Source organism: Onychomys torridus, chromosome 9, assembly GCF_903995425.1.
Source record: "Onychomys torridus chromosome 9, mOncTor1.1, whole genome shotgun sequence".
NCBI lineage: Eukaryota > Metazoa > Chordata > Mammalia > Rodentia > Cricetidae > Onychomys > Onychomys torridus.
Genome location: NC_050451.1, coordinates 62,820,039 through 62,964,217, shown reverse-complemented (window position 1 = coordinate 62,964,217; position 144,179 = coordinate 62,820,039). Strand labels below are relative to the sequence as shown.

General features: G+C 41.4%; 2 protein-coding genes across 4 annotated transcripts in view; both read right to left on the bottom strand.

Moving 5' to 3' along the window:
* Nucleotides 1–2,412, bottom strand: part of Esd (esterase D) — an 18,812-nt gene extending 16,400 nt beyond the window's left edge. For both annotated transcript variants that reach the window (XM_036199457.1, XM_036199458.1), the window contains exon 1: nt 2,329–2,412. The gene's annotated coding sequence lies outside the window, so the exon portion shown is untranslated. The remainder of the gene's footprint in view (nt 1–2,328) is intronic.
* A 37,901-nt stretch (nt 2,413–40,313) lies between these two features.
* On the bottom strand, nt 40,314–103,411 carry Htr2a (5-hydroxytryptamine receptor 2A). 2 transcript variants are annotated; one of them, XM_036200027.1, is made up of 4 exons: nt 101,846–103,411; nt 98,779–98,979; nt 41,455–42,323; nt 40,314–40,892 (listed from the first exon to the last, which is right to left on the bottom strand). In XM_036200027.1, the coding sequence occupies exons 1-4, from the start codon at nt 102,255–102,257 to the stop codon at nt 40,881–40,883; spliced, it is 1,494 nt and encodes a 497-aa protein (XP_036055920.1). In that variant the 5' UTR covers nt 102,258–103,411; the 3' UTR covers nt 40,314–40,880. The 2 variants fall into 2 exon arrangements, with proteins under 2 accessions (XP_036055920.1, XP_036055919.1); XM_036200026.1 differs by having other exon boundaries at nt 40,314–42,323.
* Nucleotides 103,412–144,179: the final 40,768 nt, after the last annotated feature.

Sequence of the window (144,179 nt, the reverse complement as noted above, 5' to 3'; positions counted from 1 at the left end):
CTACCTTAGTACAGACATGATCAGCACCGAGAGGGTTGAGCCAAGGACATGTGACATACATGACAGTGATCCTGTAAGCAGGTCTGAAAAAGCAAGCACACATGTAGCTGGAGAGGAAGGCCATCATTCAGTGAGAAATTTAACAGAACCATTTGCAAAGTTCAGTGAGACCAAACACCAAAAGGGTTTTATTAAAAGAGAGGAAAGATGATGGTGATCAGTCACTTATAAAATTTAGGACTAAAAGGGAAAGTAAGCAAGCCACCTTCTCCTGTCCACCTCCTAAAAGAGAGGGTCAGGCAGGCACTACACGAGGCACTGTTATTGTGGGAGAGGGCAGATCCATATGTGTATTGCCCTAAAGATCTTCCAGTGGTACGAAGTGTGGGGGAAGAAGACGATAATATTGACGGGACTGGTCCTGTGCAATCAACCCCGTCTATTGTCTAATTATGTCTTAGTTTTTATAAAAAGTCTGTAAAAATCAAAAACAGAAAAAAGCTGATAAAATAAAAATGTAACACATTTTACACGATTGTATAATGTTAAATAGTTCTAAAAACTACAATTTATAAAATAAAAAGTTAAAATATGCTAAGGTTGATTTATTATTGAATAAGATATTTTAAATAAATTTAGTGTAGCTCGTTTGTGAAATCTATGAACATATCCTAAGCTTTCGGGGTCACTTATTCATCCACTGATTCACACCAGAGCAACGCCTGACTTTGTAAGCTCCATTTACAGTAAGCATTCTTTTAATGGCATTCTATTTTTTTAAAACTTTTATACCATATTTTACTGCACCTTCTTCATGTGTAGATGCACAATTAGTTACCACTGTGTTAGAATTTCCTACCATATTCTATACATTGTATATGTCCACAGTCCAAGTACCATTGAGGCTTGCATAAGCTCATTCTGGGATGCTCACACATGGATAAGCCCTCTTAAGAATACATTTCTCAGGACCTAGCCTAGTTGTTAGGCAAGGTATGACTGTATTTGCCACAAGGCTTAGGGTTTGGTCAAGGAACTTTGACAATGAACACTTGCTGCTTCACAATGAATAGACACTTTCTGGTGCTTTGGGGGGCCAGGGCACAGACTCATAGTACTGAGTACCATTTCTTTACTCAGCCTCTTCTGGCCCCAAACTCTACTTCAAGCTCGCACCCCCCTCAACGTGCCCGGGCCCCTGTCCTTGATCTCTTCACATACTTTCCTCCTAACTCACATTCCCTAAATTTCAACGAGTTTCTGGTTGAAAAATCGAAATCTGTCTTTTCAGCTTCAAATTTTTTAAGCATGAATGCCAGAATTGCTAGGTCTTTCTATCACCAGCTGGTAAAACTCAAGGCATTTAAAATTAAACTCAGCTCACTCATCTTCAAGTCAACTTTTCTTCTTCATTGTCTTGTTTCCAGACCCTTGCCTATATCGCCTCACTTACATCTGAAATGTCTCAAAGTTTAACTTTAAAACTTCCCATGATCAAGCTGGACTTGGTTGTGCATGCCTTTAATCCAGCAGCTGGGAGGCAAAGCCAGGTGAATCTCTGGGTTCAAGGTCAGCATGGTCTACAAAGTGAGTTCCAAGGACAGGCAGAAATTACAAAATATATATAAATAAAAATAATAAATAAATCCCACTATCATCGTGGCGATTATATATAGCTACTAGATAATTAAAAACTTAGTCTACTTTCTTACTAGTATGTCCCACTACAAACAGTACCGTTACAGAAGCCTGGGTTTTCATTCATGTCACTTCTCAATGGATGCCTTTAACTAGCTCATCTTTAGGCCTAGCATGGCCTTCATAAAAGTAGTAGTAAATTTTATTAATTTTCAAAAAACAGTAAATGCCATCTTTCTGATGACCCAACCAGAAATGACCTATTGAGGGCAGCATACACCTGAACTGTTACCATGTTACCACTTAGGCTCCAGCGCCTGGGTGCACGGCCTCCAGCGCGCTCTCCAGGGCGCCCCAGTGGCGTCGCCAGCAGCCCAGGAGGGATCCGGGAATAGAAAGCTTTTCTGGAAGCTGTGCATCCGCAACATGCTGCTCTAACGGGCTCTCCACCAACCCGAGCTTCCCAGCCAGCCTGCCGCCCCAGGTCACACATTGTTTCCAGTTCCCCAAAGTTAATGCGATTAGCAGGCCCGGCGGGACGAGGCCGGCCCTGCCACCGCGGGACGGCGCAGGAATCGTCACCACTCTTGCGCCGCCGTCACCGCCGCCGCACGTCTAGACGTCTGCGGACAGCTGCCCCAGACCCAGGCGGTGCAGGATGCCTGGGGCTCTGCATTTACTCCATCTTACCTCGGTGAGAGACAGCTCGGGGAGAGACGGAACACCGGAACAGAAGGGTGGAGCTTTTAACATGTCCGCTTCGAGACCCGCCCCTCTGGCCCCGCCCACAGACGATGACCCACCCGCCCTCCCCCTAGACCCGCCCATCGGGGCGGACCCACGCCGAGGCTCCGCCTTCAGGACACGCCCCCTCTCTTGGCCGCTCTCTTTCTGGGTCTTCCTCACGGCCCCGCCCTCAAGGCCCTCCCCTTTCTCCCTTACAGCCCGCCCTCCCGCTCCCCCACCTGCCCCTCCTCTGCAAGGCCTTTCCCGGCAGCCTTTTCGCGGGTTACTCTTTTCCCTGCGTTTCTCAGGGTTAGCCAAAGTGTGTTTGCATTGACACTGGACCTCTAGACCTCTGCAGCGCGCTGCCTCAGATGCTTCCCGAAGGCATCCAGGGAATGAGGCTCTAATACACCAGCGAGCCTGCCCCGGTGTACTTGTGGAAAGGGCTTATGTGTAACTCTTCAGCAGTCGAGAAACCTGGGCAAAATTTCAAATTCCCACCCCTGACTTCAGTGCACTTACTTAACTTGGAGCTTCTAGAGGGTGACACACAGTAACTCAATCAATGCCCATTTTTCTTCCCTCAATAAAAGTTGAACTGTTTAAGAGTTGCCGGTTAATCATTTACAGCAGACTTCTGCTTCATCCAATTAAACCAGCAAGTGTACTTTGTTCAGAAAATTAAACATTACAAGTACTTTTTAAAGTCAGGATTTAGGCTGCTAGGTTGTGAATACTATATACCATCTGAGAGTTTGTCTGGCTCAATGAGCATGCAACCTGTGCATTTGCAGTAGAATGGTCAGTCGGAAAGACCTAGTGTCTGCTCTGTGTACAGGCTCTTTAGTTTTGCTCAGGGACCTGCAGCTTGCTGAAATATGGATGAGGTACTACGCAGCTTTTCTGTGCCATGTGACTCAGGTACACTTATGTACCTGTTTAATGTTTAATAAAAGAATATTATTTTGAGAAAGCAGTAAGGTGAATTTTAAAATGTATTATTATTATTATTATTTGAGACAGGGTCTTAAATGTAATTCTGGCTAGCTTGGAACTTGCTATGGAGATAAGGTGCTGGCCTTGAACTCGGAAATCCACCTGCTTCTTTCTCCCCAGTGCTGGAATTAGGGCTTACTTTACCACCCCCAGCTTAACTACTTTTAGATGTAATTACTGAAAAGGTAATTCTCTTCAAACTGAGTCTCACAATCAAAACAATAAAAGAACGCCCAAGTCTGCAGGTTCTTTCTCATCGTTGGATGTTGGAACAAAGATTAAAGGGTGTTCAATTAATAAGTTGAGGTAGAGACTAATTTTCTTAAAGGGGTCTTGTATTCACAAGAGGTAATAGTAATCTCAATGACACTTCCTTTCAGTTGGTGTGAAATTATACTAGATCAAAACTTCTATTTTCTAGAATATTAAAAGTATATATTATTTGGGTATGAAAGTAAAGTAAGCTGAATAAAAAAGTAATGTTGATATTTCTGATAGTGAAAATGAGTGAATATCAGTCATTTAAAGAAATATGTCCCAAATTACTTATAGCAGTGGTTCTCAGCCTTCCTAACACTGATTCTTTAATACAGTTTCTCATGCTGTCGTGACCCCCAACCACAAAATTATTTCATTGCTACTTCATGAAGATAACTTTGCTACTGTTACGAATCATACTGTAAACATCTGTGTTTCCAGTGGTCTTAGGTGACCCCTATGAAAGGGTCATTCAACACCCCCCACAGGGGTCGGGACCCCCAGGTTGAGAACCACTGACTTGCAGGTCTCTGGCTGAAAATACTCAGTTTTTCAGTCTGAACGAACATGAGCAGGATGTAATCAACAAAGGAAGGCACTGGAAATGATAAAAACTCAAATCTGCTTAAAATCTCCGGGAATGGAGATCATCTCAGCTTTCCAAAACCTTTATACCGTGGGAGGGAGTATAGCAGATGTTTACTGATTTTGATTTTGAGAGGTGGGAAATCCTGTCCCTGGTGAGAGCTGTCTTCCCAGTTTGCAGAGGAGCACCTTGGTACAAGTTCACTGCGAAGAGCAGGAGCCCTGGCGCCTCTCCTTTTGTTAGGGGCATAGGTCACACTTGGGAGGACCTTGTCCTCATGCCATAATTATCCCCACAATTATCCACTTCCAAATGCCATCAAATTCAGGATTTGGGCTTCAATTATAAATTTGAAGAATGTAAATTTCCAGTCTGCATAGACTACTATTTAGTCTCCAAAAGGAACCTGGGGTACTAAACATCTAGATGTCTGACTCTAAAATACATGTTTAACCTGTAAAGCTAACAAACCTGGGTCTGAATCTAGTAAAATGCACTTTTGAGAACCATTTCTCTCTCCTCTGTGAGAGAATTTAACTTAATTCTCTAATAGGTCAGTGTGTGTGTGTGTGTGTGTGTGTGTGTGTGTGTGTGTGTGTGTGTGCATTGATAGTGAGGCATTAATAGATATTTTCACTTACAAACCTGGCAGTGGATACTGCCGTCTGGTTGGATCTACCTATCTATATGGTGGCTCAAGTACATAAAGATGAGAGTCCCAGGAAAAAGAGGTTGGAACTGCATGTTCCTTACTAACATGCTCTATCTTGTGCTCTCTCTCTCTCTCTCTCTCTCTCTCTCTCTCTCTCTCTCTCATATGTGAATGAGTGCATGCATGGAGCAAGTGTTTGCATCCATGCTATATACATGTGGAGGCTGGTGATCAATCTGGGTATCTTCCTCTGGCTCTCCTCTCCACCTTGTATTTATTTTGAGACAGGGTCTCTCATTGACCTGGAGCTCCACAACTGATTAGACTATCTGTCCTGTGAAGCCTTGGCATCCTCTAGCCTCTAGCTCTCAGCACTGGGATTACACGTCTTCACCCCAAGGTCCAGTCCTTTTTATGTAGGTGCTGAGGACTGAGCTCAGGTCCTCATGCTTACACAGCAAACCCTTTACCCCCAGACCCCAGCTTTCAGTTTGAAAACCTGCAAAGGCTGATGTGTGTGTGCATGTGTGTGAAGTGTGTGCATGTGCACATGTGTGTATGGACAATAATGAGAGTTTTTGCACCTTATGGTGTGATTGTTTAAATTTTTGAAAACATTTTTTATAATCCATGTTTTCTAAAGAGCTAATCTATTTTATTCATTCTATATACCAGTTTCATTAAAAATGTCTCCGCCTTTATGGCTGCCATACTGTTATTGTTAATTGTTGAAAGTTTGTGTTCTTTTTCTTTTATTGTTTTTTTTTTTCTGGATGTGATTTATTCCTGTTGACATTTCAAGCAGATGTTCTGGATTTATGTGTGAACTTAAACATTTTTAATTTAAGAGACAGTCCTACGGGAGGAATTATTGGGCCAATTGTTTTAGACATTTTTATTGCTCTTGAAATCTACGGCCATATTTCTTTCTGGGAAGTTCATAAGTGCAGTGTTTATCATCCTCACTTTCATACACTAGGGTAATATGTATTATTATGAATTACTCTGTTTTAAAACTTTTTAATAGCTCTGTGCTGTGCCAGTCTGTGGATGTGCTACATTGACCTGGTAACAAATCCTGTACAAACTATTGTAAAGCGTAGGCATGTGAAATACCACCTTGTTTTGCTCATTCCCTGGGACAGAAGTTAGACAAGGCACAAAAAGGGATAAATTATCTCTGATCTATGGGGTCTGTGGATTAAATATGAGCTCTGACAGCTGAGATGAGTCAGAAGTGGGGGATGGGGTCATCGGTGGGTATTTTCACTCACAAACCTGGCAGTGCATGCTGCCTTCTGCTCAGAGCATCTACCTGTCTACATGGTGGTTCAATACATCAAGATGAGAGTCCCAGGAGAAAGGGGCAGGGACTGCGTGTCCTTTTCTGGTATCACCTTGAAATGTTGGTCATGGAAACCACAAGCTACTCAGACTACAGAAGGGTCGCTTGATAAAAAGGTCAAAGAATCTGTGGACATGTTTTAAAACTATCACATTTATTAAAGGCATCAGGCCACTTATTGATTTTATTCAGTATAAAACAGAAATAGACATACATACACACACATTCACACATACATACACACACATCTTTATGTACTTAGTAAATATTCCCACAGGCTACACTCTCTGGAGCCAGAATTATTGCTCTATGGGAGTTCTGGCTAGTTTTATGTCAACTTGACACAAGGTAGAGTCATCTGAAAGAAGGGAACCTCAATTGAAAAAAAAAAATGCTTCCATAAGATTGGGCTGTGGGTAAGCATGTAGGGCATTTCCTTAATTAGTGATTGATACGGAACAGTGATTGATGTGAGACAGCCCAACTTATTTCGGCTAGGGTCACCCCTGGGCTAGTGGTCCTGGGTTCTATAAGAAAGCAGGTTGAGCAAGCCATGAGGAACAAGCCAGTAAGAAACACCCCTCCATGGTCTCTGCATCAGTACCTGCCTCCAGGTTCCTGCACTGTCTGAGTTTCTGCCTTGGCTTCCCTTAATGGACTTGGGACATATAAGCCAAATAAACCCTTTCCTCTCCAAGTTACTGTTGGTAATGGCGTTTCATCACAGCAATAGTAACCCTAAGACAACAGGGTATTCATATTTAGAATTTTTATTAATCTACCAAATATCCATCCCACTTTACCAGCTTACTCACCCAAGGGTATATGAAATCAACCAGTGCCTCACTTCTTTCCTAACACCAGTCTCGAATGTATTTACATGATAAAGGTATCTTTTTATCAAATAATAATCAACAAATTGTTTTTCATATATTTCATTCTTTTCTTCCAATTTTTACTTTGTTCCAGTTTTTTACTATTATAATGAATTATGATATATAACCTTAAAAATCAAACTTTCTCTTCTTAATATTTCCTGAGGACATATTTCTAGAAGAAGAATTGTTAAATCAAAATTTATTATTCTTGAATCTCCTGATACAAATTTCCTGAATTGTATCCAGGACATATGTACCATTTTATATCCCGTCCACACACCCTGTCCTCTGAGAGGTTCCTTGTTCTGGTGATGTTCACTAGTAGAACATTTGGTATTTTGTAATGTGTAACCCAAGACCCATTTTCCCCAAATTCTGTGGGGAAACAGAAACTCATCGTCTGGGTTAGAGAGATTTCTAATTGGTTAAGAATACTTGCTGTTCTTCTAGAGGACTTAGATTCAGCTCCCAGAACCCACCTTGGTCAGCTCACAACCACATGTAACTTCAGTTCTTGGGGATCTGATGCCCTTTTCTGGCCTCCATGGACACCTGCGTGCATATAGTACACACGCGTGCGCGCGCGCGCACACACACACACACACACACACACACACACACACACAGAATACAACAAATAAATCTTAAGAAAGTAACTCACCAATCATATGGAAATCCATAACTAGTCGTTATTTCCAGAAATGGATATTTGGATACATGTAGTATCTCTTTTATGTGTACAATATGTTGAAGATAATAATAAAAAAAACTCATCTGGACTTTACCACCTGCCATTATATTCTTGTTTCTTTGACAGCAGCATTCCTTAGAACAATACTTTGACACTATTTTCTTCTGTAAATGGCTAAGAGAAAAACATGTGCTATTTGCAGTAGCCTTGTATAGTATTTGTGTGTGTGTGTGTGTGTGTGTGTGTGTGTGTGTGTGTGTGTGTGTAGTATTATTAAGGCTGCTTCAGTATAAAGCATCAGTTCCTTGAGGCTATCAAGGTCTTCTACTGCTATTTTTCTTAGCAGTAATCTATATAAAATCTGTTTCTTTTTTCACAAGAACTAGTATATACCTTATTTCTACCTCTTTTGGGAGAATGCTTGGTAATGTTCCTTCAGCCATTTTTTTCAGGGGTCTCTGTGACCTTCACAGGCAGCAAAGGGATGAGTGAAAAGCAAGAAAACAATTCGGCACAACATGCCTCGATAAGCAAGAAGGCAATCCAGCACACAGGACTCAGTAGCCAGTGTTGGTTCAAACTTAGGGAGTTTGGCTCTGGGTGGCTTATTTGGGGCTAATTTAAGCTCAGGATAACCTGGTGAAAACTATTCTTGTGATGACTAACTCAATCTCATGTACACAACAAAGCATACATAAATCTCTTTGAGGGACAAAGTAAGCTAAATACAGACCAGATGTGACTACACCGAAACTCCTTGTAAAGTACATATGACACCTTCCATAAAGATAGGTCCTATATGTTGACTGAGAGAAACTAGTTTACAAGAACGGGCCTGGAGGAGGGTCCGGGGTCAGAAGGTCTATTGCCACACAAATGATGCAAAGGTCACTGTGCTAGAAAGGATATCCACTCCAACCTTCAGGTTGGAAAGCAGGTTTTCATCCTTCCCTTGAAGAAACAACTTTGTTTGCTTACATATTCCAAGTTTACCTAGTGTATGTCTATGAACACAAAGATCCCTGTGCCACCTACGATTTTTAAAGAGAGGGGAGGATAGTCAAGTAATAAACTAATCAATAAAAATAATCTCTTTAACTTGGGAGCTGGGTTGAATACACATCCAAGCAATCTGGCTCTAGATCAAATACTGATTTCTTAAAGAAGATTCAGGTTTTCAAAAGGAGCAGCAGAAATGGAAGCTAGTGAGTTTATGCCAGTGACCATCACTTTCAATCCAGACTAGCTCAGGTGAACATGACATAGACAATATCTTCCAGTAACAGTCAAATACTGCCCTATATCAGTTGTCCATCTCCTAAAGCCAACTATAAAACACGCAAGTCAGTAATACAATAACCACATTTGCAAATCATGATGCTGTGAATTGGTGGCAGAGGAAACGGGCCAGATGCAGTCCAGCCTGGATGTGACTGCCCCGGACATGGAGAACATTTCATTCTATGACTGGGGTGAAGGTTCTGCCTATTTCCTTTGCCTTTGGTGTGCATAAAGATGTTAGTGGGAGGAAAGATAAAAGGACAATTGGGATGAGGAGGGTTTGGGGGGCTCAGGGAGCATGATTGAAATTTTCAGGGGGAATGACATGTCCATCTTTAGTGGGATCTTAGCTTTGGAAGTATAAAACAGACCTTGAATAACTGACAAAGAATAAAATGAAAGGGCATTTAAAAAATTCCAGATCATCAAACCCAAGTTTACATAATTGGCCTAGAAGAAATGTAGTTACTTTAAAAAAAAGCAGTTAACTATTTCACAAAATATTTACAATAAATAGATGGATGGGAAGGGGTAAATGAAACTAAGGGTATATGAAAATCCATATGGAAACCTACTATAAGATAATTAAAAAATTAAAAGAATATATAGAAAATATACAATATATATACACACATATGAGTTTGAAGGGAGATACCTTCATGGATGGATAAAGCTGCCCCAAGAAACTGTAGGCTATCAAAGAAAAAAATCTCAGTGTTAGGTGTGAGATACATCTTTAAGGAGTTCATAGGTTGGTCATGGAGGTTCCAGAGGCCTCTGAATCACTATAAGCTATTGCCACACTTTTAGGCACTATGATGGCTATTCTTGGTTGTCACCCCAATGAATTACAATCCAGAAATTGGGAGCATACGTGTGAGAGATTTTTTTGCTTGATTTGAAGTGGGCAAATCCACTTTTAGTCTGGACCTTTGAGGTAGGAAGACATATGCCTCCAATTCAGATCTTGAGGTGGGAAGACACAACTTTAATCTGGACCATGCCTTCTGCTGGAAACCTGTATAAAGGACATGGAAGAAGGAAGCTTGTTCTCTTTGCTTACTCTCACCTCACTAGCAAGTCCATTCCTTCACTGGCATTCGAGCCTACTTCTTTAGGATTCCAGCATATACCGAAGACCAGCTGAGACATCCAGCTTCATGTATTGAACAAGTACTAGATTCTTGGACCTTTCATTAGTAGATAGCCATTGTTTGACTAGCTGGACCAGACCCTATAAGCCTTTCAAATAAATCTCCTTTATAGATATAATGAACATATATTCATTCTAAAATATTATATATATATATATATGTATGTATGTATACACACACACACACACACACACACACACACACATATATATATATATATATATATATATATATATATATATATATATATATATATATAATTTCTATTAGTTTTTCCAATATGGGCTTAGGTCTTCCAATATGGGCTCAATATCAGTGACTTTCCAGAGAACTCTAGGCTTTCAGTGCTGCATTGGGACTGCCAAGGTATCCAGAATATTTGGGTTGAGTGCTATTGTGTTTCTCTCTGGTGTGTATGTGGCCATGGTTTTTTTTCCACCTAGCCCTTAGTGTGTAGCAAATCTAATAAATTTCCTTTTAATGTATACACACACACACACACACACACACACATTATTGGTTCTATTGTTTTAGAAATCCCTGTTTAATATAGTATTCTCATGACATTTTTATTCCTCTTGAAATATAGGTGAGACTTAGATCTTTTTCTAGGGACACACTGAACTTCATTTAGGCAACTTGTGTATAATCTCAGCATGTGCTTTCTCAGGGATTCGGGGTGACTGAGACAAATATTTAGCACATAGAATTGACAAGGGCATTGCAATAGGCCATGCAACCATCTGATAAATATAGGACTATAAAGAAAAATGTAATCAAGAATGGAACAGTTGAATTTATTATTATTTCAGGAGATGGGGAAGCAAACAAGGTTAATAGATGCACAGATCACGGCAATTCTCTTACCTTTGGGGAAAATTTACTGACAGAAAACAGTGATCAAATCATACAGATTGCTGAAAAGGAGAGAGGTATGGCTTCCATTTGTTCCTCCAGAAGCACAAATAAATAACATTATGTTATTTAATGAACTCAATAGAGAGTCCCTGGGCATTGGCACGGAAGCACACATGGCTCTATAAATTCCTGGTGATATCAAGCCTCTCCTTGTCTATAGGGACTTTACTGCTAGTGAATATATTTTCTGAAACTTCATATACAGAAAAGCAAATTGAATACTTTTTGAAATGAGGATTTGGCAGAATCTGAAAGCACAGGCAAACAAAAACACAGGAGGAATATTGAGAAGCATAACTACTGTAGTTTTAGGAGCAGGAATAATGGGTTCTAAAGAACCCTGCCCAACTCACACATTACTGTTTTCTGTCTTCATTTTTATGTGATTTTTAAGAAGTTTGAGATGATGGGGAAAATGCACCTATAAACAAGATCAGCATAATGATAGCATCACAGATAAGCCAACATGGACAGGAGAAATTCCCTGTGGTTCCATCCCTAGATGGAGAGCTAAGGGTGGCCAATGGCTTCTGAGAGGGAGAATCACTTTTCTTCAAGGATAACCTCCCACACAAGTTGTCCAATTCGAAGTGGTCAGCCTTGGGCACAGGTACATATGAGCAAAGCTAAATTTACTCAGTAGGTTTTATATATATATGAATTGTGGGGGGACGACACAAGAAAAGTTGGATGGGAAAAGGGTGGGAGTGATACAGATGTAGTACCCATGCATGAAGTTCTCAAAAAATTAATAAAAAGAAAAAAGAAGCTTGAGGTTTGCCTGACAAGTGGGTTTTCCAAGTATGGCTAATGTATCCATTTAAAAACTGTTTTAAAAAATTAATCATTTGAATCAAAAATTTTATCATTAGTCCAAACTCCCTTGAACATCCCTCAGTCTTTTGGCTCTATCTTCTTTTCCATTCTGGATGGTGATTGTCTCTATTAGCCTCAGTCCTCGCCAGAGAAGAGAGTCTGTCTTCTCCTTCTTGCATATGGTCCTCCCTTCCTTCTGTTGCTCTGGTGGTTCAAGTGAGGACCAAATGTATTTTTGATGTTCCTTGGCTTTGGAACTGAGAATAAAGAATCTCAGAACTGTGGTGAGAAATCTGTGAGCCTGGAGTCTAATCGTTTTCTGAAGGGCTTATTCAATTGTTCTTTCATCTCCTATATATCCATCCATCCTTCCTATTTCCAGACAGGGTCAGCATTTCCTACCATAGATAGAGTCATCATGCTCACTTCCAGCATCTTTACCTTCAACACTGCAATCCCTTCCGGTGTTTGGGTAATCAAAGGTACAAGTCTGATGACATGTGTTTTTCTCCACCAATCAATGACTCTCACCGCCCACAAAAGCGCTTCTAAACATGAAAATTTGGTATTGTCTTTGATCTGCCTCCTCTCCTCTGCTGTTCCACTCTCTCTTTTTATGTTCAACACTAGACTTAATACTTTCTTAGTATACTCCCAAAACTGAGGGATAAGGTGAATTAGTACTTAATCATGTAATGCAGCTTATGGTAGTCACGTTTCTTCCCACTGAGACAGAATCCCTGACAATCAATTTAAGGGAAGACAGGCTTATTTTAGCTCATGGTTTCATGGGGGTTTCAGTCCACCATAGCTGGAAAGTCATGGTGCAGCTCAGTGGGAGCCTGAGTAGGTGATGTTTTAATTTTTGAGACAGGGTTTATCTGTGTAGCCTTGGCTGCCCTGGAACTTGCTTTGTAGACCAGGCTGGCCTCAAACTCAGAGATCTTCCCACCTCTGCTTCTTGAGTGCTGGAATTAAAGGAGGTATGCGCTACCACATGTGACTCACGATACTCATGGCATGATGCACGAAGCAGAGAGGGCAGCTGGACCAGCAGGGGATAAAATCCTCACAGGTCTGCTGCCTCCAACTAAGCCCTATCTCAAAAATGCACCACAGACTTCAAATTAGGTCTGCAAGATGGGGAACCAAGAGCTAGAAACACAAGCCTCTGAGGGGAACTTCAGGTTCCAGTCATCATAAGTCAGTCTTCTCATCCACGAACCCTTTCCTGATTTTCTAACAGCTGGTTTTCCATTCATGCTTGTGCCATTGTATTCATCCAGGCTGTGGACTTTCTGAAGCCAGGGACTGAGCCTTTGTCAACATCCTTCCAGTAATTCCCAGAATCCCCCCTAAATAGTTGGGTGAACTTTACTTTTATTTATTTATTTATTTATTTATTTATTTATTTATTTATTTATTTATTTATCTATCTATCTATTTATTTATTATTTATTAATTAATTGATTATACTTAATTTTGAGATAGGTCTCATTCTCTAGGGTTGTCTGGTCTTGAACCTGCAGTGTTCCTACTTTCTGGGCCTCCTGCACGCTGGGGTTGCAAGTATGTGGTACCATGGCTGACCACTTGGATGCACCTTAAATAAACATCCACTGAAGGAATGAAAAATGGGGCTGCAGCCATACCTTTAAGTCGATGTTTCCTGAAAAGAGGTCTGAGGACTATGTAGAAACTCTATGTATTATATACAACTTTAGATCCCTGGGCTAGACCCTACAGGCTTCCAAACAGAGTCTATGGAAAGGGACCCTGCAGTCTGCATTTAAAATATATTCTAAAGATTGAGAACTATTTCTCTGGAGCTTTTGAAAGATGCAGGTTGTTGTTGTTGTTGTTCAAAGTGAGACTGTTACACTCAGGGGATTTTCTTCTGCTGTTCCCTTGTAGTTTGTCTACATCTTGACAATGGCTGTCACTTACCATGGCTGCTCTTGAAGCCCCATTTCTGCCTTATTTTCCAGTCTTTCATTTCACTCATTAACAGCACCTCATCACATGATCATTACAACCCACAGATCCCTGTGATTTCTTTTTTTGTGTGTTACTTTTTTCATTTATTTTACATACCAACTACAGTTTCCCCTCCCTCCTCTCCTCCCATTCTCTCCCCCCACCTCCCATCTATGTCCCCACCCCCCTTCTCCATTCAGAAAGGGGCAGGCCTCCCATGGGAGTCAACAAAGCATGCCATATCACATTGAGGCATCCCTGCATGGGGAATAGGTTCCAAAAAGCCAGCTCATGCTCCAGGGACAGGTCCTGATCCTACTGCTAGGAACCTCACAAACAGACCAAACTACACATCTGTCACCCGCACACAGAGGGCCTAGGTCAGTCCCACACAGGTTCCCTAGCTGTCGGTCCAGAGTCCTTGAGTTCCCATTGGTTCAGGTTAACTGTTTCTATGAGTTTTCCCATCATTATCTTGACACACACACACCCTTGCTCATAGAATCCCTCCTCCCTCTCATCAACTAGACTCCTGGAGCTTAGTCCTGTGCTTGGCTGTGGATCTCTGCATCTGCTTTCATCAGTTACTGAATGGAGGCTCTCTGTTGACAATTAGGGTAGCCACCAATCTGATTACAGGAGAAGGTCAGTTCAGGCACCCTTTCTGTTATTGCTCGGAGTCCTAGCTGGGGTCATCCTTGTGGATTCCTGGGAGTTTCTCTGGCATCAAGTTTCCCCCTAGCCCCCCAATGCCCCCTCTATCAAGATGCTTCTTTCATTACTCTTCTCCTCCATCCCACCGCCAAGTTGGCCAACCGGATCTCTCATATTCCCTTACCTCATCCTCTCCTCTCTATTTTCCCTACCCTACCCCAGTTGCCAGGTTACCCAGGAGACCTCATCTATTTCCCCTTCCCAGGGAAATCCATTTGTCCCTCTTAGGGTCCTCTTTGTGACCTAGCTTCTGTGGGTCATAGACTGTAGCCTGGTTATCCTTTGCTTTACATCTAATATCCACTTACAAGTGAGTACATGCCATGTTTGTCTTTCTGGGTCTGGGTTACCTCACTCAAGGTGATTTTTTTCTGGCTCTATCCATTTGCCTAAAAATTTCATGATGTCATTTTTTTTTTTCAAAAGGATTCCACCAGATTTTTAATAAAGAGACAAATCCATCCATATACAAAAACTTTCAGTTAAATTTTTAAAAAATGCAATTCCAAGCTCTTTATACAGTCAGATTTTCCCCCCTCCCGCCTCTACCCCCACCTTCCCCCCATCCCCTCCCCTCCATTCCCATGTCCTCCAGGACCAAGACACCCCTGGGGACTCATTTAAACCTGGTGGACTCAGTACAGGCAAGTCCAGTCCCCTTCCTTCCAGGCTGTGCAAAGTGTCCCTGTGTAAGCCCAAGGTTCCAAACAGCCAGCTCATGCACCAAGGACAGGTCCCAGTCCCACAGCCTGGAAGACTCCCAAACAGATCAAGCTATTCAATTGTCTCACTTATCCAGAGGGCCTGATCCAGCTGGGGGCTCCACAGCCGTTGGTTCATAATTCATGTGCTTCCATTCGATTGCCTATTTGTCCCTGTGCTTTTTGCAATCTTGGATTCAACAATTCATGCTCTTGGCAGTCCCTCCTCCTTCTTGACAGTTGGACACCTGGAGCTCCACCTGGGGGCCTAGCTGAGGATCTCTGCATCCACTTCCATCAGTTATTGGATGAGAGTTCCAAGACGACTGTTAGATGTTTAGTCATCTGATCACCAGACTAGGTCAGATCAGGTCCTCCCTCGACCACTGCCAGCAGTCTACAGAGGATATATCATTGTGGATTTCTAGGACTCTGCCTATTCCTGTTCTAATATGGTCTTCATTTATCATGGTCTGTTATTCCTTGTTCTCCCTTTCTGTTCTTCATCCAGCTAGGATCTCCTGCTCCCCTAAGCTTTCTTTCCCTCAAATCTTGCCCTTCATTACACCCACTGTCATCTAGGTTGTTCATGTAGATCTCATCCATTTCTCTGTCATTGGGTGATCCCCGGGTCTTTCCAAGGGTCCCATTTTCTAGGTAGCCTCCCTGGAGTTGTGTAGCAGTCTAGTCATCTTTGTTTTACATCTAGTATCCTCCTATGAGTGAGTACATACCATGTTTGTCCTTCTGAGTCTGGGTTACCTCACTCAGGATGATTTTTTCTAGATCCATCCATTTGCCTGCAAACCTCATGATGTCATTGTTTTTCTCTGCTGAGTAGTACTCCATTGTGTATATGTACCATATTTTCTTTATCCATTCTTCAGTTGAAGGGCATCTAGGTTGTTTCCAGGATCTGGCTATTACAAACAATGCTGATATGAACATAGCTGAGCAAATGCCCTTGTGGTATGATTGAGCATTCCTTGGGTATATGCCCAAGAGTGCTACAGCTGGGTCTTGGGTGAGAAGGATTCCCAATTTTCTAAGAAAGCGCCATATTGATTTCCAAAGTGGCTGTACAAGCTTGCATTCCCACCAGCAGTGGAGGAGAGTTCCCCTTGCTCCATATCCTCTCCAGCATAAGCTGTCTTCTGGGTTTTTGATCTTAGCCACTCTGACAGGTGTAAGGTGGTATCTCAGAGTACTTTTTATTTGCATTTCCTGGATAATTAGGGATGTTGAGCAATTCCTTAAATGTCTTTCAGCCATTTGAACTTCCTCTGTGGAGAATTCTCTGTTTAGTTCTATAGCCCATTTCTTAATTGGACTGTTGGGCATTTGGATGTCTAATTTCTTGAGTTCTTTATATATTCTGGATATCAGCCCTCTGTCAGATGTGGGGTTGGTGAAGACCTTCTCCCATTCTGTAGGCTGTCGCTTTGTCTTATTGACCATGTCCCTTGCTCTACAAAAGCTTCTCAGTTTCAACAGGTCCCATTGATTGATTGTTTCTCTCAGTGTCTGTGCTACTGGTGTTATATTTAGAAAGTGATCTCCGGTCCCAATGTGTTCAAGAGTACTTCCTACTTTCTCTTCTATCAGGTTCAGAGTAACTGGATTTATGTTGAGGTCTTTGATCCACTTGGACTTAAGTTTTGTGCATGGTGACAGATATGGATCTATTTTCAGCCTTCTACACATTGACATCCAGTTATGCCAGCGCCATTTGTTGAAGATGCTTTCTTTTTTCCATTGTACGTTTTTGACTTCTTTGTCAAAAATTATATGTTCATAGGTGTGCAGGTTAATGTCAGGGTCTTCAATTCGATTCCACTGGTCCACATGTCAGTTTTTATGCCAGTACCAAGCTGTTTTTATTATGGTAGCTCTATACTAGAGCTTGAGGTCAGGGATTGTGATGCCTCCAGAGGTTGTTTTATTGTACAGGATTCTTTTGGCTATCCTGGATTTTTTTGTTTTTCCATATGAAGTTGAGTATTATTCTTTACAAATCTGTGAAGAATTGTGTTGGTAATTTGATGGGAATTGAATTGAATCTGTAGATTGCTTTTGGTAAGATCGCCATTTTTACTATGTTAATCCTGCCTATCCATGAGCATGGGAGATCTTTCCATTTTCTGACATCTTCTTCAATTTCTTTTTTCAGGGACTTACACTTCTTGGCATATAGGTCCTTCACATGATTAGTTAGAGTAACCCCAAGGTATTTTATATCATTTGTGGCTATTGTAAATGGTGATGTATCTCTGATTTCCTTCTCAGCCTGTTTGTCTATTGTATATAGGAGGGCTACTGATTTTTTTTTTTTAGTTGATCTTGTATCCTGCTATGTTGCTGAAGGTTTTTATTAGCTGTATCAGTTCCTTGGTTGAATTTTTGGGGTCACTCATGTATACTATCATGTGATCTGCAAATAGGGAGAGCTTGACTTCTTCCTTTCCAATTTGTATCCCCTTAATCTCTTTATGTTGTCTTATAGCTCTGGCTAGAACTTCAAGTACTGTATTGAATAAGTAAGGAGAGAGGGGACAGCCTTGCCTTGTTCCTGATTTTAGTGGTATTGCTTTGAGTTTCTCTCCATTTAATTTGATGTTGGCTGTTGGCTTGCTGTAGATTGCCTTTATTATGTTTAGGTATGTTCCCTGTATTCCTGATCGCTCCAAGACCTTTATCATGAAGAGGTGTTGGATTTTGTCAAATGCTTTTTCTGCATCTAGTGAGATGATCATGTGGCTTTTTTTTTTTTTTTGGAGTTTGTTTATGTGGTGTAATACATTGATGGACTTTTGTATGTTGAACCACCCTTGCATCCCTGGGATGAAGCCTACTTGATCATGGAGGATAATTGTTTTGATGTGTTCTTGGAGTCTGTTTGCCAGAATTTTATTGAGTACTTTTGCGTCAATGTTCATGAGGGAGATTGGTCTGTAGTTCTCTTTCTTTGTTGCATCTTTGTTTGGTTTAGGAATCAGGGTAATTGTAGCCTCATAGAAGGAGTTTGGTAATATACCTTCTGCTTCTATTGTGTGGAACAATTTAAAGAGTATTGGTATTAAGTCTTCTTTGAAGATCTGGTAGAATTCTGCAGTGAAACCATCTGGTCCAGGGCTTTTTTTGGTTGGGAGACTTTTAATGACTGATTCTATTTCCTTAGGGGTTATTGGACTATTTAAATGGTTTATCTGGTCTTGATTTAACTTAGGTATGTGGTACCTATCCAGAAAATTATCCATTCCTTTTAGATTTCCAGTTTTGTGGAGTAGAGGTTTTTGAAGTATGACCTGATGATTCTCTGGATTTCCTCATTGTCTGTTGTTATGTCCCCTTTTTCATTTCTGATTTTGTTAATTTGGATGCTCTCTCTCTGTCTTTTGGTTAGTTTGGATAAGGGCTTGTCTATATTGCTGATCTTCTCAAAGAACCAACTCTTTGTTTCATTAATCCTTTGTATTGTTCTCTTTATTTCTATTTTATTGATTTCAGCTCTCAATTTGATAATTTCCTGGCATCTGTTCCTCCTGGGAGACTTTGCTTCTTCCTGTTCAAGGGCTTTCAGGTATGCTGTCAAGTCACTAGAGTGAGATTTCTCCAGCTTCTTTATGTGGGCATTCAGTGCTATGAATTTCCCCCTTAGCACTGCTTTCATGGTATCCCATAAGTTTGGGTATGTGGTGTATTCATTTTCATTGTTCTCTAGGAAGTTTTAAATTTCTTTCTTTATTTCTTCCTTAACCCGTTGGTGATTCAGTTGAGCCTTATTCAGTTTCCATGAGATTGTAGGATTTCTGTAGTTTTTTCTGTTGTTGAAATCTAACTTTAAACCATGGTGGTCTGATAAAACACAGGAGGTTATTCCAATTGTTTTGTATCCGTTGAGATTTGCTTTGTGGCCAAGTATGTGGTCGATTTTAGAGAAGATTCCATGGGGTGCTAAGAAGAAGGTATATTCTTTTTTGTTTGGGTGGAATCGATTAAGTCCATTTGAGCCATAGCATCAGTTAAGTCCATTATGTCTCTGTTAAGTTTCAATTTGGCCAATCTGTCAGGGTGAAAGTGGGGTGTTGAAGTTTTCCACTATTAATATGTGGGGTTTTGTATGTGATTTAAGCTTTAGTAATGTTTCTTTTACATATGTGGGTGCCCTTGTGTTTGGGGCATAAATGTTCAGAATTGAGACTTCATCTTGGTGGATCTTCCCTGCTAGGAGTATGTAATGTCCTTCATCATCTCTTTTGATTGATTTTAGTTTGAAGTCTATTTTGTTGGATATTAGGATACACCAGCTTGCTTCTTAAGAGCATTTGATTGGAAAGTCTTTTCCCAGCCTTTTATTCTTAGGAGGTGTCTGTCTTTGAATTTGAGGTGTGTTTCTTGTATGCAGCAGAAAGAGGGGTCCTGTTTTCGCATCCATTCTGTTAGTCTGTGTCTTTTTATAGGCGAATTAATTCCATTGATATTAAGGAATATTAATGACCAGTGATTGTTCGTTCCTGTTGTTATTTTTATTTTTTGGTGGTAGTGTGTGTGTACTTCTCTTCTTTGGGGTTTACTGCTGTGTTGTTATCTATTGCCTGTGTTTTCATGGGTGTATCTTCCTTCCTTAGGTTGGAATTTTCCTTCTAGTGCTTTCTGTAGGGCTGGGTTTGTGGATAAGTATTGTTTAAATCTGGTTTTGTCTTGGAAGGTCTTGTTCACTCCATCTATGATGATTGAAAGTTTTGCTGGGTATATTAGTCTAGGCTGGCATCCATGGTCTCTTAGTGTCTCCATTATATCTGTCCAGGTCCTTCTGGCTTTCAAAGTCTCCATTGAGAAATCGGGTGTTATTCTGATGGGTTTGCCTTTATAAGTCACTTGGCCTTTTTCCTTTGCTGCCCTTAATATTCTTTCTTTATTCTGTACATTTAGTTGTTTAATTATTATGTGGTGAGGGGACTTTTTTGGGGGGTCTAGTCTGTTTGGTGTTCTATAGGCTTCTTGTATCTTCATAGGCATTTCCTTCTTTAAGTTTGGAAAGTTTTCTTCTATGATCTTGTTAAATATATTTTCTGTGCCTTTGAGTTGGTATTCTTCTCCTTCCTCTATCCCTATTATTCATAGGTTTGGTCTTTTCATGGTATCCTGAATTTCTTGGACATTTTGGGTCATGACTTTGTTGGTTTTAGTGTTTTCTTTGACTGATGAATCTATTTCTTCTACCGTATCTTCAACACTAGAGATCCTCTCTTCCATCTCTTGCATTCTGTTGGTTATACTTGCCTCTGAAGTTCCTGTTTGTTTACTCAGATTTTCTATTTCCAACATTCCTTCTGCTAGTGTCTTCTTCATTTTTTCTATTTCCCTCTTCAGGTCTTGGACTGTCTCCCTTGCTTTTTCATGATTTTCTTTCAAGGACTTATTGTTTTCTTCTGCTTTAATTGTCCTTTCCTCTAGCTTTTTATAGCGTTCTTCCCATTTTTTGTTTGTCTGTTCCTCTACTTTATTTTTGATTTCTTCTATAATGCTCTAGCCTCTTCATGATGTTACTTATAAGGTTGTTTTCTTCTTCTTCTTCTTCTTCCATTCTGTGATGTTCAGGTCTAGCTGTTGGAGAAGCGCTAGGTTCTGTTGATGCTGTATTGCTCCTTATTTTGTTGTATGTACTTCTGCCTTGACGTCTGCCCATCTCCTCTTGGGTTCATTCTTGGTCTTATCAGTGTACTTGGTCCAGAGAGAGTTGACAGATTTAGGGAGCCTCTCTCTGGTCCAGATGTAAGCTCTGGGCCAGATGGGAGCGCTGGTCCAGATGAGAATGCTTGCCGGATAGGAGTTGGGGGGTGGACTCTGAGTCTCAGGAAGTCCCTGGGGTCTCCTTATTTTGTCCAGATGGGAGCTCCTCTTATCCAGATGGGAGTTCCTCTGGTCTCTTGTCCAGATGGGACTTCCTCTGGTCTCTCTGGTCTAGATGGGAGTTCCGGGGTGGATGGGAGCTTGATGTCATTGTTTTTTAATGTTGAGTAATACTCTATTGGGTAGACATACCACATTTTCTTTATCCTTTCTTCAGTTGCTCATATAGGTTGTTTCCAAGTTCTGGATATTACAAATAATGCTGCTATGAACATATTTGAGTAAGTATCCTTGTGGTATGATTGAGCATCCTTTGGGTATATGCCCAAGATTGGTATAACTGGGTCTTGGGGGAGATTGATTCCCAAATTTCTGAGAAACTGCCATACTGATTTCCAAAGTGTCTGTATAAGTTTGCACTCCCACCAGCAGTGGAGGAGTGTTCCCCTTACTCCACATCCTCTCCAAAATCAGATGTCATTAGCATTTTTTATCTTAACCATTCTGACAGGTGTAAGACCGCACATCGGAGTCATCTTGATTTGTACTTCCCTGATGGCTAAAGATGTTGAACAATTCTTTAAGGATTTCACTGGTAATTGAGATCTTTCTATTGAGAATTCTCTTTAAATCTGTACCCCACTTTTTAATTGGGTTGTTTGCTATTTTAATGTCTTGAACTGTTTGCTCCACCTGTTTGATTTTTTTCTTGGCTTTTTTTTTTTTTTTCTCGAGACAGGGTTTCTCTGTGTAGCTTTGCGCCTTTCCTGGAGGTGGCACATGCCTGTAATCCCAGCACTTGGGAGGCAGAGGCAGGTGGATCTCTGTGAGTTGGAGGCCAGTCTGGGCTACCAAGTGAGTTCTTGGCTTTCTTTAAGGGATTTATTGATTTCTTTTAATTTTTTTGTTTGTCTTTTCCTTGATTTAAGAGAATTTTTCATTTCCTCTTTAAGTGCCTCTATTATTGTCATGAAGTTATTTTAAGGTTGTTTTCTTGTGTTTCAGCTGCATTGGAATGTTCAGGTCTTGCTGTTGTAGGGTCATTAGGTTCTGGTGGTGCCATATTGCTCTTTCAGTTGTTGGATGTTTTTCCAACTGGTGTGGTTTGCACCTGCACCTATGTAGTCTACTGGGGTTGTGGGAGAATGTTTAGGTGCATGGAGTTTGGTGCAGAGTGGGTTTTGGAGGGACAGAGTCCAGTGGGTGGCAAGGGTGGTGGTGCAGCCTGGAGGCAGGTCTCTCACCTGCTTGCAGGCTGATGGGGACTGCTGTTACCTATGGTTTCATTGTAAGCTGCGGGTACCATAGTGTTGCTTATTACCTGCACTGGCTGCTCTTTGGGGCATGAGGAAGGTCTCTGTAGACAAGGGGCAGACCCGTGTCTGTTGTTCTTGCTGAAGAGTCATCTGGGGATTCGGCAGCTCCTTTGGCTCTTTTCTCCTGAGTTCTGAAGGGCTGAGGCTGCTTGGCAGCAGATGTCCAGCAGATGTCAGCCAGTAGTAAAAGATAGAATGCTCTCTGCTCCAAGGATGGTTGGTGGGAATGGAATGAGCATCTTGCCTCTCCAGCCAACACAACTGTCAGCTTTTTATACCATTTGAAGGAAATGTCACTTGAAACCATAGTTTTCTTGCTATTACTTTAAACAATAACATTTCAGAGAAAATAATGTTTTTCTAAATCAAAATTACTCTGTACCTGACTTCCTTTCTGCCTTAAAGGTTGGCAAGAAAGTACAAGGAGGTGCTTCCTTTCAAGGGTCCAAATATCATATTCCCAAAGCCTCAAGGGGCTCTTGTCTGTAGTGCTTGTGTGGGGAGATGGGGAGGTTTACCACCTTCACACCATGCTTAGGCTTGGAGAGCCTTTGACAATACATCTGTTTTTTGTTCTCTGCCCAGCCATTGGCAGTCTGAAAGAAGACTTCTGGATTGCCAACTGTAGTCCAGGATGGAGGAGGCCATTGATCTTTCTCACATGTAGAAGTGCCAGGCCTGTGTTTTCCCCATTGCTTAGGAACACTGTTGAGAGTATCGCTCCCATCCTGTCTGCATCTTATATGACACAACCCAGGGCAGCTGAGAGGCCTATTTTGTGGTCCCCTATGGGAAGGAGCCCCCAGACCTGTGGAAACAAGACAAGGCAGGAAAGAAGATGCCTCTCCTTTAAGCTGTATTGTCAAAAAAAAAAAAAAAAAAACAACCAAAGAATGTTCTATTATTTTGTTTTAAAGTCAAATGGCTTCTACATTGCAAAATTCCTCAATGTAATAGTTCTCTAAACCTTCATGAAAGCATAATGGACTAGATTGAAGAGTGATAAAATACATTTTTTTCTCTTGCAGAAATCTCACAAGCTTTTAATGAGATAGAACTGACAAATGAAAACTGTATACATTCAAGGCATAACACATTATGACTGAATCTACATGTATGTGTATAATGACTAGCAGTCAAAATAACACACCAACCACCACATATTTGTACATGGTTGTATTTGGAAAGAACACTTCAGACGCACTTTTCTAGATGTTTTCAAGTAAGGGATACAGTTTCACTAACTCCTGCCATCATGTTGCATGTTCTCAATTTTATGACGATAAGGTTTTATTTTTTGCCCAACATCTCCTGACTCCTTTGGTAACCACCGCTCTACTCTACTTCTATGAGTTTGACTATTTTATATTCCACATGTTAGTGAGATCATGCAGCATCCATCCTTTCTTATTGCTTTTCCCCATAGTAGCTCATCTTATACCCATGCCGGGGGAAAACCAGACAGGGATAGATTTGTGAGAAACCTTTACTAGACCTCATATGTAACTTTTCCTTTTTAGTATGGAGGGTCCCTTACATTCATCTTTCTCCTCCTTCCTTTGGGAAGTGGCCAGGAGGTCATAATAGCCTATGCTTCTATGAATCAGCTTCTGTTACGGAAGAGCTCTGTAAATGTTCCCTGATCCTTACAACACCACAAACTAATGTTATCCTTGTCTTAGTTCCCTATGCTACCGTGAGAGAACACCTGACAGGAACAGCTTAAGGAAGGAGAGACTCATCCTGGCTCTTGTTCCCAATGGTAGGAAAGGCACAGTGGGAAAGCTGTTTGGTCCTAAGCAGCAGAAGCCTGTGGTTGATTCTTCCCCCATTGTGGCCGACAGCAAGCAGAGACAGGACCAGAAACACAACTGTGTTATAACCCTGAAGATTTAACCCTAGTGGCCTGCATCTCCCGGTAATGCCCTGTGCTCCAAACATCCCACAATCTCCCAATATTACACCAAAGGGTGGGGAGGAAGTTCTGGAGAAATTTCATATTTGAACCATAACAATGCATATTTAACAGGTGAGGCTTGCAAAGTATAAATAATTGTTCCCCATAGCTAGGAAATGGTAGAAATAGAATGTGAAGTAATGTCTGTGTGACTCCTGAGCTTGTGATCCATTTCTAATGTCTTTCTAAATCATTCAGCACTAGATTTAAAATATAGACTCTGCACAATGTCCTTCTTAATAATTTTGATTCACTGTGATATTCTTTAAAAGTAAATTACCCAAGCTCTATTGTTCCCTTCTTGCTGTAAATCTAAAGAACATGAATAATTTGCCAGGTGGGGTGGTGATACAGTATCACATACAGTATCATTCTGTTATATATTAATTCCAGTACTCCAGAGGCAGAGGCAGATCACTGTGAGTTGATCACTATGTAGCCTGGTCTACATAGTGACTTGGGAAGGCCAGCCAGGGCTATACAAAGAGATACTATCTCAAAAAATAAACAAAAACAAACAAACAAAAAAACCCACCGGGTGGTGGTGGCGCACGCCTTTAATCCCAGCACTTGGGAGGCAGAGGCAGGTGGATCTCTGTGAGTTCAAGGCCAGCCTGGGCTACCAAGTGAGTTCCAGGAAAGGCGCAAAGTTACACAGAGAAACCCTGTCTCAAAAAAACAAAAACAAACAAACAAACAAACAAACAAACCAAAAAACAAAAAGAAAACAATAATTGGGTTGAGGATTTAGCTTAGTGGTAGAGTGCTCGCCTAGCATGCACGAGGCCCTGGGTTTGATCCTCAACTAAAAACAAACAAAACAAAAAACCAACCAAACAAACAAAAACCCCAAACCAAACAAAAAAGAATATGAATAATTAAATAACTCTTGTACTACAGGAGAAATATTTTATTACTCTTCGTTGTTGTTTTTTAGAGACAGGGTTTCTTTGTGTAGTCCTGGCTGTACTGAACCTCTCTCTGTAGACTAGGCTAGCCTCAAACTCAGAGATCTATCCGCTTCTGTCTCTTACATGTTGGCCTAAAAGGTGTGCACCACCATGCCTGGCCTAGCTTGTTTTTATTAGTGTTCTATTCTCTAATTTGTCTTGCAGTTCTGATCCGTAGAGACTGAAATCCATGTTTCCCTCCCTGGCAGGTATAATGTAGACGGTCTGGAACATGTGAGTTTCCTAACATCGGGGTTGGGGGTGGGGGGGTGGGGCGTGGAGAGGGTGGGGGCGAGGGGGGGGGGGGTGGGTTAAGGTTCTGTCAAATTGATGACAGAAATGTTTCTAATTTGGTTAAAAACTTCTCTTCCACTGAGTTTTGAAAGATTTTTTTCTTCTTAAATTGTCCAATTTCCTGTAGTTTGTAATGTGACTATTTTAATCAGAGTACAGCAATCACTCCGTAAAAGGTCATCAAATCACAAGGCAAGCAGTGAAAAAGCATCATGGAGTTCCATTCATCTTCCAGCCACTATTTTCCTAGGGTTTTGTATTCATGCTTCTGGATTTTTTCTTCTTTTAATGATGACTGTTTTCTCAGATTAAACCATTGAAAAAGTGGTTGATGTGCTTCTTATAATATCCTTCAAAGTGTCAACTATTGTGAAAGTTCTGTTTTTCAGAGCACACTTAGATGGGAAAATGAAAATTGTTATATTAGAAGGGAAAATGGAAAGAAACAGGAATGCAAAGCCTTAAAGAGGTAGCTACACTGACCGGAACAGGAAGTCAAAGGATTCACTTTGCAGAGAAGGTTTTGATTAGCATGTAGACCTCAGGTAAATCTGGTGACTCTATTTCTGCCAAGCAGTCCTTTCTGGGGGACACCCCACCTAGCTCATCACAGATGATTAACTTGAGAAGGGCCTCTAGCTAGAATCTGGTCTAGGCAGGATTCAGAAGAAAATATCCTTTTATGGAGAACCTGAACCATGATCAGCCCTTCCTTAAACATCTGCATACAGAAGTACAGGGATGATCAAGTGATTAGTGGTAACTGTAGAAGATCAAAGACAAAGAAGATACAAGTTATGGTGGACCATGAGTGAGCACATGTTATAAGATGTTAGACCCTAGTTAACCATGGAGGGTCTGGAGGTCTTTACAGACAGACAGGAAGTGGCAGAGCTGGACAGGAAGAGGAAGTGATGTAGCTGGACAGAGAGAGCAAATCAGATGGCAGAACAGCAAGGCATATAGGCATGGGTAGACAGGAAGTATCTCGCATTTGGAAGCTGAGGTATCAATGAGGTGAGGTTAGCTTGTGGCTGTTCCTATTCCTCTGATCTCTCTCAGGCTTTAACCCCTAAAAAAAAAAAAGATGCTAAAAGAGTGACTGATAGAAAGATGATAAAAGAAAGAAACATGAGAGAAACAGGTTGAGAGAGGGTAGCTGTGGACTATGAAGCCTCTGGTGAGTATGGAGGACTTACGTGTGTACCTTTCAGGCAACTTTGGATATGGTATGAAGTGGGTTGTGTCTCTCTATTTCTGTAAGGCCTGTTTGATGTTATGATGATGATCCTTACTTACTCATTTCCACTTGTATCCTGACAGTAAACTCTATATTCTCTGGCTAGCATGTCTAAAACATTTAAAATACTCATTTTTCAGTCAAAATTCTTTTCTTCATTGGTGCAGGAAGTTATTTGGGAGCCTCCCCCTAGTATGAAGGACAGAGTTTATGCATTTCCACTTTGTTTGAGAGGAACTTATGTTGCATATGTTCTCTGGATAAAAAGCCGAGTCAGAAGGAGAGACAATGAGGGATATGCTATCATTCTGTCTATCCAACCAAGAGAGATCCTTTCTGCAGAGAATTCCTCACATTGATAACCAAATGATGCTTCTTTAGCAAGGTCTATTTACCCTGCACAGGAAGGTGGAGTCACTAGGAAAAATTATATTCTTCCCAAGATTAGAGCATAGCTCCACCAAAAAATAAAATACAATAAAGTAAATAAAAATCAAGACCAATTTGTGCTACACAAATATTCTTAGATGTGTGGTCTTGTACTGGAGGGTGGTCAACTTACCAGGACTACACTCTTAGAAAAAACTTTCTTGCTCTCCCAGCAGCTGTCAATCACCAATGGCTCCATGTCTTTGGGTAGGATTGGGTGCCCAACTCCTCTGTTTACTGGAATTTGGTCTTGCTTGCGCTTGCACAGGTTTTGTCCATGCTATGGCAACAGTCTTGAGTTCATGTATGCAGCTGCTGTGTCCAGAAGATGACATTTCCTTGTTGTCCCTCATTACCTCGGGCCTTCTTTCTGGCCCCTCTTCTGTAATGATGCCTGAATCTTAGGGGAGTTTTCAGTATATATGCTCCCATTAGTGTTGAGCATTCTGTAGTCTTATTCTCTGTACTCTGCTAATTGTGGGCCACTGGGTTAATCACCCTCTGCTGCAAATAGAGGAGGGCTGAGAGATGTGTTGCTCTACATGTATATCAATAAGTCATCAGGAGTCAATTTAATGCTATACCCATTTAGCAGCATGATAGCAGTAGGTTCTCCCTTAGGTCACATGACCTCTCTGGACATAGGATCTTAGTCCAACAATGGCCTCATCCTGTGGAATGGGACCTAGATGCAATGAAAAAGTAGTTGTTTACTCCCATGATGTTTATGCCACTATTGCCCTAGTGGGCAAGTCTTTACAGGCTGATCATTGAAGCTTGAGGGGTTCACCATAGCTGGGTGTGATTGGTGAACACTTTTCTCCTGTAGTAGCTTACACAGAACCTTCCAGCACCCTGAAAGCTATCCAGTAGGGAATAAAGCTTCCAGGTTAGTACCAGCTTGATTTCTCCTGTGTCCTATGATACAAGCATGTGGTGTCCCAGCAACAGGGTCTTATTGTCAAGTTATTCAGGGTAACAAAAGCAATGACAATAGTCTGCATTGTTTGGGGGCTATGGGACCTCACTGGTCAACAACTCCAACAGAAATGTCTTGTTACTTTTCTATTGCTGTGAAAAGATACTGTGATCAAGGCAGGAAACCATTTAATTTGCAGCTTGCTTATGTTTTCATAGAATGAGTCCACAACCATTGTGACGGGGAGCATGGTGGAAGGCAAGCATGGTGCTGGAGTAGTAACTGAGACTTACATCTGATCCTCAAGCTGCAGGTGAAGAGAGAGAGAGAGAGACTGGGCCAAGCATGGGCTTTTGAAACCTCAAAGACAATCTCCAGTGACACACCTCCTCCAATAATGCCACACCTGCTAATCCCTCCTAAACAGTTCCACCAACTGGAACCAAACATTAAATATATGAGCCTATGGGGGCCGTTCTCATTCAAACCAGCACAAGATGTGACTTATACTTGGTACTGTTTTCTGTTTGGTTTTGTTAGCATTTAGTATCTAGTAGGGGCACTATTACCCTGTTATAGGGTAACTCCATTTTAACTCTCTATGTGTGTTTGCCCTTTATTCCACTGTATTCCATCTCCCTTCCATTCCATGGGGACTGACGTCTACTCTTTAGCTTGGTAAGGTTGGTAAAACAGCCTTCTGAGACCATTTATTCATTGGCTGCCTTATTGTGACTACGTATGTGAGAGGTCTGCATCACGTTCTTGCTCAACAGATTTCAGCATCAGAATCTTCCTTCTGTGTTTCTCCTACTCTCCATCTTTCTGTAAGGAAAGTAGAATGGGTGGTGCTGAGCTTAATATCCACACTGCACAAAAAGGTCAGAACACTGATAATTTCTACTTTTGATATCCATTACTTGCCTACCTGCAAGTGACTATAACTTACTCAAATTCTTAGGATCTAATCACACTACTTCCTGTTTTTAACAACATAATGATTACCTCATTCAAGTAGAAATATTCCTACCTGAGTGACTATCTAGTTCTCAGTCCTAGATGGGACATCTCCATCAGCCTCCCTTTATCCCCACCACAGGGCTCAGAGAACGTGTGGAAGAGGGGATACAAAGGGTATAAGAGCCAAAGGATGAGGAAGAGTGCTGTAAAATGCTGTCTTCTGACCATGACATGCTGGTGCACTCACGAACTCACTGCAAATGTGGTTATCCACACAAGATCAAGCCAACAAGATCAGACAACCTTCAAACAGGCAGTGCTAATTGGTCTCAGTGGGTTGATATTTGTTTTTTAAGGAGATGTCATGAATGGGGAAGGGGAATGTAAGGAGTGCCCATGATCACCATACATTGTTTACATATATCAAATTGTCAAAGAATAAATGAAAACTATTCATATACAAAGAAGAAATAGTTCACTTATCTTTTCACATCAGTAAGGCAAATTTCTCAAAGAATGTTATATAAATGTTCCTGTAACATCAGTGTTTCATCTCTTCTGGTTACTATTAAGATAATTTATTTATATCATTATAGTGATTGTGATTCCTGATTTAGTCTTCTTCTTCTTCTTCTTCTTCTTCTTCTTCTTCTTCTTCTTCTTCTTCTTCTTCTTCTCCTCCTCCTCCTCCTCCTCTTCTCCTCCTCCTCCTCCTCCTTCTCCCCCTCCTCCTCCTCCTCTTCCTTCTCCCCCTCCTCCTCCTCCTCCTCCTCCTCCTCCTTCTCCCCCTCCTCCTCCTCCTCCTCCTCTTCCTTCTCCCCCTCCTCCTCCTCCTCCTCCTCCTCCTCTTCTCCTCCTCCTCCTCTTCTCCTCCTCCTCCTCCTTCTCCCCCTCCTCCTCCTCCTCCTTCTCCCCCTCCTCCTCCTCTTCTCCCCCTCCTCCTCCTCCTCCTCCTCCTCCTTCTTCTTCTGAACTGAGTATAAAACCTAGGGCCTTTCAAATGCTAGGCAGAGGCAGATGGTCTTCTCCTAAGCTACACCCCCAGATTCAAGGTTTATTCTTTTTAAGTAGTTCTAGTGAGTTCCTGAACTTTGACAGGCCTATCCTGTGTATATGGGAACAAGACCAAATGTGGGCCACAGCTTCTCATTCTGTAGAGAGAAGTACAGAGATGAGTTAATCATAGTCATGCTCTCTGTGTTCTATTAGAAGCCTGACTAAAGCATGACATTTCATGCAGATCATTCCAGTTGCTCTTGGAAGCATTCTGTTGTTTTAATTTTGTCAGATTCACATCACCCATGAATAACTAACTGCACATTTTCCTTCTAATTCAGAAGGATATCTTCTTTTAGAGATTAAATACAAAACAGGCATATCCCATTTTTAGAGCACTAGAAAGACAAATGATTCAATTCGTATGTATTGAAAAAATGAATTTTGGCTTGATCACTGCTTATTGTTTTTTGACTTCTTTATTTTATGAAGTTCTGGTCTGTGATGTTTTATCCTCCCCATCCCCTTTTGCTTATGATTCTTGGTGGCATTCATTGTGGACCTGTTTAGAATGAAGAACATTAACATTGGAATCTGGAAATAGTGACATCTAATATTCTAATTTTCTTTTTTATTGAAAATACATTTATGAATGTCCATATAACGCTGCTTTTCACCAGTGTCTAGGGTAGCTAAGTGTCAAGGGTCATCTTGCCTTGTGCACCCCTTCAGGCATCATCATTGGATAGGTCTTTTAAGTTAGCCACATGTTAATTAGGTTAATTTGTGACCAAGTTGGAGGACTGAATAAAATAAACATGTATTTCATAAAGTGCACTGAATAATCTCCCATACCAGACCTCATTCATTTTATAAAAGGATACTTCTATCCTCAGACTTCCTATATGTAGTACATGCTTTATGCAGAATGTACACACTGGGGTTTTTATTAACAAAGCTGCTGAGAGGATAAATGATGTGTTCAGCTCAGCTTAGATGGATAGCTACATGCCCAGCACCCACAAATATAATACATTTGTGGACATTTCATTCTTCTCTATCTAACCCTGTTTTCTTCCTCTTATCATCTTGTACATTGGTAATCTGTACCTCACTCTTGGCTCTGTTCTCAGAGTCACCCTAACTCAGACATGATGAGTAATGGCATACATTATTTTTCAATATCAGAAAGAAATGTGGGACAGGAAGTACACATTGTGCTGTTCTCTAGGAGGCAGAATAAACACCATTTGAAGATCTCATAATTTTAATTATAAATAAAGACCTAAATGACCCTGCCTGGCTCTTTTTCAACAATAATCTAGCTTTTAAAAAAGCAAATGAAAAGTTGCTTGTCATTGTGAGTTCTAAATCTATTGGGGCTTTCAAATTTTAACCCTTCAAGGAAACTGATCTCAAATAATAGGTTCAATTATTCCTTTGGAAGCCTGGGAACTACTAAAAAGAGCAACTGTTTATCGTATAGTAGCTATGAAACTGTTAAAAGGGGAGTGTGACTGTGGGATAATGCCAAAGCAAGAATCATTCATGTTACTATCTCAGTTACCTTACAAATTCCTTAGCTTGTTGATGATGATTTGCCACAGGACTACTGTTAGGAAGGCTAGCTACCATTATGTGAAATTTATCCATAGAATTTGAGAGTAGTCCTAGAATGTTCTTTGCTTTGGTTCATTGGTGTCTGAAGGACTAGGCTTTCCAAAATTCAGATAAACTCAGACCTAGGACAGGCTCCTCCACTGTTTTCTCTAAGTCTTTTATTCAACCTTCCAGGTAAAAGAAGCTTTTGCCCACAGTCAGACAAGAGCAGCAGACCATGCATGAATTTTCTCTCTCTCTTCAGCTGCAATTGGGCCATACAAAAGAGGCTCTACATAAGCAGGAAAACTCCATGGCATGCTGGTTTGTGTGAACAGACTGGTGTTAAACCTTTCCTCTTGGTTGCCTACCAGAACTAGTTGAGAAACCCTCTTGCTGAAACACCACACACCTTCATTGGAAATCAAGCTGGAGCTGAGCTGGAAGCTTTAACCCTGCTAGCTAGCTTTCATAGTCCCAGAAGGTGCTACACAGGATGCTGGGAGAGTGTGATGGCTATTCTAGGTTGTCAACTTGACTACATATAGAATTAACTAAAACCCAGGTATAACTGTGAGGGCTTTTTAGGTTACTGGATCATTCCAGATAGAAAAACTCACCTTAAATCCAGACCAGTTGAGGTTGGAGGACCTGCCTGAAGTCTGGGCCATACCTTCTGGTGGTAGCCTATGTAAAGGACAAGGACAAAAGAAACATTTCTTCTTTGCCTGCTCACCTGCTGTTTTGATTCACTGGTATTAAAGCCTACTTATTTGGGATTTCAACATACACTGAAGACTGGCTGAGACATCAAGCTTCGTGGACCGAACAATTACTGGCTTCTTAACCTAAGGCACCCTAATAAATCCCATATATGGGATGTATATTTATTCTGTCTGCTCTGTTCCTCTAGGAACCCTGATTAATACAGAGAGAAAAGGCATTAATAGTCTTAACCCGCTGCAAACTCTAGGAATTACAATGCTAACCTGCCAGACAGTATTGCACACTGGTGCATTAGTGGCATGATTACTATGCAGGGGGTAAATGAAAGTCACTAGAAAGAAAGGAGCCTTCAATGGAACCATCTGCAAGGATGATTAACTGACTAGAACTTCAGTGATTGCTGAAGTGAGGTCCAGAGCCAATAACATTTATCTTGGGTCATCTTTAGCCCCCTAAATAGTTCTGGGTCTGACCTCACATCATAAGACTAATAGATAAAACCTTTTAGAACATATCAACTCAACCCTCAGTTTTCACTAATCAGAAGGCTGAGTGTCATCAGATAGCATATGAGGTCCATAGCTGAGATTTCTCTGCTGTGCTGTGACTGCCTAGTTAATGTTTACACCAACATTTTTTAAAAAATGCCTTGATTTATGATTTTCTTTGTCCCACTACTGTATTAATTTCATTCAGTGTTACCATTGGAACATGGGGTTTGGGATAATCCAAATCAGTGTTTCCAGGCCATAGTCATTCATATTTGTTTAGAGTCAGAATAAACTATCTTTTATCCCCTTTGCAGTAAGAGTTGTGTTTTTGTGTTAACAAGGCTAACCAACCAATCTCTGATTAGATTTGAGGCCCACTCAAGGAGGGAATTCATGCCTGGTACTGTAATGCCAGCAAAAAACTCATGGCAGCAGGTCTTATGCCCTAGGTGGGAACTTCCTATTGTGTAGCTAAATTGACATGGGCTTAAACTGTCTTCTAAATATTTGTTTCTATAAATAAATTATACCCATAGACAAATGCTAATCTTAGCCTCAATCAGAGAAACTTTTCTTTGCAGTGAGTAAATGCAGTAAGTGAATGCAGTGAGTCTTTGCAGTGACTGAATGCAGTAAGTGAATGCAGTGAGTCTTTGCAGTGAGTGAATGCAGTAAGTGAATGCAGTGAGTGAATGCAGTAAGTGAATGCAGTGAGTCTTTGCAGTGAGTGAATGCAGAGACCTGTGGCGGCTCTAGGTGCTGAGAATAAGTCATGATCGAGTGCTTGGTCTTAAACAGGACATTTGTATCATCCCCAGTAAGGCTTAGGGAACACTGAGGGAATGGAGAAGGAAAGGATGTAAGAGCCAGGAGATGAGGCCAAAGGCTTTGAAATGTTACCTTTGGAGCATGCCAGCCCTTGCAAGATACCACAGCAGCTGAGGTTGCTTCTCCTGGGCCTGAAAAGACTGGACTTGCCATTAGTACATCATGGAGCAGGAAGGAGCTACCAAAGCCCCATCCCTTCTGCTGAGCTATTGCTACTTGTAGAGAAGAGACACAGTCATTGGCTTCAGTGCTTTGTCCCTAAATGAGCCTACCAAGCTCCAACAGACAGTTCTAAATTCATGGTCATAAAGAGGGTCCTGGTTAAAATCAGTGGGTCAAGAGGCAAAAAGACATGAATGTGAGAAAGGAACTTGTAAACAAGAGGGGTTTGGCAGGGATGGGAGGAAAAGAAGACAGTGAGATGTGAGAGTAACTAGAATGTATTATATTCATGTATGAAACTCAAAATCCAAATTTAATAAAAATTATATTATAAAAAGGAAAATCAGAGCTTTTGTGTGTATATTTGATGTTATTCAGAAGAAACCATTTGTTTTTGCAACCTATATGCAAATAATCAATAAACAACAAAAGGTGATATGATTATTGATTATGTATTTATTGGGATAAATACCCACAAGATGTAAAACATGAGGAAGAATTTAGTAATGTTTCTAATTTTCTCAATTTACAATGAAATCTTAAGAGTTATGGATTTTTTTCCAAGTCATTATTATGGATTAAAACTCAATGGTAAGTGATAATATTCTTGAGATTTCCTGGGGCTGGAGGAGCTTCCCTGTCATATGAGGAAGATGTGACCTCACAGCAGACTAAACAAGAATTGCATAATGACAACAGTGATTAACATTTGGACAGGGAAAATCTCAGAGGAACCTCCTCTAGATGGAGAACTACAGGCAAGTGGTTGCTGAAAGAAGGAGGGTCAGCCTTCTCCAGGGGAGGAGCACACTGACAGGTTAGCCAATCACAAGAGGTCAGCCTTTTACATATTCATTTACAGTTGAGCAACACTACATGGACTCAGAAGGTTGGTGTGTGTGTGTGTGTGTGTGTGTGTGTGTGTGTGTGTGCGCTCGCACATTTCAATAATAATTTGAGAGATCATGACTTTGAGAGGGAGTCAGGGGGCACAGGAAGAGTCAGAGTTGATGGGGTAGAGGCAGAAAAGATATGAATACAATATGCATTTAGGAAATTCTATTTTAAAATCCTTTCTAGTGCTAAATTATAAACATTTACATGAATTATGGGGGCTCTGAAGGTACCTGTTTTTCTGTATATCATTTGTGAGACACCAGGAAAACATTACTCATCCCCAAATTTCTTTCTCATTTGTCTTCTTGGTGCCTGAAATGTTTGCCTTTGGTTTCTGCTGTTTGGATTATGTTAAGGGTGGACAGCTAAAGAGATGTCGAGGTTTCTGAAGGCCAGTAAGCTTTAGTTTCTTGTTAAAATAGAGGCCTTCCTGGCAGGAACAAATACATCCAAAAGACATACTTGTGTCCTCATTTTTGCCTATCAGACTATTGAATCAAATAGATCCCCCCCCCCCAAAATAGAATTTCTCTAGTAATCTCTTGATGGGGAAGAAAATGTCCACACCCTGGGGACAACCAGAGGAGCTTTTGTCAGCCAGAAGAGAATCTTGTCTCTGGTGAGAGGCTTACAGCTTGTTAGATGATGATGTAGGGAGACACTAACTGTGGGAGAGACTGGGCTGAGATAGTGATGGGCAGGACCACACTTTGGCGGGACTGCTCCGCTATCTTTTGCTTTCTGAATCTCTTCATCCCTCATTGAATAAATCATTCTTGATTGTTTTCATTGTTCATTTGGCTCTTTCAATTGACTTATCGAAGATGAGTGGCTAAATCTGGTTTGCTAGGCACAGATTGCTTGCGGCCATAAATCTGGTGACAGTCTTATAAATGGGACATTAAATGGGTAACTTTAGATCAAAGCAATAAAAGGAGCCAGATGAAGGTGCCTCTGCATCATGGTAGCAGAGGTAAAAAGTGTTTTGAAAGTCAAAAACATTCACAGCAAACAGCAGAGAATTCTGAAGAACAATATTGGATCACAGGCCCTTCCTAAGCTATGGAGTAGGTTCAAGGCCAGCCTGGGCAACCTAAGACCCTCTTTCAAAAGGAAAGCTTCAAAGAGGACTGGTGGTACAGCTCGGTGGCATAATGCTTGGCCAGCAGTGTAAGACCCTAGATTGAGTCCTTTGTTTCATAATGAAGACAAATAAGCAAACAAAATCTTAAAGCAAGCAAACCCATTGCTAACATTTCTAGTGTGTTGCAGGTTATCAGGGACAGCTTCAGCTGTGATTTGCTGTAGCCATCTCCGTCAGTTAGCCAGGCAGGGTTCTGCAGGTCCATTCTAGAGACTCTACAGTGAAGTGCATGGTGATAAGGAAAAACGGGGACTATTGGGCTCTGGTCCTTCGATAGTCCTCTCCCAGGGTCCAGGAAGAATCTACACCAACTGATAATCCAATCTTTGATGATATTAAATGAATCTACGTACACGAAACTCTTAGTTCATTCACTTTATTCTTCTGAGTCAGTTCTTGCTCTACACAGCTTCTATTCTGCTCTCATGCCTAGCTCCTTTCTTGCTGGATTTCTCACTACATTTATCCTCTAAGGGCTATCTTAATTTCTGCCCTATCTTGGTCTTTCTCATCTGGCTCCTCTCCCGTCTCCTTTCTCATCTTGGTCTTCCCTATCTGGCTCTTCCCCACCTTCCATCTCGTTCCTCTAGTACTCTCTGATAACCCTCCAATCCAGTTCTCCTCCAATTTAGTTCTTCCCCATCTAGTTCTCCCATTCTCTTTTTTCTTCTCTGTCTCATCTCTGGAAATAAACTTGTCTTTTATCCCTTTGGCCTTTATCTCTCCAAGCTATCTCTGCTCCCACTGTTTCTGGCAGGCCAGGGGAAGTGTGCTCAGTCGCTAGGCAACTTGGCTAGGCAACTTCCATCACAGCTAGATGTACCTGTAAGTAGGAACCCTTTAGTTCTGAGTTAATTGTTAAGGGTGGATCTAAAACTAGAGATAAGACTTTGGAAAGGAGAAAGTTAAGCTTAATTAGCACATCCACCTGGCCTTCTCAAAATGATAGTCTGAATGCTTAATCTGTTCTTAGAGAATACAGAGGTATCTCTGATAAGATATTTTCATCCATCCGGGGATGGTCCTAGCCAGATACTGCTAATAATGATAATTACAGAAAGGCCTGAACTTTGGGATCCTGGCTGCATTAACATACAGATGGTTATCTAAATATTCCATTAGTAGAGGGGAAATTGTGCCCAATAAATGATGGAAAAGCTACAATAGCACACGAAAAATTCATAGCAGGAAGTGGCTAATAATCAAAAGCCAATATAACCAAGACTCATTGAGCCTTGGTTGGACCTCTGGAAGGCCCTTGGCTTCTTCGAGGTATTAGCATGTCATAATCAGCTGATATCCTACTTCATATTATTGTGGCTTGCAGCAATAAGGATGACTCAAGCTCAAAACTAAGTGTATATGAGAAGCAGAGATGGAAACTGGAGTGTTTGGGTCTTGAAAGGAACTCTTTCCACCACTTGGATGACCTTGGGAGAAGCATTTATGGATTGAATCAGATGCCCCTGGCTTGAACTGCTACTTTTCTTGTTAGCTATGTGACTCTTGACACGTCACTAATTGAATCTTAGTTTTTGCATCTTCAGAAAGACTATCCCCACCTTTAGGATCACTGTGAAGAGCCCATTTATGTAAAATGAGTAAGACACACAGCTTAACACCTGGCATACAGTAGGTAGATGCTCAACAATGAGGTATAACAATCTGAAAAAAACAAAACAAAACAAAACAAAAACCACTCTCCCTGTTTGTAATTATCCCTATACTTTCTTCATTTGAATTTTTTTGAAGTAAGATATCAGGTATCTCAGGCTGGCCTTGTAATCTGTAGGTATCCCCCACCCTTCAGTCTCTGCCTCCTGAGTGCTGGGATTATAGGCATGCACCTATGAAGCCCTTCTTTGTTTCTACACTTAAAGGTGAAATGATGAATCAGGTGACTTTCTGGCCTATTTAATGATGCTGCATGTCCTTGATTAACTATGGTTTCTGTGAAGGAGTGTGTGTGCTTGTGCATATATGATAATGCACCCGTGCAAGCATACGCCTGCAGGCATGCCTCTATATCTCTTGGTGGTATCAACATGATACAAAGCATCTGTCTTCTGTATGTGACTGGAAACTGACTCATGACCAGTAAGCTGAAGAAGTGAATTTTAACTTTGTGATGTGGCTGAAGCCAGAAGTCCAGGCTTTTACTTTCCAACTGTCCTCAGCTTGGAGATCTGGAAGGTTTGGGGGTAATTCCTTTTAGAAAACACAGCCATTGACTCACGGTTTTCAGGATACTTTATTTGCAATTAATCATTCATTCTTGAAATATTTTAGAATAGATTAAAATCAGTACATAAAATAAATCTCCACTGTATTTGTTACATATGGCACAGAATAACACCACTTTATAAATATGTTTTATCAGTGCACAAAATGGGAGAACCCTTTTGCTAAAAGCAGCCCAAGTCAGCATTTGATTGGACTATGGTAGCATTTCCCAAAACTAACCATGAGATGGCGATGTGGCCAAATAGATAATATAAGCTTTAACTGAGTCTTCCTTAACTGTGGCATTAAGTACCTTATATCTAGAAGAATCTATCATTCAACTTAAAGAATTGAGTGAAGTTTGTTACTCTTTTAGTAGTATTGACTAGACTTGAATCCTTTCATCATGGATCCATAAATCATTAGATGGTCATTTTTTTCCACTATTGTGGAGAGGAGTGTATCTAAAGAACCATAGAGGTCAGGAAGTACTCAGACTAAAGAGAGGCCTTAAGTTACCATTCAATTTAAGAGTAATACACTGAACACAGACTATTGTTTTCAACACCCTGATAGAATTGTGTTAAAAATTTTCCATATAATTAAAGCAACTTCCAGTTTATTTAAAGGGTATCTCTGTTACACAGTAACTTCCTTTGGCAGTCATGGACAGTCATAGGAATATTAGAACATGAATTCACATTTAGATCAACATGATTCAAACATGCACATGTGTATGTTTTCACTGACTTGCTCTTCTTCCATATAAATATATAAATATTGAATAAAGTGCATGGGAACATGTCTGTACATATATACAGGTACACATTTTCTTATATACACTTTAATAGATACTTACAGAGAGAAAAACCACATACACACTGGTAATATGTGTGTAGTCAAAATACATCTGCCAGGCAGTATTTATGTTTATTCTGATGAATTAAGTTCATGGGATAGAATCTGTAATCTTTTCCTTAATGCATATTGACATGTATAGCGTTTTAAACTAAGGCAAAACACATTAGAGCAGACTTCTTAACACTTCCATTTTTATCAGTTATTATGATCTAATCATTAAGGACCAACTCCTTTCAAATACAACCTCAGTACTAGTGACACACTATAAAGTCAGAGTCTGAAGCAATGACCATCATTCAAAGCACCTGTAAGGACACATTTGGGAAAACCTTAATGCATTTCCAACTTACACAATAAAGCTTTTAATTCCCAAACCGGTAACATTTCCCAAAGGCTTACAGCAAAACACCTTTATATTCAATAAAAGTCTTGCAGATTTTACCCTGTGTCTGTTGTCTGTTCCAACAGTAATGTGCAATTCACCCTTGTGCAGCACAGTGTCAAGGTGGACAGTGGCTGACCTTTGTTACTCTGCAGAAGCCATTTCTACAAAACATTATGGTGACTGATATTTGCTTTTTAGCGGGAGCTAGTGTCTTTCAGTGTAAAATGAATGTAGTTTTAGAGGGAAGGAACAGAAATATTGCTTCAAATAGTCATGAATTGGATCCAGTATGAGGCGTTTATATATTAGTTGAAATCCTTGATTCAATTGATATTTTCCCATTTCCTTGCCTGCTTGGCAAATGAGAAAAACTGAAAAAAAATATTGATACAAATTCTTTTCTGAATCAGGTAGGAAAGAAATTTAACTGGTTGATTCTCAAAATAAATTTGTTCATACTTTTTGACAACAACCAATTTGATTGGCATTTTTTAAATGCAAAGATCTTATAAATTTATTTTTATATCCTTAATAACTAAGAAACTGTTCCACTCATAAGATATAGTCAGTAGATCACTGTGGAACCAAACTAACCCATTTTAATAAATAATATAAATACATTATTGTGAAAGTATCAATTTTTAAAAAGCCTATATTTATTTATTTACTTTTGGGAGACAGAATTTCATGCAGTCCACACTGACCTCAAACTTGATAAATAAGAGAATGACTTTGAATTCCTGATTCTCTCACCTGCACCTTCCAAGTGCTAGGATTACAGGTATGCACCACCATGCTCTGTTAACTCAGTACCAGGGAACCAAGGGCTCCCTGCATGCTAGGTGAGCACTCAATGCAGCTACAACCCCAGCCCTTTGAAAACATCACTTTTACCTGATTAAGTGTCAATAGGAAAGTCACTTGATTTTTTTTTTTTTTTTTTTTTAACAGAAATAGCCTAAGAAACTACTGCTTACAGCGAGAAACCTGAGTTTATTGTTTAGCTGTGACAGTCAACTCTATGCACTGGGCTCAGCTTTAAAGGGCGCATGCGCAGTGCAGTGGTTCCATAATGAGTGACCAAATACCTCCAGGATGCTGTTTCTTTGAAGTGAGTTCTAGAATGTATTTCGAAAAGCGAAATTATCCTTTGATAGTTCACAGAGAAGAGAAGATACGAAACAAGACCACACTGCAAATTCAGGTAAAGCCCAAGAAGTAGAAGAGAAAGCAGCGCGTCATTGAATAACATTTAAAACCCTTCCACGTCCAAGAACTCAATGACACACGCAGCTAATGCCAGAGATCTTGTGAACTCTTCAAAATGGCGTCTATGAAAAGGCAAGAATGAAAAATATTGTCAAGTATTTCAATTAATTATATTAGCAATACAAATTTCATAATACTATTTTTTATTTTCAAAATATGCGTCATGGTGAATTTTAAATGCTGTTTATTTATTTTTTTAAAAAAAGAGGCTATTCATTATATTCAGTATTTCTAGCTATTTTTATGTACAATAATAGGTCACCAACTCACTCCCATGCCACCCATCAACAGCATGGCAGCAAGGTTTCTATTTGATAATAGAAATTAGATTGATTTTATGCCTCATTATAATTGTACAATAAAGGACAATGGTTTTAAAGATCCCATTAAAAGGACAATGATAAAACCAACACCCCTACCTCAAGTGCTGTCAGGACATTATCAAATGCACATTTTGTGACACCCTGCTCCCCATACACAGAATACAATGGGGCATATGGACACTGTTGAGTCACTGGAGTAGTCTGATGTGTCCCAGCCTCCTTATCCCCACCCCCCCACACAAGAGTAACAACTAGTTCCAGTGCAGTTATCACAGCAACCAGTCCATCACACACAGCTAACCTTTTCGTTCACGGTGTTGATATTGTCTGTACAACCCTCTTCTGAGTGCTGTTTTCCTAGTGTAACCATAGAGCAGTCATTACCGGTTGTAACCACAGAGCAGTCATTACCAGTTGTAACCACAGAGCAGTCATCACCTGTTGTAACCACAGAGCAGTCATTACCTGTTGGCTCAGCATCTTCCTGTGAGTTCTTTTTTTGTCCTGCTGGGAGCTGACTAGACTTGTAGGCCAACGCCGGTATAGTGTTCACTAAAATTAACTGCAGGGGCTTTCTGTTTTCCTTGTACTGACACTGAATGTACCGAGAGAAGGCGGACCTATAAGTCTTATTGAACAGTGTATAGACCAGTGGATTGACAGCTGAGGAGAGGTAACCAATCCAGACAAAGACATTGAGCAGGGCTCCGATGATGTGTTCATTGCAGGACTCTTTGCAGATGACGGCCATGATGTTGGTGATGAAGAAGGGGCACCACATGACCACAAACAGAAAGAACACGATGCCCAGCACCTTGCATGCTTTTTGCTCATTGCTGATGGACTGCATCGTCCTCCTGCCTGCATAGGAGCCTGGCTCCCTGTGGATGGACCGCTGGAAGAGCTTTTCCGATGACAGAGAACTCTGAGGGAGGAAGCTGAAGGAGGCTAATTTGGCCCGAGTGCTGAGGTCACTCACACACAAGGTGGCTTCTTTCTGAAGTGACTTGATAGTGAGGAAGTAGGTGATCACCATGATGGTTAAGGGGATGAAAAAGGCGACAAAAGAACCTATGAGGACGAAGTTGTCGTCCGCGAGCAGGCAGCTCCCCTCCTTAAAGACCTTTGAATCATCCTGTAACCCGAAGACTGGGATCGGCATGGATATACCTGGAAGAGACGGGAAGCGAGACACGAGATCAAGGAACTAGGCTATGAAGGTGAAAGCATCACCACAGAATGCTGGCTGGCCAAAGAGTTTATGCCAACTTACTTGAAGGGTTTCATATGTTACTGCAACTTATACTGACTTACTTTAAGGGTGTAATATGTTACCACAAGGAGCGTTGGGCTAATTCTTACTCTATATTTATTTATTAGCTGGAGAAAACACACACAGAGGCAAAATGAAGCAAATAAAAATGACCACTAACACCTCCATTCAGAGATCAACAAACAAATTGCCAGGGATAATTTATTACCATTTTTTTTTAAGCACAGGGTGCACGCATGCCCTCACGCAGGCCCTCACGAAGGCACACATGCAGGCACGCACTGGGAAACAGAGCAAGTTTCTGCTCTATCTACAATTTTGTAACTTTCCATTGTACATTATATTATCAGCATATCTTACTTACTTTGTAAAGTTACAGGCCTAATATATTTTCTTTCTAGCAAATTAGAAAAATATTAAAAAAGTAACAGTGACTAAAGGAAACAGTATTTATTCTCACCACCAAGTGGCATAGGTTACGTTTCTTTTGTCTACCCAGTACTTTATATGTAGTTTTAGATCTTCCCTTCCCACCTAATATTCATTATAAAACTGAATTGCTTTTGCTTGTTGAGACAGGGTCTTGCTCTAGCCCAGGCTGGCCTCAAACTCACATTGATCCTCTCGCTTCAGGCTCTTGAGTGTATGAGCCAACATGAACAGTTTTAAAGTTTAACAGATTTTTAAACTGTTTTTGAAAAATACTTTCTGCTACTAATTTCAAGTAATCCAAATGAATTTGGGTTAGTTTTAAAAAGCTTTTATCTTGGAGAAATTTTGACACCTGCAACCCCCCAAAAAGAACAAAGGTAAATGCTGTCCCAAAACTCAATGTTGTGTCCTCCAGGTCCTCACCTGGGATGTCCTTCCTTGTTTTGAAGCAAACCTCAGACATCACATGATTAAACATGTGCACATCTTATTCTGTAGATCTAATCCGGGCTTACCCCTAAAGAGAAATTTAGTGTTTCCTTCACATCATAGAATACAAAATTCATGTTCAAACTTCCCATTGTTCCATAAAAGTTAGTTATTTTCATTGCAGAATGTCCATTGGGACGAATCACCCCAAACAAGGCAGCCGCAGACTTGTATTGTCAAATGTATGACTTAGGTACAGAATGCTATTGTACAAGGGAATAGGAGCTCACAGCCAGTCAGCTGCTCTGTACTCGGGTTTGGGGAGTCTATCACGGTCCTCCAGGTAGATGCTCAGGCAGAGGAGTAGAGTAGTGAGGAAAAGGATCACAGTTGGCTCTGATCATGCTAATTTCTCACCATGGTGATTGGACGTTACTTAGTAGAGGTTAGCTTGACCACCATGGGAGGTTTTGTTTCCTCTTTGGAGCTCAGGAGATCTGAAGGAGGCTGGTTAAGCCAAAGCAATCACGGTACACTTTTTACTCAGGGTCGGGAGGAGGGAAAAGGAGAAGAAACAATTGCCCAACTCAGTTCACGGTTGCTTCCTTCACCAAAGGGTGGACACGCGGGGAGCTGCTCTTTCCTCCCTACACTTTCCTGTATTTTCAGTTTCCTGAGTTGCATGAGAGAGGGCCCTGGTAGGGCTTCCAGCCACTCTGTAGCCCAAGATGAGCTCTCAGGCCAGCTCATCCCAGAGTCAGGGGCCACTGTTTAACCGCTGCCTTGCCATCCGACAGGAAGAAAGTTTCCCTTTGAGGATGTGTCACACAAAGCCTGAAGCAGTAGTAACAACAACAGAACAAGAGAAAAACAGCCAAACTCTGTATGGGCAGAAAGAGTTTGGCTCCCCCCAAACACAGGAGTGACTGTCCAAAATCTGCATGGGCAGAAAGAGTTTGGCTCCCCCCAAACACAGGGGTGACTCTCCTAACATCTGCTGCTGGAAGGGACAGTAGCTGGAACTTAGAGTGATACTTGGCAAGAACATCTGTCTGTCTCCCTCCCCTCCCCTCTCCTCTCCCCCCTCTCGTGTGTGTGTGTGTGTGTGTGTGTGTGTGTGTGTGTGTGTGTGAGAGAGAGAGAGAGAGGGGGGGGGACAAACACGAGCGAGCTTGCCCACCATTTGGGCACACATGGGAGCCAAAGGCTGACATCTTCTCTACTCACTTCTTCACCTTATGTTTTGAGACAGAGACTGAACTGAGAGCTTGCCATTTCAGCCAGACTGGATGGCCAGTGAGCCCCTGGATTTATCTGTCTCCGTTCCGCCCCTCCCTCTCGATGCCATGGCCAGATTTTTGAATGGGTGTTTAGGTCCAAAATTGGGTCCTCATGCTTTCGTGGCATGTACGCTGCCCCTGAACTGTTTTCCTAGCCTGGTAAGGCTCTTTCTGAGTGCCGTTTGCCCATAACAATACAGGCTACAATGGTGATATTTGCCACTTGTCTGTGCAAAGTCATCCCAATTTCCTTTCTTTCTTTTTGTTATTGTAGCTTTGTTCTGTTTTTGGAAAGTGAACATCAATGACATCAGGGATACTTTTGTGGTAAATGACTCTTCATTCACCACCTGTTTGTCCCTACCACACTGTTGAGAGCATCCTCTGAGCCACAAGTTGTGACTGTAAGGGTACCATCCTCTGAAACCTTCTGATACCTCACCAAATTTCAGTCACCTCAGAAAACTAACCATAAAAGACAACCTGTGATTTCTAAGATCATTTTCTTTTTCTGCCAATATTTGAACTCCTATCTACGAGAGACATCTTTTTTGTGTGTGTGTGTGTGTGCTCATCGAGTCTTATTATACAGACTCCCTGCTTGCTGATTAGAATGGATACACTGAACATCCATTTCAGATGGACTTAGATTTGAGTCTTGGCTATGGCTCTGGGCTCCCGGCATGAGGCTGGTGCCAGCATGCCTTCATGGATGGAATGAGGATAAAATGGATCAAATATGCAGAGCCCCAGGGTGGTGCTGGTCTAAAGGGCATGGAAACAAATGGCAAAGCTGGTGGCAGTACTTTTCTTTGTGGAATTACTCAGAAAAACAGATATCAACATTATTTTGTTCTAATCTATTGCGTAGTTTTTCTATGTTAGCCCTTTATATAATAGAGTTTGTAAACCAAGAGAAACAAAATAGTGTTTTGGCTGTTTACTATTGGCTATGTAACAATGATGTAGAGTTTGTAAACCAAGAGAAACAAAATAGTGTTTGGGCTGTTTACTATTGGCTATGTAACAATGATGTAATTATTAACTTCTGCCAGGGTCATATGAGGGCTCAATCAATTTTAATTTGGTATGGCTAGCACTGTTGATTACTTTTCTAATGTGATGGATTATAGCCATTACTGTTAGTCATGATGCATATAAACAAAATATCAACTGTCCAAAAAGGTATATGATTTTGTTATTAAACTCTTGGGTGTTCATTTTCTTGATTAATACAAAGGAATTTCCCACCGTGAAAGCCTTTTGCCTTACTACTTATGACCTGGTAATTTATAATGAGTGGTCATTTTCAGTGAACCAGAATGTAGGCCAGCCTAAAGCACCCAATCCCTCAATCATTTAGAATTTGTTACAGTGTCTTGGGTTGGTGAGACACATAAACTATACACTCCACTGTAGGATGTTTTGATTTCTGCAGGCTGGAAGGAAAGGGTGATGGAACTATTCACGTGTATACAAAGATCCTCCCTCTAAAATGTCTGAGATAAAGAGCTGCCTCAGGAGGACATGGTAGGAGATCAGAGGCAGGATTGTTTTGTGCTTGGAGAGGACACCTTGATTTGGATCACAATCAATCAAGCTCATGGGTCTTCAAATGGCCCATTTCTCCTCATGAGTAACACAACTATTTTGATTACAGTAGTGTACTATTTATTTGTAGTGTTTCTTCCTAAAACACTGTGGTCAGCAAACATTTGTAAAATGCTGGTCAGAAAATTAAAACAATACTCTAGAAAGAGGGAAAGAAACTTTAGTTAAGGAACTAAGGCATGTAGATGGGCTTTGTGTGTACAATAAGGAATGCTGAAGCATGCTCCTAGCAAGAAAAATGAAGAATGCTGGCTGATAGCCTAGAGTCTCGTCACAGTCATCTCAAGTGCATTAATTTTCTGGCTGCTTTGTTTGATAATAGTGGCTTTTGGAGACCTGACTTCTTCTCTCACTTGAAATTTCTGCATATTAAGCATTTTACTTTATGAGCAAACAGACGGGAACTTGAACTACGTGACTCTGCATTTTGTTTAATAAGCCCCCCCCCCCCCAGGAGTAGAAAACAGCAATCAAAATTCCCTAAAGGTATTGGGTCTTCAGTGCATATTTTTTATTCTTCTACATTAACATTCAGACAGTGAAGTGAACGGCGAAACATGGACACTAAGAACACAAAGGCTTTGGAGGATGTTCTCTTTCAGCTCCGTTGCTTGCTTTGCAAATAAAGTTTGCATCTCTAGCGAGCATTTTAGCACGGACTAAAGAATCTTAACTCTGAACTACTGGCTGTGACAGATGGGCTTTCTCTTTTAATCCTGCACTTTCATCATTTAGGATCTTGTGACTAATGTTTTTTTGTGGCAACTACTTTTCTTTAGATACAAGAAGTTTGAAGTACTAGGTAGTAAGGAACACTAGTGTGTCCTCCTGGGACACTGCAAGTTGAGGGGAGGCTTTCAGTCTATAGAGAGCAGAGATGATGGAAGCAGATATTTCAGGAACCTGAGGAAAGTTTTGAGTCATGGGTTTCAATTTTCCACAGACTGTTACCTTTTCTTTGCATTTGAACACTTGACTTTTTTTTAAATTATAAGAGATGATATACTAGCAGTTTGACAGAAAGCACAATAACAACAACGACAACAACAACAATAATAATAACAGGATAATCTACAGGCTGCAGGGAAGAGGAACTTGAAGATGGATGGAATACTGGAACGACACTCAGCAGTTCCAACGCATGGTAATAGTTCAAGATATTTTACACACACACATTCACAATACACTGACTTTTTAACAGACTAGAAAACGTTACCCAGACTACCCTAAGGGTTGATGAGGATTTCACCATATGAAGGTAAAAATTGGCCCTGGCCACCTTACACAACTCACTTAGAATTGCACAGAAATTTAGGGACAAAAATCAAGACTTCTACCCATCTTTTAATTTTTATGGCTGATATTTAAAAAAATTGATTTTATAGTAGTTATAATATCTACAACTATATTAGAGCTCATTAATGTTGGTTTCAGAAAGTTCCCAATAATCCTAAAAATCTTTAGCTGGCACAGACACACATTTATGTATAGTCTATGAGAAAGACAGAACTTCCATCAGATTATTTGAAAACTTTTAGCAACAAACATCATTAATTACCTTTAAATTTCACAGATGTTACATGTATAGCACACATATACACACACATGCAGGCACACACTCACATACCTACTTACATACCTACACACATATACATACATACACACATACTGTACATACACTTACAACACATACACACACACACACACACACACACACACACACACACACACACCCTTCTTCAATGATTCTATGAATTTTGAATCTCCACTCTTAATCCCCAAATAAGTTTCTTCTGTTGAGACATTATGCTTCTGAGGCTAGAAATTAGAAGGCCAATTTAAAATCCTCACTTGGTCTCTGCCACATGTAACAGTTGTCCTTAACTTGGCTTGCACATTAGAATCACCCAGGAAGCGTTTAAGAATGACAGTACCTAGGCCTCATTCCAGACTGACTTACAGAGTTGGAGAACTATGAATGCCCAGGCTCTGCCATGCCACCGAAGCAATTCCATGCCAGTGCCCTCTGAGAGCTAAGTGACGCGCACGGCAGAGGCTGGTTGCCACTTGTGCCAGCAGAGCTTCTTGGTTCGGTGGCTCCTGGTTCTGCTGCCCTCTCTGTTTTGTGGTGAAGGGACCGTGCTTGGAAACCTGGGGATGACCTCCCACGGAAAGACAGGTAGAATTCTGACTTGCAGATGCGTAGTGTCAACTGCAACTTCAACCCCTGGAAACCCAGCCATGAGTTTCTCGTTCCAGCGAAGCTTTACTTACATTTAGCATTTTTGCCTCTTGAAAATATAAGTATCTGAATCACAACAAATAATTGAAATCATTAAAATTTATTATTAAAAAATTCACTTATTAACATTGTGGGGAGGGCACGTAGGCCACAGTGTGTGTGTGTGTGTGTGTGTGTGTGTGTGTGTGTGTGTGTGTGGTGATCGGAAGAGTTGGTTCTCCCCTCCCACTGCCGGTTCTGAGGACCAAATTTAGGCCTCAGGCTTATGTAGCAAGCACCTGCTGAGCCATCCCATTGGCCCTGAAACAGGTCGTTATAACTTTGCTTTGCTCTTGAAACCACAAATAAGAAAGGAACTTTGGGTGATGGCTATGTAAATTAACCTGGTTTAATTATCCTGTATCATATACATGAATCAAAACTCACAGTATACCTCATATATATATATATATATATATATATATATATATATATATGTATATATACAGTTATGATTTTGTAACAAAGCATTAATAATAAACTCAAGTATACTGTTTCTTTTTAAATAAGCATGTAGTGGTGAATGTTATCCAACATTACCAAGTGTCCCTTTCTCAGTTGAGTATTTAGCAATATGCTTATAAGCAACGATTTATTTTGACAAAGATCATGCCTGGCCCATATTATTGAATACCGTCTTTTATTAGAGTTTCTCTGAATTTCTACTGGAGACAGGTTTTTTGAATAAATTTTACATGGGATATATCTCATTTTGGCTACTTCAGTCTGCAAGGTTATGTGTAGAAACAGTCCTGGTGTCTGGAGAGCTAGGCTGTGTATCCACACAACCCAGGACTGATGGAAGTCAACTGTGCCTGTGGGTTAACACGCTGGATTAATCATACTACACTCTAGAGAACCTACAATGTTCCTAATGCTCAAGCAATTACCAATTACCCAGCTCACCCTAGAAGGCCTTTGCAATTTGGTCTTTGTTCAATTCAGAATTCTTAGATTTTCACCTAATCGCGTAGTCTTCTCTATCTGGCTCTTCTTCATTATATCTGGAGTTACTCAGAGCAGCATTGCACCTGGTTTGCCTTTTCAGTTAGTTGCATAGAGATTTGAGTTGTTCCTGAGACCGGCCTCCTTTCACATGCATCTCCTCCCCAGTGAATTGGTTGATAGAATGCAGTGTCTTGTGAGTAAGAGGTGTTTCTTCGCATGGTGGCGCACAACTTTAATCCCAGCACCTTTAATAGGGAGGCAGAAGTAGGCAGATCTCTGTGAGTTCGAGGCTAGCCTGGTCTATAGCTTGAGAGCCAGGAAAAGGCACCAAAACTACACAGAGAAACCTTGTCTTGAAAAAACAAAAACAAAAAAAGAGGTGTTTCTTCTTGTGTACCTAGAATATGTTGGGGGTTGGCTTTAACCCATATTCAATTGGCATCAGCTAGGGATGGGTCCATGTGGACCTCGGCTGTCATGAAAGAGAAGTCATAAAGAATAGCTTAGTGCTAGTCTGAGAGTAACATGATAAATATATCCTGGTATGTTCTTAAAAGTCTAGGGGCACTGTAAGTAGTAACTGGAGTAAACAGAGATTCACATCTCACTTCTCCTCTGGACCAATTCTGATGCTATCCAAATGCTTCACAAAATGACCTTTCATGGTTCCAGGATTTCTATTAAGCAAGGGCGTGGGTAAGGCAGTAGGTTGAGCATCTGGGGGTGGGAAACCTGTCCCTCACGGCTATGTTTGCACAGAAAGCAGACTTTTTATTTTGTATAATTACCACATATGGCCGCAGATGGGGACAGTATTCCCAAACTGCCTCCTATTTCTTTCCAGACATTTCTCAAGGCATATCCCTTGTGGCAACTTTCCAAAATCATTTCCCTCTCTCCAATAAGATCTCTTTCCTAACTGTATTCATCATTGACTCCCTAATCATTTACATGGTGCTTCCAACACCTTAGCATTTTTTTTTTCCCTTTAGAGGTTTTCATTCCACTCATGGGATCATGGTCTCATGAGTAGCAGAGATGGTTTTTCTTAAAAACTTATTGTAAGTTCAGACCTCAGGAAAGTGCTGATGTGCGTGGGGAGCAAGCATAAGAAGGGAGAGGGGATGGGTTTGGAATCACAACACATTTTATAGACGTATCTTGGAATTACTGAATAATTTCATAGTGTTTCCCCTCAGTTTTGTTGGGAAAACACAGTAATGAGGTTTTGATTAGCCACAAAAGGCAGAAGAAAGCAAAGTGGACATCTACGTGAGTCAGAAGAGCTACCCACAGGGTGAGGCGGCACAGGGCGGACTACTTGGCCAGCTAAAACCACTGGGGGTGGTGGAGATGGGTGTCAACAGTGCCATGTGAAAATCAAGGCTTCAGTTTAATTCTTGTTTACTCTGATTCCTGGCCTGGAATCTGGCCCGTTATTTTCCTTAAAGCTCTTTCTCAGGTAAATTGATTATTGGGAAAGTAGAGAATCGTATAGTGGAGAAAGACAGAATTTAAAAGCCTGGAGTTTGTTTCCTGACTGTTCCTCACTAGCTGAGTGACCTTAAGCTGTGGAATTTTAATGATTCCATCTGTAAGGTAAGGGATGCTAGAGAGAGAGAGAGAGAGAGAGAGAGAGAGAGAGAGAGAGAGAGAGATCGAGATCCATCCTAATCTTCATGCAGGGCTGTAATGAGAAAATAGTGATACATTGGTTCAGAATTATTTTGTAAACTTCTGAGATTTATTTAAATAAAGCAATTACAATTCACTTCCCGCAGGGTGGGATTCTGCAGGTAATACAAAGGGTGTATGAGAAGTTCCAGGAAGCGTGGGATCTCATAGGGAAAATGAACTGTGCATATATGATTTATTAAGGAGGCAGTACAGGAGGAAATGAGATCAAGAGGCAAAGCAGAATGATGGTAGAGTGTGATGCTCATAGTGAGTTCCCATTTCTTGGGGAGAGTCACGTAGGAGACAGCTGCTGAGCTGGCCCTGTGGCTAAATAACATCCGGATGGCCTTCTGGTCCAAAAGGCAGGATCCAGGAGGTGCCTGGTCTGTGTGCACCCTGGTTGAGGAACACCTGGCTTTATGCATGCCAGGAGGCAAGCACTGGGCCATGTGTTATTCTGGCATAGGTGGGTCTGTCCTCATTGTGGGCTAAGGCAATCTCCAGATTGTTATGGAACTGCAGGCTCAGAAGTAAGCACACTTATTTCCTTTGTCTTGCTCTGTTTCCTTTTTTTGTGCTGGAGTCAAACCCAAAGCTCTACCTATGCTGGTCAAGGACATCCCCACTGAGCTACAAACTATGTCCCACACTCACGTCTTGTTTCTTAGTATAGACACTGAGTAGGTCCTCCATCTGGATCAGCAATCAGTTTTGGTCATTTATCCATTAATCAAATGTTTAATCAAACCGCCACTGAATGAGGTACTTAGCAATTCAAGAGAAAGAAGGGGCTTTACTACAGATGCCCTTATAATCTGAGACTTTTCACGGTCATCAATCCCAAAGAAGACTGGGGTGGGGGTGGGGGGAGGGAAAGCAAGCCGAAGCAGGGTAACCACCAGCATCACACCCATAAGAAAATGATGCATTCAGGGAAATCTGCATTTACCTTCAAATTTGTTGTTGAAGGGTACTCTAATGTATATTAGCAGGTCTGGAACATTTGGTCTCCAGACCTGTTTACACATTTCAAATTCATTAAAGAATCCAGAAAGCTTTTGTTTCAGAGAGTGTTAAGCATCAATTGTTCCAGAAATTCAAAAGAGCACTTTAAAAAGCAATCATTAATTGATTCATTTAATAATAAATTATCATATATTAACATGAGTAGTATATATTTTAAACAAAGAAGCCCCCGTGTTTCCCCAAACAAGTGTGAAGTGGTGCTGTTTGGTACGTGAAAAATCTCTTCACCATAGAAGATGGTGGGTTTAGCTTCAGCCTTTGTGTGATCACAAATCCTTGTGACTGGAAACTGCACCCTGCCCTCCTGAGAGGATGAGAGGGATGAAGGCAAATGCCATTTTGAAAATAACATTGACCCCCTTGGGCTTCCTGCGAGAGTCCCCGGGATTCCCAAAGACCTACACAGCACACCTAAAGCCACCAGTGTAAGAGAGAAAAGCAATTAGCGTGTGTCAGAAAAGCCCAGTTTGGTTCCCCCGTTATTTGAAGCAAGTCTGTTCACTTCTCTGAGTTTCCTCTGAAAAATGAGGATTGTTCAGTAACGTCCCTTGAAAGGCTTGTCATCAAGAATAGAAGTGAGACTCGCTGTACCGTGAGTGGCCATCTCTAACAGCTGGCAAAGAGAAGAATGCTCCACAGCTTCTCTTAATGTTCAGAGTTCTTCATTTTCTCTGAAATCCCTGCTGGAGCCCAAGCTTCCAGCCACTTTTGTTTGGTTCTAACAGAACACTGCCAACCTTACAGCTTTGGAGGTGTGTGCATGGCTTAACTTCTCTGCACAAACATTTCTATTAGCATCAAATCATTAACTCCCAAGGTAGGGACCCTGCAGAGCAAGACCGTCCTAGGGTGACCTGGAACAGAAGTGCTGGACATGGCCTCTGGGGTGGGAACCATGGAGTCACCCACCAACACTGAATATCACTGCACATGCCAAAAGTGGGCATGACTTAAGAAAAACAAGGATTCAGATTCACAGGGTGAGGATAAAAGAGATGTCCACTGTGGCTTTCCTCTCTGGGCCTTCTGATAGGTGGGATTTCTTAGTTGGCATTAGGGTTCATGGGAATTATATGAGTGACCCTCTTCCTACGGAACCCCCAATGAAAGGTCTGTATTGCCTTCTTTGTTAGTCAAGGTCTTTGGATGTAAGACATGGCAGCTGATTCTGGCTGGTGTAGCAGAAACTGAGCTTCATAAAGTGATACTGAGCACATAAAGGATGTGGGAGAGGGCTGGGCTCCAGAATAAAACCTCAGGAGTAAAACTGTACAGCAGATGCGAGGGGTAGATGAAGAACATTCATAGCTCTTTGCCCACTTAGTGCTCATGAGACCACAGAAGTGTCCCTTCTGTACTTGGGCATTAGGGGCTCAGTCCCTGGCTACAGGTGCTTTAAATATGTGACCCAACCCCTGGCAACTACTTTGTCTTGTTTGCTCATTTCATTCCTTCCAAAGTCGAAGTTTGACCAGAGCATTCCTATTGACTCCAAGCCTAGGTGCTAGAAAAAGTTGGGGAATTAGAGTTCTGAGAAGTTTTGGAGTTCTCAAGAACCTTTTCTAAATACTGAAATTGTGGTGAGAACAGCCACAGCTCTGGAGTGAAGTGGCTGGCACCCACTTGACTCAACACCAAGTACGATATGCTGTTGTGGCATATTATTTTAACTGTGCAAAGGTGTGTTGCATTTGTTTGTGCTACATTTGTTTCATGATGTAAGGATGTGTTGCATCTGTTTCACCTTGCCTGCCTAAGGCACCTGATGGGTCTAATTAAAAAAACAAACAAACAAACAACTGAATGGCCAATTGCTAGGCAGGAGAGGGATAGGTGAGGCTGGCGGGCAGCGGGAAAAAGTGGGAAGAGAAATCTAGGCTCGAGAGATAAGAAGAAAAGAATGAGGGAGAAAGTGAGGGACATGCCCAGGGCCAGAAGCCAGCCAGACACAAGAAGCAATGAAAGTAAGACATACCGAAGAAAAGAAAGGTAAAGAGCCCAGAGTACACAGGTAGATGAGGAGATACAGGCTAATTTAAGTTAAAGAAAAAAAAGATAACCAGAAACTAGCCTAAGCTAGACCTAGCATTCATAACTAATAAGTGTCAGTATCATGGTTTGGGATCTGGTTGGTGGCCTTAAAAAAGAAAAAGAAAAAACACCCAGTACAATATGCAGCTATTGTAATGGCCTATTTCAGAGGTGCTAATGCTGAAATTTCTGTTTTTTCCTAACCTGTTTGCCACTTCTCTTGGATTTTATTCTTTTTTTCCGTGACCTTTGCAGTTAGTGTAGGGTCAAGTATTTAATATTAAAAAAAAAAAAAATAGGACAAACCAGGTGGTGGTGGAGCACGCTTTTAATCCCAGCACTCAGGAGGCAGAGGCAGGTGGATCTCTGAGTTCAAGGCCATCCTGAGCTACAGAGTGAGTTCCAGGAAAGGCTCCAAAACTATACAGAGAAACCCTGTCTCAAAACAAACAAACAAAAAAAATTAGGACTAGCAAGATGGCACAGTTGGTAAAATGCCTATTGTACAAACACAAGGGCCCGAGTTAAGACCCTCAAAGTCATCGTAAAAAGCCGACACCTTGGCACACATCTATAATCCCAGAACTCCAAGGTGAGGCAGAGATGGGAAGATCCTTGGTACTTGTTGGCCAGCCAGCCTAGCTAAATCAATGAAGTCCAGGTTCAGAGAGAGAATCTGGCGGAGCTAGGGAGATGGCTTAGTGGGTAAGAGCATTTTCTGGATGAAGACTTCAGTTCAAATCTCCAGTCCTCACATGAAAAGCTTGGTCATGCATGGCTGAAATGCTGGCATAATATTGAAGATGGAGACAAGAGGATCACTGGAGCTTTCTGAACACCAGCCGAGCTTCAGGCTCAATGAGAGACCTTGTCTCCAAGGAGTAAGGTGGAAAGTGATAAAGCAAGATGTCCAAGGTCCTCCTGTGACTTCTCCACATTCCTATGGCATGTATACTTGGACACATGCACACACACACACACACACACACACACACACACACACACAATCAAAGAGGACACTTGACATTGACCTCTGGCCTCCACAGGCATGTATGCGCACCTGTATATTCATACATGCACACATACATGAACAGATACACACAGACACACATACACATAGACACACACACACACACACACACACACACACACACACACACACACACACACACACATTCACATTAGCCAATCTGGAAACACAAATTACTTCCTGACATCTGTGAACTCAAATGCTTATGGAGCCAGTGTTTGTAACTCAATAAAATATCTGCGTTATGAGGGAGGGTGGGAGGTGGTTGAGAGACTGATGTAAATGATAATATCTGTGCCCAATAATATCTGTGTTCAATGAAAAGGAAAACTGAGACACTTTACAAGCAAAACAAAATGTATCTGTGGGCTACAGACACTTTTCCATTTTGTTATTAGCTTGGCAAGCTTAGAGCTTTAGAGTATTTCTCTTGAGTTCTTTTTAGTTCACATCCCTCATGGGCTTTTCACCTTGGCCTTACTCTTGGGGTCATTGTCCCTGTACAGATAAAGTGACACCATTTCTACCACAAGGCTCAAAGTAACTTTTTATTTGGTTCCTAAATCCTGAGATATGCTGGGCTTGTTCTTGGCTTCATTTCAGATTCATACCCTTTGGCTCAGAAAACACCACTTTTACACAGATAGGTGAGGTCTCAATTTGACAAGGCCTCTAGGCACTATTTGGGGGTGTGAAAAATCCCTAACTAGCACCTTCTTTTTCTAACCACTGCTACACTTCAGTTTCCTGCTTTCTTAGCTGTTTTTGAGCTCCTAGAATTCTGGAAGCTTCTCTATGGTTTCATCTTTCAACACCTGTGTAATTGGTTCAGACCCTCACATCCAGGTCAGAGAGGCTCAGGATGAAGAACTCAGCCCTGCTTTCTCTCAAGTTGTATTTGCTATGAGTTAAGCAACATGAGTGTTGCTAGTTAGTGAAGAGTTTACCACTTTTGTCTTCTGCAAAGGTACATATACCCTGACGTGTTTGCTCAGGGATTTGTAGGGAGAATTATTTATTCCTGTATCTGAGAAACATTTCTGGGCTCTAATCCCTACTTTGCACATGCTCTATCTTTTCCATTCTAAGTATGCCTTTAGGTTTGCAGAAAGAGGCACTCACCTCAAGCTGAAAAGAACCTTTGATGGAATGTATGTGGTTGTTACCAAAAAGATCGTATATAGCTTTCTTGTGAAGAGCTCTAGTACAGCTTAATGGCTATCTCATGAAGCAGCCTTCCTGTATATTCAAAGCTTCATGCAAATATACACTCAAAGGCAGCACGCAGGAGAAATGACCCACCAGGTACCAGGCTCTGTGTAGGTCAGCACAGATGTTCTACCCCATAAGGAAGTGACGAGGCTGCAGGCACTCTTCTCACATTATGAAGAAAACACAAATGCCAAGATAGTCTATGGTTTGCTGCCAGCCTTGGAGCTAACAAATGAATGAATTAGGACATTCTGAATTATTTTCTTTCATAACTCAGATGTTTAAGGACCTTGGCCTGGTGGATGACTGTTAGTCTTGTCTGGTTTAACTAGTCTGTTGTGTTTATAGGCCAACTGGAAGGAGTTTTCATAGATCCCTTGACAGTGTGAGGTTGATTAGCATTTTCATGACTTTCATTTGGAAGCCGGTGCTTCTGGGCTGCAAGGATTAAGTGCATATACTTGTGGGAGCATTGAGATACAGATGGAAATTATTCAGTATTGCAGATTACTTAAGCATGGGCAAAGAAACAGAAAGAAGAGTTAGAAAATAGCCACCACCACCACAACAACCCCTCCACCCCAAGGGCAGGGCATTGTCACAATCAGTAAAATACAAGTATACAATACAAGTATGCCTGCTTGACCTCTTAACTTTGCATCTCGCTAATGGGCATCCCTACCTTTGCACAACCATGGCAGGGCTATGGGCTACATTCCATCCCCTTAGCCCAGGAAATGGCACTGCTGTGTGTGAATACTCGGCTCAAGATCTTCGGAGAAACATTTTCATTGCGCTTCCTCTGAGCATCCTAATGATGCTAGGAACCTGTAGTACACTTAATGACCAAATCGCTTTCTATTCCCACTGCTGTGCCTATACTGCAAGCCCTTTGGACTCATGTTTGGTTTTCTCCACTGTTCTTACTGCTTCAAGTCCTGCCCATGTTTCCTTGAGCCTCCCTGGCATGCTCTGGCCTTTCTCCCTTCCTCAGTTACCACCGCTTACTGCCTTCTGTAGGATACTAGAGCTGAACTGTCTGCTTCTCTGTTCTTCAGCTCCGTATACTGCTTACCTCTTTATGGTGGTGGGACTTGCTGATCCCACTGCCAGGACACTTTCTCCATTAACACTCACATAGCCAAGTCCTTATGATTCCGTATCCTCATAAATACCCTCTCATCAGAGGTCCCCTTCTGGCCACTTAGTCTGAACTAGTCCAGTTCACCTTGAATTTGGTTTCTGGTTGGCTTCCCTTCTAGTGTTTGTCACATGCTGAAGTCACTTTATTGGTTTATTGGCTTGGTGGGTGTCTGCTCCATGAGTGTGAGCTCCATAGAAGCAGAGACTTTTTGTAAATTCAAGCCTAGCACACAGTGCTTAAATAAAGTTTCTGGAATAAGTGACCAAGAAAATGCAGCAAAGCAGTTATGGCTAAATGGTAGACCCTCTCATTATCTTAGGAGTATAGCTAAGAGATTGCCCAAGTATAAGTCATTTGAGGGTTAACAATTTTGGCAGCTTGGGCTTTGCAGAAGATTCAGGTAAAGATGGAGAACTCTCTGTTGGCGTTGTTCCTAATGTCCTAGTTGATAAAATTTTCTTTATGCTTCTGACCTAATACTACATGGGGAGAACTGTGTGGCAGGGGTGGCTTTAACAAACATATACACACATAAAAGCAGAATGGGGATTACTTAGGAACTAGCAGGAGAGGGTGAAAGACAGGGCAGTGGATGTGAATATGAGTAAAGTACAAAGACATACACACATATCTATGTACAAAAATGTTGTTTTATATAACTAAAAATTAGTAAAAAAAAAAAAATCGGACTAGCAGCAAGTATTTATACAAAACTTACTATGTTCCAGACTCATCCTAAATGCCTTATGCAAGGTAGCTCACTCCTTTCTCATAGCAACCCTTTGAGCTGGCCTTCTCTCTTTTTTGCTGATGAGAAAATGGAGAGACAGGTTGATCATCTTGCCCAAGGTCACACAGTAAGAGGTGGAACTAGATTTTTGATCCACGCTCCGTCTGGCTCTGTCCTCTTGTTTTTTCTGCTGTGTGGCCTCAGCACGACACTTTAGGCATTAGGAATACATGTTCAGGGGTCAAATTCCCTCATTTTGAAGAGTGGAGGCGGTCAGGTCTGGCTCTTGGGTTATGAATCCCCGGGTTGTGGGGGCCTAGAAGTCACACTGAGCCCTGTTCAATGTTTTTATGAGCTCACATCTTCTTTTATAGGCTTGTGCCATGGGGGTGATCATTTCAAATTTAGAGCCATTAAGATGAGGTTGAGGTGAAAGCAGGGCATGGCTTCTCAGAGGAGACATAGAAAAATAAAGGCGATGTGGGGTAGCTTCTGGAACTTAGTTTGAAGGAATAATTGTCTTTTACTATAAGCCTCTAATGCTCATCTTCCAAGTCAACATTTTTTAAATTACCATTTCCTCTGCTTTTACAGTGTTTAATTTCTATCATTGAATTCCTGAGAACCGAGTCCAAGACCTGTGCTGATGCTGACTTTTTCTCCTCCAACTCAACCTATAGAGGATGTTGGAGGGCATAGAGAGCAAACACCCTTAAAGATGAGGGCAAACATTTTCATTTATGTGTCCAAGTTTAGAAGAAGTGGATTCTGCAAACACTTTAACACATAAGACATTTTGAATAACTGCACCTTGATGAACAGTGCATATGTGTGTGTGTGTGTGTGTGTGTGTGTGTGTGTGTGTGTGTACACATGCTTGTGTCTGTTGGTAAATCAGGCTCTGGGCTTTCCAGTTCTGCATTTTCTGGACAGTACTTGTCTGAGAATAGGAAAGCTCTTTATAATTAGAAAACACCGTGAGAAACAAAAGTCACAGTCAAAAGGAAATGAGACAGACGTTTATGAGAAAAGTCAGTGGAATGATGATAAGCTTCTGGGGGAATATGGCACACTGACATCCAGAAGAAGTTAATTTGCTGGGTTGTGTTCATGCGTTAACATAGACTAGCCTGTCACCCAAGAAGGACCCTGCAACATGGGAAACTTATAGGATGGAAAAAGAAACTTCTAGAAAGTTGCTATAGCTTTTCACTTCACAGGGGCAGGTTTAGAATAATGAGACTGAATACCCAATAGTGTGGGTATTCAGTGCGCGTGCGTGCGTGCGTGCGTGCGTGCGCGCGTGCGTGTGTGTGTGTGTGTGTGTGTGTATTCAACTGATCAAGCTGCCGACTTCTCTGTGATGTGCAAGCTAACTTCAATTTTGTGGGAGTACTAGGGAGTTGTTTAGGTTTCTTACAGCCTGTTGAACACTTGCACCTGATGTATTTTGTGGTAGGCAGAATAATAGTGTTCCAAAAAATGCCCTCATCTGATTCCTGGGATCTATGACTATGTTATGTTCCATAGCAAAAGAGGAATTAAAGCGACAGGCAGGCGGGAATAAAGCATCCAGATCAGTTGATCTCAACGCTAGATTGCATGCCCTGGACCACCCAGGTGGGCTCCATGTAATCATAGGAGTCTTGGGAAGTGGAAGAAGGAGGCAGGAGTGTTTGATCGGAGCAGCTCAGGGAGAGAAGACCCACCTGGTCCTGCCTGGCTTTGCAGGTGGAGCAAGTGCACAGGCCCAGCTCGTGTCTCTCCTGGATGTTGGAAGGAGGAAGACCAGCCTCCAGGGAGAGCATTCCTGCCAGCTGCAAGGTATTATTTTCCCTTATCCTGCCTGGATATCTCCATGGACACCTGCACGGGTTATGGCTCTTGCTCAAAATCCCCTAACTCCTGTGCTTAGAAGCGGGAGAGAAAGCTCAGAGGCTGGTGAGTGGCTCTTGTCCCTTTCTGTGCTATCGTTGGTTATTGCATACACATTGGGACCACTGGCCAACTTAAAAAACCCACACATCTGGTTGAATCCATGTGGTCTGACTTTACATCCCAGGTAAGACTGAGGACATGGGCTTTCCACAGAGCCCCTGAGTGGTTGTGATATAACATGAATTGACCTTTTCATCCTTCATAGGCCAGAGAAGATTCTGGGCCACCACTGCTCTCTCTGCCTTGGGCAAAAGGTGGGCAGCCCACCTGGCTGGGCAGTGTGGACACTAAGCCAGGGCACTGTCCATATTGTGGCTTTCTCAGCCCTCCTCCACTCTATGGTTCCTCCAGGTGGATTAATGATCTCTGGATTATAGACGTTCTTTAGTTTTCCTCTTGGCTCTGAGTGTCACTCATCTTCCCTCCGATTTGGACAGACAGCCTAGAGTCCCAGCTAGTGTACCTTCAGAGCATGACAAGGAGGCATCCTTTATTTTATGTGTTTGCTAGCATGTATATCTGTGTACCACCTGTGTGCCTGATACCTGTGGAGGCTAGGGGAGGGCATTGTATCCCCTGGAACTGAAGTTACCGATGGTTCTGAGTCACCATGTGGGTTTTGGGAATTGAACCCAGGTCCACTGGAAGGGCAGCAGTGCTCCTATCTGCTGAGCCCTCTCTCTAGGCTTCCCTCTTTACTGTGATCCTGAGAGAACGGGAAACTAGCTGAGCCAGCCAGGTGGCTGCAGACATTAGCACCCCTAAATCCCACTGTGGTCCTAGAAATGCCTCCCGCTCCTCCCCACTAGGCTGCTTTAGCGGATTTGGTCAGAATTGGCTTCATCAGACATTTCTTCCATTATGTGACACAAGAGGTACATCGCTGAGTGCATCCAGGCAGCTCATTTGGGGGCTGGACCAGTTTGGGACTGAAGGTTATAGGAAGACCTTTTAAGAGGGGCTTGGGGTGATGCTGAAGAAAATATATCACTCCAGGACTGGTGCTACCTGACTTCAGTTCTTACTAGATGAAACATTGCTCCAGGTTTTTATGATCTACAGGACTGGCGACAGGAGTCAGGAAAGACTCCTGTGCATGGGGATGTGGAGCTCTTGGTTGTCAGCTGACGTATCTGGGAAGAGGGAGCCTCAGTTGAGGAGTTGCCTCGATCAGATTGGCTTGTGGGGGCATTTTCTTGCTTAATGATTGATTTGGAAGGGCCCAGCCCACTGTGGGCAGTGCCATCCATGGGCAGGTGTTCCTGGATTATATATATAAAAAACACAGCAGGCTGAGCAGGCCTGTAGTAGTACTCCTCTGTGGTCTGTTTCAGTTCCTACCTTGCCTTCCTGCAATAATCGACTGTAACCTGTAAAACCAATAAACTCTTTCCTACACATTGCTTTTGTCCATAGTGCTTTACAGTGATTATAGGATCAGAGGCAAACTAGAACAGTGTAGTGGGTAGCCATCCCAGCCTTGGCCTGGAAGTTCCAACCCCCATTGAGGCTTCGGTAATGGTCACGCCCACAAGGCGGGGTGGAGGAAGGAAGCAGAAGATCCAGGATCGAGAGGAGGGCTCTCTCTTGGTTATGGGACACTGGACACAGGGGGTAGACTGAGCAGAGTTCTCCAGAGAACACCCCCAGACTGTGCCATACCTTTGCCAGACCCTACAACCTATCCCTTCATTTGTAAGTTACCCCACAAAATAAAGCTCCCTTTTAACTACGTGGAGTGGCCTTAATAATTTCACCAATAGAACAGTACTAATATACTTAACATTTAAAAAAATCATACTCAAGGCAGCAACAGAATAGTGCTTGTAGCCAGAGCATCAACCTCCAAAGCCTGTGGTGGGCTGGTGGGCTTTCTACAAAGTGCTCCAAGTCCTAAAAGTCCTAATCTTCAGCAGTGATCTTCCTTGGCAATAGACTGTACTGTCTGCAGATGACCAAGATAAAGTCAGATTCTGGGGGTGGCCCCAATCTAGTATTACTGATGATCTTATTAAAAAAGGGGGGGGTGATTAGGACCCAGGGGAAGATCTGCACATGGGGCTAATGCTTTGTATGAAAGTGAAGACAGAGATTAAGTGACAATATGAAAGCTAAGGGGCACCCGGGATTTCTAGCATGCTGGTGGAATCTAAGACAAGGGCATGGAGAGGACCCCAGAGGGCAGAAGACTGGCTGCTACCCTGGTCCTAGTCTTCTGGTCTGTAGAGAGAGATAAGGACTGTGCTGCAGCAGCAGTCCTAGAAGTCAGGATTCACATTTTCTACCTTTCAGAAGGGATGCTGTAGACTGGTCAAATTCAGGGACACCTATTTGAGTCTCAGGCTGAAATACAGAAAGACTGACAACCATTCTTAGCTAGAGAAACAGAAATTTCATAGGACTTAACCTACTATGTCTTTCAGCAACGAGAAATTTGTAGAAATCCCTTTGGAGCCAGGTATGGTCATGTCTCAGTTTGCAGCTCCTTAGAGAGTAGTGAAATGGGGAAGTTATCCCCAGACGGGTGCATATTTTTCCTTGCTTTTCCGTGTGCTTTTTTGATGTTCTTCATTCCATGTATCCAGCATGTATACATGTAAACAGAGGCAGAATTCCAAAATTCCCCTCCCTAATGGAGGTGGATGGCAGGCAAGTAGGTAGGAATCTATGAGAACTTTAAGACCTGGACAAAAGTATTGTCCAAAATACAAAAATTTGCAATCTCAGAATTAATACACTTAAATCTCTGTTAAAATGTTGCTACCCTTTAGGCAGATCAGTTCTAATAGTTGAATAGCTAAGTTATTCAGCATAACACATTAATACATGTGATAGGGTATAAATGGGCTCTCCAAAAGTAAGAGGGGGCAAAGATATGAAATGGCCATGGGCACTGGGACAAATGCTTTCCCCTGCTCCTATCTGCTCACACCTAGACTTTCTTACAAGAGGATCTGCTTCCTAGCATTCAATAGAGTAGAATGATGTTGAGTTGAGAACAAAGGGGTAGATGAAAGCAGTCCCCTGTGGGGCTTTGTCTCTGCTTATGCACTTTGTCTTAGAAAACTGAGCAATTCAGCAGTGGGCTGAGAATAGGACTCAGACATTCTGGGGCCCCTGCCAATACTGTCTCATCCCTTGGGAGAGTACCCAGTTGAAATTTTTCTCTATAGAAACTCATTAAAATAAAAGCAAAGCACCAGTCCCCTATAGATTTATAATCGAACTAATATACCATTTAGAAAAGACAAAGTCAAAGCTTAGGCACAGAGGTCTATCTTTCCAATGAAACTTCAGTAAATCTAATTACTTTCACACTTTCCTAACAAAGGCAGGAGGGAAGAAAAACATTTAAGAAATGTTGCTGAAAATGCTATAAGCTTCAGAAATTCAAGGGTGGGAAACACAGCAAGGTTTCAAATTGCAGGAGAGCTTTTAAAATGGATGTGAGAATCAGTTGTTCCCAAGGAGTATGGGTCTTTTAAATGAACACGGACACTGTGGTAGTTGGAATGAAAATGGCCCCCAGAGGCTCAAAGACAGTGGCACTATTAGGGCGTGTGGCCTTGTTGAAGGAAGTGTGTCACTGGGGGTAGGATTTGAGGTTTCAAATGCTCAAGCCAGGCCCAGTCTCTCTTTCTTCTTCCTGCCTGCCAATCCAGATGTAGAACTCTCAACTACCTCTCTAGCACCATGTCTGCCTACATGCCGCCATGCTTCCCACCATGGACTAAACCTCTGAACTGTAAGCCAGCTCTAATTAAATGTTTTCCTTTATAAGAGTTGCTGTGGTCATGGCATCTCTTCACAGCAATAAAACCCTAACTAAGACACATCTTTAAGTTTGTGGCAGTGACTTCAGCAAGACTCTTCAGGCTTCTTGAACAAAATCCTAGGCTGAATAGATCACTCATGCAATTGAGGGTGGTGGTTATGTATAATTTCATACTTGGAAAACATTTTCTCAAAACTTAGATTAAGAGACATACTATACTATTATTCAATTCCGTAACTGATTCATAGATATATTTTCTTCATGGGTATATTTTACTGAAAGTGTAAGTGTCAGGTATGACTTAAATCCTGAGAAATATAACCTTTGTCCAAAATAGCAACAGTTCCTATTGCTAAGCAGCTTACAGGTCAGGAAGAGGCATCATTTACATCAGTATGTCAAGTATTAGCGTGAGGAGGGAGCAAGGAATCAGATACACTGGTATCTTAGACCCAACAGGCTGCTATAACAAAATACCATCAATAAGGTCATTTATAAATAATAGAAATATAGAAATGTAGATCTTATAGTTTTGAAGGCTAGAAAATCAAAGATGGAGTCAACAACAATTGACTGACTGATATAGACTCATTTACATATATATACACACACATAAACTATGTATTTATACATACATACATACCTCACACACACACAAAAAAACCACATACAAAACCATATTCGTGGCATTTCCATGTGGTAGAAGGGCCAAGGCAACTCTCTGAGGTCCCTTCTACAAAGGTGATAATCCATTTGTGAGATTTCTGCCCTCAGGATTTAATCAGCTTTCACTAGCACACTGGCGATTAGGTTTCAGTACACAGATTGTAGATGCTCAACATTCAGACCATATCATGCAGGGAGGACCACTTGACTTGGATTTGAGAACTGATTAGGAAAGATTTCTGGGGATAGTGATAGCCAAGCCTTCAAAAACACCAAGACTTTATCCAGACAAATTGGATAAATGCCCCAGAGGCAAGAAAACTCAGCACATAATCAGAACTGAAAGTAATTCAATATGAGGTAAGGGTGCTTGAGAGAGATGGGCTCAGACCAGGATGCCAGAGGCACATCTTGAAGGGCTTCGCAAGCCATTTTGAGAAAATGTAACTTTATCCTGAGGGCAATGGGCAGCTCTCAGATGATTTCAGGCAGAAAGCAGCAATGATGCAGGGAATGGCTTGGCTGAATGGAGGATGGATTTGGACTAGACCAGCAAAGAGGATGCTACAGTAAATAAGGTGGGCAGAGACAGGAGCCCTGGGGACAGGAAGTGGAGGGTTCCTCAGATACTGGGAGATAGAACCCTCAGGATGTAGTGATTAAATTAGGAATAGGTACTAAGGAAAGGATTGGGGGTTTCTAGCATAAGAATTTGTGAAGGCAGAAACAAGTTTTGAAGGAAAGGTAATGGCTCCATATTGTACATCCTGTGTTCAAGGTAAATCATATCTAAATCATTATATGCTGTCTTAGGGTTTCTATTGCTGTGGTGAAACACCATGACCAAAGCAACTTGGGGAGGAAAGGGTTTATTTGGCTGATACTCCCATATTGTTGTTCATCACCAAAGGAAATAAGGACAGGAACTGAAACAGGGCAGGAACCTGGAGGCAGGAGCTGCTGCAGAGGCCATGGAGGGGTGCTGCTTACTGACTTGCTCCCCATGGCTTGCTCAGCCTGCTTTCTTATACACCCCAGGAGACAATCACCAGCCCAAGGGCGGCACCACAGGCAAGGGGCTGGGCCTTGCCCAACTAATCACTGATTAAGAAAATGCCTCACAGCTGGATCTTACAGAGGCATTTTCTCAATTGAGGTCCCCTCCTTTCAGATGACTCTAGCTTGTGTCACGTTGACATAAAACTAGCCAAGGACATATACTTACTGAGTTCTGAGAAAGGAGCTACTGGGAATTCATCTAGAATGGGCCTCTTTCTCAGGCAGCTCTTGGGCCTTCAAGGAAGGAGAGCTAAACTGAGTCTTGAAGGAGGAATGCTAGCAGGTAGGAGGCAAAGGAAAGAAAACACCCTGGGAAGAAGTGTGTAGCTGAAGGGAGAGTAAGTGGGCTGAGGAGCTGCAGGTGGTACAGGGTAGAGACATTAGGTAGGCCACTCCCCATGGGCCTTCTTCACCATTTTTAATATCTGGGGGAGTTAAAAAGAGCCAAAGACTTCAAACAAGAGAGAGATGACATTTGTTGTAGAAATTAGGCTAGCACGGATGTGACCTGTTGGTGGGAATAAAGCAGACCGATGTAGAGAATGTCGTATGAGTGTAATCAAAAGATCAGCTCCCAAGCTGGGGTGAAGGCCAGGGGGTAGAGAGGAAGGAAGAAATTTGAGAGAGACATGGGGGGGGCAGAAATGAGAAAGGCAGCATTCAACAATGTATGGAGGGAGGTGGCAAAGATGGTGTTCTGGGCTCTGATTTGGTTACCTGTAAGATGGGCAATACCACCTGGGGCTAGGGAACCTTGGGTGCAAAACGTTAGGACAGATGAGTCACAAACCTTGGTTTTTCATTTTAGTCTAACGTCAATAGCCTCTAAAACAGATGAATTTGTGTCCCTACAAGAAATAATCATAATCACTTTCATCTGCACCAAGGAATGTGGTGTTACTTAACCTTTTTCCTTTTAGCAGTATTTAGAAATTAGTTCTATATTTGTGAAATGGTTTTGTTTTTAGAAAGCAGTAGCACGATTCATCACCCCCGTGACTGATGAAATCCCTCTGGGATCTGGCACTTGCAATACATTGTTGACAAATAACTCAAAGGAAAAACCCAGGTGCTTCTCGGCAGCAGGGACTTAAGTTTGCTCAAGCCCCTGAGATGGCATATGTGGGGGTGGCTCCTCCTCCAAGTGTCTGCACAGACGCAAATGGGCAGCAAGGTCTTTCCTGAACAATTTCTAAGTATGTCCATCACTGAAGTTGTGGCATTGCATCCTGGTCATTCACAGCACCTGCTTTGCCCTTGTTCGAGGCTGTTGATTAACCCGTTCATTGTCCTTCTTTCCTACTATGTGAGGTCCTGGGTGGGGGTGGGCAGGGAGTTGTATAGCTTCTCCACTTGGGCATAATCAACAGCAGCAGCATGAAGTCTGCTGTGAACTCACCCTTGTGTAAATACTGACTCTTGGAGATCCCTGTTTGCAGGCCCTTTTTAAGCCAGCACCACTTTTATGAGCCCATTGATGGTTAACAGCCCATTTCCTTTTGCTTTTCTGACCAGCCACTGCTCACAGCCCTGGGGACCCTTCCTTATTACCAATCCACATCTCTCCCTTCTCCTGGGAGTCTTTGATCTTTTTTTCCCCCAACTAACCTACCACTTAAAGCTCAACAACCAGGTCAAGCAGACTCTTATCCTGGTACTAAAACTGACGCTTGTTCAAGTTGGTCCCTGTGTGTAACATGCTCATATTTTGACTACCGTTCCCTCACTGCCTTTGATTTATTTTGCTATGTAATGTATGGAAACTTCCACAACAATTAGATTAATATAAAAGAGGATTCCTAATGTTCGAAATGAACAAGCTCATTTACATTAAAGGAAAACCATAGCTCAGGTTACTGCAGATAGGTCTTTGAACATAATTGTGACAGAGTCAAGAAATGCAGGCTCCAGAGAAAGGCCTGGGGGACTGGAGCCTAATCGTGTTTATTTTGAATGGAATACAATGTTTTATTGCTTTCAAAGAAAGTTGAGGCTCACTGAAAGGAGTCTAACTTGAACTGCGTTGACTCTGCAATATAGTCTTAAGTGGAAGATCTTGAATGAACCTTCCTCTTTAGTAGGCTTAATTGGATTCCAACTGGGCAGGATGGATTCTTAATCAGAATATATTTTATTTGCTTAAAATGAATATTATGGCAGTTACCCCCTATTTATCAACAGAGTGGTCATTAAGAGCCATCAGCGGCTGACCTTGGCAAATTCCATTACTGAAATAATGAAACCCGATGGGTCACTATTATTTGCTAATGGTTCTCCACCGCAGAGAAAGCATGAAACTGGGGTGAAAGAGAGCTACTTATTCAGGAAGGCTGACCCCAGGGAGAAGGTGAGGAAGGGATTAATGAAAAGCATGGGAGCTGAATATAAAACAAATGCCTCCCTGGCAGAATTTCTACAAATGAAATTCAGATTCAGGTATATATATATATATATATATATATATATATATATATTTTAATCACCAGACTGAAAAGGTTGATTACTTAAAATGAGACTCTCCAGATGTGTTTATGGGAAGCAAGAAAGGGAGGCTGGTGAAGAGGGAAGTAAGAATGCATCCTTTGAAAAAACTCTAGTTAATTCACAATAGCTGCTGAGAAAATGAACTGGTGCATTGAACACACCCAGGCTTAGGAGGGGAAGGAACGGGGGAAACCCCGGAGCAAGATGGGAGGAAAAGCAAGCTGAAATCTTACCAATCTCTCAGCTCTCAGCATTTCTGAAGTCTGGAAGCCTGAGTTGGTAGGAAAAGGAAGTGATTTTCTTAGTCCCCCCCTTTCCGCCCTCCCAAAAGCTATTCACAGGTTAGCAGTGTTTTTCTCACTGACCTATGTTGAACTTGTCAAAAATTCCCTTCCAACGCATTAGATTTTCATCACTTTTAAATATTTGGCCCACAGAAAACAACCTAGCTATTTTCATCTATCTCTCTGGACAGAACGTGTATCTCTTCTGTGACACAGCTCGTGGGACATAGGAAAGGCCTGTTCTAGCTCAGATGTGCCCCCCCACCTTTCTGAAATTTCCCATCACACGTCTTCACATCTGTCAAGCACTTTGAGGTGTCTGCCTTCTCTTCACATAAAAGCATCTGAAGGAGATAGTAACTCACAACCCTTTGCTCTTAGCATGTGGTGTTTCAGCCTAAATGGAAGTCCTGTTGGAGCTGAATCATGTGGAATGGATTATTCTTGAGTAATTATCATCTGGATGAGGGAAAATAACACTCAGAGGGATTGACAGAAGCCATTTCTGCTTGTCTTATAGTTTGAAGAGGGAGGGACCAGCTCTAGCTCAGCCAGTCTCTACTACCCTGACTTGGTGGCTCACTGATTCTCCAGCTGAAGTCCCCTTAGGTATTTTCATGTCTGTCTGTTGTCCTGAAGCCCAAGGTCATGAATACTAAGTACACACAGGGACAAGCGCTTCATTCATCTAGAAGACAGAAATGGAGTCCTCATTGCTGTGCTTGTCTCCCTGAGTTGGTGGTCTAGGTTGCTGCTGATTTCCTGCATGAGAAATTAGCTGTGGGCCTCAAAGTGACCTCTGTTTAAGAATGCAAAATACCAGTTATGACTAAACTCTTGGCCAGTGCTGACCAACTATAATCACACAAGTGCAGTGCCATTCGGAAGTATACTTGACCTTGATAATTGGACACAGCAGATGCTGTGTAGTTCCTTTAAAAATATATTTTTCTGTATATCACTTTAAGTACAGAGTATATCCTCTGTAGTTCTCCCACCCTAAGCAATATGGAAATAGGTGTGTTATTAGGGAATTGATGCTACATTGTATTACCAAGTTGATTGTTTTAATATTAAAAGTTTATTTTATGTGTATGGGTGTTTAGGCTACATGTATGTCTGTGAACTATTCATAAGCCTGGTACTAGCAGAGGCCAGAGAGGGTGTCAGAGTCCCCTGGAACAGAAGTTTATTGTGAGCCACCATGAGGGTGCTGGGAATTGAACCCAGGTCCTCTGGAAGAGCACTGAGCAATCTCTCCAGCTCCCATACTATCAAATTTAATAAAACAAAGAAAAAAAGTCAATTTATTTGACAGAAAAAAATTGCAGTATAATTCTTTTTGAGATAGATAAAAATGACTTTGGGAGCATAGTTCCCCAGTGAGGAGCCTCAGAAACAGGAAAAACAGAAATTGGTGACTCTTACTTAGGTGATAATTAACAGCAATTTCCATTTGTTGATAGAAAAACTCAGCTTTCAACTCAAAAGAAGCAAGACAGTTTATGTGAGAGACAAATGTAAATAATCATGGCTTGGGGACACAGATTCAGGTCACCCCAAGTACCGGGTTCCAATGTGACAACAATTGCATCAAGTTTTATGGTATATCAGACCAAAGGGAGGCCATGAAATCAGACACTGTTCAAACACAATGGGGAACAGCAGATAAGGGGGGCACAGCAAAGGAGGAAATCTCTGCTTTAGGCTTCAAATCCCATGTGAAGACGTTGAAGTGCTTGTGTTGGTAAAGGTGACATTAGTTAGTTCCATTCTTGTTCGTTTGAAAAGGATCTACCTGATTATTTTAGGATGTGAGATCAAACAAGGTGAGCAATGAGTAGCTATGAAGGGGGCTAATGATAAGCAGGCTCTTGGACCTGCACCATTACCAACTCCCCGCAATTGTGAAGTCGTAATCAATCAGTCTTTTAGAATCTTTTTTCCCCCCTGCAAACTACAGTTTACGCATTAAATGAACTGTGAGACAACATATAACTTATGTTGTATGAGTTAACTTGAAAAAATCTTCTAGTTTATAATAAACAGATCCAGTGTTAAAATATGCCAGTATATCCAGCTGGGAGCCCAGACCTGAAGAAGGTTAGGAAATGAAGTAGATAATGGATATGAACAGGATATAAAGTTGGCCCTGAAACAGGAATAACTAGTCACTGGCTAAAGTCTCTGCCTGCCTTTGAGGGGAGAAATTAGGAGGCTGGGTGTGGTGAAGGGGGAAGAAGTCAGGAAGACCTTTTCAAGGCATCCTAAGGACAGTGAAAGACTACATTTCAAACAATAGAAAGCTTTAAAAGAGACACACGGGGCTGGTGAGATGGCTCAGAGGTTAAGAGCACTGACTGCTCTTCTAGAGGTCCTGAGTTCAATTCCCAGCAACCACATGGTGGCTCACAACCATCTGTAATGAGATCTGACGCCCTCTTCTGTATACATAATAATAAATAAATAAATAAGATCTTTAAAAAAAAAAGAGAGAGAGACACACACTCCCAGCTTATATCTCTGAAATCTACAGAGTTGTTTAAAATAATGACAGCTGCTATGTTTTTTTGAACATTTAAGTAATCAACTCCAAATTAACTGAGTTAAGTGTATGTGTGTAGTGTGTCTATGCATGGTGTGTGTATATATATAATATGATACTATGGTGTTTGTGTATATGTAGCTTTTTTTAGTCTTCTTCCCCTTCCTCTTTTTCTTCTCTTATATATTACATCCCAACTACGGTTTCCCTCCTCCAGCCCTGCCTCCATCTCCCTTCTCCCCAGATCGGTGCCTGCTCTGTCTCCCCTCAGAAAAGAGCAGACCTCCCAGGAACATCAACCAGACATGGCATAATATGCTACAATTAGACCAGGTACATGCCATCACATCAAGGCTGGATGAGGCAACCCAGTAGGAGGAAAAGGGTCCCATAAGTAGGCACGAGAGTCTTTAAAAAAAAAAATACAGTTTCGCTATATAGTCTTGCCTGAACCTCACTATGTAGACCAAATAGACCTTGCAATTTAGCACTCCTCCTGCCCTTGCTTCTTGAGTGCTGGTATTACAGGCATGCACCACCATACCCAGCTGACTAATTGTCTATTTTGTATGATTATTAAAAATCTTGGCAATGCTCTGGCCACTGAAGAATGAACTAAAGGAATAACACACGGATTGCAGCCAACTGGCCCTTGACATGAACGGTGGGGTTATTTTTCAAATCAGAATCTTAATAAGGGTTGAAATCCAATTTCCAAACCATGTGGTAGGGAGTTTCCCTAAGCTGTGACAGAAGTCAGCAAGAGGGTAACATTGTTATGTGCCATATTTTCCAATAACTCAGTGATGGAGGCAAAACCCTAGAGCAAACCAATGAATCTAAGACAAATTGAGTTCTCTAACTCACACAGTACAAATTTACTTAAATATTAATTACCACTTCAAAACGTACAAAGATGTATTTGTGCCACCTATAAAATGTCATTTTAGAGACAAATAGCATAAAATGAGCTTTGGGGAAAATAATCAGGGGATTAGATTGTTTGCAGGCACTTGCCTGTTGCTTCTGATGATGTCAGTCACTAATTAAATGTTTCAGTTCAGTCCTCATAGAAGACAGCCCAAGGACCTCTACCCATTGGCTCCTTCTTGCCAGTGAACCCCTACGTGCATCGCATCTGAAGCTGAAAAACCTCTAAAGTTGCCTGCTATCCAGAGTAATCCAAGGTTAGTTTTCTCCAACATTAGTCAAAAAGGTGACACTATAAATGTCTGCACAAACCTTTGAGGGGATGTAATTCATGAAGATTGTATGTGTGAATATGAACATGAAGCAAGCCATGTGCCTACCCTTTGCCGACAGCATTTTCTTTTGTACACTTGTGATTATTGACTGCTTCTCTCCTCTTGGAGACATAATCTTTCTAAACCCCTCTTGCGGTCTTAGAGCTTCTGAGTATCTTTTCCCAAGGACCAGTGAGCTACTGTTTGATATGTAATCTCCAAAGGGACAGTGTTCCTATTTCCCATGTTGGGGTGGCAGGTAAGGAGGAGCCCAGTCTCCTGGAGGGGCCTCTCTCCAGGATAAACTACCTTTTGCCTTGTGATTCTGATCCTTTCTGTTATGTGATCCTGATCTTATGCATGAAGCCAATTAGTCTGTACAGATGGTCACTCCGGTTTCCAGGAAAATGTAAAATGGACTGTGTGGCAGATGGAGCTGTCAGTCATTCTTCTGGAGGATAGTCTAGTTTTTATCTTGAAACTGTGTGTGTCACAGGTTTGCATCTTCAAGGCTCTATAAAAAGATGAGATTCTTCCTATCTTTGCCACCTCTTGTCTATGCCATGTGTGTCAGTCAGCCCTGATTAAATGTGTGCCCAAGACCAGCACTGTTTTCTGGTCTATCCCTGAGGAGAAATTTTGTAGGTTTGAAGATGGTTTTGTTTGAAGTCTCACCTATATGACCTTGCATCGATCGTATGGATGGGTGTCCATGCTCTTTAAGAATCTACCACAGCAGATGTTAATATTTTTGATGTCTGTGGATCAACCACCAGTGTCAGACCACTTTTCCTAAAGCTCACTGAGTTAATCCAGAGCACACATTCTGCTGTTCTCCCCATTCTGTTGTAACCTTATCTTTAATAACATACTGAAACTTTAATTTAAATATAGAGGGTTAATTTTATCACACTCCCAAGGAGTGAGCTAAAGAACAGCTTTGGAGGCTGGGAGCTGTCAGGCAGCTGAGAAAAAGGGGCTGGATACAATTGGTGGGAAGAGAAGAGACGCTCAGCTGTTGGCAGTTCAAGCATTTCGTCATCCTAAAGGATGGACTAAGGTGAAACAATGGCTTCCAGTCACAGGGAGAAGGGAGACGAGGGTGGGGGGTGTGGGATGTTGGGGGGTGAATGCTGTACTTCATTTCCAGCAATAGACTGTGATGTTGGAATTGCGGCTGGACCATGTCATGATCAGACCCAAACCAGCCCTTCACGCTCATGCCATACCTAAAGTGACACAGACCCATGACACTTGGTTTTTCCATTCCTTTAGAAAGGGTATTGCTATGTCCTATAGACCATCTGGCTTCAAACACTAAATCTTCTGCCTCAGTCTCCCAAGTGCAGGGATGACAAGAACGCTCTCCCACTCCTTGATTTTCCTCGGATCTTCAGAAATGAGGGAAGTATTATAGGCCTGCATTGTTTCTTGCAGTAGCCACCAGCCATGAGTGCCAAGTCACCACTGAATGTGGCTAGTAGGACTGGAGAATGTTAAAATTTTAATTTAAAAAAATTAAGTTTTTAATCAATTTAAATTTATGTTACAATATTATACTTGGTGTCTACTCTCTTGGATAGAATTATATGACTCAAGGGAAAAATGGGGGCGGGGGTCATTCCCTAAGGAACAATTTTATAGCTATTGGACGTGAGTGATTTGTATGTGCCCCTTGTCATCCACCCTGATGCGGGCAAGGCACTGCTCGGGGCTGGAGCTCCTGAAGGTTGCTCCCAAAGGGATGAGGTAAGCTCTTCCGGGCTCTTCGCAGCCAGTGCCTGAGACCTTTTCACTGTTTTGCTTTCACATGTTCTGTTATTTTCAAGTTCTGCTATCTTTATCTTGCCCACATCCTGGGAGACTCCTAAGAGGATTCATTTGTGAGAGTTTTAGAAATAGCTTTGTAGATTAAAATTCTGTGGAAAGTGTCTATTACCACTGGCAGTCCTGACTTAGAGAGATTAGGTTTCTGACAGTTTGTTGTTGCGGGGGTGGGGAGTGGGGTATGGGGGGTTCACAGCGTCTTAACCCAGGAGGCAGGCCCTTTCAGACACACCCTCAGAGAGAGGATGCCTACTGGTAAAGCCAGCCATTCTGTTGCTGCAACCTCTCATTTCTCTGCCCCTCTGAGAGTCTCAGGCTCCTGACAAAGCTGTTGGACACAGCCTGGAGGCTATGCCAACAGGTCTGTCTGTGGCCCATGTCATCAACTCTGTCTGAGGGCAGGGAGAGGTTGGTCACAGTGGGAAGTGCTGTCACCTTGAAGTCAGAGGACAAGTCTTTGAGCCCTCATGTGCTCATGTCAGTTATGAAAACGTAACTAGGTCCATAATCTCTTTGACACATTTTGGTGACCAATGACAGGCCAGGTATTGTTTCACTGGGGACTGGAGTCATCAGTGAATAGCTACTTCATGGAACTTATGTTTCCTCTAGGGGAACAGAAAATAAAACATAACAAATGCTTTGTAACCATACTAGAAAGTAACAAGCTAGGGAGAAAAATAGATTGCAAGAAGTGGGTGGGCGAGAACATACTCTGTACAGTAGAATCAGGGTAGCTCTCACAGAGACACAGTCCTCAGAGCAAAGGCTGGACAAAAGTGAAGCAAAGCCCTATAGGGTCAAGCTCTTCAGGGAACACAGGTTTGGCTTAGAACAGGACAGGATAACCTGAAAGTACAATGTGATTGGTCACTCTAACTGAGTGACAATAACAGCTACCCTGGAAGTGGCTAATGCGTGCTAGATGCCAATAATTTAAAACTCCTCTTCTCTTCTCTTCTCTTCTCTTCTCTTCTCTTCTCTTCTCTTCTCTTCTCTTCTCTTCTCTTCTCTTCTCTTCTCTTCTCTCTCTCTCTCTCTCTCTCTGTCTCTCTCTCTCCCTCCCTCCCTCTCTCTTCTCTCCTGTCCCCTCTCCCTTCTACCCCCTCCATCTCTCTTACTGGGAGTTAGATACAGGGTTTTGAACATCTATGTACACACTCTACCACATACCTAACTCTAAATACTTCACATCTAAAAGCTGGTACCAACTGGTCCTCACCTTGGAAGATGAAGGCCAACAGTAAAACTTCAAACTGTCAGTCTCAGGAAACAGGTATTTTCAACTTGAATCTGACCCCATTTACCACTGGGGAATGATCTCAATATTAAGAACTGGCTAGATAGAAAAGAGCTGGTGAGCGAAACTTAACACAACCAAGAGCTGGTTCTCCTGGGGCCCATGAGTTGCTGCCTTTCCCTAGTCTTTTCTGTGGATGTTTGAGGAACTAATAGCTTGAAACACAGATGGTGTCTGTACCTGGAGCAAAGAACACATTTGTTTATTGCTCATTATGAAAGAGCTGGTTTCCTTAAGCTTAGCCTCCTTTCTTTTAATGCAACAGTTCTCAACCTGTGGGTCACAGCCCCTTGGAGGGGTGTCAAATGACCTTTTCACAGGGGTTGCCTAAGGCCATCAGAAAATAGCTATTTACATTTACATTAGCTTTGCTACAGTTGCGAAGTAGCAATGGATAATGTCATGGTTGGGGGTCTCCACAGCATGAGGAACTGTATTAAAGGGTCACAGCATTAGGGAGCTGGGGAACCACCATTCTAGTGTCATCAAGTGTTTGTAGGAAGTGAAACTCAGGGAGCCAGTGGGGGCAAGTGACTACAACACTATTACCAGGTGAATCTCTGACCCGAGAGTCCTATCTGTCCTATCCAGGAAAGAGTGGCAAGCTAACTCACTAGGTGGTGAGTAGAGTATAATTTAAAGATCTAATCTGGGGACCTTTGCTCTGGATATTTATGTGAATTAGACTTTCAAGGAAAAAATAAGGAAAAATACCCTTATAAACATAATGTATTGAACTCTTTGAGTAATGGTCCAGATGATACAGTCCCCTAGGGAATGATGGCTCCTGTGTTGTCCCAGGACAGTTGTAAAGAGATGGTTTTTGAGTAGCAAGTTTCTTTAGGCAATTGGAAGTCTAGATGATTTTGTGGATTATTAGGCCATTACTAGGTGTTCTGTTTCCAGTTTCAAGCACTTACCCCACTTCCATCATCTGGCTAGGTGAATGATGTTTTCCTTAAAAGACCAGACCTTAGGGAGTCCTGGATATTTGAATGAGGGAGCTTAGCACCCTGGCTTTTGTGAGCTGCCAGAGCAGGATCAGAGGCAGGCTGAGCAGAGCAGGTGATCTGGAGGTGAAATGGACAGCAAAGCCCTGGGGCAGGCTGAGAGCTGAGTCTTAACATTTATACAAGGTCCTGGAGGGTAAAGGCATGGGTAAGAACAAATACAACTGTCAAGATAATGGTTTCAGAGACTCCTCCATACGATCAAAAGTAAATGCCAGGAAGAGGTCTCACACACCACCCAGAATCCAGAAAATAACACTGCTGATTCTATTTTCTTTAAAAATATGGAGTTAGTATCCTACAAATGTGTGATGACTACTCTTGGCAAGACTCTATTCATGGGTAGTTAATTTGAGATTCTGTATGTTTAACTGAGTCCCTGTTTTATCTCATAAGTGGTATGTATATAGTTTATCTACAGGTGCTTTCAAAGGAAGGTCTAGGACACATATTCATCTTTGAATAAACATGTGTGTTGTAAGTTACAGCTAACTTTCCTAAGGTGTGAGACTCTGGGTTCACTTTCCAGCAGCGTACTATAGAGTGCAGTATAAACTATATTCATGTTCACCAGCTACTATTTCTAAATGTGAGTGTGGTAGTCTGAATAAGCATGGTCCTCATAGGCTCAGAGATTTGGATGCTTGGTCACCAGGGAGTGGCACTATTTAAAAGGATTAGGAGGTGTGGCCTTGTTGGAGTGGGTGTGGCTTGGCAGAGGAAATTTATCATTGGGAGTGGGAATTGGGGTCTCAGAAACCCAAGTCAGGCTTGGGCTCACTCTCTACTGCCTGTGGATCTGAATGTAGAGCTGTCAGCTACTTCTCCAGCACCATGTCTGTCTGTGTTCTGCCATGGTGACCATGAACTAAACCTCTGAAACTAGAAGCCAGCCCCAATTAAATGCTTTCCTTTATAAGAGTTGTTATACTCATGGTGTGGTGGGTATTGTGTTCCCTGAAATATTGTGTGTTCCCCGAAATAAACATATCTGGGGTCAGAGAACAGACAGCCACTAGAACAGAGCCAGAAATGGTGGCTAGAAAATGGGAAGAGTAAGCCATAACAGAAGTTGGGCGGTGGTGGTACACACCTTTAATCCCAGCACCTGGGAGGCAGAGCTAGCCAGATCTCTGTGTGTTCAAGGCCACTTTAGAAACAGCTCAGCATGGTGACCCACGCCTTTAATCCCAGAAACCCAACCTTTAACCCCAGGGAGTGGGGGCAGAAAGAGAAAGGTATATAAGGCGTGAGGGCCAGGAACTAAGGGGTTAAGCATTTTAGTTAAGCATTTGGCTGCAGAAGTATTTGGGCTTTGGAGCAGCACAGTCCAGCTGAGAGCCATTGGGAGGAGGACTCAGAAGCTTCCAGTCTGATGAAACAAAACCAGCTGAGGGACTGGCGAGGTGAGGAAACTGTGGCTTGTTCTGTGTCTCTGATCTTCCAGCAATCACCCCAATAACTGGCCTCAGGTTTGATTTTATTAATAAGACTCTTTAAGATTCCTACTACACTCATGGTGTCTCTTCACAGCAATAGAACACTGACTAGGACAGTGAGCAAAATTTCACTGCTATTATTGTCACACAGGAAACAGAAATAGGAGATATGAAACAGACACACACACACACACACACACACACACACACACACACACACACATATTCCTAGAGACAAGGGGCAACTGAAATGGGAGAATTAAATGGAGAGGGTGAGGGAAGAAGGGAGTAAGGGAGAGAACATGGAGGAGGACAGATAACAGATAACACTAAGGGCCATTTATGGGGTCATATGAGAACCTACTACAGTAGAAACTTCTTAAAATATATGCAGATATGAAAGAAATCTAAACGGACTCACCCAATAATAGGGGAAACAAAGCCCCAACAAGACATCTCTTGTCATCAAGTGAGACTCCAGTGTCAGCAACGGGCTACATCTAATTGAGATGTTGGCCAAAGGAAACTTCACAGAAATCTTCCAACACCTCAGGCTGTTGCCAAGGCTATTGGCTGATCTCTGTAAATTGATGGCAAAGCCTTTTTGCTGAAGACAAAACTTACATATCTCATTAAACACAGGTAATTCGAGTTGTTGCCTAACTAGAGCCTTCACCCCTACTGACTAGTGTTCGCAGTACTGGAAGATGCTCTGCACACTATCAGAGGAGACAGGCAAACATGAACCCTGCTACAAACACTTGCATCTGCAATGGTAGCCTGTCTACATGATATGCTGGTGCAATAGGGGCACCAGTGTGGTAGGATGCACCAAACAGTCTGATTAGATTTGAGGTCCACTCTGTGAGGTGGAACACATGCCTGGCACAGCTTGAGTGGCCAAGAATCAGAGACTACATAGGCCCTGGACCTAGGGTAAAACCAATTACCAGTGTTCTGCTAAAGGGACTTAGTAATAAAATGACTCCTAATGCCATTCTGGTTATACCGTCAGATAAGTGTCTTGGTCAGCCCTCATCAGCTCAACTGCAACTTCCTCCTGCAGTAGATAGGAATGAGTACAGAGATCCACACTGGACAATAGCAGAGGATGAGAGACCTTGGAACACTAAGTCCTAGTGGGATGACTCCATCAAACCCCTCCCCTCAGGGTTCAGGGAATTATGTGGAAGAGGAGGCAGAAAGATTCTAGGAGCCAGAGGAGATGGAGGACCCCAAGGAAACAGTGTCCTCCAAACACCCCAGGACTGACACACATATGAACTCACAGAAACTGTAGCAGCATGCACAGGGCCTACACAGGTCAAAATCAGTTGGGGTCTCAGCAATGAGAGAGGAAGTAGACAAGAACTCCTATCCCTAAACAAGAAGCTCTCTTCAAATCAACAACTGCTTGCAAAGGAAAAATGGTTTCTTGAAGGAAGTCTCAGTGTGTTTACAAACTACACTTACCAGAGACTCCAATGCCTGGTAGTGGATGGCTAGCACAAAATGAACTCAGAGCATTTTTGGAGTGTATTTATTTATTTATTTATTTATCCATTTATCTATCTATCTATCTCTCTATCTCTCTATCTATCTATTTATGTCTCATATTGCTTTGTTTGAGCATTTTTTTTTTAAAAAAAACCTTACTGGTCTTTTGCTTATATATATTATAGGTTTATGATATTGTGTTTTTATAGGTTTTCTTTATATGTGTGTCTCAGTGTGTATGTGTTTGACATTCTCTTTGTTTCCTTATTGTTTGTTTGTTTCTCTATTTTGTTTTATTCTTATTTGTTTGTACTTTTTTTTTACTTGTTCATTTTCTTAACAGAGAGAGAAAGAAGGCATGGAGTTGGAAGAGAGTAGTTGGGAAAATCTGAAAGATTCTCAGAAGAGGGGAAATTGTCATCAGAATATATTGTATAAAAAAAACCTTTATTTTCAGGCCAGGTAGTTGTGGCACACTTTTTTAATCTCAGTACTTGGGAGGCAGAGGCAGGTGGATCTCTGTGAATTCAAGGCCAGCCTGGTCTACAGAGCAAGTTCCAGGACAGGCACCAAAACTACACAGAGAAACTCTGTCTCAAAACAAAACAAAACAAAACAAAACAAAACAAAACAAAAACAACAAAATCCACCTTTTGTTTTTCAATTAAAAAATTTAAACATGGGGCAGGAGAGATGGCTCAGAGATTAAGAGCACTGACTACTCTTCCAGAGGTCTTGAGTTCAATTCCCAGCAACTACATGGTGGCTCACAACTATCTGTAACGAGATCGGGTGCCCTCTTCTGGCCTACAGACATACATGCAGGCAGAACACTGTATACGTAATAAATAAACAAATCTTTAAAAAAAAGTTTAAACATAGAAAAAGAAATAGATGTATTGACCTCATCAAAAGTAGAACCTTTTGTCCGTACTTCAAAGGATATTGCCATAAACATGAAAGAGCTTATAGAATGATTGTGTAGAATGAGGGGTAATATTTACAAACCATATCAAATAGGATTATACTTCCAGGCTAGATAAAGAGCACCCAAAACTCAATAAGAGAACACCACCAACTAAAGCTGGGCAAAGGACTCAGACATTTCTGCAAAGAAGACAAGCAAGCGGGTAATAAGCATATAAAATGATGCCCATTTCATTAATTAGTAGGGAAATACAAACTAGTACTACAAGGTCGTAACAGTTCACATGTAATTCAGTGGTCAGACTAAAAACAAAGGGAAGTATAAGTGTAAATGAGGGCTGGAGAAATGAGAACCTTCTTACATCAGTAGTGGGAACCCCAAAAGGTACAGTTGCTTTAGAAAAGACTTGGGTACCAGGCAGTGGTGGCACATGCCTTTAATCCCAGCACGCAGGAGGCAGAGGCAGGTAAATCTCTGAGTTCAAAGGCCAGCCTGGTCTACAGAGTGAGTTTCAGGATGGCCAGGAATACATAGAGAAACCCTGTCTTGAAAAATAAAAAAAGAAAGAAAGAAAAGACTGCTAATTCCTGAAAAAAAAAAAAAACAAAAACAAAACCTAAAACCTAAATCTACTAAAGGATCCAGTAATTCTATTCATGGGTACAAAACCTGAAAAATTAAAAACACTCTAGATAGTTATTTGTACACAAACATTCGCTGTAATGTCACTCACAACAGACAAAAGGCAGAAAGAGCTTAGCCATCCATTTGTCAGTAAGCGAGATGTTGTACCTACATGGAATATTATTCAGCAGTAAACAGTAATCTAAGGGAAATAGCTGAAAGGGAGAACATTGTGCAATCCCACTTACATAAAGTGCCTAGAATACACAAGCCAGAAGAAAATAGGTTACAGATAACGCAGGAGCTGGGTGGAGAGAAGAGAAGATTGCTGGTTAATGGAGACATAGTTTCTGTTTAGGAGCTGAGAGTTTGGAAACGGTGGTGACGATGGATGATACGCTGAGTGCCATTAATGCCATTCCATGATGCACTTAAGAATGGTTAAAATAGTGTTAGCTATTTCACCATGAGATTTGTTTTTAAATTACACATGTACCTTTGTGATTTTGAAAAATATAAATTCTAAATTCATCAAATACAGGTGTGAAAATTATTGCCTCCCAAACAAATATACCTGAGCTAATGATAAAGAGGTAAAACTGAAAGGATGCATGTAGACTCCTGTGGGGTGGAGGTGGGTTGAAACTAGACCGAAGGTGCTGTGTGAATACACTACTTTATTTCACTTTTGCTGGGTGACCAGAAGTGGATGGGAAGGACAGTTAATAGACTGTGCTGGACCAGCCTGAGGGAAGAACTCATGCTATTGGAGTCCCCATGAACCCTAGGTAGGGAAACAAAGAGGTTAGCAATGCAGGGTTACACAGAAGGATTGTAGCAAGATGGGCAGATGATGTTCGTGCAACTTTAAGCTGTGCTACATGTGGCAGACCAAACACAAAATGGAAATAGATGTTCTAGAATTAAAAGATTGTGAGTGCTGTTGTATTATTCAGGTTTTTCAAAAAGAGAAAATGAAAAGAAAAAGGTTGACTTAGTACATTGCAGCTCAATGATGACTCCATGCCCAACTAAATAACATGGGTGATTCAGGACAGATTTCCTCTATCCTAGAGTTGTATGGATAATGTAAAATCTTAGTCTGCAGGTCATATCTAATTGAGGTGGTGACACTGGAGTGAAGCCAATGGTTTACAGATTTCAGAATTCCTACATTGTGTTTTACTTGAGAGCTCCCTAAATAGTCTAACTAGTAAGACTTTAAGATTCAGTTTATGTAGCTAAGATAATGGGATTGAGGATGAATTTAGGGCTTTGGTAGCCTGCAGAAAGCCCAGGTCCCCTACTCATTATGGCAGTGTGATTGCTGATCTTTTCTCAAATTCTGTACAAATGTTACAGACACATGATAATGAACTGGTGCTTGTAAACAATGTTGAATGACATCCGCTTGTTGTTATAAACTTGCACTAAACTAACAAAATTGAGCTGGAGAGTTATCCCAGTCAGTAAAGCTGTACAAGTGTGAGGACCTGTGTTTGATCCTCATGCAAAAATGCCGGGCATGATGGCACATGCTTATAATCATGCTAGAGAAGTGGATCCCTGGGACTTGCTGGCAAGCCAGCTTAGCCAAATCAGGGAGACCCAGGCCAGTGAATGTCTCTGAAGAAGAGACAAGGTAGCCAGCTTCTGAAGCGTAACACCCACAGTTGTCTTCTGGCCTCCACATGGACCTGTGTATATACATGCATTTCTCATAAATAGACTTGAACACACACGAACACACATACACACACACACACACACACACACACACACACACACACACACATACAACACAGTGGGGGGGGAGGGAGAGAGAGAGAGAGGGAGAGAAGGAGATTAAACTAACTACATTTTTTAAACTAACTACATTGGTTAACCCGTTGTGCCTTCTCATATCATAAGAGTGATTTCTGCTCAGCTATCCTTTGACTCTCACAGGAGAGGGAAGCCGAAAGCAGTCAGTCCTACAAATACAGCCCAGTTTTCCTTATATCTTCCCCAGAAAAAAATTTGTTCCTAGTACATATGTTATTTGGGTTGATTCTACCTCCAAACATACCAGACAAAGCAGAAGGAATCAATGTGGAGAAATCCCCACCCCAGGGCTGCTCTCCAGGCTCATTTGGAGCAGGAGATTGGGGCAGAATCAAACCCCTCTGACCCTTCAGTCTTTTCCTGGTCTGATCCATGGCTGTCCTGTTAAGTCAGTTTGAGGAGTGGTGGGGCTGTGAAAGAATCAATTTTCTACTCTGCATTCAACTATCTTGGAAAGGAAAAGGAAATCATCTTGAAAATGGGCTCAGCATAACTCATTCAACAGGATCTACCTACAATACAGTGTGTTCAACCAAGAACTAACCCCATTTGAAATACCCACATGTTCATAAACTCTACAGTTAGACAGTCAAAGGTGCAGCTGCTGTTGGCCATGATGCTGAGAGATTTTATTGACACAGAGACTCCATGTCAATACTACAGATGTATTGCGTATTGTGACACTTAACTACCTTTGAGCATTGCCCTGAAAATTACATGGAGACTTGAGATCCTATGCTGTTGGTGCAAAAATCCCTTCATGAAGCTTTCTGACCATCTTAGGTACTGAAACTTGATGGCCAAACTGTAATCAGAATACCAACAAGGATTATCCAAATGTGGTTTTATCTGAGGCAAATTCTCTGTAAGACTTGTAGTGTTCTGAGTTGTTTCTGAACAAACCAGGGAAAAGTGGTTTAGTGTTCTTTTGGTTTTTATGTTACAGCCTGGAAATAATTATTAATGGACAGTGACCTCTCTAAAATATTGTGGGGCCATTAAGATGGGAGGAGACACCTTTTTAGCTTCTCATTGTCTTGTAATAAAAAACTACTCCTGGGTACAGACTTCAGATCCAAGGTAACATGAGAGGAAATTCTAAAAAAATCAAGGCTGGCACATCTGCTTGAGTAAATCATGATGGGTTTCTCACAGAACATCTGTAGTATTGACCGAGAGTCTCTGTGTCAATGAGAGAAGCCCAGTGAGACATATCCTTGTCACAGTAGCAGTGAAGGCCTGTGAAGGGAAAATGAGAAGGGACATCTCTGGCCTGGGTGGAAACCTAATATTCCAGAGGTCAGTCATCTGGCTAAAGGTACCCCTTAGGAAGTGGGATCCACCTTAAGACCATGCTAAAGAGAAAGGAAGCATAATTATCTCCTTAAGGAGGCAATGCATTTTTCCCTTCCAGAATTCTCATACCCTAGTGCAGTTGCTGTAGGGCTACTTTGGGGGCTCTGTTAGGTCTGCTACAGTCTTGGGGCCCTAGAGTAACTTACCTTTCCTTTTCCTCTCTCCCTCTCTCCCTCCCTCCCTCCTTCCCTCCCTCCCCCTCCCCCACCCTCCCCCTCCCTTTCTGATGCTCACTAAAGCCTAAGTACGCCATTTCTGGTACCTTGGCTTCCTTTTCTTCCCCTGCCTTCCATGCCTGGTTCAAAGCACATGGCCTTTTTTCTTCCTCTTCCACACCTCTGTCCTCTGGACAGCTGCTGGGACCAACAGCTTGCTGCTTTGGGTTTTCCTTTTAAGCTATAATAAAACTGTTCTAAAGCTTTTTTTCTCGGCCCTGTTCTTAAATTATTTTATTAACTAGACAAAAAAACCCCAACAGAGGGCCCTGGTTTCTTATAATATGTGGCAACTCTGGCCAGAGCACTCCCCTACCCACAATTTGCAATAACATCTCTTGCTCCTGAGAGCCTGAAACTCTATTATGCTCTTTGTCATAGTTAACTTGGCCACGCTGCATGTTGCTGCTGGAGGTGCTTGTATAACAAAAGCATGGGATAGACAGAAACCCTGTGAGTTTAGAAAGAAGTGTATATACTGTGAGGCTCATGCGGTCTGCCTAAATCTCTAACCAAACGTTTGAGGAGTCCATCTGAATCTACTCAGTCCCAGGTCGCTCCTCAGCTCCTATAGAATCAGATTCTCTGGGAATGGCCTTTAGGAAAATGCATTCTCCAGAAATTGCTATTCACTTTGCAGAAAAATTATGCTTTGCAGAGATAAAGGTTTTTACCCAAAGGTCCAGAAGTTCTCAGGGGCCATCATTTTTGCATCTATGTCCCATTCAGATTTGTCTGGATCTTTAGCAAGAACTCACTTTTATAGTTCAGACATATTCTCCCACAGAGTCTCTTCCTTAAAATGGTACTCCTTAAACTATCCAAACTTAATAAAAAAAATATACTTTAAGCCAGGCAGGTGAGTGAGTATGGCTACACATTCATCGTGGAAAGGGCTTGAGACCAGGAAATGTGAAGGCTGTAACTGGAATCTAAGTTCTCCAGCTCCCCTCCTCCAGGACACATTCCCTGCAAACACAGTCCCTGCAATTTCTTCCACGCAGAGGAGAAGCTGGAACGGTCAGAAATATAACCTCATTAACACAACGAAAACATTTCTCAGTAGAATTAATACGCCTCTCTCCAGAGCATAAAGCTCCATGCTACTGAAAAGACAGTGTAAGGGAAGCAACAGCATGTGCCTCACAGTCTCGGTGCAAAATCCTTGTGCTATATGATTTTCTTTGTTGGCTTCTGTCTATAGCCAGCTTTGCCAAAACTATCTCCAAGGAAACCAACATTAAATCTGTGAAAATACTGGAAAAGCCACCATGGAGATATTCGTCCAAACTCATTTGTTGTGCTTTTCCAAGTAAGGTCCCATATGCATCCAGGCAGGCACAGGCAGACATGAGACTGTAGAAACCACTTCCTTATCAGGCAAACACAAGGGCCTCTGGGGAAACATTCTCTCTCTCTCCTTTCAGCTCTCGATTGGCCCTTTTTATTTTCTCTCTCCTCTTTTCTCATTTGTCATTAATTCAGCAACATAGATGTATTCCATTCGTGGCTAAGTAAGTTTGTGCAAATACTTCTGTTTCTTCCTGTGGCTCTGTGCTCTAAGGGAAGCTAAGCAACAAAGCTACCATGTTTGAGTGTATCTAGGGGAACTGTGTATTAAACAGATAACGATGGGAAGGAAAATTTGCTGTTGATGTCACTAATGTGTAACACCTACCAATGCTATGTATATATTTTCAGTGTGAAGGCTGGATATAATGACAGGAAGACTAGGGTTGATGTGTTAGGGAATTGGGAGCCATGGAGAAATAGAGGCTCCTTGGTAGAGCTATAGTTGATAGTTGGCTAGCTCTCTGCCCTTTTGAGGTAGACTCAATAAACTATTAAAACAACAACAATAACTACAACAATAACAACAAAAGGATCTTTGATTAACTGAAGACACCCCCAGCATTTAATGCATCATGGTAGGAATGGGTATGGGGCCGGATATTCAGAATGCTATGCCTAAGATAAAAGCGAGAGACACAAAGTCATCATACTTCCAGCACACCTGGTAATTGGAGATCATCTCTCTTTATTTAAGACCAGCTTGAATATCTCTCTTCAGATGAAACAAAATTTTAGTAAGAGCAGTTTCCAATAACAGATAGATGAATTGATCTCTTAGCGAGTAGACAGGAGGCAGTCCTTTGGCTCCTGTAGCAAGCTGAGTGTGATCAACCCAGTGATGAACTGAGCCTGGGAATATACTCTGTTAAACACAATCATTCACATGAATCTTTAGAGTAGTTGATTTGGGACTTTAAAAAGGGCAGGGGAATGAAAAGGTATTATAGTGAATCTGCTCTATAGAAGAGAGTGAATAACAGAAGACAATCAATTCCCATTTTAAAGAGACTTTAGTAAGCCAAGAATGGGGCCTGGGAGATGTCTGTGCTCACCACAAACATGAGGACCTGAGTTTGGATCCCAGGATCCATACAAATCTGAATTTTATAATCCCATCTGCAATCCCAGTGCTTTTAAATTGAGAATGGAGGTGGAGATAGAAAGTTCCCTGGAAGCTCACTGGTCAGCTGGCCTGGTGTACATGTAAGAGACCCTGTTTCAAACAAGGTGGGAGGCAAAGACCAATACTCAAGGTCCTCACATATATGAGCTCATTCACACACACTTACACATCATATACCTGCCCCCTACAATCACACGATTTGATAATACCAAGAGTTGCCAGCATGAGTGGTTTTGACCCTAAAGGTTCTTAAGGACACATTTTAATATGTTAGGCACCAATGTTCTCCTCATCTTTATACTTCACCACAGCCAAATGCCCTAACTCCTGGAGTCAGATGTTAATAATAAATGAGAAGGGTTAATTTGATAATTCACTTCCATGATACCATTTTTAATGGTATTGTAATCCATACTTTCGATAGTAACACAAAAGATAGAGGTCCCAAACTGGGGGCCTAGAATGTGTCAGAAAATTGCTTCCTTATGAAAAGACACCAATGTTTGTCATAAGCCAGTGAAACTGTTTGCTGATGTTTTCCTAGAACAGACTGTCCAGAATAATTCTGCAAGTTTTCTGATAAAAAATATTTCCCTTTCTAGATGTCACCAAACAGGAATTTACCACATGACTGGTATGAGCCAGGGTTAATCCTGGAACTTTGATATAAAAATAGCAGATGGTTGATGCCTGAGTAGGATAAGTCTGGCAAGTTGGGCGTCATTCCTGTGCTTGCCAGGGGAACAATGTTCTAGTTCTAGATAACTGGATTCACAGAACCAACCACCAATACCCCATGCAGAGAGACAGAGAATGTTGGAGTTATAAAAGTCTCTAAGGAAGTTTGATTTTTTTCATATAATACATATTCTGATTACAATTCTTCCTCCCTCAGCTCTTCCCAGATCCTCCTAGCACCCAAATCCCCACACTTCCTTTCTCGATTTTTATTAGCAAACAAATAAGTATCTAATTTTAAAAAAACAAACAAACAGATAAAATAAAAAGAAACAACAGAATAAGACAAAACAAACAGGAAAAAACGAGCCAAAGAAAAAGCACAAGACACACATAAAGATTCAGAGGGATACACATTTGCACACCTAGAAATCCATAAAAACACAAAGCCGGAGACCATGCTATGTAAGTCAAACCAGTAAGGTTAAACAGAATACCCAGATAACGCACAATGAAACTGAAAACCTCCCCAAATACCACTGAGTCCATTTTGTGTTGATCATCTATTACTGGGTTTGGGGCCTGTCTTAAGTGTGGTTTGTAGACCCAGTGAGACTCCTTTGAAGAGAACTGATTTTCCTTTTTTGAGAATCTTAACCCTTTGTTTATGATGCCTCTCTCCCACAGCAGTCTCTTCTTGGATGTTCTCCCTCTGATTTCTTTTGCCAACAATCTGTTCATTATTCAAGATTCAGTTTTACCCTTTCCCTGTTCACCCAACTTTCCTGATTCCCAACCCTGCCAGAGTTCTTTATATGTCAATCGTAAATGGTAAGTTCTACTTTCTGGTGTATGTAGCTGTTTTTTCCATTAGCTATTTTTAGTGCGTTTATATATTTAATTTAATTTTTTTAATTAAAAATTGTTTTTGAGGGGCAACTTTATACACGTATGCAATATTTTCCCAACATATCCACCCCATGATCCTTCCATTTCCCTCCCATTCCCACAGTTGATTTTTATTTTAAAGCGGTCTGTAAGCATTTCCAGGTCACACCTGCTGAGTGCTTCTTTGTGCCTTCACATGCTGGGACAGTCCCTGGGCCGCTGTGGACTCTCTCTTGTCTTGTGATGCTATTTACTACTTTGGAGAGGATTCTCCTTCTAGGGTTGAGGGCCTCATGGAGATGAAAAGAACCAGGAAAACGTGTGTCTGTGACTCCACATTCAAAATAAATTTAATTGTAACGTGATATGTGAATTTCCTCAGAATGTGACAATCTCTGAATAAAGGAAAGGAGCATCGGAAGAGTAAGCTAGGCTTGGGCCTTTGATGCCAGGGCTGTGGGCTGTGGACAATCCCCTAAGCTGTGACCAGTTGTTGAGATCCTGCCTAGGCAGATAGAGAAGCTTGCCTGCTTGCCTTTTTTTTTTCTCTTCTCGGCTTCTCCCCTTACCTCTTTGCCCAACTGAAAAATTAACATCCCTTAGAGGGTACTTTGATTCCAATGTGGGAAATCCCCCCGTAGAAAGGCATGATTCCCAAATGCTTTCTGAAGAAATGTTAAGATCTCAAAGCTCATCGGGAAATGGGGAGCATACCAGAGCAAAACTCACTCGAGTCCTTTCTTACAGCCTCCACTAATTAGTGTTGCTAGTAACTCTACCTGGCTGATGCAAAGTAGAACAATGAAACAATTCCTTTCTCACATAACCATTAGTCTTTATTATTGAGGTATAGGGAAACAGTCTAAAAACAGCCTTGAAACGGCACAGAAATACAATTTCTTTTAAAGGTGTCTCGGTGTCAGACTCAAGAAATTAGTTTTCGGATGAGTGCTTGGTTAGGCATTTCCTATTATCATGTGGATTGGGAGCAAGAGGAAGTACATTTCATTTCTGTTTGTTTTGCTTTCTATTTCTTGTTCTCTGGAAACTTGTGACCTAGCAGGGAAATAGATCATTATCACATAAATGGAATAGGTGAGGAGACAGATTCGTGGGAGAATCAAAGCAGGACAATACTTAATTTCTGGAGAGAAGTTTGAAGAAGGCTTCTTAGAGGTGGTAGCTTAAAGTAAAAATCATTTAAGCAAGGGGAAGGGAAGGCTTTGCAGACAGATATTTACTAGATGCTGAGAGAATGATGGTTACTCATTGTGACTGGGGAATGAAGAGTGAGCTAGGGTGAACTAGGAGAAACAGCTACAGATCAAGGCTTATGGAAGTTTACTTGAAAATGTGAACACATAATAAAAAGAAAAATAAAATGAAAATATGAACCCTTGTCATCCAGTTGGTGGATAACCTAAATGAACTCTTTGTTCCTTAAATTGCTTTTGGTCATTCATTGTCTTAGGCATTGTCAATGATGTTCAATTATCAGAAAGGTCATTTTGAAGGTATTTTCAGATTCAACTTCCCTATGAGAGTTCAGTGAACATAAAGGGCAAGACTTGCTGGTTTTCTTTTTAAATTGAAATCATTAGTTAATAATTAAAGATATACAGAAGTCCATATTTGTGGGGTGCCATGATATCTGAGTGCATGTATACATTGTATGGTTAAGTATGAAAAGATAATGAAAGTCTCATGTGAAAATAATTATAAATTAAAACTGGTCAGATGTATTATTCTCCCCATCCCTGTTTTGTGCATCCTAGGAAGGAAGGTTTTCCACCTGCATGAAGAAGGAGGCTTGAGCCAGGGCCTGAAGCTTCTGGTTTAGGATTCTGTACATGAGTCACAGCTTCTGAGGATAAAGGTCTTGAATAAATGTGACCTAGCCACCTCTTCATCTATTACAGAAGCAATAACACAGAGAATAGGTGGTTGTGCTTAGCCTTGATCTTTCTATTTAGATGCATTTCAAAATTACCCTATGAGTTGCAGATGCATTTCTGGAATGAAATACTATTTATGGAAAAAAGATTTGAAGGGGTATATTTGCTTGTCATCATATGACAATGTGCAAACACAATTTTAACCTTCCTATTCCACGCCTATCTTGGCTCATGACAGTCAGGAAATAAAGGAACATATATTTCTTTTCCCATGGCATCAGCAAGGCAATCAAAGATAGAGTTTGCTCATTTTGTGCATTAGAGAGAAGTCACAGTTAGCTCTGATAATGGGAATTAGGTTTGAGAAGGAAAATGTAATCAACAGACAATCCCAGGATCATTCTCAACCGAATGCCTCATGCATTCACTGTCGCTTCTTCACCCCGAATGGGACACAGGATTGATTTGTGATTGTACTTATTTTCCTTAGAAGTTGATGGAAGCCTAGACAAGCAAGAACACAGCCATGTTGGCAGCGATAAACAGGGGAGAAAACAGCAGATGTTAGGATTTATCCAGTGCAAGGAAACCCAACTCCTCTGCCAGCAGACTGTTGAGGCTGCCGTTTGTAATATGCACCCTCAAGGTGAGCCGCTGCCTCCAGGAAGTCTTTTCTGATTCATCATGGCATTGTGACATTCCGTTCTTGGTTAGCTAGAACACCTTGGAAGTAATGTCTGTGGTGATTACAACTGTGCAGAAGTGTATGAGGGAAGCAATGACAGTTCAGCCACTCCTTGGCATTTCAGTCTTTGTAAACATGAAGTCCTTCAGCAGCCCCCCCCCCCCCAGTTCCACCACCTCTGTCTCCCTATGATCACGATTAACTCCATCAGCCTTTTTCAAATCAGAATCTGCTCTACCGTACATGCCACCCCCACAATCTTGGTGTCTGCATTTAACCCCACAGACATGTTTCTTCTGTTTGAATATCCAGTGTGCTAACCCATCACTTTTCAGAGCTTCAAATTGTTCTGAAACAGAAAATCAATTGACCCAGTCTAAGCCAACCTTCAATTTTCACGTTTAAAAATTGAGGTGCTGAACACTCCTACATGTACTTTTATTTTCCTATAGAAAAAATTCTGTCAAGCAGGATGGATGTCTACTTTTTTTTTTTTTTTTTTTTTTTTTTTGGTTTTTTGAGACAGGGTTTCTCTGTAGCTTTGGAGCCTGTCCTGGACTAGCTCTGTAGACCAGGCTGGTCTCGAACTCACAGAGATCCATCTGCCTCTGCCTCTGCCTCCCGAGTGCTGTGATTACAGGCATGCGCCATCACCACCTGGCTGGATGTCTGCTTTTAACAGCCTTGGTTACACTGTCAGAGTTAACCCCTCACACTGTAACACTTTGAATATGGGCGTATTGTGGTGCCATGCTCACAGTGCCCTGCTGGGGTGGAGTGGGGGCATCTTTAGTCACTCTATCTGGCTGGCCAGCAAGTGAAAAGCCATGTTGCTTTAAGCCATGTCTCTCTGGCCCCGGAGCTAAGATTCCATGTGGCTTAGTGTCTATTTCAAGTTGTATTTCTGAAAATTGCCCATTTATTTCATTTATTTCTTTCCTTACTGGATTATTTGTCCTTAAGAAATTAAGATGCAGGTGCCTCTTCAAAAGTATATTTCTTGGTCTGTTATTCTCATAAGTATTTTTGAGCTTGCTCATGACTATTTTAGTCATACCAAACATTTCCCACAGAATTCGCTAAGCCTGTATTTATCTTTACAGTTCCTACACTTTGTGACCTGTGTTAAGAGACCTGGCACACCACTCGGTGAGCTAAAAATACTAGAGAAAAAACAGTGGACTGGAGATGCAAGGTGGCTGAGAGAAATTAAGACTCTTACTTACTTTATATTCATTAGTGGAAATATTAGTGTAATAATTGTTTGGGATGAAATTTTAATAAGGAGAGGAATGAAAAGAAAAATCCTGCAGAAATTTGAGTAAGTGGGAAGTGGTAGAGGAAATGAGGAAAGAGTTTTCAGTTCACTAAAAATGGGGAACTGGGGGTAGCTTGAGAGAAGTACAGGAGAATCAAATGGCAGCCATAATATAATCAGATGACAGGAAACTAATTACTCCAACTGTCACAGTGAATGTAGATGGGCTGAAGTTCAGTGTTAAAGAGAGACTGTCAGATCTTGAGAGAAAATAAAATGCACCTATACGCTGTGAAATGCATAGAAAGCAAAGACACAAATTATGTTAAAACGAAGAGAGAAAAGATACCCAGGAAAGAATCAAACTGGATGAGGCATGGCGGTATTAATACAGAACAAAGTGGAATTCACATCTCTGTAAGTGCTGCCAAGGCAGAATGGGGAGGGCAGAAACGTCAGATGATAGGGGCCACCTCGCTTCTCAAGCACCCACTGATTGGTCTGAGGCTGAATGAGTTTGCAGCCATGTTGTGGGCTGAGGATATAAGAGTTCCTATAGTCAAGAACCATTCAGCTTTCTCCTGGAACTGTAGAGGAACACAGAGGGGTTATAAAGCCACAACTGGAAATCAGTTCTTAGGAGATCACTGCTTCAAAGAAATAGAATGATTGAGTTAAGGGGTGCCTGCCCATGAATGCACATGCATACGCATGTACACATATACCAGATATGTTAAAGCTCGTGGATTCCCCTGTGGTGAAAACTAACATCAACACACTGCCTATTAGTATTTTACACAAAATACAATGCAATTAAAAAAAAAAATCTACTAGGTATAACAACTCCAAGAAATGAGGAAGGCCAAGGAGAAAATTACCAGGGGACAGAATTATCAGGTAACTGAGAGATACTCACAAAACAGTGATTGATATTTGATAGATGAATAACAGAGAACTAGTCCAGACAACTGAAATCCATAATCAACTGGTAAAAACCTAAGAATCTAGTAGCTGAAATACAATCTGTGAGAATACACTAGATGGGCTTGGCATAGATTGGCAGTGCTGATGGGAGAGGAACATGTGAAACAGACTTAAGGGAGAGGGAGGAGGAGAATGTAGAAACTGGGCCCTAAGATGCGCAGGTCCACATTCTGTTGTGCACTCACTCTGGAGCCTGAGAATGAGGGCAATGGGGATGGTGCAGGTGTAATAATTGGAAGGATAATGGCTAAGGAACTTTCCAAAGTGACAACAAGATGACCTTGAATGTCAGATTTAAGAACCCGTACCAATCAAGTTCAGGATGAAGACAAAACTAATCCATGTCCAGGCAGCCCCTAAGTACATTGCTAAAGATGATCTCCAAAGCCAGGCCACATGGTGGCTTCTGTGGACACTGACAGCTGAGCTCTTACAAATAACAAACTAAAATAATCTAGAAACCCATAAGGCCATGGAGAAAGTTCTGGAATAGAGGACTGAACCCAGAGCCTCACACATGCTTGGCAGGTGCTCTTCCACTGAGCTGCAGACTAAGCCTCTTTGGACATTTTTTCATGACAAGGTCTCACTAAGTTGCTCACGGTGGCTTTGAATTTAGGCTTTTCTGGCCACAGAGTCTCACGTGGCTGGTATCATGGGTCTGCATCAGCAGGTCCGTTTGGGTTTTACACTATGCAAAAGTGTGCTATAAATGAAGGTAAAACAGAGTGATCCGGAGTGATGAAAAAGGAGAGCAAATAGCAAGCATGACATTGCAATTCTTCAAGAACAAGGACTGCACACCCGGGCAGAACTGTAAAAGTCAAGGAAGCAGGACATAGCAACAGAAGAGTTCATATGTACGAAACACACCCAAGTTCATAGGGCAGCTGGAATGATGCCTTGGGTTTCGTTAACCTATGTACAAAACAGGAAAGGAAGCACAATGGCACACAGGGTAAATGGGGTTAAAGTGTTCTCAATTTTTTGCATTTCCAAGAGGTGTAAAAGACTTTGTTTTAGGCTTTTTACAATAAAAAAAAAAAGGCATGTTGATATTGCTAAAAGAATAGACAATCAATAAGCTTAAAGAGAAATTTGAATTAAAATTCTGATCAGTCTAAAAGTAAAGCAGAAAGAAATGGATATCAACTGTAAAAGAACTAAATAATCCAATTAAAAGACAAAGATGGGGGCTGGAGTGGCAGCTCTCGCAGAGGACTCCGTTCCCAGCATCTGTGTCAGGCAGCTAACAACTGTCTGTAACTCCAGCTCCAGAGGGTTCAACACTTCTGGCCTCCACAGGCATCTCACATGCACTTATATCTACAAGTGGACACATGTACCTACATATAAATAAAAATAAATCTTTTTTTTTTAAATAGATGGATTGGATTAAAAAACAAAACAAAACTGGGTATGCTTCCATCCAGGTAAACTTAAACACTTAAAACGCAAAGTCACAGTTGGTAATAGGATAGAATAAAATAAAGCCAGAAAAAATGGTAAAATCCAAAGAAATCTGGCATAAATACAGTGTCTATGGAGTCGACTTTTAAGGCAAGAAGCCTCACTAGAAATGAAGAGAGCATTTGATAATGATTAAACACCAGCATGAAAGATAAAATCCGTATGTAGTTAATAACCCATGAAGGAGTAGAAAGTGTAAAAATGGGGGTTAAAGATAGATTTAAAATTTTTTAAATGGCGGCAGAGAGTTAGGACCAAGTTCTACACAACCCTTCAAAAATACATGTTCCTTCCTGACATAAAGACCTCAGGGGGAAATGGCAACCTCTGAGCTTCATTGAAGGATGCTCAGAAAAGAAACTGTAGAAATCCAAGTTTGGCTCTATATTCATCAACTCATGAAGAAAACCGAATATATCAGTAAACTAACGAAAAATTCTACAGTAAATGCTGTAAAGGCTCTAACTGTTAAGTGAAAGCTAGGTAGGCCATATACAAATAGAATTCCATATTATACAGCCATAGAAAAGAAATCTGCCTGTTTCCAACTGTGGATTAGTCTCACAAGTACAGCAAGGATATGTGATCTCACTCATATGTGGAGTCTAAGAAAGGGTGAATTTATAGAAACAGTAGAATGACATTTACTGTAGCAGGGATTTTAGGATAAAATCTGGACCCCGGCAGCTCCCAACAAGCAATATGCCAATTAAAGAGAACTACTAAGAGATGCAGAGGAAGGGAATGTAGTCAGTATGGACACCTTGTGAAGGCAAAGATGTCCAGTGACCCCCAAGTCCATTGTTGGGTCTTGATCTGAGGTTTATGTTTCAATAGAGGATGGAGTGTATAATTAAACAGTGCTGGTCAAGGCATGATGTACTCGGCACTGAACATCACTGTCCTTCGAGGCTGTCTGATAAGATACCAGACCCATGTGAGCTCTCTTCCAGAGAGTTCTTTCCCTGCCTGGCACCAGGGCTTTGGTCTTTCTTTTCCCTCAGCAGGGACTCCGGGAAAATATGATTCATTTGGGTTCATCGTTTGGATAATCTGTTAACTGGAAGTGGTGGTACAACCATCTCTTTAGAATATTTCCTCTCTGGCAAGAGTGATTCTATTAGCAGAGACCGATGGGGGGAGGGGAGATGGGTTAGTTCAGGGGATCTAGTGTATGACATGGTGTCTGCATTTACTAACTCTGAGTTTTACTTCTGTTATTTTCTCCATGTTCTGAGGCACTGTGGTAAGAGGAGGCAGGAATTAACTAATTTGTGGTATTTATTTTACAAAATGTGTAATTCAGTCACCACAGTGTACATTTTGAAATCAGTTTCGTTGGTTGACTATACATGATTAAAAAAAACAAAACAAAACATTCAGCTGGAATAAGGATCTAAGCCTAAAGTCACACACACAGCAAACTAAAACCAAAAACCCAAACAAAACAACAGAAACAGAAATGAGAGGAAAAGTCGGGAAGAAGCTGGCACTGAGCTCTTTCAGGACCCAGGGTAGAACTGACTTCTTGTTTTTAGCATTTCTTACCCTATTGCTCCTCAGAACTCCACCTCGCAGGTAGTTACACGGTTGTGTAACCTCAACTTTTCTTATGTTTGTCTTTTACCACATTGGGAGAGACATTTGAACACACACCATTCATCTCGTTTACTTTAGAAAATCCACAGAACAGATAGACTATAACTTCCGAATGACTCCTTCTTAACGATGCCCATTGGTCAGCATCCCCACAGCCATCCCAACCTGTCTCCCTCCTGAGATGACAGCCAGAAAGAATGAGGGAAGACAGACAGCCTTGTTAGGTAGTAGAGAAAGTCCAGACTGGAGCTGGATTGACCTGGGTCAAACGCCTGCTTCTAAGTGCTGCCATCTGGTGTGACAGACTTATCTACAGGGTTGACTTGGACATGACAGGGTGTGTGGCAATGCTCAGAGTCTCTAACTTGTGCTAACGGTATCATCATGAAGTTGGTCAGGGACAAGGAGCTGTCTTGGCTCAAGGTAACAGATAATGGATGCTGGGACTGGAGAGACGGCTCAGTGGGTACAAGTCCTTGCTGTAATGTGAGGACTGGAGTTAGAGTCTCAGAACTCACGGAAATGTTGGGGGGCTACCTGTAGCCCCAGCTCTCAGGAGGCAGAGGCAGAATCCCTAGAATAAGCTAGCTGGCTAGACTAGCCAAATTGGCAAGCTCTGGATTTAAGCTAGAGACCCTGCCTCATAAAGTAAAGATAAACCGAGAAAGACACTTGACATCAACTTTTAGCTACTACATTAAATGTGCATACCTGTGAACTCCTATACATGCAAACACACATACACACCACATACATGCAAAGAAAAGGGTGCTGCATCATTTCAGTCTCGGCTTAGCGACTAGGACAGTCTGAAGTGAAGGTCGAGTTCTTGGCTGCATGAATTGCATTTTTCCATTTTTCATCATGCTTCTTTTTCTGATTATCTGGCTCATGGTCCTCAACCATGGACCTCTCTCAGGAACACTCAGCCATCTAAACCTAAGGGTTCTCCAGAGTGGTTATGAGCAGTTTGGATGGTTACCTGCGGGCCCCTTTACCCTCCTGATCCAGGTCCTGAGTTGCACGGATTAATGTTATGAATTATTAATGCCATTAGCATTTTCTTGGAGCAGAAGCTTCTGGCTAAGGAAGGTGTGGTACACTCAGCAGAAAGAGACAGGGCTTGATGCCAGAAGCCTAGAGTGCTAGTGAGTCAGACGTGTGACCCAGGAAACCACATGTCCTGTGTCCTGAGGTTCCCCGACTTATCAAACAAACACAGTGAGATTGTCTGTGCTGCTGACCTCAAATGATAATGTAAGGCTCAAAATGGAAAACATATGAGAATTTTTCCAAAACGTGCACAGGCTGTTTAACATGTAACTCATTACTGTTAGCCTCAGAACTGGAGGATGCTCACTGTGCCCATGCTCGCTGCATACATACGCCTCATTTCCGGTTTTGAAGGCTAGTTTTCTCATCTACAAAATGGAGATAGTGTCACATTAATTCCTGTTACTAGCAGGAAAGAAAGCAATGAACATAAACTGTGCTTGCTATTTCTGATAGATACTTTAAAAGTTGCTTTTATTTTATGTGTATGGGTGTTTTGCTTGCCTGTATGTCTGTACAACATGTGTCTTCCTGGTGCCCTCAGAGGCCAGAAGAGCACGTCAAATCTCTTGGAACCGGGTTGTGAGTTACCATGTAGGTCCTGGAAATCAAACTGGGTCCTCTGCAAGAGTAGCAAATGCTCTTAATGCTAAGCCATCTCTCCAGCCCCATTGATAGGTATTTTTATTACACAGTTGTGAGTAGTATCAAATGAGTTCTGGAATTTTAACCTACCTTCAAATCCCACAGTCTCTCCTAGAAGTAGATACCACACCCCATGGGCCTTAAACAAATACAGTATTTCCACCTGAAAAGCTTTGAGACTTTACAACAGGGCTCAGGGAGCCTTTGATTACAAACCAAGTCTACCAAGGTGACAGGCACAATTGACTTTGCTGCCTGAGAGTTGTCCCTTTAGATCCTATTACGGTGACGGAAGATCAATACTAGCAAGTGGAGTGTGTGTGATCAGCCTAACTGAGGTTGGTTGGAATCCTTTGGTGTGGATGTCACAACAGGAAGAAGAAAATAGAAGAAAGGCTGCAGAGGCACCAGGCAGCTGAAGTGCTGGTCCTTAAGCCCTTGTTACCACTTCCCTCTGTCCTCAGCTTCTGCCACTTTCTAGATCCCCCCCTCAAGGCCCATGTTATCTAGGACAAGTGTCTGTATTCTTCAGCAACCACAAGTACGGTTATGACAAAGCTCAAGTTTCTGGAAGACCCAAGACTTAGAGTACTGAGCTTGGATGTGAGAAAGAACACAGTCATGCCTGACTCAGGCTTTGCTAGTGTGCTTATTCTTATGTGTGCAAAACAATACATACAGTTTCTGTCAACTACTGACATCCACAGATTTTCCTTTCCTAAAATAACTGCAAGAATCACGAAGTTTCAGACATACCTTGCAACACATGAAACCACAGACTCAGAGTGTCAAGTTTCAGGGCAACAAAATGGAACACGTCTCTGGGGAAAGACAAACTGCAGTTTCGAATGCACCTCTGACATGTTCCAGCTTACCTACGGATATGGTCCACACAGCGATGATTTTCAGGAAGGCCTTGGTTCTGGAGTTGAAGCGGCTATGGTGGATGGGGTTCTGGATGGCGACGTAGCGGTCCAGTGAGATGGCACAGAGGTGCATGATGGAGGCCGTAGAGAAGAGTACATCCAGGTAAATCCAGACTGCACAGAGCTTGCTAGGCAAAGGCCACCGGTACCCTGCAGTGCACAAGTTTTAGTATCAGCAAGTGGCTTCATGCTTCCTTTGGCATGTGATCTATACCCTGGCACAACTGTTTACAACTTGGGGGACAGGCACTGGTGACAAGACTTTCAACATTTGAACAAGCAGTAAGTGTGCTTCATTACACTATGAAGGCACTGAAAGGTGAGTGTAGGGTTGAATGTTTCTGGGCTGTAGAATTACATTTAGCCAAAGGGGAATTTGCTTCTTCCTCTTCGGTGAGTCTCTTTCTGCCCTCCACCTGGCTGTAAGACCCCTGAGCCACACCTGAGAGCCCAGGCCCCTCCTCCGAGGACCTCTCTTTGTCAGGCTATACCTACAGCTCTGAAGGGAAAGTCTGGTAGATAGAGGTCCTCGGGGGAGGGGCCTGGCCATTCGTGTGGCTCAAGAGGCTTACAGTGGCAAGGCCATTTTTATTTAACAGTTTATCCAAAGTTATGTTCTGAGCCCCTTAATTGAAACACTGCCCACATCCATCCATCATTTATCCACACAGTCTTCTCTAGAGTTAAGGTCCTTGTGGTTAATCTAATCTTAGTCATTCTTAGATGTGTCCAGTCTCACACAGGCAGGCAATAATAGAGATGGTGTGACCCAATGGCTTAAATCTCCCTCTTGAGTGTCTTTACTTAGGATACACAGTCCCGTAATGTTTCAGTAAACTCAAATTCGGGGCACGTGAGAAACATCGAGGGTGGTGAAGAAAATCAAGGGTGTCTAGCTTTGGAGCTTTGTCTCAGGGCAGTGCTCAAGCTATAGGTGACAGCTAGTTTTCTCAGTTGGCTCCTTACAATGAGGACCCACCTCTGACCCTTCTGATCCAGTAAGGCTGGAGCAGGCTGGAAAATGTGCATTTTTCAAAAACATAGAAATCTCATTGCTGACACTAATATCGGAGCCTCTCCGAGTAGCAGTTACGTGGGGCAAAGATGCCCCCTCAGGCATTACAATCAGTCAGGAGGACTTTGGGTCCAGTTAATCAGTCTTTCTGGAGAATGGCTAGGGGTGGGCCCTCGATATCAAAGGGTTTTTAAAACTTCCCAGAATCCAGTCCAGGAAGCTTGGCAGATACTTGGCTGTCTGAGGAAGGAAGACAGAGGGTGCCTTGGTGCCCTAAAGAGTCCTGGTTCACTCTGTGTGGTTTGGAGAGCATCAAACACTGGAGTAAGCCATTCATCAGTTTTGCTAACAGAATGAGCAATGATATTACTTCTGCCTGCAAATGGGAAGGGATATTAGAAAGGTTAATACTTTCTTAGAACAGTAGAGCTCAAACTGAGGTAGTTCTCATTTATGCACAAGTCTGACCTCTCTCTACCATGCTGCCTCCAGAAGTATTCATAAAAGGAAACGATGCGGGACCTAAACCTAATCCCAAACCTTCTGGTTCTAGTCTCAGCAAACAGCTTAAACTGAGAGCATCTTACATACACTCTAGCAGCAGAAACCAGCTCTGCTGTTAGGAAACCGTTGTTGGCTCTTTTGGGACGGGGGTAGGGGTGGGGATGGGGAAGGGGTTTTTCCTTAAAGAAAGCAGGCTTTTCTCCCCTCAAAGTTTCCTCCAAGGTGTAAGAAGAGAATGTTCGTGCAAGACAGATTTGTGGCTTGCTCCCTGGGGAAGACGCAGGACCAGTGTCTAGTAGACTCGGGGCCGGTGAAGGCTGCACATCCAGAAGATGTCACTAGGGGGCAACCTTGAGCTGAGACCAAAGGACCTGCTTCTACGTGGCCAGGGCTGCCCCTGCTGCCCAGCAGCTCACCCCGCCCTCCTGCTGTGGTTTGGGTTCTTGCAGAGTCACACCTCCCACCCGCAGTAGAGTTTACCCCTGAGGGCTGGTCAGGGTTTTAGGAAGTGAGAGCCCCTCCCCAGTGGCTGAGAAATGATAAGCAAATGTAATGGGATTATGCAGATGTATCATTTGAAAGGTCAAACCAGGGCTAGCCTTCACAAATGGATGCTGACTATTGCAGGCTTGTCTCCTTCCTTCAGGGCTAGGTGGATATGTTCATACTGTAGCCTCTAGGACTCGGCCAGAAAACCCTTTAAAGGTTATCTCTAAAACTGCCTGTAGCTCTGGTGACTCCTGAGTGTGCGTGCCAACAATCTGAATATTGTTTCCTTTGCTCTTTGTTAGGATGACTCTGGCTATATCACTCACAAATTTGAAAGAATTTATGCTCTCCTATGAAAGCCGACTTCCTGGGAAGTTTGACACTGTCAAACTGGGTTGAGGAGAAAGCAAGATTAATAGCTTTCAGTTCGTTTTCGATCCTCTAAAACCAGGCAGGAGGAGTTTGTGTGTATACATTTTTAAAGAGCTGAGGGTATAACTCAAAGGCTTTCTTCCGTATTGGCTTCTCTGGGCAAGGGGGACAATTAAAAACAGAGTAATTCGTTTGTTCTAATGGAGATTCTGAATATTTTAGCATTAAACCCACTCCAGCACTAATGCTTTCTCTGCAAACGTTCCAAGGTAGTTGGGAAGGTTTTACCACTCCATTAGAAGCGCCGAGAACTGTGTGGCAAAGATAAAACCGTTCTGTCCTGAGACTGGCAAATAAAAGGACACATCACATGGATGTGAATGAAAGTTAAATTATACTCATGGAGTTTTGGAATACAGATAATAATTTCTCTACAAAATTTATTTTAAAGCCCCAAACTCACCAATCATCAGGCACTAGGTTGTCTGAAATTTTTTTTTTTCTCTCAAGTAAAACAGAATTTTAAGACTGAAACAAAGCTTCTTGTCTATTTCTCTCCTGAGCCCCAGTCCCTAACAGCATGCACATGCGCTTTGGGACGACACTGGGGGCAGCTGACATGCTAATACCACTCACCATACAAGATGGTTAACATGGACACAGGCATGACAAGGAAGCCCAGCAGCATGTCAGCTATGGCAAGTGACATCAGGAAATAGTTGGTGGCATTCTGTAGCTTTTTCTCTAGGGACACTGCCATGATGACTAGTATGTTTCCAGCAATGGTCAGAATAATCACTACAGCTGTCAATAAAGCAGACCAGTTTTTCTCCTGGAGATGAAGAATGGAGAGGCAGGTCGGTGGGATGTACCCTTCGCAGGAAACGTTGGTTCGATTTTCAGCATCAAACGTCCAGTTCGATGCATCAGAATTGTTAGCGTCTCTGGAGCTGAAGTCATTTTGGTAGAGCCTCGAGTCACCATCTAATTGCATTAAGGAGTTTGGAATTAAGCTCAGAGAAGTATTGTCTTCACAAAGAATTTCCATGTCTAAGCCGGAAGTTGTAGCTGATGAAGTGTGGAGAGACTAGCAAGTCACAGCCTGGGCTCACCATTCATCTTTATGCCCTGGCTCCAATCGTTGAAGTGGAGACCATGTGTGGCTCCTCTGGCTGCCTTTTCCTCTCCCATAGTAAGAGTTGCAGAAATGTGATAGCTCTTGACGCTGCCTGCTTTCGCAGTGCTAGGAAGAGCCCACTGTCCAGCTGTAAGTTCTCAGTGAAGCAGAGGCCAAAAAGCAGTTTTGAGCATTTGGGGATACAAACGTGTTTCTGGTTAAGGAAGAAAAGTTTTGTAACCGGTGGGAATCTGTTTCAGCTAATTCTCGGGTCAAACGTGCTGATTTCACGAGTTCGGCCATCACAAAGTTAAAACAGCATGCAATCCGAAATCGGTAGGGAGGGCTGTGTGCCCTCTGTATTAAGGAAATCCATTAACAACCCATGCAGTGTTAATCCCATAGTAACTGGATATACTTGGGTTATCCTTCTTAGTCTCTGGCAGAAACGCCGCAGCGGCGATCAGGGATTTCAGCTCGTGTCTGTGGCTTGCTTAACAGAAGGAAAACGCATCCCGAAGAGCAGCAGAGAGAACTTTCCACACCAGAAATTCTCACGGCAATGACGGCATCGTGGCCAAGCGTGACTTCAACCAGAGAGAAAATCCCACAGCAGTAAAAGACAGCAGCCTAAAAACTTACATTGGTTGTCGCCAGGGTCCGCTATCCTGTGACTCGCCTGTCGCATGGTGGTGACTGAGCCGGTGTGGAATCCCCTTCTCCTTGAGCTCCCAGCAACAGAAGATGATAATAATTTGATTTCTGTTTCTGCTGACTTCAGAAACTGCACGCCAGTTCCAGCAGTTGAGGTCTGTGCTGGCTGCTTCTGGCCACTGCTCCGCTCACTCCGGTCCTCCCTCCCAGAGCCTCAGCAGGCAAGCAGGGAGGAATCCGTCACCGGGGAGCCCCTCTCAAAGTCACACAAAAGAGCCACAGGCAAAGTAGGAAGGGCTGTCCGCACCACATCGCTCCGGGGCTTCCAGGAGAATAAACAGCTCCAGTCTGTCTCCTTTCCCAGACCTCCCTCTGTCACTGTGTCAGAACCTTCAAGGTGGTGACAGCCAGGAAGGGTGGACCGAACAGCTCCCCCCCCCCTCCACCCCCATTCTTCTTTCTGCTACAGGTTAACATTGAGAACTTTTGCTTTAAAGAGAGAACGGAAACACAGCCTAGTGGACAGATTCCTAATAAGGTGGGCTATATGGCAGCAATATTTTAAGCTGAGGGGTGAAGAGTGAGGAGGGAAGATAAAAAGCTTAGAAAACAGGCATGTCCTGGGATCTGGGAGCACCCAGCACTGGTATCCAAGCCTGTGGTGCTGTGTCCCGGAAGTCTGGTGATAACTGATAAACCATTAGTACAATGTTCAGTGAGTGGAAGGTATTTAAGTACACACACTCTTGTTATGTGTATGCACCATTTAACTAGCTTGTTTTTCTTCCTCTGAAAAATGTCATCAGGAAGTAATTGAAAACTTCATGTTAGAAAAGGAAGGGTTTTTATTTTCTTCTTCTTCTTTTTTTTTTTTTTTTCCAGAAGTGACACTATGGCAAGGTGCCCCGTGTTCGAAAGAGGCCCCTCTCTCAGTGGTTCTTAAGGAAGGCAGATGTAAACTGTTACTTCTACACAGAAGAAAGTGGATTGCTTCCCCAACATGAGGGGCTTTCTCGGGGTTCTGTCCACCACATTCTTCTCTTGTCCTACACTCTCCATTCAGCCACTCCCAGGCCTCCAGTGTGCTGCCAGTCACCTAATTCTCACGGCAGTATCACAGCTACATACCCAGCTGCCTTCTGGACTCTTGCATCTGTCACCCAGGTGACCTTCTCACTGTCTGTTCTGAGCCTCTCTCTCTTAGGGCTTCTTGCCACACATGCTCCTAGTTCACGGAATCCTCACCATTCTGGCCCACCCAGTCCTTTCTCCCATCTCCTTGCCTTTCCCTCTAGACTCCCAGCCTTCCCTCCCACCTCATGTACATTTCTCAGCTCTTCTCTCTGTTCAGCCCACAGTGAGGAGCCCTTCTGTTTTTCCACATTACTCCCCAGATCACCTACCTGTCACAAGGCTGCTGGTCTTCTGCATCCAATGCATGGTCTGTGGGGGCCGGACTGGAGAGAGTAGGTAAGGGAGTCACAGTCCCTTGGTTCAGAATCCCAGCTTTGTAACTCATACAACCTAACTCAGCTGCTTTGAGAGCCCAGTATTCTCCATTGTCAACTAGGGTGACAATAGCTTTGTCACTGGGTTGCAGTGAGGGATCAGATGACATGCATGCATATTTAGGCCATGTCTGGCTAATAGGATGCTCTACACTGTATACTAGGCATTTTATTCTTATTTAAAATACTGTTGACTGCAGGAAACATCATTACCACCCTCTTGCCTACATTTCTTATTGCTTCTTTGAGGGGTACCCAACTCCTTTCCTAGCCCATTCTGTGGGGTCCCCTCCTTTCAGGCCTAGCCTCTCACAACTTTTCCATGGGCAGCCTGAAACCTTCGTGCTTCTGACATTTTCATGCTTGTGTTTGTAGTTCCCTGAGACTGGAACACTGTCACTGCCCCTCTTTCTGTATCCACCTTGTGCATTTCCAAGGTGCAACTCCCAAGGCAAAAATCCCAGGTTTCTCACTTGTTACCTCTGTGATCCTGATTAAGGTCTATAATCTTCACACTTAGTTTCCTCATCTGGAAAAAAAGGAAGAGGATCAGCCATATATGGACTCCAGACGGCGAATCTGAGAGCTAAGTAAGTTTATAGATTTGCTTGGCATATTGTAAGCCCACATGTTTTGAATCTTATTGCTGCTGTTGAATTTCCTTATAGGGAGCTTGCTGGGAGCTGCCCTGGCCCACTGGAGGCAAGGACTTGCTCATCCTCTGCAGTCTTTCATTTGAATGCTAATCACACTAAGTTCAAGCCACATAAAGGCAAGAGGTGCATGCCTCTCCTTGTTCATGGTTCAGTGCATGATTTTTTATTGAAATACACATGAAATCAAAGTGTTAATCACTGTCTAATGTTCTTTGAAGACTTGGTGGCACAGGCTAATCTCAGCTTGGGTTCAAGGCCAGCCTGGGGAAAAAATAAAATATTAAAAATAGGATTATTTGCAGTTTTTGCAGTTTTATGGACAAAGCAATATAGACATAGTCTAACTAGGTCGTTGACTACTGATAATAGGATGTGAGTCAGATTGGGTAGGAAGATATTTGTATTCCTGTATATTGTACATAACAATGGAACTGTATTACAACATGTACACATATGTATAAATACGATGTGTTTTGATTATATTCAACCTTAGCGATTCTAAGTCAGACGGTCTTTTTGAGTTTGCAGTGTGGCGGGCACTGGAATGTGCAGTCTAGCACCCCCTGCAGGTGAGAGAAGTATCAGCAGACAGCTCTCAGCTATGAAAGTGACCCTCAGCCAAATGTGGCCTGAGGGCAGTTCCCATGTAGTGACAGTAGGGCCACTAATCTCACCTTTGCCTGAAGGCTGGGTAGCTGTCAGTGGCCTCCAGGGAAGAGCTTTTCACATGTTCTGAGGCCTTTATTGTATCAGTCATGAACACCTTCCCTGCGAGTCCTGTTCTCTGTGTCTTGTCGTGGTGCCCCCCCCCCTCGCCAGCGGAACACCCCCCCCCCCCCCCCCCGTTTTGATCTGGGAGTCCTCGTCAGTAAACCCTCCTACATAATCCTGCCTGTTTTGGCTTCCTGGGAACTCAGCCTAAGACTTAACTTTCCCAACTGTGTTTTAATGTTTTCACACCTGTGGATGAATGTGTCCTACAGAGAGCAGAAAGAGATTGTTGCTTAGGTAAGTGTATGTTTCTTTGGCATAAATTTCCAGTTACCCATGGACAGCGGCTGCCTTGTTATTGTCAGAGGAGTTTGAGGTCAACAACTCAAATCAATTTATTATCTGAGGCAGAATTCTAAAATGATTAGGCCTTACATATGGGGTACCTTTTATAACTAGTTTATTTTAAACAGGCCAACAGAAAATTATTGCTTAAAATTGCTTTATGAAGTTGCTGGAATAGCATTGGAAGCCCTTGCTGGACTCCCCCCACCCACCCCCACCCCCCATGCTAAAGGCACTTGGTTCCTGAAATATTAATGCTTTATAGCTGTTAAAATATGTGAAGAAAAAAAGTTCTGGGAGTAAATAAATCTGGAACATACTGCATCTTTATAGCCTCCTCTTCAGCATTTTATAGGCTGTGGGAAATCCTGTAATAACAGAATTGGCTTCTGTTTCTCTCTTTTCTCCCCTCTTTCAAAACACTCACTGTAGGTCAATTTTATTTTCTTTCAAAGAGTTGAGTTATATTTTGTATTCATCAAAATATAAAGATCTTAAATATGTAATTCAGTGAGTTTTGAAAAAATATATACACCCACACAACTATCACTCAAATCAACAAACCTACTATTTCTATGTTTCCACTATTTTTGAAAATTCCTTCATACTCAGTCTTGACCTTTGCTTAAGCCAGAAACATTTGTGTAGTAGGAATCTTAAAGAGTCTTATTTATAAAACCAAACCCAAGGCCAGTTATTGGGGTGAATGCAGGAAGATCAGAGAAGCAGAACAAGCCACAGCTATCTCACCTTTCTAGTTCCTCAGGTGATCCTGTTTCCTCAGGCTGGAAGCTTCTGAGTCCTCCTCCACATGAATCTCAGCTGAACTGTGTTGCTCCAAAGCCTGAATGCTTAACCAACCAAGTGCTTAATTACATGCTTTACTCTTTAGTTCCTGGTCCTCATGCTTTATATACCTTTCTCTTTCTGCCCCTACTCCCTGGGATTAAAGGTTGGATTTCTGGGATTAAAGGCGTGGGTCACCATGCTCAGCTGTTTCTAAAGTGGCTTTGAACTCAGAGATCCGGCTAGCTCTGCCTCCCAAGTGCTGGGATAAAGGTGTGCACCACCACCGCCCAACTTCTGTTATGGCTTACTCTTCCCATTTTCTAGCCACCATTTTTGGCTTTGTTCTAGTGGCTGTCTGTTCTCTGACCCCAGATATGTTTATTTCTGGGAACACACAATGTTTCAGGGAACACAATACCACCACATATTTAATTTCTTTTTACTCTGTAGTATGTCTATGAATTCTATCTAGTTTGCTATCGGAAAACTGGTGTGTGTGTGTGTGTGTGTGTGTATGTGTGTGTGTGTGTGTGTGTGCGCGCGCGCGCTCGCGCAACTAGGTCAAAGGCAGACAACTGTTGTCCTGCTCTGACACTCTCTCACTATTTTCTTAAGATAGGGTCTAATACCACATCTGGTGCTCACTGTTTCTTGACTCGGGCTGGTTGACCAGGAGGCTCCCATGGTACTACAAATCCACCTCATACCAGCAACAGGGTTGCTATACCCAGCTTTTATGTGTGTGTTGGGACTCTAAACTGAGGTGCTCATGTTTTCTCAGAAAGTGATCTTAACCACTGAGCCATCTCCCAAGAACCCTGCCTCCTGCCCCCCATTTAAAAATAGATGGTAATCCAGTAAAATACTCAAGAATTGAGGCATGAATATAGACTGGATCTGTAGTCTGTCCTTTTAAAATTTTACATTTTCAAGATGCTGCAAACATTAACCTCTATTCATTCAACCGAATCCAATTTTGTCCCAAATTGGCAGCATGGAATTCTTTTACTCCATGTCCTTCTTTAAGAATGAATGTGTCCTGAATTTTCAGTGACATGGATTTTACCAATGGTCTGAGGATGAAAAGACATTTCTCACATGAGATTTCTTAGTGATATTTAATCTGCTACTTCCCTTGGATGCTGCAATTCTCAAGTTTGAAATAAGCTAGCCCTGTCCATTAACTTTTTTCTTTTATTTAAGAAATACTTTTTCATATAATAAATCTTGATTATGGTTTCTCCTCCCCATATTCCTCCCAATTCTTCCCTATCTGTCCTGTTATCTGGGTTCATAAGCTTTTTGTTTCATGATGGAGAACAAACAGGTATCTAAGGAATAATAAAATAAATAAAAAATGAACAAGCCAGAATATGACAAAACAACCAAATAAGAAAAAGTGTGAAAGAAAAAAACACAAGAAACTCACATAGACACAGAGACACACGTGTTTGCACACAGAGGAGTCCCATAAAAACCCCAACTGAAGCCATAATACATACGCAAAGGATCTGTAAGGTTAAAAAAAAATAATGCCCTGACATAACATGAGATAAAGAACCTTCAAAGGTACCTTTGAGCTTTTTTTTGTGTTGGCTGTTTACTGCTGGGCATGGGCCTACCCTTAAGAGTGCTTTTTTCCCCACAATGAGACTCCCCTGGAGAAAACTAATTTTTTCATTTGCAAGTAGTTATCAGTTGGAGCTAGCTTCTGTGTTAGGGATGAGGCATATGTCCACTTCTTCTTTCAGCTCTGTGACCTCATTTTGTACAGACCAGTGCAGGCCCTATATATGCTGCCTTACTGTCTGTGAAGTCCTATGTTTAAGCTAGCATGCATGACCACTGTATACCCAGAATGTACAACTGCCACTGCCTTTATAAAAAAACAAAAACAAAAACCCAAGTGTTTGAAATAAGTCAAGCTTTGAATTTTTCCTAGTGAATGTTTAGTTTGCAATGTTTGTTAACTAGATGACTGTTGAGTATTGTGTTGCACACAGCTATAGATGCTAAGTACACCCTTGAAAATAACCAGCTTCTTGCTCAAATACTTGATTACAGCATGGATGAGTATTGGGTTTGGGGAAAAGAAATAAATTTGGCAATGCATGGCATATTGATGGCATTTTAAGTATGACACTGGGTGAGATCATAGAAGAAGCTAGAGACAGGGAAGGGAGAAGGGCTAAGGACTGAGCTCTGGATTTTTCCAGTATTTTAGGTCAGGGAGAGGCAAAAAGACTGACTTTGAATATCACTGAGTCTTTGCATTCTCCTAAAGTCAAGGGAAGTATACAATGAGATAACTCCCCATGAGTTCAATATAATGAAGATGGAATACCAAAAAGCTTGTGTGAGTATGCCAGCCTTCAGTGACCTTGTGATAGTGGAGTGCTTAGAGTAGAATTCAACTGAGTGGGTTCCAGAGAAAGTTGGAGGAGATGGAAGGATTGGCATTGAATGTAGACAGCCTTGTGGAAGATACCTGAAAAGCACAGCAGAGATTACAGAGGTAGGTGGAGGGATGCTAGAAGCCAGAAAACTTGGTATGGTAGAGCATACCTATTATCCTGGCACCCAGGAGGTACAGGCAAGAGCATCAGGCTTTTGAAGCAAGCTTAGAGTATATAAGGTGATGGGGAATTGATCCTGAAATGGTGGCAGGAGATACTTATTATGACAAAGTTCTTGGGTGGTGAAAAGGGATTGAACACATGCAAAAATGTAGAATAAGAGTAAGGGAGATGGAACATGTGGATGCTGTTGATAGAGATGGTAAAAGACATTCTCAGTTCATCATTAGCTTGGTGTTCTAGTTTGGGAAAATAGCAAATGAATGTTTTTACATACTGCATATATTCTGTGAAGGTAGTTAACAGGGTGATGTAATCAAGTGTTAAGGGTGAGAAACAGCTTTTGGTAGGATGGTCTGGGATCATCTTCCATGAAGGTTGCATCTGAGATAAAGTCAGGAGGAAGACACTGGATGTAGAGTTTTTCAAACAAAAGGAGTCAGATGTGGGCTTCCCCAAGGCTAGGATCGTCTGGAGTAAAGGCAAGATTAATTCTGAGAGCTGGGTAGAAATAGAAATGGGGGAACTGGAGAAGATATGAGACTTGCAAGGTTGTTGATAATCAATCATGTCAGCCTTGCTAGGCTACGGTAAATGGCTGGATTCTACCGGAAGTGCCATGGGAAGCCACTTAGGGTTTTTGGGATGATAAAAGCATAATTCTTATGTTACCAAAAAATTGTTGTATCCATGATATGGAGAAAAGGTGAGGGTAGGAAGAATAAAAGCAGAGAAAATTACTTAAAGATACTACATGCTCACAGAAGAGATGCTGGGGATGGAGAGGACAGATGTATTTGGAGCAAGAATCACCATAATCCTGACTACCTGTGATTAGGGGGTAGACTGGTTAAGACAGTAAGAACAGGGAGGTTGGGTGAGTGAGACAGTAAGGGTAGGGATCAAGAACCATTTCCTAGTATTTGGATTAATCAACTAGGTAGATAATACTATTTATGGATTGAGGGAGTCTAAAGAGTTGAATTTTAGAGAGAAAACATAATTCTGTTCTGGGTATTCTAATTCTGTCACCCTAGTTAAGCTGAAGTTTAGCTGGAGGTAGTATAAGTCTCAAGATAACAGCATAATAAAGAACAGGGAAGTTTACCATCTTCAACCAGAATCTCCAGGACTGTCATCACCCATAGAACCAAGGCTCTTCCATCTCACTGGTCTACCACCCTACAGTGATGCTTTGTGAGGTGGTATGGATGCTTGCACCCCAGCCATCTTGTCTATAATCCAGTTAGCAGGAGGGAGAAAAATGAGTTTCCTTCCTCCTCCAGTGCCAGGCTGGGTACATGGCCATTGTAGGATACATGGCCTGGTTTAGCTATTGATCAGGCATTTCATGATGGTGGAAAAAGAGAACAGAAGTTTGAAGAAAGTCAGCAAATTAGGTCACCAAGATTGCACAGTCACCCAAAGGCAGTTGAATATGTGAATCAGCAGACACAGGAGTAGTCAGGCCAGGAGGTATACACATTGAAGGCATCAGCATGTATGACGTTGAAGGCTATATGCATTAATATTTTAGGTCTCATACAAGTTGCCACAAACTGTATTGCTTATAACCAAGGTTATTATAGTTCTGAAGGTTGGAAGTCCCCAAGCATCTCCCTGGCACAGACCAAACTGTGGCATTCTTCTCCATAGACTCCCAGGGCCTTCAATCCAATTCCTTCTCCAGTTTCTAATGATCATCCATATTGCATGGACTGTTGTCCCTTCCTTCATCTCTAAAGTCACCCACTGCAAAGGAGGCCTCAGGTTTCCTTCTCACTGTCCTCACAGAGAAGTGTTCTCTGCTTTTAAAGACTTGCACAATTTTGTTGAGTCACCTTGGAAAATCCAGGATACTCTTCCCATTTCAAGAGCCTTAATTCTAATTACACATGCAAAGTGGTGCTTGCTTTTGATACTAACATAGTAACAGGTTTGAAGGATTCGGGTATAGTAGTTTAAAAAGCAAAGTGGGAGAGATGGTTTAGTAATTATGAGCACTTGCTGCTCTTGGAGAGGACCTGAATTTGGTTTCTAGCACCTTTATGGCTCACAATGTCCTGTAACTCCAGTTCCAGGGGACCTGATGCCCTCTGGCCTTCAGGTGTATCTGCACTACTTGGTACACATAAACTCATGTAAGCACACATGCATACACATCAATAAAGGGCTTACACATTTAAATAAAGAAGCAAAGTATATCACCGAGACAGATGAAGGGCTTGAAGCATCACACCATGTAGATTCTGTTCTAAAACTCCGATAGAGGAAGAGGATATGCTGAACATTACATCTTGTTTAAGACAACTCAGCTTTTTGGTGACTTGCCATTTACTAGGAAGGTTTGGCTGGACCTCTGTGGGTCACATGCCCATCTCTGAACCCATCCTGGCATCCTGGAGAATAGGTTACTCAAATTGTCTGAGTCACTTGCCAACACTCATGGGGAAGGGCCTGGGAAATGTAATCAGCTCCAATGGAAGAATGTAGAATGGACCTCTCTCTCAAATAAAGACGCCTGCCCACACCCGTGAAAAGAAGACTATTCACTGTATTGGTGGAAGGCACCGTTTGACTTTTTTTTTTTTTTTTTTTTTTTTGGTAAGTGATTTTATTCAGCCACACTGTCTCTGGGGTCTCAGTCATCCTTAGGTCTTAGGAGAAGCATCACATTTATTTCAGGTCACAGTAAAAGCATTTTCTACATTCTTCTGCTGGAGATAAATAGCCCCTCTAGTCAGGGTTGACCTAAAACTAGTGTAAGTGTATTTCCCCAAATATCTAACGTATTATCAGCCATGACCTTGGCTTTGGAGAAATCAATATATTATCACACAGACACTCATTATTTTCTTACATGAAAACCAGAACTATTGGAGGAAAAGATTTATTCTAGTTCAAGGCATTACTCTTTGAAGATATCAATTGTTTCTTCAAAATTTGATACTTTCTTACAGGAAGAGATTTGGCCAGGATGCCAAATTTTGTTTGAGTACCAACTGTTGGGTGCCTCTGATGCATGACAAAAGGGTATTTGAGAAGATTTGCTTCTCACCCCAACCAGGGTCTGGGGTGAGTCATACTTGTCCACAGGAGATGTGAGTTCTGTTTTCTGTTTGGTCTCATCAAGACACTCACTGGACTTGTCCTCCCAGCCCCACCCTGAATCTCACTTATTGATTAAGAGGCTGTAAAGACAAATAGCTGAAGTCCTCTCCCAGCAAGAAGAGTGCTCTGGACCAGCCTTTTCAAACCAGTATCACAAGAACAGCAGGTTATGGGTAGAAAGAAATATACCCAAAGAGAAAGAAATACCTCAGTGTTGAGAAGAAAGGTGTCTAACGTGTTCACTTCTTCTATAGAAGGTTGTTTCTTTCAGAAGTATGACCTTGACCTAATCTAACACTTTCCTTCCTTTGTAGTGGATGGCACTGTGGTTTAAAGGAAGTCTCAGACTTTTACAGGATTAAATGAGTACCCTCAGTTTCCATGTTTTCCAATGGGTTTACTCATGTGAGTTACTGTGAATATGGGAGACACCAGGATATCAAAAGAGTCAAATTTGCACCTCATGAAGCTACTTTTTAAATCCAAATGACTGTTCTTTCTGTCTACCTAATATTGATGATTCATGCAGTTAAGCCCTCAGGGTGTTTTATAAATATCTCAGATGGGGTACTGGAAACCAGTGAAATGGATCAGAACATTACTTCAATTTCGTTTCTCCTAAGGCCACAGAAAATGACTCTTGTTTAGTTGTTCATCTCAAATTAGCTCAGTTCTGCTCTCCAGGATGAGGCAGTAGGTTTTATTTCAGTATTTGAGCTGCCATCTAAGGCCTAGGGTTAATCTGCTGTGACAAAAATACCAGAGACAAGTGACTTAGAAGCAGAAAATGTTTATTTTAGCTCTGGGTTTCAGATGATTACTGGGGAGTCACTTGGCTCTGCCGCTTTGGCCTGTGGTGGCACAGAGCATCATGGTAAGGGTGCATCATGGAGGGAACTTAAAACCCCACGTAGCTTGAAGAACATGTCACCAGTGACCCAACTTCCTTTCCTTAGCATTCAGAGTCCTATTTCTCAAAGGTGCCACCACTTCCCAATAGTACAATGGCTAGGGACCAAGCCCTTAATTCATTGTCCTCTGAGGGACACAGATCCAAATCACAGCAGATTTTGGAGTTAAAAAAAAATAGTCACATACTTCATTTGTAAAAATTAATCATTTGATTAATGTTCTTAAGAAGCCCACCCTACTTTGAAGCCCAATACTGTCCCTCTCCTGATGCTGATGAAGTACTCTACAGCATTAGACCAGCAAGGTCCAACCTGCTTCAGTCCTCATGGGTATGTCAGGAGGGGGTGGAGAGAATTATAGTTGATCAGTCTACTGCTTGATACCTCACAGTGTGGAAGCCTTTTCTACCCCTTGAGAGAAGCGAACCTTCAATTATAGAACTGCCCTCGCTCTGTGGCAGTCTAAAGTAGTCAGGTGGCCACAACCATTTTTAGTTTGTTTTCATGAGATGGCCGTTGTCCCTGGAATCAAGATTTCAGTTTGGCGACTTATTTTAGAGATCCTCTTGGCAGAACCACATGCATACACTTTGTCCCCAAGAAGTTGTGAATCTTCAGGATAGAGGGATTGAAAAAGATGATGACGTTGTGCGCTTAAGATGTTCTCAAGGAGACACATTCCTAGAATTCCAGTTGGCTTTGTTCTTATGGGTCCCTACCAACTCTGATATTGTTTGATTCTGTGAATCTAAATAAAATGCAAAAATTATGTGGGTTTTTTTTGGTAAATTGCTAACCACAAAAAAATAAAATGCTTATAAAAAGTCATGCCATTTAGGAGAATCTCTTATCTAAACATAACCCCATATTTTACATTTCACTAGATATTTTCTTTGTCCATGTATTTGCTTATGTGTAATTACATATAAATATATATGATTTGTATATGATATGCACATTGTACATAAAATTAGAAACACAGATTTGCAATGGAATTTTACTGATAGATACTCCATAACTCATTTAATTGATCTCTTTTTGACAACTAGGCAAAATGTTAGCCTTGCAAGTACCCAAAATAGCCCCCTAACAATGTATGCTAATTTACATCCCCATTGGCAGCTCATTATTTTTTTCCTTGTACCTAACAAAGGGTTCTTTATGCAGGCAACTCTACCATCTTTAGATTTTTGCTAACAACTGATTGGCTACTAAAATTTGTTTCACTGTAATATTAAAATTTCAATTGAGACATTCATGAAGAAGTTCTTATGTCTGAACTTTCAAGGCATAAAATGTAATAGGATTTTGAAAGTTACAGTGGTTGAGACTAACAAATTCTTCCCCTTCATAAGGGACATTGCCACTCCCCATTCAAGCTCTTCTTTTCTGTTCTCTTTACCCTTGCTCATTCTGACCACATATAACCTGTTCCCAGACACTTCCTTCACAAATACCAAGAGCCTCTTCTCATATTGCTTGCTATAAAAACACTCAGTCTTAATGTTGGGAGAAGACACAAATTGTCAATAGAATTCTACTGATGGATATATCATAATTTTCTTAATCAGTTTCCTTTTAGTAATTAAATTAATTAAATAAGCAATCAGATAATACAATTAAATAAATTGTCATATTGTAGAGTGCTAAATTTACAAAGAAATCACTGAATAACTCTCAAAAATGGTTTGCTATTTTACAGTCCCAGCCACAGCCCAGATTGTGAATCACTCCCAACTGTTAACAGATAGGGTTGTGCAGAGCTGGGGCTGTCTGTGAGGTGGTTGTAGCCTTTTTGTATCTTAGGTGTGTGCATATGCTTAGCACTTGCTTTGCCAGCTTCAGATGACATCTATAAAGAGAAGGAGAGACACTCTCATTCTTAGTCTTTGCAAATTTGTAAGGTATCATGTCTAATTTCTGCTCTGTGATCAGAATCCCCATGTTGCCTCTGGTCTTTGCCCTTGATTTTGATGCTTAATACTGTCTGTTTTGCTATGGATGGCTATGACTGGTCAAGAATGTTCTTCAGTGGCCTTTTCAAAAATAAACATGTAACCATACTCCCTGAGTGCTTAAAAGCTAAGAGAAATTCCGTTGCCTATCTACACAAGAAAAATTTGATCAGTTTGAAACTCTTGTGTCACATTTTTTTTTTTTTTTTTTTTTGGTAAGGATGTTGTAGCTACTGAATTAGCCATCCACTAGGCTTGCATATTGCTGTGGAGAACTATGAGTCTGATGAGGCCACTCAGGTTCATGTGTTTAAAACTTTCATCTAGATCAGCAGCTCTCAAACTGTGGGTTGCAACTCTTTGGGAGGTCAAATGACCCATTCACAGGGATCGCATACCAGATATCCTGCACATTAGAATTTGCATTATGATTCATAACAGTAGCAAAATTACAGTTATGAAGTAGCAATGAAAGTGATTTTATGGTTGGAGTCACCACAACGTGAGGAACTGTATTAAAGTGTTGCAGCATGAGGAAGGCTGAGAATCATTGATTTAAATTCTTGTTGGATCTGTTTTCATTTTAGCTTTGTATGTTTAGATTGCCAGAGTAACAATATAAATATAATACACATACACCTTCAATGTCTGTCAGGATTTCCAGAAACATTATAATACTTTTCTAGTAGTAGTAATTAATTTCTTAATTAATTAATACATTAATTTCTTCCTGAAGGTTCCTAAATTTAAGCAAATTTATTAATATTTAGGTTAGAAAAAAATAATGGGTTTCATTGTGACATCATATGTATGTCCTTGTGGTGTGCTCATATTCATGCACCTGTACTTCTGTTGATCCCTCCCCCCTCTGCTGTTCCCACTGCCCCCCTAACACTGCCTGGAGGACCAGCCTCCAAGCAGCACAGGGCTCAAAGGGAAATCAACAGCATTGGCACATACTCTTTCATCTGAGGGGGTTAGGGAAAAGATAGTCACACTCTCTTCACGGTTTCCACCTTTATTCTTCTTTTGCATTCTCTATTCTTTATTTTCCTGATTTCCTTCTCTCATTCTTGATGTTTTCCTTCTAACTCTATCTTTATTCTTGATGTTTCCCTTCTAGTTCCTTCTCACTCTCTCATTCTTGGTGCTTTCCTTCTAGCCCATTTTAACTCTCTCTGACTCGATCTCTATTCTTTCCCTTACAGCTTATAAACCCCAGCATAATCTTGCAGGCAATATACAAATTACAATGCGGCTACATTCTGTTTGTCAAGTGAATGATTACAACAAATACAAAACAAACAGTAAAAAAAAAAAAAAAACCAGCCAACCAAACAAACAAACAAAAAAACCCAGCATGTTTTCCACGTCCCTTACATGATTAAACATTTTACATATTGCAGGTGAAAAACAAATTATCCTAAGAACCCACACACATTCATAACCAAGCAACTTGTTATATACTAACCTTGTGGACAAGTAAGGTATTTTTCTCTGTCAGATATTTACTGACAGGCTGTATTTGCAGTTTCAAAGAAAGGAGCAATTACTTTATTACTTATCTTGAAAGGCAATCTTTCTTTTTTAAATTTTATTTCAAATTTTATTTTTTATACAGATATTTGTGTTTTAATTTTACATCTCAGCCATGGGTTCCCCTGTCCTTCCCACTCCAGCCCCCACCTGCACCTTCCCCCCAGCCCCTCCAGTCCATTCCCATCTCCTCCAGGGCCAAGACTCCCCTGGGGATTTATTTAAACCTGGTAGATTCAGTACAGGCAAGTCCAGATCCCTCTTTCCAGGCTGAGCAAAGTGTCCCCACATAAGCCCCAGGTTCCAAAAGGCCAGCTCTTGCACTAAGGACAGGTCCCGGTCCCACTGCCTGGGTGTCTCCCAAACAGTTCAAGCTATTCAATTATCTCACTTATCCAGAAGGCCTGATCCAGTTGGGGGATCCACAGCTTTTGGTTCATAATTCGTGTGTTTCTATTAGTTTGGCTATTTGTCCCTTTGCTTTTTCCAATCTTGATCTCAACATTTCTCGCTCTTACAATCCCTCCTCTTTCTCACCAACTGGACTCCTGGGGCCCCACTTAAAGGAATTACAAACCTAAACTTTTATGTATGAAAAAGAATCAGTCAGCTCTACTTTAAATCTTGCTCATCATACCCACTCATCAATAGTTTCTCATATCAGGAGATTGAGAGCAACTATGAGCACAAGGAATTAATCACCACATTTGGTCATCAATCAAACCTAGCAAGGAAAGTATGTCAGCTAATGATAATTGGGCTGTTTTGTTCTTGTTCTCTGACCTTAAAGAGTTCCGCATTCAACTATGTGCTTATCTAAAACTTTAGATTATCTTCTTGGGTATTTCACCTCAAAGCTATTTGACAAAAACATCTTAGTCTAACTTTAAGTTATTTTCAAAGCTTTGTTTCAGCTATGATACACTCTAAAGCCTGTAAACACATCTCTCAATATTAAGGCTAAAAGAATTTAAGTTGGCTGGGCTACTAAGACTCAATTGTTTTTCTTTTTTTAAAAAAAATTATTTATTTATTGATCTATCTATCTATTTATTTATTTATTTCTGGAGCTGAGGACCGAACCCAGGGCCTTGCACTTGCTAGGCAAGCACTCTACCACTGAACTAAATTCCCAACCCGTCAATTGTTTTTCTTAATTATTAACTTAAGTCACAATCTATACAGCTCTTCAACAGAAATTCATGTGTTCTAGCAGTGTGATACTTCTTTGTTTATATTTTAATAATCAAAACTCTATTTATACTAGCATTATTATTATTATCATTTAGACAGTACAGTTTAGGAAGAAATCATCTTCATAATAATACACAGGTAAAAATACCCAGTAGAATAGGATGTTTCTATGAGATAAACACACTACATTACAGGCAGTGGGGATCTCCCCACACTCATTCACACCATGTTAGATATCAGAGAAAGATCGCAGCAGCAAACATGTAAAGGCACAACAGAAGCAAAAGACATTCTGGGGTCTGTGGTATTGGGGTCTTTCCTGACCAAGATTCACTCATCAGAGAGTTTCTTCCTGGTGGGCTGACACTTTGAACTTCAGTTGCCACCTGCTGTTCTTCTGACATGGCCACTGGTCCCCCCAACATGGTCTCCCTTCTGTATGTACATCATATATATATATATATATATATATATATATATATATACATGTACATATATGTGTATATATACATATATATGAATGTCAGAAAATAAATTCTATGTAAAAAATATATAATATGTATCTTTTGTCCCTCTCCATATCCTGTGTTGTATTCTCTCCCATTAGAACCAGTTGTCCTGTCATATGGTTCCCCTTATACTTTGATGTCACATATACGTGCATGTATATTTGTATTTAAATCAAGATTCTAAATATGAGAGAATATGAGAATTTTATTTGAATATGGCTTATTTTACATAATGTGGTTTCTAGTTTTCTTGTGAATGACATAATTTCCTTCTGTTTATGGCTCAACTGATGTTGGCCCCATAACTGGGCTACTGTGAATTGTGCTGCAGTAAAAATTGTTGTGCAAATATCTTGTGATGTATTGGCTTGGAATCCTTCAGGTAAATACCTAGAAGTGGTATAGATGGCACAGGAAAGATAGTTTTACTTTTTGTGAAACTACCATACCGACTTCCATAGTGGCTGGGCTAGTTTACAATTCAATCAGCACCATTTTGAATAAGACTAGAGAGAGAAGACGCTCCTGTTAGATTTTTGATTTTAGAGGAAATGTTTTCAGTTTTTCCCACTTAGCTTAATGGTGGCTATAGGTTTGCCATATGCACTCTTTATTATACTGGAGTATATTCCTTCTATTCTTTCTTTATCATAAAGGGATGCTAAACTTTGTCTAGGACATTTTCTGTATGTAATAGCTGTTTGTGAGTCTATTTGTGTCTGTGTGTTTACTGCATTATGTTTACTGATTCATTCATTTATGCTGATCTGTCTTTGCATGCCTTTAATGAAACCAAGGAGATCATGTATATCATCCCTTTAAAGGTGCTTTTGAATTAGGTTTGCAAGGATTTTACTGAGAATCCTTTATATTTAATATCTGTTCATTGGGCTCATTGGCATATAGGCCTCTCTCTTTTCCTCCCTGTCCCTTCCGTGTGTGTGTGTGTGTGTGTGTGTGTGTGTGTGTGTGTGTGTGTGTGATCCTTATTTGATTTTGGTGACAAGGTAAACTTGGTACCATGGAGTGACTTTGGTAATGTCCCCCCTATTTTCTATTTCATGGGGGTCACTGGGGAGCCATGGTCCTTGCTCTTATTTCAATTTTGGGAGAATTCAGCAGTAAATCCACCCCGCCCTGGGATTTTCTTTTCTGGGAGGCTCCTGTTACTGCACCCATGTCATTCTCCTTTATTTATATATTTAAGTTGTTCCTGTCCCTTTTTATAAACTTCGGTAGGTCACATGTATCTTGGAGTTTATTATTTCTGTTAGCTTTTCCATCTTTTTAGGACTTACATTTTCCAGAGTATTTTCTAATGATCCCCTAGATTTCCAGTCTCTTTTTTCCATCTTCAATTTTATTGATTTGGGTTTCCTCTCTGTATTTTGGTTAGGCTGGGCAATGGTCTGTTGCTTTAAAAAGTATTTTTGTTAGTTCTTTGAAAATTTCACATAATGTATTTCCATCATATATGCCCCATCTTTGCCCTTCAACTCTTCTCCCTAGCACACTCCACTTCACACTGTCTTTGTAGAGGACACCTTGTCACTGCAAGCAGTTGGTGTAGATGCTGTGCTGTCAATGTGAGTTGATATCAGATGGACACTCTATGGTTAATTCTCTGCACTTTGACCACTTGTGACTTCTGTAATGGTTTCTTTCTACTGCATAAAGAAGCTTCCTTGAGAGGCAAGAGCTATGCTTGTCTGTGGATATAGGAAATGTAGAGTGGAATTAGCAATTAATACTGGTTAAGGAAAGTGGCAGTAAAGGAGGAAGGTGGCCAGTCGCTCTGACTGGGCCATAACAGCCCAGGCCACATGCACATGCAATATAATAACTTCCCCTTAGAGCCAACCTGGAATCTGCCTCTGTGCTGAGGGACTGATGACTTGGAGGAGCACGTCATCAGAGCCAATGGAGAAAGGACAACGCATCTCTAGAGGCCTACAAGGGCCAATGGGACAGTAGGAGAAGGGTATATAGGCAGGCCCAATTCTTGCAATAAAGGAGTCTGCTTTCGTTACCCACCTGACTCTAGGAGTCTGTGTTGTTGACTCTGCATCTACTCGCCCCCTCCCCCAAGGGGTGTCATATAGGGCCACCAGCAACACTGCAACATGGCAGTAGTGGCCTTTCTTTTGGGTTCCTTGGCTTCAGCAGTCATGAGTATCTGATTAAGCTTTCAGTACCAGGTCTGAATTCCCTCCTAGTGAGCAGACCTTAAGTCTTATTAAGTGTCTATTGGTTACCCCCTGGATATAAATGCCACTATTGCATCTTTCAGAATATCTTGCTACTCTAGTCATTGCTGTGGTTCACAGATAGGACTATTGACTGTTCAAATATGCTTAGCTCCTTCTGATACTATGTGAACTAGTCTTCAGGGAGAAATCTTCCAAATCAGATTATATCCAGATTGATTTCCTCCAGGTCCTATATCTGACCTGTGTGAAGTCTTCAGCACTAAGGTCTTACCTGCAACAGCAATAACCTACATTATTTGGGTCCTCTTGTACTCTGCCGACCAACATCTTGAAAGGAGGTTTCCTATTCCTTGCAGTGGGGTTTTTGTTAAATAGTCTACAGTGTTTTGGGGAAGCCTTATCACCCACAAGTGGTGTAACTTCAATGAAACTTTATGTATATGCAATACTTCCTTATTATATGTAACTTTCAGTTAACATAAAATGTTCCCTATGGCTTTTCAAATACCCTTAGTGTTATTTATTCTTCTTCCTTTTTTTCTCTCTTTCCCTCCCTACCCTATCCCCAGGTTTGTTGATCTTTTTATATTTTCAAAGTACCATTTTTTATTGATTCTTTGTTCTTTCATTCATCTTTTCATTAATTTTTATTGTGATCTTTATTATTTATTTCTGTCTACTCATCTTGGGTTTGGCTGGTTCTTGTTTTTTTAAGAGCTTGAGTTGATGATTGTTTATTAGAGTTCTCTCAATATATTTTGAAATTAAATGATGTATTTATCATATTGAAATTGTGTCCCTGCTGAGCCATTCATGATACTATTATTTTGTTGCTTATAAAGTTTTTGTTTTCCCAGCAGTTTATAATGGATTATCTCTCCCATATACTTCCTGTAGCAATCATGAGCGCATCTCCAAACTCTTTTGCAGAGCTGTAAAACCTCAAAGAGGTCAAATCAGTTCAGTGCCTTTTCTCCCTGGAGTTGCCTCTCTTTGTGGTCACTATCATTCTGCACCAGCTCGAGCAGGGATGTGATGAATAGCTAAACTGTGAGATGATCAGAGATGTGACTGGATCTCAGAAGTAGAACAAGGGCTCTAACACTGCCAAGAGTTGTCTTCCCTCGCTTCTAACTAATCAACTGACTTTTGACTGATGAGTAGAGATTATGCATATTAATAATTAATACATAATGTTTTGGTACATGTATACATTTTAGAATGGCTAAATCAGTCTAACCCAGAAGTCTTTTCTTTATTTTTTCTCATTTTTTAAAATTTTTGGATTTCATGCAATGTATTTTGATCATATTTATCCCTCACTCATCTCCTCCCACATCCATGGCCCCTTCTCTATCCAGCCAATTTAGTGTCCTCTTTTTTCTTTTAAACACACACAGACACAGACACAGACACAGACACAGACACAGACACACACAGACACACACACACACACACACACACACACACACACACACACACACACAAAACCAAACCTCATCTGCTCTGGGATGTTCTGTATGTCAAATGTGTTGCTCTGATTGGTTAAAATAAATAAAGTGCTGATTGGCCAGTAGCCAGGCAGGAAGGATAGGGTAGGCGGGACAAGGAGGAGGAGAATTCTGGGAAGTGAAGGCTGGGGCAGGGAGATACTGCCAGCCACTGCCATGACAAGGAGGATGTAAGGTAATGGTAAGCCACAAGCCACGTGGCAAAGTATAGATTAATAGAAATGGGTTAATTTAAGATAGAAGAAGTAGATAACAAGAAGCCTGCCATGGCCATACAGTTTGTAAACAATGTAAATTTCTGTGTGTTTACTTGGTTGGTTTTGAGAGTCTATGGGCCTGGAGGGTGAGAGAGATTTGTCCTGACTGTGAGCCAGGCAGAAAAACTCTAGCTACACTCATCAATTGCAGTTGGCCCTGCACATATACTTTCAGATATGTAGCCATCCACTGGAGTATGGCCGACATACCAGTGGCCACACACTAAAGAAAATGAAGTTTCCCTTTTCTGGTAGCAATTTGTTGCTAATAACTTCTTTTCTATAAATGGGACTCATAACCATCTCTATCCATCCATCCATCCATCCATCCATCCATCCATCCATCCATCTATCTATCTATCTATCTATCTATCTATCTATCATCTATCTGTCTATTATTTATTTATTTTTACATCTTGGTCATAGTTTCCTGTCTCTCCCCTCTTCTCAGTCCCTCCCCCACCCCCTTCTGTTCTCACTCCACCAATCCTCTACTCCTCCATTTCTGTTTAGGAAAGGGCAGGTCTCCCATGAGTATCAACAAAACATGGCATATCAAGTTGCAGTAAAACTAAGCACCTCCCCATGTATTAAGACTGAGCAAGGAGACCCAGTATGGGGAGTAGGGTTCTCAAAAGCCAGTAGAAAAGTCAGAGACAACCCCTGTTCCCACTGTTAGGAGTCCCACAAGAGAACCAAGCTATACAACTGTAACATATATTCAGAATGCCTAGGTCAGTCCTGTACAGGCTCCCTGGTTGTCAGTTCAATCTGTGATTCCCCTATGAGCCAAGGATAGTTGATTCTGTGAGTTTTCATGTGGTATCCTTGACCTCTCTGGCTCCTATAATCATTTCTTTTGCAGGATTCCCTGAGCTCTGGTTAGTGTTTGGCTGTGGGTCTGTGTCTGTTTCCATCAGCTGCCAGGTGAAGGCTCTCTGATGACAATTGGGCTAGGCACCAATTCCTGCACATCCAATAGGCAGAACAGATTGTAGGTCTATGGCTATGGGGCTGAGTTGGTTTCCCACTCTCTCCATTTGCAGTCTTGCCTGGTCACAGGAGATAGCCAGTTCAGGCTACATATCTGCTATTGCTAGGAGTGTTACCTGGGGTCATCCTTGTAGATTCCTGGGAGATTTCCTTGTGCCAGGTTTTTACTTGATCTTGAACTATACCCCCACTCCAGTAGTCTCTTTCACTACTCTCCTACAATGCCCCCTTAACCTGATCACTCATGTTCCCATCCTCACCCGCCTTCTGTCCACTCATGAAATCTCTTCTAGTTCCCCTTCCCAGGGAGATCCTGGTGTCCCCCTATGAGCTCTCATTACCTAATCTCTCTGGTTCTGTGGATTGTAGTGTAGTTATCCTTTATTTTACAGCTAATATCCATTTATGAGTGAGTACATACCATGTTTGTCTTTCTCAGTCTTTGTTACCTCACTCAGGATAATTTTCCTTCTCGTTTCATCTATTTGCCTTAAAACATTCATTTATGTGGTACAGTTACACAATAGAGTATTACTCAACTGTTAAAAACAAGTACACCAGGAAATTGAAGGCAAATGGATGGAATTAGACAAAAAAGAGTAGTGAACGAGACTACTTGGAAAGGGGAACATTTCAGGGTCAGGTATATCCCATGAAGCTACAAGGATGACCATGTAGGTTGTTTCCAGGTTTTGGCTATTACAAATAAAGCTGCTATGAACAAGTTAAGCAAGTTTCATTGTGGTGTGATTGAGCATCCCTTGAGTATATGTCCAAGAGTGGTAGAGGTGAGTCTTGTGGTAGATCGATTCCTTGTTTTCTGAGAAACTGCCACACTGATTTCCAAAGTGGTTCTACATGTTTGCAATCCCACTAGCAATGGACGAGTGTTCCCCTTGCACCATGTCCTCTTCATCATAAGCTGTTGCTTGTGTTTTTTATTTTAACCATTCTGACAGGTGTAAGATGGAACCTGAGAGTTAATTTCCATTTCCCTGATAGCTAAGGATCTTAAACATCTACTTAAGTGTTTCTTGGCTATCTGGAATTCTTCTGCTGAGAATTCTCTGTTTAGATCTGTACCCCACTTTAAAATTGGATTATTTGGTTTGTTGATGTCTAGTTTTTTGAGTTCTTTATATATTTTGGAGATTAGCCCTCTGTCATATGTGGGGTTGGTGAAAATCTTATCCCATTATGTAGGCTGCTGTTTTGTTCCATTGACCATGTCCTTTGCCTTTCAGAAACTTTTCAGTTTCATGAGTGTTTATTAAGTGTTGATCTTAGTGTCTATGCTATTTGTGTCCTGTTCAGGAAGTTGTCTCCTGTGCCAATGTGCACAAGGCTCCTTTCCACTTTCTCTTCTATCAGGTTCAGTGTATCTGTATTTATGTTGAGGTATTTGATCCACTTGGACTTGAGTTTTGTGCAGAGTGTGATAGATAAGGATCTAATTGCATTATACATGTCAACATCCAGTTAGACAAGCAGCATTTGTTGAAGATGCTCTCTTTTTTTCCATTGTGTAATTTTGGCTTCTTTATTGAAAAATCAGGTATCCATAGGTGTGTAGTTTTAGGTCTGGGTCTTTGATTAGATTCCATTGATCCACCTGTCTATTTCTGTGCCAATACCATGAAGTTTTTATTACTATAGTAGTACAATAGAGCTTGAAATCAGGAATGGAGATACCTCTGGAAGTTATTCTATTGTACATGATTGTTTTAGCTATCCTGGATATTTTGTTTTCCAATATGAAGTTGAGTATTGTTTTTTCAAGGTCTCTAAAGAATTGTGTTGAGATTTTAATGGGGATTGTATTGAATCTATAGATTGTTTTTGGTAAGATTGTCATTTTTACTATGTTAATCCTACCTATCCAAGAGCATGGAAAATCTTTCCATCTTCTGTTATCTTTTCCAATTTCTTTCTTCAAAGACTTGAAGTTCTTGTCATACAGGTCTTCACTTGCTTGGTTAGAGTTACCCCAAGATATTTTATTATTATTTGAGGCTATTGTGAAGAGTGTTTATTTCCTGATTTCTTTCTTAGCCCATTTATCATTTGCATATAGGAGGGCTACTGATTTTTTTTTTTTAGTTAATCTTGTATCCAGCCACTTGTTATAGGTGTTTATCAGCTGCAGGAGTTTCCTAGTAGAATTTTTGGGGTCACTTATGTATACTAACATATCATCTGTGAATAAAGATACTTTGACTTCTTCCTTTCTGATTTGTATCCTCTTAATTTCCTTAGTTGTCTTATTGCTCTAGCTGGAACTTCAAGTACTATATTGGATAGGTGGAGAGAGTAGACCACCTTGTCTTGTTCCTGATTTTAGTGTAATTGTTCTAATTTCTCCCCATTTAATTTGATGTTGGCTGTTGGCTTGCTATAAATTGTCTTTATTTTGTTTAGATATGTTCCTTGTATCCTTGATCTCTCCAAGACTTTTATCGTAATTTTGTCAAAGGCTTTTTCAGCATCTAAGAAGATGATCATGTATTTTTTTCTTTCAGTTTGTTTATATGGTGGATTACATTGACCGATTTTCATGTGTTGACCTTCCCTCTTTTTGCTGGGATTTTTTTCTGGCTTGAGTTTGTGTGAGTCTTGTGTTTGCTGCCTCAATTACTTACTCAACTCTATGATCAAGATTTTCTTCCTTCACTGTGTGTAGATTGACTTTTGGAAGTCTTCTGTAGTCCTGGTTTATTTGGTATGAGTTCTTTTAGTTTGTGCCTGTCCTGAAATGTCTCTGACAATTAAAAAAACAAACAAATTAACCAACAATTTCATTGGATATAGCAACCTTGGTTGGTGATTGTTTCAAAGCTTAAAATATATCATTTCATGCTTTTCTGGATGTTAAGCTACCTTTTGGGAGGCCTGGAATTATTTTGGCATGTTTACTTTAGTAAGTTGATTTATATATATTTGAGGTACGGTCTCATGCAGTTCAACTTGGCCTTGAACTCATAGCTAAGAAAGATGGTGAACTCTTGAGCTTTCTCCTCTACCTTCCAAGTGCTGGGATTACTTGTGTAGCACTGTGACTGAATGTTAGTGTCTTAATATTATAGCTTTTACTGTTTTCATTCTGTTTTGATTTTGATATGTTGACTATAATATGTCATGGAGAGATTCTTCTCCAGCCATATCTACTTGAGGTTCTAAATGTCTCTCATGCTTGATAAACCTTTCTTTCCATAACTTTGGGGGAAAGTTTTGTTACAATTTCATTGAGTTGATTTCTCTGTCACTCTTTTTTCTTTATAACTCCTCCTATCCCTTGGATTCTCAGGTAGTCATACTTAGTTGCCTATTGTTCCTTATCAATATGTAAATGTAGCAGTTCTTCAACATTGTCTTCTGCCCTGGATGCTCTCCTCCCTGCTTGCTCAGGTCTGTTAGGGGCCCTTTCTGCTCTGACTTTGGACTTTATTCGTTTTACATTTTCAACATTTGCTTCCTGTCAGTATTGTTGCCTTTCACCTCATTCCTGAGTTTAATCTCTACCAACTGCACAGAGCTCCTCACTTGGTTCTTCTGCTTATTTCTTATTCCTTTGAAATGATTTTCAGCAGTACACTTTGAATTATTTCAACCAGAATCTTTAGATTTGGAGTTGATTCTGATATCTTATTGGTTTTTTGTTTGTTTGTTTGCTTTGTTTTAAGAAAGGGTTTCTCTGTGTAGCCCTGGCTGTCCTGGACTTGCTCTGTAGACAAGGCTGGCCTCAAAGTAGAGATTTGCCTGCCCCTGCCTTCTGAATCCTGGGAGTTATGGTATCTTCAAAGCATCATGTTACTTTTTTATTTTTTATTTTTATTTTTTGCATTTTATGTAGTGATTGATCATCTGCTAGTTTGGGTATTGTATTTGGTTTTATTGGGGAATCATCTCAGTGAACAACCTTTTTTTTTCTCTTTTTCTTATTAAAATTTTAAGTTAGCATTAACAAAGTAATGGGTTCCATAATAGCACTTTATTCATGCATGTCATGCTGTGTCCTCATTTGCTCTCCTCCCCATATCTCTTTCCCTCTCTCTACTGGCTCCTTTCCCCTGGTCATTTGTCCTTCTGCTGTTTTGCAGACATATTCCACTGCCCTTTCTGTTTTCCGTTCTCTCCACTCTCACAGTCCCCTTTATGTGTTCATTTTTCTATACCTACACAAACACGTATAAACGCATGCATCATTTTGTATCTAGTAAGAGAAAACATATGGTATTTATCTCTGAATATGGCTAATTTCATTTCACATATTGATTTCTAGTTATATTCATTTTCCTGTGAATATATTATTTCAGTTTTCTTTGTAGCTGCATAAAATTTCATTGCATATGCATAAATACTTTATATCTTCTTCAGGCATTCATTTGTTGATAGTAATTTCCTGACTATTTGGGACTAGTGGGGTGATAAACACAGATGTGCAAGTATCATTGGGGGATGTTAGTGGAGTTAGTCCTTTACCTACAAACCCAGGAGTAGTTTAGTGAGTAGCCTATTTGAAAGGTCTTGATCCCCAGTATCCTCAGAGAGGAGGAAGAAAATGCTCTAGCAGTGATACAACTTAACTGGGAAGATACAGAAATATACTTAAAATTGATTAAACTCAAGTCATGCCCTACCAGTGACCAAAGAACAGCAAGTGGGGGAAAAAAAAAAGATGAAGAGTGCTAAGAAGCTAAAAAATACGTGTGTGTAGAAAGAGAGATGGCTCAGTGGTTAGGAATACTGTCTGCTTTTCTGGAGGACCCAGGTTCAATTCCCAGCACCCATGTGGAAGCTCAAAGCTGTCTGGAACTCCAGTTCCAGGGGATCCAACACATCACACATATGTGCAGGCAAAACATCCGTGCACATAAAATAAAAATAAACAAATGATTTGAAAAAGCTCAAGGAAGGTGGCAGGTAAAGTGGAGGAAGCAAGAAGCAGTAAGGTAAATAAGGAAAGAAAAAAGGAGACTGGAGAAAAAATGAGACTGGAGAAGGATAAGAGGAAGGAGATGGATACAAGCTCAAATGTGATTGTCTCACAAAGAAAAAAAATGTGTCAATAAAAATGTAAGGGCAGGAATAAATAAAGAAATACAATATCATGACTCTACAGACAAAACCGCTGAACACGGAGTTTAAAAGGAAGGAGGTGGAACAGAGGGAGGAAAGAAGTCAGGAAGTGCTGGGTCATCTTCTGTCTGTGTCATCTTCTGTCTGTGTCCCCCAACACTGCAGTCTTCAAAGTGGCTGTGTGGCTGGCAGGAGCACTCAGGCCGTCCTGGAGACTTGTCTCCTATGGTCTAGCCCTGTCTGTCACAGCTGTTTTTATGTTAGTGGCTTTTCATGTTGTAGGCTTGTGGTATTCCCCACACCTTGGGGACTCATCAGTTTGTAACCACACTGATGAAGCTGATGTCTAGTAAGGGGTGTCTCACAAGGCGCGGGGATGGGGGAAGTCAACACAGCACTGGCATCTATAACAGCAGGTTGATCTCAGGACTTTAAAGTCCACTCATCACTGAATCACAATTGTCTGCCGAACCCTGGATTCTGAGGTCTGTTGGTGGTGAACCTTGGACAGGTGGCTCCAGAGGCTCTTCTTTTTGCTGACTTCAAGGTCAGGGGTCCCTGACTCCACAATTATTATTTTGTGATGAGCTGAATGCGAACTCATTCATGTTACCTTTCACCACCTCAGAAAAGCCTTCTGTCTCCTCAGCATTTTGACACACGAGTGACATCATGGACCCTGTCTCTCGTCACTCTTGCTTCCATGCTGTCTCTTATGCTGGGGAGATGATGGTTGACTCTTAGGTTCCCTAACTTAAGATTTCTTTTTTTTCCCTCTTGTTATTGAGTCCTCAGGGTAGCTCAGTCTTAACTGATGGCTTCCCTATGGCTATGAACACTAAGCAGAGACATGAGACATGCTTCTGAGATGTGACAGGTGACCCAGGGGTCCTGTCTCCACTGTTGTCCCATGATGCTGAAGGAGCCACAGTCTGACCAAAGCTCCCAGTTAGACTGTAACTGGTCTGTGGTTAGGGCTACCCATCTCTTTTGACCAGGCTCACCTGAATGGCCTTTAGGATGAGGTGCCTGTTTTCCTTCTCCTACTGGTGAATAGTGGGTTAGGGGCCATGTGATATTTCTTCCCTTTTCTGTCTAACCCTGTTGCTTTGCCACACCCACCCTTCATCCTTCGTGATTTTGGATGTTATGCCACTCTCTCTCTCTCTTTGGAATTGAGCCTGTTTTTAATTCTCTGGACTTTTACCACCATCCACAGAAGTAGCTCTCTTCTTAGTTTCTCACTCTTCAGACTTCACACAGCTTCAGCATGGTGTGTACTTCTGTGACTGCTCTTCCTGAGTGGGATCCTCAAAGGTCTCCTTTTGAGGTCCCTCTTTAACCCTAATTGAGATGTAGACCCAAGCCTGCAGCTCTTGTTCACATGGGACATAGCTTCATAAAGGCCTTGGTGGTCACATCATAATGTCTGATCAAAATTCCAATCTCCATGGAATTATTTTTGGGAGGATGAAATATTCTTGGTATTTGACTTTTCTATTGTTGTTTTTGTTTTATTGTGTTTTCTTTCTATTATTTACAGAAATTCTCCATAGGACCAAAGAGCATGGTCTTATCCAGTAGATGTAAACCTGGTTTAGACAAATTCCTTATTCATCTGTATTCATTCTTTCTTCCTCTCTTCCCCTTTGCCCTCTCCTTCCCTATGCCTGTTCCTCCCCTTCTCCCTTACCTCTCTCTCCACTTCTCTCATTTTTCCCCTTCCTCCACCTTTCCCTTTCTTCTCCCTCCCATCTCTCCCTCCATTCTACCTCTCCTTCTTTCCCTCCCCTTCCTCTCTCACCCCTTCCTTTCTCTCCCCCACTCTCTCCTTTTTTCTCCCCTCCCCTCCCTCTCCCTCCTTTCCTTCTCCTTCTTCTTACCTCCCTCCTCCTTTCCTGTCCTCTCTTCCTCCTCCTCTCGTTTTTCTTCTTCCCCCTTTTCTTCCTTCTTCCCTTCCACTCACTCTTGCTCTCCCTCTTACCTGTGTCCATGGCTTCTGTCTCCCTAGCCAGCAGATGCCAATGATAGAAGACAGTGATCGATGCAAATGCTGTCCTGTAGCCACTCAGCACCACTTATCAATAGATGCCTTTCAGAGACTTTCCTGTTTCAAATGGGATAAGAAAGCTCCTGCCCTCCTCAGACCTACTCCATCCTGCTTCAGAAAAAAAAAAGAAAAAAAAAAAAGAAAAAAAAAAAGGTTGTCGGCCTTTCTTTCTTCAGTTTGCAGCCTTGGGGAGAGATGGATGCTGACAGCTTTTTATGAGATCTGCAGTGACCAGCATGTTCTTAGCCTCATCCCTCATCACTATCTGACCTCCTCTGGATTTTGGGGCTCTTTATTGTATATGGCAGGTCCTGAATAGCCATGTTGAAAATAAAGGTTGAATTTCTTTCTAACTCACAGCTTTTTTAAAATTTTTTTATTTTATGGTACCACTGAAAGAAGAAAGAAGCATAATGTTCTTGTTTACATGTTTTACATTAGTCATGTTACTGCATTGGAATAAATCACACTTGAATTAGTCTCATAGACTAGTCATTCTTCTCCTAAGAGCGATACTTTGGAAGACTTCCTTTCATTATTTTAAGGTTTTGATATAGTTTTAAAGCATATGAAAATAAGTGATATCTATGTTCAAAAATCAAGAAGCAGGGTCTTTAAAAAATGTTTAAAGAAGACATTAAGCCACAAGTGTCTTAGGAGACTGAGTGTACAGCTTTTAATATTGCCTTAAGGGCAGATACCTTCCTGAGACTATGATCAATGTGTATTCTCTACAGTAGGGATCAGCACACAATAGCCAACAGACTGCTACTTGCTGTCTATTTTCTGTGATGTTTTTACTAGAACCCAGCTAGATTTGCTCACTTACACATTACCCATAATTTCTTTTATGCCACAATGGCATACTTGAGTCATCATGTGTTGTGTGGCAATTTCCTTCAAGATAAAACCTTCCAACCTGGAGGAAAGCTCATTAAGACACAGGATGTTGTAAGGGAAGTGAAACATTCCATCCTAAAAGGAAACTTGTTAAACTCCAGGAAGTTCCTGAAACTGACCAGATATAAGTGTCTTCTCTCCCCAAGCATATATAAACAAGAAGGACTTCTGAGAGACCCTGTTAGACCAGCACATCTATTTGGAGAAAACAGAGACCAGCTGAAGAGCCTGGAAATGACACTTCAAACTGTTGAGCTGCCTGGAGGCTATGTAGTATGCTCCAGGTTTCCAGCTTTCATGAGCTGTTGCCCTTGCTGGGGTGGGCTTTGTTGATACAACTTTGAGTCATTTCTGCTCTTGTAAGTAACCCATCCCTGCACAAAATCACAATAAAACTCACCATCACAAAGTAGGACTTTGATGGAATTCTCCTGGGAAATAACATTTGTTTCCAATCTGGGGTAGGGACATCTGTTTATTCATGTCTCCACAGGAAAAGTGTAACACTGTGTTGTGACAGCAATCATGTAGTATTAAGCTTTTATTATTATTATTATATTTGTGTTTTAATTTTACACATCAGCCATGGGTTCCCCTGTCCTCCCCCTTCCTGCCCCCACCCTCAGCTTCCCCCCAGCCCCTCCCCTCCATTCCCATCTCCTCCAGGGCCAAGACTCCCCTGGGGATTCATTTGAACTTGGTGGATTCAGTACAGGCAGGTCCAGTCCCCTTCTTCCAGGTTGAGCAAAGTGTCCCTGTGTAAGCCCAAGGTTCCAAACAGCCAGCACATGCACCAAGGACAGGTCCCAGTCGCACAACCTGGATGCCTCCCAAACAGTTTCAAGATCTATTCAGTGGCAGAGCTGTTCCACGGGATTTTTTTTTTCTTAGTGAAGAAATGTAGATTGTTTCCATGATTTTGATGACACAAATAAGAGATCCATAAATATCAGTACAATGACATTTGCATCAATGTAAATTTTTACTTCTCTTGGATTAATGCCCAGAAACAAAATGGCTGAGTGAAGCCTCCAGCTTTCTGAATAGCAGCTGTACAATTTTTTCAGTCACACCAGCATAGCCTAAGAGGTGTGACTCTTCTGCATTCCCAGCATTTGGTCTCTGCATAGCCTAAGAGGTGTGACTTCTCTACATTCCCAGCATTTGGTCTCTGCATAGCCTAAGAGGTGTGACTCCTCTGCATTCCCAGCATTTGGTCTCTGTCTCTGTTCTTCATTTTAAAAGGACATCTCTTTGTGTTTTTAATTTCCTGTTTCCTAATACTTAGTGATGCTGGACTCCTTTTCCATATTTATTCACCAGCCTATATTATGTTAACTGAACTGTCTTTACGTTTTTTGCCCATTTTAAAGTTGGTTTTTCTTAAAATTACTGGGTTTTGAGTATTGCTTATTTATATTCTACTGTGGCTCTTTTGCAGTTATGTAGATTACAAATATTTCTCCCACACTATAGCATTTCTGTTTATATTCTACACAGGATTCATTTATAGAAGAAAAATTTGTAATTTTGATGAAACCCACAGTTCAAAAAATGTATGGATCATGATTTTGGCATCATTAAAAGCATTTTTTCATAGCCCTACCTAGACCTCAAAGCTTTCTTTCCTATTGCTAGGAGATTTCACAGTTTGCCATTTTCCTGTGATAGATTCTTGAGCAGTGTTTGCATAAGGTGAGGTACTAGGCTCCTTGTCTGTAGATCCTGAGTGTTCTACACTGTTAATTAGAAACATGACTTGTTCTTACCATCCTTGGAATGTTTTTATATGAGTCACTTCTGAGTTCTCCCATTTTGATTTTATTGCTCATGGATAGAACATGGTTGGTTTGGACCTTTACCTTTGTCATGGGAGCTTCCTAGCCTCTCTTCCGTCTTCCCCAGCATTTTGTGGGAATTCATCGGGAATTTCCATCACATACTCTATGAATAGAGATGCTCTCGTCTCTTCATTTTTGTTTTCTGTTTACTGAAGTGGCTACAACTTCCAGCACTGCATTGAGTTAGAATGGCAGAGGAGAAACGCTTGCCTTGTATCTGCCTCCATTGAGTGTAATGCCCCTGTAGATGTGTAGGTGATCTTTATCAGCTCATAGAAGTTGCCTCATACTCCTACTTTTTGAGACATTTTAAATAAGCATGAGTGGATTGTGAAGTTTGTCAAATGTCTTTTCCTGAAACAGTTGATATGATTTGTAATTTTTTCACCTTCAGCCATTTAATAAGATAGATTACATATAACTGAAAAATAAGAGGGGGCTAGAGAGATGGCCCAGCAGTTAAAAAAACTCCTGTTGCTTTTGCAAGGACCTGACTTGGTTCCTACCATCCACGTTGAGTGCCTCACTATATCTCAAGGTCTAGGTGACCTAGGAGTCCTCTATGGACTCCTGCACATACATGGTGCACAGACGTATGTGAAAGCATAGACATAACATAAAAGAAAGATCTTAAAGAAGAAATCCGAAAGAGTTTTGGGTATGAAGTTAACCTCCAGGCTCTGAAGTAATTCTAATTTGGTTATGGAGTATAAATTTTTTGAATGATGATTTATATGTAACATAAAGAATTTTTGTGTTGGTATTCATGATGGGTATTCCATAAGTAGTTTTAAAATCATTGCTGGTTCTTCTTCTTTTTTTTTTTTGTCTAGTGCTGGCTTTGAGAGAACATGTGTAATGAGTGTGGAAGTATGTTCCTATTTCACTGGAAAAGATTACACAATGTTGGTGCTGAGTGTCCTTTATACAGCAGATTCCTAGGGTTCACCTGTGAAACCATTTAGGATGAAGATTACCTGTGGTTGATGTATTATGCACCTCAGTAAATTTATCTGGGGGTCTGAGAACAGAAAAGCCACTATATTAAACATAGAGGTTAAGCAGTGGTAGTGCATGCCTTCAATCCTGTATTCTGGAGGCAGATATCCATTTGGATCTCTGTGAGTTCAAGGCCACACTGGAAATAGCCAGTCATGGTTATACATGCCTTAACCCTAGCACTTGAGATCTCATGTCTTGCTTGGGAAAGACACATACCTTTAATTCCAGGAAGTGATGGCAGGAAGCAGAAAGGTATATAAGGCATACGGACCAGGAATTAGATGCTTTTCAAGCTTTTAAGCTTTTAGCAGCAGTTCAGCTGAAATCCATTCAGATGAGAACTCAGAGGATTCCAGTTTGAGGAAAACAGGATTGGCTGAGAAGTTAGTGAAGTGAGGTTGGATGTGACCTGTTCTGTTTCTCTGACCTGTCAGCATTCATTCCAATACCTGGGTTAGGTTTGTTTTTAGGAATAAGACCTTTTAAGATTTGTGCTACAATTACCATTTTGGAGAGTTTTGAAATTAAGAATTCATTTTGTATTAGGGACACTGGAGTGGTTTGTATTTTTCAAAGAATCTGATATATTTTACACAAATTTTAAACTCATAAACCTGTTCATAATAGGTAGTCACCCACAGTTCCTGATGTTGATAATTTGTGTGTCATTTCTTTTTATTATTATTTTTAATTTTTAATTTTTTTTTGTCATGCTTGCTAGAGGACTGCCATTCTTCAAAAAACCCTTTCAAAGAACCAGCACTTTGTATTGAGGGTTTTGTTCTGTAATTATTTTTTCTATTTAGTTCCTTTGATTTGTGTTCATTTTTCCTTCCTTCAGTTTGCTTTGTGTTTAATTTGTTCCTCTATCTGTTCTTTTTTAAATGTGAGAGCTTCTGTCAAAGGCCCCTCCCCTTCTAATGCATGCCCTTAGTACTATGACTCTTTCTTCTTAGCATCGCTTTGGTTATGTCTCATGCACCCCATTATGTTGCATTTTCATCCCAAGCAGTTTCTAGGTTCTGAAATATGACTTCAGAGATTTCTTTGGCCAGTGGGCTGTTTAGAAGAATGCATACTTTTTGCTATCTTTCTGCCTTTGATTTCTAGTTTAGTTCCATGTGGTTGTAATAACATGCCCTATGCTTTCAGTTCTTGCACCTGAGGTGAATTTTACAGGCACATGGTCTGTCTTGCTTACTTGTTCCAGTGTGCTTCAAAGTATACAAACTCTGTGATGTATTCTATTGCTTGTATTAATGTTGGTTGATGGTATTGCTGAAGTCTTCTGTATCCTTGCTGATTGTGGTAGTTTGGATGAGAAATGTGCCCCATAGGCTTGTGTATTTGAATAGTTGGTCTCTATTTGGTGGCACTGTTTGGGGATATTATGGAATCTTTAGGAGATGTAGTTTTTGCTGGAGGATGTGTGTCACTGGGAGTGAGCTTTGAGGGTTTATAGCCTCACTCTACTTACTGTTTGTTCTCTCAGCTTCCTCCATGAAGATGTAAATGCAATCACCTAGCCTCTTGCTCTGGCTCCCATGCCATGCCTTCCCTTGATATGATGGGACTATCCCTCTAGAAACTGTAAGTTAAAATAATGCTTTATACCTCAATTTACTTTTTATCATAATATTTTAACACAGAGATAGAAAGATAATTGCTTATTTTTTATACAGATATTTGTGTTTTAATTTTACATATCAGCCTGTTTTGACATTTTTTAATGAGAAGTTTTAGAGTCTAGTTTGAAATCTTAGCCTGGTCAAACTATACTATGCCTCAGTTTTTTTCTTCTGTAAAATGGGACACCAATACCTTGTAGGGTCCTTGTAAAGATTAAATATGGCACCCAGAAAGTGTCATGTTTCACACCTGGCAGGTGATGGGCCCTCAATAAATGGAACAATGAGGGTTGTGATTATGATGGTGGTTAATGATGTATTTCCAGGACAAAGCAGCTCTGAAGGAAGTGAAACACTCCAGTTAGCATGCAGACTTATCAGAGAGTTCCTTCCCCTGAAATCCTCTTTCCACATGGGGAGAAGCAAGTTTGAAACATGTGCCATTCACAGAAAATGTCAGAGATAAACTTTTTTTAGTTCACTGAGTTAAATATGCCAAGCTGTCTGAACATAAACTTCTGGCATCCAGTTGTCTCTCTGTGTCAAGAAATGCTCGAGCTCTCTGCTCTGTTTATAATTTGTGCAATGTAATACTTTCAAGTATGCATGCCCCCATTCAAAAGCCACTTTTATTCTGACTGTACAGAAAACGAGGTCTCTAAATTTTAAACGATTGTGTGGATTTTCAGTATGAGTCCATTCCTGTCACTTGCTTGAAGTGAAAGGTAGTCTCAGAATATCTTCAGTATCACGTTGAGAGCTGGGAGTGAGTTCTCAGACTCCTTGCTCCACGTCACACAGATGAGGCCAGGCTTGTGCACACAGCCCACTCCATCTCTTAACATCCAATTGCCACAGTAAGCCACAATTGACTTAGGACTCAGCTCTTGTCTATGATGAGGTCAGTCGCTCTCATGCTTACCCTCTCCACTCCACAGTACCCCGGCATTCCTGCTCATATCTCAAATGCTCTGTCTACAAAACACCCATAGACCTGCAGATCCACAGCATAGAGAGGGAGCCACGGCTGTAGTTAACCCATAGACTGCATAAAATTTGATGACTGTTAGTGAGCTGGAGTCCATAGGAAACAGCAGAAATTATTCTTTTTAAAGTAAAACTATTGGAGTTACCCTTTTAGATTTCATTTGAGAGTATTGCTTTTAAATAAAACTATTTTTGTTTTATAAGAAGCGATTACAACCATCTTTTTCATTTGAGAGTAGAAGGATGTACTGGATGGAGCCAAGGAACCAGGTTTCAGGCTGGTACACATAGCCAGGTGTTCAAATTATTACAGCTCATTGAATCCACTAGGTTTAAATGAATCCCCAGGGGAGTCTTGGCCCTGGAGGAGATGGGAATGGAGGGGAAGGGATGGGGGAAAGGTGGGGGCGGGAGGGGGAGGACAGGGGAACCCATGGCTAATGTGTAAAATTAAAACACAAATATAATAATAATAATAAAAAAGAAAAACCATGTCCTCTCAATGTGCACATGCCCTGTGTTTTCCTAACTATTGAGCAAAGACTAAGGAAATTGATGGTGGCTTAAAATGACTTGGTTCAACTACCAAAAAATAATTCCACAGATTTCTTTTCCACTGAAGATGGGTTATCCTGATGCAGGAGAAGAAATACATTAATTTGGACTGATTTATTGTTCATAATTATGACCAATAATTATTAACATGAATATTTCTGCACATTTTTACTCTTGCTATATGAACCTTAGTGTTTTGAGGAAACCAAAACTGAAATGAAATTGACTGTGTCCCATATTCTTTTATATGTCCTATATATTTTTAAAATGGTTGTGTATTTTAGAGCAGTTTTAGTTTTTTGAAGTGCGAACATAATTAGTCTTATCAATTAAAACCAGGAGTCAGATATCAGGGTAATAACCTGAACAATCAGAGAAGCAGCCACCAGTGACTTCTTACCTCTCCAGATCCTCTGACCAAATGGGGGGCTGAGATCCTATCTCTTCCTCACCTTATCACTTCCTGTCTCTGCCTCCTGAGTGCTGGGATTAAAGGCATGAGCTTCCCAAGTGTCAGGATTAAAGATGTGGCCCACTACCTCTTGGCTTCTATGGTTAACTAGTGGCTAGCTCTGCCCTCTGATCTCCAGGCAAGCTTTATTTGTCACAACACAAACAAAATACCACACAACAGGAGTTATAGTTTCTTTGGACAATTTAGTGCGTAAACACAAAACACTATCATTGCGCCAATGCCGTCCTCTCTTACGTCAGCACTGTCTTTTACCCATGCCTTTCTGGCCTTCTTCCTTGGGACCCTCTCATCTTCCCAAGTGGACCCACTCTTCACACAATTTCTCTTTGACCCACTGAGGTCAGTTTTGCTAGTTTGCATAAGCATGAGTAGGGGTGTTTCGTTGGAGCAGGGATGGTAGCTACACCCCTGCAGGAATTGACTTTGTCCCTCAACATGACCCTCTGGAGCTTTGTCATGTTCCATTTTTCTTGTATATATCAACAGTCATTTTTTAATCACTAGATTCTATTCAGTGGCAGAGCTGTTCCACGGGATTTTTTTTTTCTTAGTGAAGAAATGTAGATTGTTTCCATGATTTTGATGACACAAATAAGAGATCCATAAATATCAGTACAATGACATTTGCATCAATGTAAATTTTTACTTCTCTGGGATTAATGCCCAGAAACAAAATGGCTGAGTGAAGCCTCCAGCTTTCTGAATAGCAGCTGTACAATTTTTTTCAGTCACACCAGCATAGCCTAAGAGGTGTGACTTCTCTGCATTCCCAGCATTTGGTCTCTGCATAGCCTAAGAGGTGTGACTTCTCTACATTCCCAGCATTTGGTCTCTGCATAGCCTAAGAGGTGTGACTCCTCTGCATTCCCAGCATTTGGTCTCTGTCTCTGTTCTTCATTTTAAAAGGACATCTCTTTGTGTTTTTAATTTCCTGTTTCCTAATACTTAGTGATGCTGGACTCCTTTTCCATATTTATTCACCAGCCTATATTATGTTAACTGAACTGTCTTTACGTTTTTTGCCCATTTTAAAGTTGGTTTTTCTTAAAATTACTGGGTTTTGAGTATTGCTTATTTATATTCTACTTGGTGGCTCTTTTGCGGTTATGTAGATTACAAATATTTCTCCCACACTATAGCATTTCTGTTTATATTCTACACAGGATTCATTTATAGAAGAAAAATTTGTAATTTTGATGAAACCCACAGTTCAAAAAATGTATGGATCATGATTTTGGCATCATTTAAAAGCATTTTTTCATAGCCCTACCTAGACCTCAAAGCTTTCTTTCCTATTGCTAGGAGATTTCACAGTTTGCCATTTTCCTGTGATAGATTCTTGAGCAGTGTTTGCATAAGGTGAGGTACTAGGCTCCTTGTCTGTAGATCCTGAGTGTTCTACACTGTTAATTAGAAACATGACTTGTTCTTACCATCCTTGGAATGTTTTTATATGAGTCACTTCTGAGTTCTCCCATTTTGATTTTATTGCTCATGGATAGAACATGGTTGGTTTGGACCTTTACCTTTGTCATGGAAGCTTCCTAGCCTCTCTTCCGTCTTCCCCAGCGTTTTGTGGGAATTCATCGGGAATTTCCATCACATACTCTATGAATAGAGATGCTCTCGTCTCTTCATTTTTGTTTTCTGTTTACTGAAGTGGCTACAACTTCCAGCACTGCATTGAGTTAGAATGGCAGAGGAGAAACGCTTGCCTTGTATCTGCCTCCATTGAGTGTAATGCCCCTGTAGATGTTTGTAGGTGATCTTTATCAGCTCATAGAAGTTGCCTCATACTCCTACTTTTTGAGACATTTTAAATAAGCATGAGTGGATGTTGAAGTTTGTCAAATGTCTTTTCCTGAAACAGTTGATATGATTTTGTAATTTTTTCACCTTCAGCCATTTAATAAGATAGATTACATATAACTGAAAAATAAGAGGGGGCTAGAGAGATGGCCCAGCAGTTAAAAAACTCCTGTTGCTTTTGCAGAGGACCTGACTTGGTTCCTACAATCCACGTTGAGTGCCTCACTATATCTCAAGGTCTAGGTGACCTAGTGACCTCTTCTGTCCTCTATGGACTCCTGCACATACATGGTGCACAGACGTATGTGAAAGCATAGACATACACATAAAAGAAAGATCTTAAAGAAGAAATCCGAAAGAGTTTTGGGTATGAAGTTAACCTCCAGGCTCTGAAGTAATTCTAATTTGGTTATGGAGTATAAATTTTTTGAATTGATGATTTATATGTAACATAAAGAATTTTTGTGTTGGTATTCATGATGGGTATTCCATAAGTAGTTTTAAAATCATTGCTGGTTCTTCTTCTTTTTTTTTTTGTCTAGTGCTGGCTTTGAGAGAACATGTGTAATGAGTGTGGAAGTATGTTCCTATTTCACTGGGAAAGATTACACAATGTTGGTGCTGAGTGTCCTTTATACAGCAGATTCCTAGGGTTCACCTGTGAAACCATTTAGGATTGAAGATTACCTGTGGTTGATGTATTATGCACCTCAGTAAATTTATCTGGGGGTCTGAGAACAGAAAAGCCACTATATTAAACATAGAGGTTAAGCAGTGGTAGTGCATGCCTTCAATCCTGTATTCTGGAGGCAGATATCCATTTGGATCTCTGTGAGTTCAAGGCCACACTGGAAATAGCCAGTCATGGTTATACATGCCTTTAACCCTAGCACTTGAGATCTCATGTCTTGCTTGGGAAAGACACATACCTTTAATTCCAGGAAGTGATGGCAGGAAGCAGAAAGGTATATAAGGCATACGGACCAGGAATTAGATGCTTTTCAAGCTTTTAAGCTTTTAGCAGCAGTTCAGCTGAAATCCATTCAGATGAGAACTCAGAGGATTCCAGTTTGAGGAAAACAGGATTGGCTGAGAAGTTAGTGAAGTGAGGTTGGATGTGACCTGTTCTGTTTCTCTGACCTGTCAGCATTCATTCCAATACCTGGGTCTAGGTTTGTTTTTAGGAATAAGACCTTTTAAGATTTGTGCTACAATTACCATTTTGGAGAGTTTTGAAATTAAGAATTCATTTTGTATTAGGGACACTGGAGTGGTTTGTATTTTTCAAAGATCTGATATATTTTACACAAATTTTAAACTCATAAACCTGTTCATAATAGGTAGTCACCCACAGTTCCTGATGTTGATAATTTGTGTGTCATTTTCTTTTTATTATTATTTTTAATTTTTAATTTTTTTTTGTCATGCTTGCTAGAGGACTGCCATTCTTCAAAAACCCTTTCAAAGAACCAGCACTTTGTATTGAGGATTTTTGTTCTGTAATTATTTTTTCTATTTAGTTCCTTTGATTTGTGTTCATTTTTCCTTCCTTCAGTTTGCTTTGTGTTTAATTTGTTCCTCTATCTGTTCTTTTTTTTAAATGTGAGAGCTTCTGTCAAAGGCCCCTCCCCTTCTAATGCATGCCCTTAGTACTATGACTCTTTCTTCTTAGCATCGCTTTGGTTATGTCTCATGCACCCCATTATGTTGCATTTTCATCCCAAGCAGTTTCTAGGTTCTGAAATATGACTTCAGATGATTTCTTTGGCCAGTGGGCTGTTTAGAAGAATGCATACTTTTCTGCTATCTTTCTGCCTTTGATTTCTAGTTTAGTTCCATTGTGGTTGTAATAACATGCCCTATGCTTTCAGTTCTTGCACCTGAGGTGAATTTTACAGGCACATGGTCTGTCTTGCTTACTTGTTCCAGTGTGCTTCAAAGTATACAAACTCTGTGATGTATTCTATATGCTTGTTATAATGTTGGTTGATGGTATTGCTGAAGTCTTCTGTATCCTTGCTGATTGTGGTAGTTTGGATGAGAAATGTGCCCCATAGGCTTGTGTATTTGAATAGTTGGTCTCTATTTGGTGGCACTGTTTGGGGATATTATGGAATCTTTAGGAGATGTAGTTTTGCTGGAGGATGTGTGTCACTGGGAGTGAGCTTTGAGGGTTTATAGCCTCACTCTACTTACTGTTTGTTCTCTCAGCTTCCTCCATGAAGATGTAAATGCAATCACCTAGCCTCTTGCTCTGGCTCCCATGCCATGCCTTCCTTGATATGATGGACTATCCCTCTAGAACTGTAAGTTAAAATAATGCTTTATACCTCAATTTACTTTTTATCATAATATTTTAACACAGAGATAGAAAGATAATTGCTAACATTTATGTTACTTCTATGTTTTACAAATTGTTGAGAATGAAATAGTCTCTGTCTCCAATTAAGACTTCATTGCGTTTTCCCTTCAATTATATACATTTTGTTACATATAATTTCTATCTCTTTTTTTGTTATTTATTATATTTGTGTTTTAATTTTACACATCAGCCATGGGTTCCCCTGTCCTCCCCACTCCCGTCTCAACCCCCAACTTCCCCCCAGCCCCTCCTCTCCATTCCCATGTCCTCCAGGATCAAGGCACCCCTGGGGATTCATTTAAACCTGGTGGATTCAGTATAGGCAGGTCCAGTCCCCTCCTTCCAGGCTGAGCAAAGTGTCCCTGTGTAAGCCCAAGGTTCCAAACAGCCAGCTCATGCACCAAGGACAGGTCTGGGTCCCATAACCTGGGTGCCTCCCAAACAGTTCAAGCTATTCAATTGTCTCACTTATCCAGAGGGCCTGATCCAGCTGGGGGCTCCACAGCCTTTGGTTCATAATTCATGTGTTTCCATTCATTTGGCTATTTGTCCCTGTGCCTCTCCAATCTTGGTCTCAACAATTCACGCTCTTACAGTTCCTCCTCTTTCTCAACAATTGGACTCCTGGAGCTCCACCTGGGGCCTGGCTGAAGATCTCTGCATCCACTTTCATCAGTTAATGGATCAGCATGACAGTTAGGGTGTTTGGCCATCTGATCACCAGACTAGGTCAGATCAGGCTTTCTCTCAACCATTGTCAGCAGTCTACAGAGGATGTATCATTGTGGATTTCTGGGGACTTCTCCAGAACTCTGCCTATTCCTGTTCTCATGTGGTCATCATTTATCATGGTCTGTTATTCCTTGTTCTCCCTTTCTGTTCTTGATCCAGCTGGGATCTCCTGCTCCCTTAAGCTTTCTTTCCCTCAGAACTTGCCCTTCATTACTCCTACTGTTGTCCTGGTTGTTCATGTAGATCTCATCCATTTCTCTGTCATTGGGTGATCCCTGTGTCTTTCCTAGGGTCCCGTTTTCTAGGTAGCCTCCCTGGAGTTGTGTAGCAGTCTAGTCATCTTTGTTTTACATCTAGTATCCTCCTATGAGTGAGTACATACCATGTTTGTCCTTCTGAGTCTGGGTTACCTCACTTAGGATGATTTTTTCTAGATCCATCCATTTGCCTGCAAACCTCATGATGTCATTGTTTTTCTCTGCTCCATTGTGTATATGTACCATATTTTCTTTATCCATTCTTCAGTAGAAGGGCATCTAGGTTGTTTCCAGGATCTGGCTATTACAAACAATGCTGATATGAACATAGCTGAGCAAATGCCCTTGTGGTATGATTGAGCATTCCATGGGTATATGGCCAAGAGTGCTATAGCTGGGTCTTGGGGGAGATGGATTCCCAATTTTCTAAGGAAGCACCATATTGATTTCCAAAGTGGCTGTACAAGCTTACATTCCCACCAGCAGTGGAGGGGAGTTCCCCTTGCTCCACATCCTCTCCAGCATAAGCTATCTTCTGTGTTTTTGATCTTAGCCATTCTGACAGGTGAAAGGTGGTATCTCAGAGTCATTTTGATTTGCATTTCCTGGAAGCTGGAGGCTGGTCTCTGAGTCTCAGGAAGTGGCTGGTGTCTCGGGCAAATGGGTGTGGGGGCATGGTGTGGAGACTGCAGGGTCTGCCTCCAGTCTTGGAAAAGGGGAGCCTTCCAGCAGGGCCTGCTGAATGGCCAGAAA

Excerpts from the sequence above, each read along its gene's own strand:
- Htr2a (XM_036200026.1), bottom strand. The coding sequence starts at position 102,257 with ATGGAAATTCTTTGTGAAGACAATACTTCTCTGAGCTTAATTCCAAAC. Across the intron at positions 98,980-101,845 it reads CATGTTAACCATCTTGTATG|GGTACCGGTGGCCTTTGCCT; the intron begins GTGAGTGGTATT and ends TGTGCACTGCAG. Across the intron at positions 42,324-98,778 it reads TGTGTGGACCATATCCGTAG|GTATATCCATGCCGATCCCA; the intron begins GTAAGCTGGAAC and ends CGTCTCTTCCAG.